The 144,179-nt window shown below is 38.6% G+C and overlaps 1 protein-coding gene across 1 annotated transcript; it reads right to left on the bottom strand.

The window, feature by feature from the left end:
* Nucleotides 1–42,341: 42,341 nt before the first annotated feature.
* Nucleotides 42,342–140,891, bottom strand: LOC128867238 (uncharacterized). The gene is made up of 4 exons (XM_054108340.1): nt 140,835–140,891; nt 120,356–120,418; nt 117,397–120,252; nt 42,342–42,659 (listed from the first exon to the last, which is right to left on the bottom strand). Exons 1-4 carry the CDS (start codon nt 140,889–140,891, stop codon nt 42,450–42,452), a joined length of 3,186 nt encoding a protein of 1,061 aa, XP_053964315.1. The 3' UTR covers nt 42,342–42,449.
* Nucleotides 140,892–144,179: the final 3,288 nt, after the last annotated feature.

Genomic DNA, 144,179 nt, shown 5'->3' with positions numbered 1-144,179 from the left:
AAATTAAACTATCGACACAACCCATTTATTTTTGACTACTCTGGAGGAAGGAACTTTAACACAAATACCAGCGGAATATATTTGGCTTTAATGGATTTAAAATGTATGATGTCACAAGAGCGGTTAAATACTCAAATGCCCATAGTGGAAAGAGTTTTAGTTAAATTTGAGTTGATTTTATGCAAAAAAAGAAAAAAATTTAAATCAAGCGTTTTTAGAATATTTTAAACTTTAAGTTTTTTATATACTTGAATTGAATGGGCCACAGAACTGCTTACTCAAGAAATTTCGAGAGATTCTGTTTAGAAAGTTCAGAATTTTGATTCATATGGCTTGTGAATGAGTGGCCAATATTTTGAGTGAAAAGTAGTTGGAATTAAACTAAAAAAATAAGTGTTATTATTTACAATCACGTGTGTTTTTTTCAAAGGGTGTATACATATCACCAAATAGTACATGAAAATAAAAAAGCAATAAAAAAATTATCAAAATCGATCAAGCCGGCGCCTGCTAAAAGTGCAATGTTTATTTGGATTACGATCAAGGCGAATCTGTTAAGGGTGGCATCGGTAAATCAGCTGTTCAAGTTTTTATTTTCTTTCGCCGTGTCCATGTGCTTATCAGTACATTATAGAACAAGGCGAATTCATTATTTGTTTTCCACTTTGCCAATACTTTACTGTGAGAATCAAACATTCAAAAGATGTATTCGATCCAAATATCACAACAAGTATTGAACGTACAGCCGGCACCTTAGGAAGAGAAGAATAACGAATGAAAATTCTAGTGTGCGCAATTTTATATCATCATCATCATTATCAGGTAGCTCAGGGTGAGATTTAGCTTCATCCACAATCCTCTTCCAATCTGCACGGTTCATAGCAACAGATCTCCAGCTCCTAACTCGTAGCTTTTTCAGGTGGGCTATGACTTGGTCAAGCCAGGTTAACCTTGGACGTCCTCGGGTCATTAAACAATTCGTTGATAAAAACGATTTTTGGGGCGGCTGTCTTCCATGCGCACAGTGTGCCCTAACATTCGAAGCCTTTGGGACTTAATGTATTTCACGACGTCTTCTCCCTGGCATAAGTTTAGCAACTCATCGTTGTAGCGTATTCGGTACGTTCCATCGTTGCAGCGTATGGGGCCAAACACCCTTCGGAGTACTTTTCGTTCGAAAACTCTTAATCTACTTTCGTCTTTGCTTGTCAATGTCCAGCACTCGCAACTGTAGGACAGCACCGGTAGTATTATTGACTGGTAGAGGCTGAGTTTACATTCACGTGTGAGCAGTTTGGACTTCAGCAATTTTGTGTGGGCGTAATATGTTTTGTTTGCTGTCATTATTCTGTCTTGTATTGCGTCGTAACTACTGTTGTCATTTTTTATTAACACTCCCAAATATTTGAATGTTGAACACCTTCAAAGGTTAATGCCCCGATTTGGATGTTTTCAGGACTTCGTCTTTCTTCGCTGCGGGAGACCTTCAGATATTTAGTTTTGCCTTCATTTATTCTAAGGCCTACTGATTTTGCACGAAATTCAATAGTACAGAAGGTTTCAATGATATATCTTTTGTTCCTTGTCACTATTGCGCAATTTTATATAAAATGATTTTTAGGTAATTGCCCATTAAACAGTTTTTAATTCTTAGGCATTGATCATCAATCGCTACGTGCCGGAAGTGATATAAAAATTTTGAATTGCTCTTTCAAAAAAAAAAAAAACAACAAAAAAAATGTTATTGTTATTGGGTAAATGGCATGAATTGACACATTTTGCGAGTACTTGAATTTATCAAGCGGCAATTTTTCAACATTTTTACTTCTTCAAAACCAAATATTACTGCAGGGATGAGCAGAAAAAACCTAAGCATTTGGTGCCTCACCAAAACAAATATATATATACCTATATAAAATAAAACATAAATTAAAAAAAAAAAAATAAAAAAAATGAATAAAAAATATTAAAAAAAGAGAAACTAAAGAGGGTTTGAAAAGAAAAAAAAATACGTTTCATATTTACGCTAATTGCGTTTAACATTCAATTATTTGCGTCTCTTTCACCTTCCGCAATATTTTCTGATTTTGGTAGATGCTGCGCGCTCATTGGCTACTGTTCCGCTTCGAATTGCCGATAATCGCTTAAAGGAGTAACAATTGATCGATTACCTACAAAAACGAAAGCAAAAAAATCAAGGTACCAACTTCAGTGCCATTGCGAGATGGGTGAGTGTGTGAGTGTAAGCACGAGTGACCTTGGCAATAAGAGCACTTTTTGAAGAATTACCAAAAGCAAAATAGTTGATGTGTGGTTGATGAGGCATACGTGAGGGCAGATGGGCTAGTTATGATGCTGCTGAGGTGCAGCAAATGTCAAATATTTAAGTGGCAAAATAATTATTTAATTTTTCAGCGCATTTGCGATGTTCAATAAAAAAATACTAATAACATATTTTTTACCCATTTTCATAATCGCTTTTCAAAATCAACTGCTTTAATAGGTAAATTGCTATGTGACAAGTGGCGGAAGATGCAATGGAGCAACAACAACAAAACAAAATAGAAAAAAAGAAAAAAAATTTAATAATAAAACTGCAGAAACAGAACACACAAAGCGTTTATGGGTGTGCAGTGGAAGTGATAAAAAACCATGTAATGCCATAATACACATGCATACACCTGTGTATGTATGTGTGTCTGTTCGTTTCATGTGTTGTTATGTGAAACCCATTCCAATTGAGCGCAATTTGTTACTCTGCTTGCGATTGGCAACATTGAACTTTTAATAACTAAAGCATACACGACGTTGGTGTTGTTCTTGTTGGTATTGCTTCTGCCACAAATTGGTTTACCATTATCTCATAAAAATCGATATGGCTGGATGTGGAGGGCAAACTGGCAGGGCAAACATGCCACATACTCTCGTTAATTTGTTATACATTTCATATGGATTTGCACCCTCTGTTACAAAAAATAAACTTGATTTTCTTATAAATGGAAAGAAATATTTCTTATTCGCCAACATATTCGTCTTTTCTTCTAGGCATAACTTTCCATGCTTTTTCGAGTTAACAAACTTACTGACAAGCTTTGACAATTTACTACGTTAATAATTGATTTGAGAGTTTTTTTATAAAAGTCTTGTTCAGTCTTCTACAAAAACCTTATAATTCAAGTTTCAAGATTTTTTATAATTAAAAAAAAAATTCCGTGAAAAGTTCACAATTTCAAAAAATATTTCGGGTACACAGTTTTATAGCCGATTGAATTTTAGTACAGTGTAAGTTTCAAGGGGCTCAAAAATCGCTATGATCATTTTTTTTGCTGACGATTTTATCGCGAAATGCTCTGAGGGATATAAAGGGTGGTTAAGTTTTAAGGGCCGGTGTTGATTTTGATGACGCTGAGGCATAATTGAGGTTCTATGCCATTAAGTAGTCGAAGTACAAGGTGTTATTTCAAATGACCCCAAAGAAAGAAGTCCAACGGTGTCAAATCACATGATCTTGGCGGCCAATTGACATCGCCGCGACGTGAGATTATTCGCCCATCAAATTTTTCGTGCAAAAGAGCCATTGTTTCGTTAGCTGTGTGACAAGTGGCGCCGACCTGTTGAAAACACATATCCTCCACATTCACATCCATATTTTCCAATTCGGGCCATAAAAAGTTCGTTATCATCTAACGATAGCGAACATTATTCACAGTAACTGCCTGACCGGCCTCACAGTCACTCTTTGTGGGTGCATTGATTTTTCGGCAATTACTCTTAGATTATCATTCGTCCTAATGCGGTAATTTTGCTTTATGACGAATCCACTGAGGTGAAAATGTGCCTCATCACTGAGGATGAAGTGCGCGATATGCATTTTGATTTGAACGCCTGTTTTCATAATAAGCCTGAATAGCTATAACGCGTTGCTCGATTGTGTATATTTCCATGGTTCAAACTGAGTTAGTCTGAAATTGAAAAATATCAAATGAAATGTAGAAAAAACTTGACGTTTAGGTGTGGTTCACATTCAATATCGGCCCTTAAAATTTAACCACCCTTTATAATACAAGTTTTGAATTTCTCTAATGCACCGGCAAAAAAAAGTCATTCCGCGGGCAATTTAGGGTGGATAAACTCGAAATTATGTCTTTTTTTTAAATACATTTTTGAAATTTTTTTGAAAAACTTTTGACTTTGACTTTTTAGATTTAATGGCATAAATATGTGTGTACAGTTTACTCTCTCTTAAGTGGATACATAAGACAGTGAAAAGTTTGTTCGCTTATGGGAGGCGCCTGCTTAAGAGAGGTGCCCGTTAGAAGAGAGTGTACAGTGTTTGTACTCTATCTACTACATATACATACAAGTGTAAAAAATGTCAAAAAATTGTCAAAAATTTATTTTTGGAAATAGCATTAGGATGACAAAGACATAGGATGGTCTAAACACTAAAAAAACAAACACTAAAAAAAAAAAAGACACCTACCTAATGGAATATATCACAGGTGCTTGTTCAATAAAAATTCATTTCGTTTAAAACGACTAAATTAAAAAAAAAAAATTAAAATATTCTACTACTTGCGAGAATTATACAATTTTACTTTTTATTTTCCGGTGAAAAGATCCACAAAAGTCATTTAAAGGCAATACCTACAGTAGCAGGTAGATCAGATTATTTTGTTATGAAATATGCCCTATTAAGTACAAAAATATTCAAGAAAAGGATGATGGAAAAAATTCGCATATATTTCTTTGAATAAATATTGTCATTTTCTTTTTTATCCACCTAAAATTACCCACAATATCACTTTTTTGCAATTGCATTCGATGAACCCAAGACTATTTTTCGGTTGAGTGACTAGAAATACTCTAAATCGAGGTTAATGATTTATGATTTTTATCGAGGTTAATTTTCCATGCTAACTAATGTAAAAGAGGCAGGTAGCCAGATTATGTGAATGCAGCGAATGGCTCAATCAAATATGTAATTAGCCTTTCTTGTCAGAAATTCAGCTCTTGGCCAATCGATCGATATTTTTGGTGGAATGGCTGTCAACATGTGTGGCACAAGTCTTGCATTGAGTTTACGAACTGGTAGCTAATCTTAGATCAATGCATAGGAACTCGAATTAAAATAATAATAGGCAGTAAATGTCTCTCAAAATGAGCCAAATTCAACAAAGATTGCACACTTTCAAGCAAATGCTGGCCTGTTTTTCGGAATAATTGGATATATCGACAAAAAGGCACTAGAAAAACGTTGAGGAATCAATTCCGATTAGTACACCACCATTTGTTTGCCACATATGTTAAAAAAATAAAGCAAACTGATCGTAGAAGACCTTATGTTCCACACTGGATTTCTGGGAATTTATGATGATGAATCGTAGAAGGCGGGCCATTATCCATACTTGCATACTTGCACCCATTGCCTCAAGCTGGTGAATTTTCGAGCATTTATCATATCGAATTGATTTGTCATCTAGTGTACAGTCCTGACTTGACATACAATGATTTTTTAAAAAGCGAAGCCATTATTTTTCGATGCTTGAAGATGCAGTTGGTGCATTCAAATCTCATGTCGTACTTTAATCAAAGTGGAAAAAGTATTTGTAAATTAATTGAGGGCGACCATGTTTAGTCACAAATTAACAGTGCGGTTTCCAAAAAAACAGAGGCAAACATTTTTATAAATATTGTATTTTTTTGCCGACAGCCGAACTGTGACTGAGCTACGGTGGTGCTGATGAAGTTCATCACATTTTTAATATCAAGGGCTGCTATATATAATATTAGCAGGGGTAGCAAAGAAATGAGAAAATACCGAAATCTTAACCTCGTGAAAGCAGGGCAACCAAGGAGGATGTGCTGAAAGGATTCCACCTCGTCTTCCATACAGCTGACGCAAAAATCACCCGAAGTATTGCTGTGTCCTACAGCATGTATGCCTCGCGAACACCCACGAAATTCGATAGCTGAGGTGTCGTTAACCTCAGAAGATTCACACGTCGCCAGAAAAATTTCGCGATTTCACGAGTTTGTGCACTTGCCCAGCAAGCAAAGCATAGCTAAGAGCAAGTTTTCAGTGCTGTAAGTCAGCTCTATTACCGCTTGCTATGCGAAAGTGCCGATAAGTTAATGGTTTTAAATTACAAATGCAATATAAAATTATTCAAGTTGTTTCTGTCACTTTTGCAGACATAAGAATATGCTATGAGTTGAAATTAATGTGATTGAATTTTCTACCTCTTTTGGTTTTTTTATTAAGAAAATTTTTTTTTTGTTTCTGTTCGAATCGACCAGTACAGCACTCGGACAACATTAAGTCCATTGTACTGAACTCGGGTTACCTTTTTAATGTTCTTTAAATCTACCCGATCTCCGAAGAAATCTGAGTAGATTTTGTGGTGGCAAGGAGCCAAGGTGGTCGCTTCTTAATACATCAGTGCCTCAAAGACCTCAAGCCTGATTCGAGAGAAGGCCGGGCAGATCCACAGAAAGTGGTCCGCCGTCTCATCCTCCTCTCCTGGGCAGAGTGTACTGTCTGAGATGCCTAGATACTTATCCATGTGCTTCGCCTATAAAAAGTGGCCCGTCATCATCATCAGTCCAACCAGCTGCTTACAGTCTCTTCTGCTTAATGACAGGAAGATCTGCGACAGTCGGTCGGACATGACAGGTAACATCAGTTTTGTCCATCTTCAGTCTTTCTCGACCTGCCAAGCTTGATGGACGATTGAAGTAACCCGTTTTCTAACCGTGGCTTTGATGGCTGCAGAAGGGAGTGGCAGAACGGGCGCTGGGCCAAAGAAATTGACCTCAGAGCCATCCTAGCTAAGGATTCAGAGGTCTCGTTACCCGTGATACCCACGTGTCTCGGGACCCATGTTAGCATCAGGATATTATGTCTGCCGACATAGTTCTGCCTGGATTTACATGACTCAACTACCTTCAAAATGGTTGGAGGTCTGTCTGGGGCCATGAGCGCATCTTTGCTGTCGCTACAAACACATACGGATCTGCCTCTCCTTCAGTTTTCCACAACAAAGTTCATCGCTTCTTGAAAAGTAAACATACATATCCGCTTCAAACACAGATGCATGCATTACGGGAGCGAAGCGTAGTTTTTGCCCGCTGGATTCCTCGTAGATTGTAAATGGATTCTAAAGAAATCATTGCTTTTTTACTACTCAAACCCTTTAAAAAGCCCGTTTCGGTTTCGGTTCGGCTTCGGAAGAAATTGGCCGAAGCTCTGTGCGGTTCGGTTAAGCCTTAAAAATCGCAGTTCATTCGTTCTTCAGTAATTAGTCTAAGATAATTAAAAAGTGTACTAATTTTCATTGACAATATTTAGAAAATCAAGAAGGCTTATTTCGATAAGAAATATTTATTTTTACTTGTTTCTTTGAAAACCTAAGTAGCGACCGTCATAACAAAAGTAAAGCAAAATCGAAAGATACAAAATTCCAAAAATTCTTTTTATTCAGATTAAGCTTGGTTTTTCTTGGCATCGAGGGTTCCTAGTAGTCGAAGTGTGTATGTGTGTATTAGTGTATATATGTATGGGTATATCTAAGCTAGAATGCGGACTTGTAACATTTATTGCTTTTGGCAATAAAGAAGTATAAAAAAATGTTTAGTGAAAAAAGTGCAAAAAGAGGTACAATAACAACAACTTCCACTCCTACAAATTCAATACACGATTTAACATGAATGTTAGTTAGTTAGGCTGCATGTATGCTTGTATGCATGTATGCGCGTGTGTAGATGCAAAGTGAATTGCTGTTTTAATTTGTATGCATGCACTTGTGGAATATGTAGCATACGTGAAATCTTTAAGTTTCAATTCAAGGCGTCGAATTGACGAGCTTCGAAACCAATTAAAGAAAAAATAATTTCCTTGTTTTTATGTTTTTGAGAAAAAAATATATATTCAAAGTATAAAAAAATAAATGCATGAACACACACTTCCGAGTGTGATCAAGCTTCATTTCCTACTAACTTGATAAATACATACTTTTTAGGGTACAAATAAAAGCTGAACAAATTTTTATGAATTATGAGAACATTTAATTTTTTTGTATTGATTTGGAGAATAAGTTCGTAGCGTTTTTACCGAAGACTTTTATAATAAATAATAATAAAAGACAATATTAATAGCAATAAGTTAATCAATTGTAAAGGGTGGTTAGGTTTCAAAGGCCGGTGTTGATTTCGAGTAAAATACAATTTTTCGAAGAAATTATTGTCATTTCTCTTTACTGTATATTGTAATATTGGTATGACTGAATTACGTATGAAACAAAATATCGGCCAAATGGCCCCGCGGCCTCGGCGGCACACCTCCATCCGATGGTCCAAATTTTCGATGACGCTTGAATTGTTGCTGGCTTATCGACGTACACCTTTTCTTTCAAATAACCCCAAAGAAAGAAGTCCAACGGTGTCAAATCACATGATCTTGGCGGCCAATTGACATCGCCGCGACGTGAGATTATTCGGCCATCAAATTTTTCGTGCAAAAGAGCCATTATTTCGTTAGCTGTGTGACAAGTGGTACCGTCCTGTTGAAACCACATATCGTCCACATCCATATCTTCCAATTCGAGCCATAGAAAGTTCGTTATCATCTCACGATAGCGAATACTATTCACAGTAACTGCCTGACCGGCCTCAGTTTGGAAAAAATACGGCCCAATGATGCCACCGGCCCATAAACCGCACCAAACAGTCACTATTTGTGAGTTCATTGGTTTTTCGGCAATCACTCTTGGAATATCATTCGCCCAAATGCGGAAATTTAGCTTATTGACGAATCCACTAAGCTGAAAATGTGCCTTATCACTGAATATGATTTACTTTGATATGCATTTCTATTTGAACGCCCGTTTTCATAATAAGCCTGAATAACTTTAACGCGTTGCTCGATTGTATATATTTCCATGGTTCAAATTGAATTTGTCTGAAATTGAAAAATATCATATGAAATGTAGAAAAAACTTGACGTTTAGGTGTGGTTCACATTCAATATCGGCCCTTAAAATTTAACCACCCTGTTTACAACCTCTTCCCACCTCTCGACCAATTTATTGATGCCATTTCGCCAAAAACCAGCTGGTATGGTGTCAAAGAATTTGTTGAGCCAGTTTTTAAGAACCTCTTTGCTAAAGGTAACGCTGGATGGTAATCCATTGGTGCAAGGTCCAGAGAATACGGCGGATGCTCAAGGGCCTCCATTGGAGCTTTTGCAGTGCGCCTTTGATGACTTCTGCAATATGGTGCCTGGTATTGTCATGAGGGAGTATGGTTTGATCATGTCGATCAGGTATTTTCAGTCAAGTAGTCTCATTCACGCGGTGTAGCTGGGCAATATAGAGCTCCTTGCTGACCGTGGGATTCTTTTCGAACATTTCCCAGTGCACCATGGCCTGCCAGTCCCACCAAACACATTTCACCATCTTCTTTGGATGAAGATCCGGTTTGACTCTCGGCCTTTACATATCTCTTGGAGCCACCCACTCCTTTCTTATCTTTTCTTATTCCCAAACACAATACAATTTCTGTTGAGCTGAGGAATAATGGGTGCGTGCATGTCAGAGATGCGATAAGCGATAAGAGCGTCGATAAGAGCGAAGCGTAGAAAATTAATGTATGTATTTTAATAGAAGTGTGCATGTCGGAGCAGCGCGCTAACTCACTCTTCGCTCGCTATCATCGATAAGAGCGTAGAAATTATAGGTTAGTAATTTCTTCGCTATTATCGATGATGGACACAGAAGAATTTATAGGTGCAGTATTTTTAAAACCTGCAATTTGGGATCAAAAAGATCCAAATCACCACAACAGGTTCAGTTTGGATAAATTGTGGCAAGTACAAGTTTATTGCCTCTTCTGAAAAATATCACTTCATTACATAAACTAGAATACAGGATGAAAGTATAGCAGCTGACACATGAACTGGTTAATAAATCAATACCTATTTATATTGAATGTAACACTGAAAACACCACGGCTAGATGTGATGACAATGCACAAAACAATGAATATCCGGTTTAGATTCACAATATTCTTAATGTTTAAAATATTTCATTTTTTTGTTATTTACCAATGAATATGTTAATTTTTCTCCAATAAAATTATTCGTACGTATGTACCTTATTGTAAGCATCAATCGCTCCTCTTGCAAGATTGGTCTGTTATGTCAGTTTTGCCAATTATGCTACAGTCGATCCGAAATTTGATACAGAATATAATCGAATGTATCGCTTGTCATTCTCATATATTCGAAAAACTTTTTTGGATCCTGTCTCAAAGTATTATAGAGATGGTGAAATTCTCCGAGTTCTAGTCTTGCTTGGTTTATAGGATGCGCCGAAAACTAACGTTTTTCCCTTACAGTATTATGTAGAAGATAATATGCAGCGGTAGGCGTCAACAACAACATATTTTCTTCCTCTGAATCACTCATTATTATAAATATTATAGCTCTTCACTCTTCAAAACTTAAATTGCAAATGCAACTAACGCTCTTATCGCAGCTCTGTTTTATACACCACACAAAACTAAAGCTCGACGCTATGCTTTTGTCGCTGCTCTTATCGACGCTCTTATCGCTTATCGTATCTCTGACATGCACGCACCCTAAGAAAAACATGTACAAAAAACAAAAAAAAAATTTTTTAGTTCATAAAAATTTAAGGGGGGAAGCTGGTCTAGAATTTTGAAAAAATCGAAAAATTTTTTTTTGTCTTAAAAGGTGCTTTAGGGTCTTAGAAATAATATACCAAATGAGGGATGCCAGCAAAAATGTCTAAATGCCCAAATTTTTCATTCGACGGCAGTGCCTCGCAGGTATGCCCCGAACGCTACTTACAACTTTAAACGCGTTTTTCTCGAAATCACTTTTTTTAAATTGGCCGAAGACATAACTCGAACAAATCTTTACCGATTCTTACGAAATTTTGATAATACATTCGAAATACCTTTCTCCGGAGACGTACGTAGGATTTTTTATTTATATTACATAGTTTTTTTTTAATCAACAATTTTATGTCGTTCTTTATAGTGAAAATTGTAACTTTTTGTTCAAACGTGCACCATTTCGCGAAAAAACAAAATATCGAAAAAATCCTACGTACGTCTCTTTCTGTTGTTATATAGAAACTAAAAAAATTTTATTTTTTGATCCAGGACAAAAATTAAGGAGTTTACGTCTTCGGCAATGGACCCACTAGAAAAAAAGGCGCCTTAGGAGAACTGCTGGACAGCGGCCATTTTGAAATTAATTCAGACGAAAAATTTTGTATTTGTACCATGAAAGCTATATTATTAAACCTATTTCACAGATTTTCGATTGATTCCTTTGTTGAGTCAAAATAAATTCATAAAATATGCCCATTTTTTGCGCTCTAGACCAGCTTCCCCCCTTAATAGTAGTTTTATTCAGATACTGCAGATTTCTTTCCCATAATGGCATGACTCTCATATTATTCTCCGGGATGAATTACTTGAGCCTCATATTGAGAACCTCGGCTCAAAGACCCATAGAGACGGCGACACTACACATGCAAGGAGACCTTGAGCGGCACATACAGCGACTTACAAATACCAGACTCTACTCCAGCATCTAATCCCTGCAGGCTAGTTTTTCATTCATCTTTTATGCATCCTGGCAAATTTCACACATCCGATTTTTATCTGTTTTTATCAGTTTTCGCCCTCTTATCAGCTTCCCTTAGACATCTACGTACTGCCGGGCTGGAAACTTTTATTCCGAAGGCACTGCATATCTTCTTATGGGCTGTGACGTATTGTGAAGGGTTCTGGTCACCACACGCCGTTAAATAAGTATAGTGGCAAGGTTTAGAAAAATATTTGTTTGCTATTTAATTTAAATATAATATTTTTGTTATGAAAATACAGCTATAAAAACCGTCTGAAACAAGTTTCAAACTTTGCGCAAATTTCAAAAAAATAAAAAAAATTGTAAATGTTCCCACTTTTAAACAGAATTTCTAGAAAGGTATCAATAGCCTAAGGAATTTTAATATAATAAGGATAAGGCGAATCTATTAAAGGTGATATCGATAAATCAGCTGATTTGTTCTTTTTTCTTTCGCCGTGTCCATGTGGCTGTCAGTACAGAATGAAACCAGGCGAATTCATTCTTTGTTTTCTAGTTTGCCAATACTTTGCCGTGACAATCAAACGTTCAAAACATTGTTGTTGGTCTAGTGTCACCACCTTTAGTGAATGCGCCTTGTAAAAAAGTGTAAGTTTCAAGTCGCTCGCGTAGATTTTTGACAATTTTTTTGTTGGCTCTCATAAGACCTTCAAACAAGCAATCCGGTAGGCATAAAAATCCACAAATTTTAATTTTTTTTTTTTTTTTATGTTAAAGTGTTTAAATGTGAAAGCGGGAAGTGTAGTTATCAGCTTAGTGAAATAATTCCTTATTCTGTTTTTCATTTTTTTCCGCTTTTCAATGACTTCCTCGAAGTCCACTTATTTAATTTTGAGTCCTCTTGTGCTTATTCAAATTCAAAGAACGAAGTGAATAGCCGCACAAGGCTAATCAAATAATAAAAAAACGAAGCGGAGGAGGCGACGAAAAGTGAAATAAGGTTTAAGAAAATATCTGAAATGTGGAGTAAGAGAAATTGCATGCAAAGAAAGCGAATGAGGGCCACAAAGGTAATAAGCGGTGAAGCGTATGCAAGAGTCAAAGAAAGGTGCACAAAGCATACCACCTACTGGAGAAATTTCGCTCACCAAAGGTAAAGGCTCAATCATTTTCCATAAAATTTTCCATATTTCTGTATTTAACTTTTACTATTTTTTTCCTTCTAGGTTTTGTGGTTCCAACTCGATTTCACATAATATTTATATTTTATCTCTCAATTTTTGAGCTCCTTTCTTTTCTTTGCTACCTATTCAATGAACTGTCGCCGCCTTTGATAAACTTCTTCGCCAAATAAAATGAATGAAAAGTTCTTTTGGAAAGCTTTGCGTATTGATTGCATAAGGGAATAGTTGGCGGGTATAATGCCATTATAAGTTTGCTAAGAAGAGTTGTAATGTGAGCAGGCAGGCGAGGAGAGTGAGAGGGCGAGAGGGGGAGCAAGAATGACAGCAATGAATTTAACATGCGATGGACGATAAGGTAAGCACCTGGAAGAGGGAAGTTTGCTTGTCGCAAGGCAAGGAAATTTGCTATATTTATCTTTGATTTGTAGCTTGTTTTCAAATGGAGTGCCTTTGTGGAAGTTGCAAATTTGCAAGAGTTGCTTAAATTGAATGATGGGCTTAGGGATGTGGGTGGCTAAAGGTTGAACGGGGAAGTGAGAGAGAGATGGAGAGCGAGATGAGTGTAGGAGCGAAAGAAAGGATTGATGAAATTATTATTAGCGTTTACACATAGGAATTGGGGTAAATTGTGGTGAAATATAAATTTTGCTTTGAGAGATATAAAGAGTGCGGATTATTAAAGAGACGGATGGGAAATTGTAGGCCTAGAAGAATTATTAAGCTTATTAACGAACCATCCATCACCAGCTTGAGCGGCCACCACTTCATATATTTATTCAGGAATCAGTAAAGCGTATCCTGGTGAATATATCCAGGGAAGGCTTTGCAAGAGGAAAAGTGAAGTCATCTAGAAACATGGAATTGCTGTGGCTGTCATCAAATGCGAAAAGAAATTCAGAGTTGAAATGGACGATAAGCTAAAATGGAGTAGACCTGCATTTGAAAGGAAATGCTGGCAGTGTACACTGCACTAGTACACAAATGGCTTGAAAATCACAGAAGGCACATGCGCTGGAATATATGGCATGGAAACCAAGCATTCTGGTAGTTTTCCAAGCATCTTCCAAGCGGAGATGTATGCCATCTGTCTATGTGCAGAGATAACTTTAGACAGAGGTTGCCGGAATAAGCAAATTGCCTTTCTGAGCGACAAGTTAGGCAGCACTCAAGGCACTATTAAGTCCCCTCTGGCCCTTGCGTGTATCGAGAAACAGGATCTACTAAGAACACACAATCGTATCCACCTAATTTAGGCTACATCCATTTGGAAGAATGAAAACGTTATGAGCGAACCTCGTATGGCGAAATTTTTTTTTATATTTTTTTAACAATTGATAAAAAAATAAATACTGAAAACAAAAATAAAAACCCCTTTTATTCGTTTTCGTTTTAAACGCTTTTCAAGAAACACCCACAAAAACACCATTTCAAATGAGGCGAGGGCCTTATATATAAAAAAATGCTGCCAATTGTCACATTATTGGGGACTCGCTTATGTGAGGGTATGGGTGCAACTTCTCGATTACCACAAACATGCCGCACACAAGCAAAATAATCATTATTAATTGCAAGTATTGGCCAGCACGGCCGATAAACTTGGTAAGCTCGTTGAATTCATAAAGGCAAGCATGCTTATAGGCGCGTACAACATATTACGTGCGCACGCATACTAACATGCACACATAACATAAAAGTGTTCGTGAAGATACGCGCATCCTTATTTTATAACCAGCTATCTGTGGTGTTGGCCAAGTCAAAAGTTTTTGGCAAACTTTGTTTGAAGCACTCAAAAAAGAAAAAAAGTGACTTCGCAAAAAAAAGCAGCCAATTTCGCCAGGCACTCAACACGCCTCCCAGTTGGAAGCTGTGCAAAAAAAAATAAAAGAAATGGAAGTAAGCAAAAAACAAAAAAAAAAAAAATAAAAAAAAAATTAAGTGGCAGTAGTAAGCAATTAAAAAGTACTCACCATGACAGTGGGTGTGGCAGCAACTGACCAGAAAAATATTAAATCAAAAAATGGAAATAAAAGCGAAAAATTTTCGATAATGCGCAAAAGTTGCTTAAAGTTATCGCCAAACTTAAATGGGATTTTATTATCGCTGAACGGCCTGTGTATTAGTTGGTGTATTAGTGGTTGGCAAAATATTTGTAAATGTGAGCAGATGTGTGTGTGAAAGCGTCATTGTATGTTGTGCGTTCGTTGGCTGGCTAATATTTTTCGTGCACAGAAAAGTTTTCTATTTTCTTGGCGCTGATATCAGCGGAAGCGTCACTTGCCACAGCTAAATAAATTTTTCTTCTGCAGACAAAAACAAAAAAAATATCAACTAGGAAATCTTTAATGGCTTAAAGTAATATTGGCTGTGGCCAGCAGCTGTAAAGAACGGAAAAAATCGTACCTACTTGTAAAAATAAATTTGGGCGTGACTCTTTTTACGCTGACACTTCCACTTCTCATATTCACACTCACATTGTAAGGCTGGACTCATTTCTCGCGCCTTTACTTTACCCTGCTTTGTTCCAACACCATTGCTTTCTCACTCTTGCTCCCTCTTGCTCTCTCTGTCTATCCGCCCTTCTGTGCGATTAATATCATTTCTCATTTTGTTAAGCAGCTCGAGCACACTCGTTGCATATTTTGAGGCGGTGGCTCATATTTTGCGCTATAGTTTTGGAAACTATTTCGTATTTCCGACCTCTTCTTCTTTTGTATTCCTCCACACTTTTTAAGCCAATTTTGGCATTAATTTTATTTCTCTTCGCACGAAAATTGCCTGCCAACTTGGCACTTTTCACCGCTAATGATGCAATTTCCTTTGCGCGTGTCCTTCCTTATTTGGCTTTGTGCCTCTTTGCTGTCCGGCGCATGATGGGCGCGTGGATAGCAATACAAAAGCATATGCCATCTTAATGGTTGTATTTAATGGGGCTTCCATTTAAGATGTACGAAGAGGAGAACTGTGGTTTTTTATGTAGTTTTAATTAGAATTACCACAGGTGAAGTCCACACTCTAATCTTTCACAGATTTGGAGTTGACATCTTCTTCCATGTGTGGTATGCCTCAGAAGGTTTTCCAATAATTCTAAATACGCAATTCTATCTTGGCAAATTTCTTTAGCTTCTCGTGCAGTCCATAAAAATGCTGCTGGATTTCCCGCTGTGAGAGTTCGGGAGCGCTTGCCTGTGTCACTAAGAGAGATTCAAATCTTACGCCTGCATTAAAACCGAATGTTCTACCATTCAAGGTATAAACAGCTTAAACTTATGTATGTTCAAGAAAGCGAAGCCTTATGAGTTGGTGAACTGCGGTTCTTTGGAGTGCTCATATGAATGGAGTTTTTGAGGGAAAAGCATGGCAGTAATAGGCTGACTCATCAAAGCTCTCATTAGTAAAGCTCATGAGAAGCATTGGTGCTGTACTAAAACTTGTAAAACAACTAACTGTTTTACGAAAAAAAACGTAACAAAGAGGTAGCAAAATTATTTCCCAGAGCTACGAGCCCTAAATAAACTAATCAAAAGCAATTGCGACGTCATACGATCACCACAGGCATATTGGGCCACTCACTATTTAGATTTTCTATGGAGGATGATAACGGTACAGCTAATTTGCTTTGCCGCTGTCCAGCTTTCACCAGATTTAGATGGCACATTTTTGTGTTGGATGTATTGCGAATCAACGATCTCATTTGCTGGACTAACTATCAAGACTTATCAAAACACCATTGAAGTTTATGGGGAAGTAATGAGTCCCCATGCCACCTGTCCTTCATCATCATCATAGTTTCCTGGACAACTCTGGCTGGATCTTCGCCTGCTGTAGCATATGCCTCCAATTGTCCCGGTCTCGTGCCTGTGTCCTCCATGTTCGAAATCTCAATAATCCTGCGTCTTCTTCTACACCGTCAATCCATCTAAGCGGCGGGCGTCCCCTTCTTCTCTGTTTGTGGCATTTGCCGAAGAGTATTTGTGTATTGTTGAGTGTATTTCTGCCATGAAAAAAGCTCCTCATAAAAATATCTGCCGTTCGGAGTCGGCTTGAAACTGTAGGTCCCTCCATTTGTGGAACAACATCAAGACGCACACCACAAATAGGAGGAGGAGCTCGGCCAAACACCTAACAGAAGTGTACGCGCCAATTATTTATTTTTTTTATTTGTTGAGGTGGGTAATCCATGTTTGTCCGCAATATGTGACCTGCCCTTCTCAATTTATACTTCGCTATCCTCAAAAGCCAATTTCTTCGCCTTAAATGCAATGGACAATATTGTTTGATCTTTTGTTCAAAATTTCGCCCATCCATGATTCCACTTCATTCCTTGCTGAGTTTCTGATACTTAGTGTTTGAAATTTGAAATTGAAATTTGAAAAGGTCGAGCCAACGAGCACCAGGAGATTTGGAGGCTCCTAAAACACTCAGGCTAAAAAGCCCATTGTATTTAAAGTTCTGGAAAGTGGGTAGATAGTCAAAGAGGGAAGGAGAAAAGTATCAGGGAAAGAGATAGGAAAGAATTGGGATAGAGATAGAGATAGTTAGTCCTGTGAGAATTTTCCAGATTCTTTGGCAAATCTGTAAATATCCTCCAGTTTTAGAGAACGAATATTACTCCTTTTCATGACATCGGAACCCAAAACTCGTAGCCGTGCTCTACACTGCAGTACACTCACAGAGAAAGTGCTCAGTGCTATCCGCCTCCACCAAGCATGACAGGCACATTGGCCCCCGTGGGGGCACCGCTGATCCACGGTTGACCAATTCGTCGGCGATGTCGTTTCCTTGAACACCGGAGTGTCCCGGAACCCATATAAGTACAAGCGTGTTTTGTCTTGCGACAGAATTGAGCTCCTTCTTACATTTTTGAACAATATTTGAGGTTTGCTTCGAGTTCTCCAGGGCATTCAGTGCAGCCTGACTGTCACTGAAAACTCCAATCTGCTTCCCGCTCCATCTCCTCTCCATTATTCATTCGGCTACTTTCAAGATGGCAAAAACTTCTGTTTGGAAAACAGTTGCCAATTCCCCCATAGCATAGTGATACTTATAACTATCGTTTAAGTACCATCCGGCTTCAGACCCTATTTCATTCTTGGAACCATCGGTTAAGAAAATATCCGTCAAACCTCCCTGCACGCATTCTAGATTGCTCAGGACTTAACCATGCTCCGTCGCGACCATACCCTTAGTGTTACTTTAATTCTAATATCGAGCTTTAGCTTTTGTAATGTAGAACCCTTACTCTTGACGCCAAAACTTATGTACATTTAGCCTTAATTCGGTACTCCCTATCATAAGTAGGGAGCAAGCGTCGATTGGTCTTTAGGACAAGAGACCTGCATTGTCATATATAAAGTTATGTTTAAAAGAATAGATAGAGAGACAGGAACTTACGAGTCTGCGATAAGACTCCAGCTAGTGAAAGGTAGTCACCGCGCTTCTACCTACTTCACAATTATTTCCCAAACAATATAAACTTCTCAGCTCAAGTTGGTATGTTTTCTACATACGTAATTTTTAATTTCCTTTTCCTACATTAGTTACCAGTTTGCATGGTAGTAACGCGATGTGAGACTACTAATATTTTGGCAAGATTGAGGACTGCCTATGTCTATGTTTTCTTTGGTATCAAATCCCTTTGGATTTCTATCACTAATCGACAATGCGTACAGCTTTCGCTGAGTTGCGACAGTACGGATTTAGTGAGATAAAGATAGACAAAATTTTTGACTTTTACCAATTCCGAAAATATCTTGAATAGCTGCTACTGCTGGTAACTTCAGAGCCTGCAGACATTTTTTCTTCAGCAGCAGCTACGATACAATAGCCCTTACATTGCTTACGCTAAATATGTGGTATAAAATTTTGGTGACATTTGTTTATTCGATAAAAAGAAAGAAACTATTAGCAAATCGATTCCTTTCCCTTGTCCGGTCCCATTTCACGGAATCGGCAGAAGATGGTCTCAGAGAGACCAATTTTGTTGAAGTGATATTTCAGGCTACAAAGGCCTGTAAAGTAACCAGTTAAAAGTCTTAAGTCTATTCTGTTGAGCGAAAGTAGCTTGTCAGAAATTCCTCTGTCGCGCTAGGAGCTGTTTCGCTTGTCGCTAACCCCAACTTTCTGAGGAATTCGTTGGTGTGACCAGAAAGGATCAGGAACGATTAGAAGCATGGGTGTCACTTTTTTAGCTAGATGACCAGCTCTTTGATGTCCCTCATATCTCTCATGTTAAGGAATCTAACTTAATAATACTGTTTTGAGGTTTAATTACATGTTGAGAAGGTTGAAGTAGTTATGTTCTATTTGTGAAATGATTGGGTTAGGTTAGTTAGGTTGCTTGTCTAAGACAATACACTCGGTGGCCTTAAGTCCCATTTTGATACCTGCATTTGATTTCCATCCCTTTACTAAGTTTTTTAAACCACATAGATCAGTTTAAGAATGTGGCTAGTCCTTCTAGTGAGACATTTTGCAAATTTCCCAGGCCTTTGAAGAAATAATAGCCAAGATATTTGGCACTTTTTTTTGGAGTGCATTCATGGAGGAGGTGTTGAATCGACTCAATTTCTTTTTCATCTCCATAACTCCTGATCTGTTGAATCCAAGTAGACATTTTGCCCTTTTAAGATTCAGTTTTGGTCAGAGTGATTTGCATACCCTGTTAGTTAGTAGTCAGAGACCATCTTCTATTGGTTTCTGCAATTACGCTCAAGTCAATCGCAGCTTAGAGTTCATTTAGAGGAATGCTAATGTCTCCTCCACTCGCTGAAGGTCCAGTTCAGAGTCCTTCCATGCACACTCATCCGCTCTTTCATTTCAACAAAGTATGGTGTTGTGTTATTGGGTAAGCAGAAGCGACCTTCTGCATTCTTGAACACATCTTCAATCGAAGTGCACTAAGATCACATTCTGGTAAGGTTTGGTAAAGTTTGCCGGAGGTAAGTCCATGAGTCTTATCGTCTTTGCTGCTTTTTTTATAGCGTAGATCTCAGCTTGGAAGACACGACACCGGTCTAGGAGTCTAAAAGAACAATTTAAGGATAATTATTCTGAGTTCACTCCCGATCCAGCGCCATTGTTCATCTTTGTGCCGTCAGTATAAATATAGTGACGCCTTTCATCTGATGTGATTCTGGTCTGCCAATCCTTTCTGTTAGGTATTCTTATTTCATAGTCTTCGTTCCGATCGATCTGGGATACCAGATGCGTCTGTCTTCGATGCGTCTTGTAAGTAGCTCACAGATAGTACAACTGATGTATGACCACGCGGGTTTCCTTTTAGCGTGCCTGTTGCTTTGATCCTCGAAGCAGATTTGGCCGCTACCCCTTTAACACATACTTATTAATGATGGGAATATGTAAGATCACTCCAAGTGCGTTATTTGAGGTGATTACGGTTGCTAGAACAGATTTTAAAGACGCCTGATTATCTGGTCCTTCTAAATGCTCCTCTAGCAGACATTCCATAGCACATATCTCCTCCTTCTTCTTTTTCGTCCTCGCCATAGTCCCTTAGCTGAGGCCGGCCCTCCTCCTACTCAATCTCAAGGTTACTCCGTCCTGGGTTGTCCTTCTGTTGACTTCGCTGCATCCCAATTTCTTTGTTATTGGAGCCACATGATAACTACCTCTGATGTGTTTATTGCTTACCTTATCCACTTTTGTGACGCCCGATGCGCATCCCAGCATTCTTATCTCCGCCGCATGGATGCTTCGCTGTTTAGCAGACAGCGGCCAGCATTCTGAGGCATACGCCATTGCAGGTCTGACCACACCTTTATAAATTTTGCCTTTTAACTTTATTGGAATCTTTTTGCCCCACAAGACTCTTGACACTTCGCACGAAATTTGCCAGCCGGCTTGTATGCGGTTCATCTCTTCGTGGTCGAGTGAGCAATCATCGCTGGAACCAACACATTTGAAGCTCTCAGACGTGGATATCGTTTCAGCATCGATATGAAATTTCAGAATCTGGTCACTATCATTAAAAGCGAAAGTGACGGGCTCTGTTTCCTATTTGCTTATGCGTAAAGTATTTATTTCTAAGACTGTGATAATTTATTTTGTAATGCATTCTCAGTTACTAGCGCGTGACTATCAGCGTACAACAGTGTCCAAGGCAATGCATCTTTTATTTTGCGTGTTAGAGTATTCATAACCGAATACGAAGATTGAGGGCCGAGCCTCCATGTTTATGCACACCGCTAGCACACATATCTCGATGACGGTACTTCTGCTTGGAATATTGTTGGGTAGAAACCTATTGGAACTGATTTTTATTTAATTTTTTCGGTACACAGAATTTAACTAGCACATTTGAGCTAGAAAGCCGGTCTGCTTTTGAGTATCGCTTTGTGGCACATAAACTAGAAACATTTTAAACTTTAAAAAAACTTAAGTTTTATGCGATGTTTACCACCTGTCTCAACGAAAAATTTCTTGTTGACATTTGCGTCATGTAATTGTTGCAAAATAGTTAGCATATAAATAAGGCAACCAGTGCAATGCCGAAAATTCGCGCTTGTAGAATTTAAAACCCGAATTAAAATGGAATCTTCAAGAGAGAAGAGCTGCAAGAATATATGTGTGTACATATGTATGTGTGTAAGCGCATATGTGTGCTATATTAAAAAACAAAAAATATAATAAGAACAAGAAAAAGACGACAATCCAAATCAATATGTATTAGCACAACAACAAATGCCATTAGACTACATTTTCGGCTACTTTGTTGCGCTGATCCATTAGCATTTTGTTCTTGACTCCGCACACCGCAAGCACACAAACATAAGCCCGCAGACCCATCCCTTGCCTAGAGCACTTGCGCGTATTAACCTAAATTCTTGGCCAAAAGCTAAAAATCAATTCTAACTGTAAATTCAACTGAAATTTTTCTCGCACTTTGTTTTTTTTGTTATTTTTTTCTTTTGGTACATTTGCTGGTCGATTGGTTGCAAGAGCATTGATGCAATACGCGATGCGGCTGGTGTAAGTAACCAAGTGTAATTTTTGTTGTTGTTGTTGTTGCTGCTGCAGCGTCGGTTGTTTACATTTCGATTGGAAGAGGAATTGTTGCACGCGATTTGCGGCCGTGTAATCACCTGTCGTCTTTGCTAATGCTTTGGAAAAGTATTATTATTGCTGTTGTAGTTGTTGTTCTTGTTGTTGCAAATGCTGATTCTAAAGCTTATGTGTAGTTTTGTTGTTGTTGCCGCTACTTTTGTGTTATTGCTTGTCATGACGTGTTTTAAAAGATCACCAACAAGTACAGTGGAGTAACAACAATAAAAGCACCAACAAACAAGCCATAAAACATGGCATAACCTGAACCGCAACAACAAACAACAAATATTATCCAACAACAAATCGGCAAATCGGTTAAGAGAGCAATCAGTGACAGAACAATTGCAACTGCAATCGTAACAGCAGCAATAGCACCAACAAGAACAACAAAAACAACAAAATGTTGTAGTAAGCAAAGCGCAGGTGAAATATTTATGGGCGAAGGAGAAGCACCAAAAGCAGCAGAATCATCAGAGGCCCAAACCAATGCAGACTTGCCGTCAGACCATAAAATAAGAAATAAATCGAAAAAGGCGTCTCACAGCAGCATAATAAATAAATAAATAAACAAAAAGCATTAAAAAATTAAAATTAAAAATAACAAAAATTTCTGCGGCGCACCCCACAAATGAGTGAATTAAAACGCTACGTTTGCAAAGCAGCTTCTTTTATATTTTTTCAATATAATTTTTTTTTTTTGCATTAAGTAGAACTACCTCGGCGCCATAGTCATGCAAAGTGCCATGGAACACGGCCATTGAAAAACAGCAAAAACTCAAAATAAACAAACACAAAAAACGCAACTCGTCATACCCCAAAATCCATAGATGTCTATAGTAAAGCATTTCGATTCTGGGAAAACAGGTGCAGCGTTCAGGTGCTGCAGTGCGCTCAAACTCGCTGCGCCAGTGGAAGCGGAAGCAGCACAGCTAGCGCGGGTACTCCAGGGCTTACACCCTGTTCCCAGCCATCAGACGCCAAAAGCCAGACACTCATTTGCATTTTTGGATATCAAAAATTTTTGGCAAGTCACAACTGTAATTGCACGCAAGCAGGGCAGGCCGGTTGGGTGGCGGTGCGGAGGTGGTGGGCTAGCGCGGTGGTGAGCTTTGACGTGGCGGTGTGGTAAAGTTAGTATGTCTTAACACAAACACACGTACCCACATTTATTGAACATTCCTATTCATGCACTCACTTATGCGTACTTGTGAAGATAGTTCAATTATGACATTATCATTTTTGTGGCATAAAATTGTGGCACAAGTTGGCTGAGCAAGTAAATGCTTGCTTCCTGGCAAATGATTGTTGGCGGTTTTGGAGGCAGTTGGTGGTAGAATGATAGACACTTTTAGTTGAAATTAAAGAAAAAAAGTACAAATATTGAAGGTGCTTGAGATAGAAGTAACTTTGTTAGCGAAAAAATAAATAAAAAGAGGAAGTGGAAAGGAAAAGCCTCTTGTTATTGCTTGAGGGGAATGGACATACGAGGTGTAACAATTCAGTTACGAGTACCTAGTTATAAGTCGGGTAGCGAAATATACTCATAAAACTGAACAGAAGATATCTTCCTTTACTCCCAGTCGAAGTTTGCGGCCTATAGTTTCTTTGGTTTGTGTTTTAAGCGTCTTTTTCCAAAATAACTTCCTTGGCGGCATAATAAAAATGAGCGAAAATAGATTTGCGAAAATTTTACGCCCCACATTTCGAGCTATGGCAGAGATTAGAAGAGTGACTAGTCACTAAAGCAGAGACTTCGATATTTGAGTATGACTTCGAGCTAATAAAGCCGCAGCTCTCGAATTTGGTGGGCATCTTTACCGGACAATGCCCTTTAGGTGTGCATGCGGTGAGGCTTGGGATTGCTTCAAGTCCTTTCTGAAGCTGTTTGGAGAACAAGGTGGAATCAACTCAGCACTTTCTACTCAGCTGCTGTGCTCTCGTCGGACAAAGGTTTAGACATCAGTGCTCTCACTTTTTCGCTACACCAGCGGATATTGGGGGTTTAAATATCCCGCACTTGGTGAAATTAATCAGTAGCTTGAACCGGTTAATACGAACGTAAATCGCCACCTTTGGTCGACATGTTCTAATCCAAGGCCCCCTTCTCCCTGTCTGGTTCCTTCCCTTCTCTTTCCCCTCCCCTCACCCTATATAGTATCACAACGGACATATTTTCAACATTTGTCTAACTGGGCCTCTCGCAAAGACATCCATTTGCCACAACCTAGGAACCCGAGACCTATAAACGAAGCCAGAAGCTCGCAGTAAACTGTGGCGAGGAATGTGGAAGTCACGAGACCATCTGCCGAGAGCGAAAAGTCGAAGACTCGAGTGATGGCAATATAGATAATTTTTGTCGATATCCGTTGGAGGCAATCATATGCGCTGGATATACAAGCCAGAAGCTCGCTAAAGATTGACTGAATTTTTATAATTTTTTTTTTTCGTTATCCTCTGTACCACTTAACGCAAATTCGTTCCTGTCAGACAGACAACGACCGGATAGTTTTATGTTCGCTTTCTGGAGCAGCTGCTTTCACGTTTTTTCTTGTGTGGCTTTATCTCACCGAGAATGGCTGGATCGCGCATTACGACAACTCGTCGACCTCATTTCTCCTCCATTGTGCAAGAGTTTCTGGTGAAACAAGGCATTTCAACGTTGGCGCACCCATCACATAGCCCAAATATTAGCCTATGTTTATATTTTCTGTTCCCAAAATTGAAGTCGCACTTTGAAGGAACTCATCATAGCCGCTTAAAGGAAGTCAAGCAAACTGGAAACACGGTGCTGCGCGGGTTAGTTTTGGAGGATCACCAACAGTGCAACCCATTGCGAGACCACTGCTCGCTTTGTAGAACTAGAGGGAGGCTATCGAAAATATCGGTGTTCAATTTTGCTCGTAGCCTAATTAGCCTCTGTTTTATTTACATATTCACGAAACTTAGTTGCCATACTCGTATAGAAGAGATATTTAGCTACAGGGTGGCTGATGAATTTTGCTACATTAAGAAACTCAAATAACTTTTTTTTTAGTGTATGGAATTCATTTATTTTTTTTTCAAGTTGAAGGTCATTAAATTTTATTAAATGTAGCTTAACTAGTTTAAAAAATAATTGAATTTAAATGCCCCCCATGCTCGTTGACACAAGTGCGGCATCTTAGTAAAAAGTTGTTCATTGCTGCTTTGAGAGTTGCGACAGGAATAGCCGCAATTGTTGCCCGAATGGATTGTTTTAGTTCATCCAAATTTGTTGGCTTTGTTTTATAAACTTCTTGTTTACATAAACCCCACAAGAAAAAGTCAGGTGCAGTAAGGTCAGGCGACCTGGGGGGCCAACGAAATTCGGAGTTTCTTGAAATCAGTTTATTGGGAAATTTTCGTCGCAACTCTGTTATAACAGTCTGGGCTATGTGAGACGTTGCCCCATCTTGTTGAAACCACACAGAGTTGAAAGGAATTCTCTTTCGGCGTAGTTCTGGATAGAAAAATTCTTTCAGCATTTTCAAATAACGGTCTCCAGTAACCGTAACGGTGTGACCATTTTCTTCACACTGTCACGCGAAGAGGATGCAATTCTATCTGTGGGTTAGAAGTACTCCATATTCGACAATTTTGTTTGTTCACATTGCCGTTTAAATCGAAATGGGCCTCATCAGACATGAAAAGGCAGTTTAACATGTTTTGGTCTTCTTCCACAATTTGCAGGATCTTCTGGCAAAATTCCAAGCGAATCGGCAAGTCTGCTGCATTCAGTTTGTTAACCATTTGAATTTTGTAGGGAAATAAGTCTAAATCTTTGTGCATTATTGTTTGCAAAGACTGTCGGCTACCACCAAGTTGAGCAGATAAGCTTCTTGTTGAAACCCTTGGATTGCTTTGTATAGCTGCAGCTACAGCAGCGATCGTTTCCTCCGTCCGAACTGGTGGGTTTCGATGATAAGGCCTTCTTGCGACTGTTCCTTGCTCAACAAAATTATTCACCAGTCTCATTATGGTCCATCTGCTCGGGGGATCGCCGCCAAACATCCGCCTGTACTCTCTCTGTACCAAAACTACGGACTCCAGTGCGTGATAGCGGCGGACTATCCAAATTCTTGTTTGCGTGTCCCAGTTATCCATTTTAATACATTTTAAAGATCAATCTGCAAATTAAAACAAAAGTGGAACAGATAACTTAAAAAGAAAAAAAGTAATTCAATTTTTTTTTGGTAGCAGCTTTCATCAGCCACCCTGTATTTAATTGAGATGAATTCGACATATTTTAGAGATTTCAAAGTACCTTTGGTTTATCTGGATTGGCGTAGATTTTCCAAAAAGTCAAAGTCTGAAAGACTGCCAGCAGAAAATCACCACTTAACTTTCGATAATCTTCTAGGAGTGTACTGTGCAACAAAGCGGAATATGCGAGAAACTAGGCGCACATTTTTCATCTATGCGTGCTACCGTCTGAGAAATCAGACTTCGGTGAGCCCAAAAAACCAATAATATGACAGACAAGCTGTCTGGTGCAGAAAGAAAATGTGGGAGAATTCATGAGATCACTACCAAGATTTGAGAACGGAGAATATATATATATTTTGGTAGGCTTTCATAAGCATAAAGATCCTGAAATGCTGGCCGACGAGAAGAACATCCGAAATCTTCCCTTACAATACGCGGGCTTACAAAAGTTGTAAGACCGGCTTTAAATCGTAGGAGGTATGCTTATTTTAGCAATTGAATGGTAAAATCAACGAAAGTCAGAGAAAAAGTGGAAAGCCGGCATCCCTGGTTAAGTGAGGTTATAATTACTGGGTTTAAAAAGAGTTAATTTTTGGCCGCAGATACCCTCAGGAATGAAAGGAAAAATTTCTCTCAGTTGTATCTCTAGAAATTTCGCCTTTTTGGCGAATCCAATTAAATCTTACTTTCTTGATTTAGAAGCAGTTCCCAGAAATCAGAATGTAATCTTTGAAATGTGGCTCTTTCGCAAGGAAGTGTTGAATGAAATTAAAAAAAATATTAAATGAGGCTTTGAACCTAGTAATATTATATTATCAAACGTTTAGATCTCCGTAGGTAATATATTTTCGTGAGAATCCGAGTGGTTGCTTTCGAGAGTCTCAGAAATATCTAAATTCTTCATTCGACAAATATTGGTTAAGTGAGTGCGATATTCCACAAGTGGTTAAATTACTTTACTTGTTGCTAGTAGCTATTTCAGATTTCTTTTCAATTTGTGAAATCAGGAAACCCAAAGGAGGCGGTGGAGATCACTACAGTTAGCAGGGTTCGTATGTGGCAAGCTTTCCAAGTAGGCAGGATTGGAACGAGGTCAAAATCTGTACCAAAGCTTGCCCCTCTGTCTTCACTGACAGCTCCAAGATGGAATGGGGAGTCGGAGCAGGCGTTCGCTCTAAATCAACCAATTTATCTATTTCCTTAAAACTGCCGAATACTGCTAGTGCTTTTAATGCAGAAGTCTTTGCGATCCTGCACGCATGCAGAATTCTTAGAGACTGCGGAAGCGAGAGAGATGTTAACATTTTTTTCTCGTAGTTAAGCTGCGGCCAAACGGCGAATATCGCAGACGATGGAACGATGAACTGTATGAGCTTTACGACGACATAGATCCAGCGGCTACGTTGGCTGGGTCATGTCGTCCGAATGGATACAAACGCTTCGGCTCTGAACGTATTTGATGCGGTACCAGCTGGTGGTAGTAGAGGAAGAGGAAGGCCTCCTCTGCGTTGGAAAGATCAGATGACGGACTTGGCTTCACTTGGTGTGTCTAACTGGCGTCGGTTAGCAGAACTGGTCAACTCCTGTAAGGAGGAAATCAAATCTCTTAGCAATTCTCTGATTAGGCCTTCAGGACTTAGGAAAATAGAGGGAAACGAAATTGCTGATGATCTTTTCAGGTCTTAATTGGTGTCAAAGATCTCCTATCCGGTCATAGGCAGTTGATATCTACTCGTTGGAGATCTACTTCACCTACCTACCTACATTTCATTAATTTACCTACCTAGCGTTCGAAGGCCGTTGCGGGTACGAAATAGTAAAATGAGAGAAACGCCTTTTTCTAATAGCGGTCACCCTTCCGCAGGATTGTATTTCTGCTCTGAAAAAGCTCAAAAAAATAATTTCCAGTATTGAGAGAAACCTTTTGCAATTCGGAGGGGACATAAAACTGTGGGATATAATATTTCCTGAGGATGGGGTAAATTGCGATTAGAGAAGATGTAAGAGCTTGCCTCAACGCTCATTTTTTTGTCGGCTGAATAGATTAGAATCGAGCCATTGCTTAGAATGATGTCAGAGACTACCCGGACACTTTTGTGAGGGAAGTAAAAATGGAAGTTTTTTTTCAAGCTAGGATAATTTCAACCCAGTTCTTTTTAAGGTGAAAGAGTTAAGAAGAATTCTAATCTTAAGTAAAGTAACGCTCTCACAAATTAATGAAAGTCTGCAAGCGCCTTCAGAGAGACTATTTTTTGGACGTAATGTTACCTCTACTAGACTAAGGTTTTTTTTGAAGAAAAACGTTCATATTTAAATAAGTGAGAAACACCTTTGCTGAAAATAATAATAAAAAATAAATGTAACGAGCTTTAATTCAACACTGAGCCAACGAATTAACAAGGATAAATGATGTTGAGCCTGGCAGGCGAGCAGACAGCCCAAGTAATTGGCTACAGCAAGGATTTGCGTGAGACAGCCAACAAGGGGGGGAACCATACGAGGCAAATGCAGGCGAAGAGCCAACAAATGGACAGATATGCGCGCATACAAACAGACACAACAGCGCACTTACACCTACATACACATACGCACACAAACATACGTATGATAGGCACTTTTAATATGTAAATAAAACTCTGTACGTGGGCGTGTGAACTGCTCGCAAAAATGTTCTACAAGTCAGGCAATGCTGCTGCGCTAGTACATATGACAAAAGAGCCAAAATGAAGTGACACAAGCAAAGGCATATCAGAAAAGGGGCGAGGGGAGAAAGGAGTTAAATTGATTACAAAAGATATTTGTATGCAAATTAGACAGGCACAGCGAATGCTGGCAGACAAAGAAAGCTACAAAAGTAAAGAGAAAGAAAAAAATCAGACACAAGAAAGCAAGCGGTAGTTTGAGTTGTTGGCTCAAGAAAATGAATCGTGAGAGTGCGCTTGTAGTTTTGTATAAGTATGTATCCATATGAGTATGTGTGTTTGTGTGAGGAAAACGCATTCAAGCCAGCGACAGCGACATTGTCGTGTCTGTCTACCACTTTTCATGCGTGTTTTTTGCATTCACATATGAGCACAAACATATATACTCACACGACTGTGTGCATGGGTATTCATTTTTATTCTCTCGCTTGCAAATCCCCCCATTGCTGCGTAAGTCCATGGGTGACGCGTGGGCGTATACGTGAAATTGATTTATGATAAGCGAAAGGATACTATTTTTTTGCATTCGATGACTGCTCACTGCTCGCTGATATTTCACTAGCCATCATACCGCTGCTCCCCACTCACTGCCACTTGTAATTTATTTTATTCTACTTTCTGTTGTTTGCTTTAATTTAATTCATTTTTTATATTTGTTTTTATGTTTTAATTTTTTTCTATTGTATGCAATGGTAGGAGTCTTATTTTTTTCTTAAAACAGAAAAAACACTCACAGCATAAAACGTCGACTGGGGGGAAAAAACTATCAGTCAAAGTTAGCGAATAAGTTTTCGCACTAAGATTTATGATGTTGAGCCGCTGATTTTGGTATGGGTAAAATATAAGTTCGGCCAAACAACCAACAGAGGGTGTAAGTGCCAATTATAGGCATACAGAAAATATAAGCGATAGGATTTCCAGCTTGATTAGGAGACAAGGAGTTTGTGGCATAAAAATAATAAAAAATTTAAAAAATATTAAAAAAAAAATATTTAAAAAAATTATTAAATTTTTGAAATGAAAAAGAAAGTTAAACAACAAGGATTTTATTTGATTTACTTATTTCTAGAAATGTTTTTTTTATAATTTTATTTTTTGATTTTCAAAAAGTTATCAAATTTTTTAAATAAAAACAGAGTTAAAAAGCAAGAACTTTCTTTTAAATACCTATGTTTACAAATTATTTTTTTTTAATAATTTTATATTTTTTTGATTTTCAAAATATTATAAATTTTTTCAAATGAAAAGCAAATTTAATAACAATGATTTTATTTCATTTACTTATTTTTTGAAATTCTGTTTTTAATAATTTTATAACTTTTGGTTTTTTAAAAAAATGGTTAAATTTTTTAAATAAAAACAGAGATATTATTTCATTTACTTATATTTTGAAAAGTGTTTTTTTTTTATTAATTTAATTTTTTTTTATATTTATGTGCAGTAAAATTATTGCTATGCCTCCAAAAGTATATATAAACCACTTTAAGGAGCTCTCCAGGTATTTCATTTCTTTATTAGACGCGAGTCGAAGTTTACCTTTGCCTCCGTTTCAATACCAAAATGTACTCATAAGTGGTCTTACAGCCTTTGCTTCCCCGCTTGACATTGCGGGAACACTTTTTCGCAGTATTAAATGGAAAAAAGTGGAATTAAAATGACCAGAGAGCTTTCACTAAAGCGTAAAAGCTTCGAGTTCGAAATCACCACTTACGCATTTTTGGAAAAAAATTTCCGTGGTGTTAAAGGGAACAAAGTCGAACTAGAAAAATGTTGAGCCTTCATTAAAATTTAGAGCTTTCATTTAAATTTTCTCCACACTGCCTGAAACCACAAATTCAAGAAATTATTGTAAATCTTTTTCGCAGTAATAAACAGAATAAAGTGAAACTAAAAAAATACAAAAATCCGAGCTTTCATCAACAGCATGAGGGCTTTTAATGTTTCCACACCACAATCACAAAGCATGAATTGTATCAAACGAGTACGGAATTTGTTGTAGAGCTTTTTTATAGTAATAAATAGAATACAGCGGAGTTAGAAATCCTAGATAGCTTTCATTAAAGGCGAGAAATCTTATCCGTTGTGGGATAAGGGTTAGAGCTTTTGCACATGAACAGGTTGGCAGAGTAACACTACGTAAGCTTTCAAATAGTATTTGTATGGAGCTTTTCAAGTTTGAGGTGAAAACACCATTGACTACGGTGGAAGCTTTAAAAAGCAATAATTTTCAGGATATTTGTGATGGCTTTGATCCAAATATTGATTGGCTAAAACATTTTTTCCTTTCGCCACTTCAAAATAGTTCAAAAGTGATCTTTCAAAAGTTTATTGTCCAAATGGAAGGCAAGATAGCTCTTTATCTTGATTTGAAAGCTTTTGCAGCTTCAAAAGTGATCTTTCAAAAGTTTATTGTCTAAATAGAAGTTAAGAAAGCTCTTCATCTTAATTTCAAAGCTTTTGCCGCTTTAAGAGTTAGGTTGTATGGTTGCTCCGAAGATAAAACAGCTCACTTGGACGAGAACTCTCAATTCGTCCATTGTGGGAAACATTTCTTTGGTTTGTTGGTCGATACTGGTATGCCTACGATCGATAGGGTAGAAGGTCTTTATTTAATATTTTTATTATTATTAGAAATGTTAAGACTCTGGGCCAATTGAATTTTAATAAAGGAATTTTCCTGTAAAATTTCTGCAAGTGACTATAATTTAAGCAGTGAATAATATTTACTAAAAAATAAAAATATTAAAAAAAAAAATAAAAAAAATACATTCTACACAATATATTTGGTGGCAGATACTGGCATACCTGAGATTGTGAGAAGTTCCTATTTAATATTTTTATTATTAATACAGATTTTAAGACTCTGGGCTAGTTGAATTTTTATTAAGAAATTTTACTGTAAATTGCGTATGATTTAAATTTGAGCACTGAATATTTACTAAAAAAAATATATAATAAAAAACTATATTTAAAAATACATACATTTTTTTTTAATATATTTTAAAATACTTACCATAAAATAAGGTGTGGTTAAATTTCAAGGGTCGGTGTTGAATGTGAACCACACCTAAACGTCAAGTTGTTTTCTGCATTTCATTTGACATTTTTCAATTTCAGACTAACTCAATTTGAACCATGGAAAGATACACAATCGAGCAACGCGTTAAAGTTATTCATGCCTATTATGAAAACAGGCGTTCAAACCAAAATGCTTATCGCGCATTTCGTGATTTTTTCGGTCAATTTAATCGTCCAAATGAGCGTACAATCGGAAAAATTTTGCAAAAGTTTGAGCAACCCGGGTCTGTAGGAGATGTGAAAACACCAGTGCATGCTCGTACAGCTCGTACTGCAGAAAATATTGCTGCTGTTCGCGATAGAGTGGTTGAAGAGCCGTCCACCTCAACTTGTCGTCGTGCACAACAATTGCACCTCTCACGCTCGTTGTTGATGAACATTATGCATAAAGACTTGCATTTATACGCAATCAAGGTGCAATTGACTCAAGAACTAAAGCCTCTTGACCATTTCAAGCGTCGTCAATGGTCAGAATGGTGGCAGGAAATGGCAACAGTGAATGACCAATTATCGAAGAAAATCACCTTCAGTGATGAGTCACTTTTTCACCTCAGTGTATTCGTCAATAGGTAGAATTTGGGCGAATGATAATCCAAGAGTGATTGCCGAAAAACTAATGCACCCACAAAAAGTGACTGTTTGGTGCGGTTTATGGGTCGGCGGCATCATTGGGCCGAATTTTTTCCAAAATGAGGCCGGTCAGGCAGTTACTGTGAATAGTGTTCGCTATCATAAAATGATAACGAACTTTTTATGGCCCGAATTGGAAGGTATGGATGTAGACGATATATGGTTGTAACAAGACGGTGCCACTTGTGACACAGCTAACGAAACAATGGCTGTTTTGCGCGAAAAGTTTGATGGCCGAATAATCTCACGTCGCGGCGATGTCAATTGGCCGCCAAGATAATGTGATTTAACACCGTTGTACTTCTTTCTTTGGGGTTATTTGAAAGAAAAGGTGTATGTCGATAAGCCAGCAACAATTCAAGAGCTAAAGGATGAGATAATTCGGCCCATTAACGGCATAGAACCTCAATTATGGCTCAGCGTCATCGAAAATTTTTGACCATCGGATGGAGGTGTGCGCCGAGGCCGCAATATTTTGTTCCATACGTAATTGAGGTATACCAATATTATCATAATAAAGAGAAATGGCAAAATAATTTTCTAAAAGACTTGTGTTTTATTCAAAATCTACACCGGCCCTTAAGACTTAATCACCCTTTATATTTGATCAACATTTAAGAATAAACTCTATATTTTTTACTACAAATAACGACTAACAAAACTTTATTGAGATTTCTTTTTTAGATTATTGCACATGAATCGAGTTAAACTTAAAGATTTACGTATACATTTACATACATACATATGAGTAAATATATTTACGTATAAAAATTGTGATATAATAATTGGTAATTAAAGAATTTTTTTAATATATTATTGCACATAAAAAATATCTCTTTTAGATTTAGAATTAGCACGCATTAACAAAATAAGTTCAAAATTAAGTGGCTAAAAATATTTTATTACATTTTGAAGAAATAAACAGGAGAAAAATAAATTATAAACTCTAAAAGAGCTAAAGTTATAAAAATAATGTGATGAGACAAAATTACTATAAAATTTATGACATTAATGGATTAGCAAACAAACAAAAAAATAATAAAATATTTGGGAAATATATATAATAATTATAAGTAATCGAATATATAAAATTAAAAAAAAATTTAGAGAAATGCTGGTTGCAGTCCCAGGGGATAATTATTTAAATAAAAGGACCCAAAAGATCTTTTAGGTCGAAGTGTCGGTCATTGGGACACTACAGATTCCAAAGTATTATTAAAAAAAAATTAAAAAAAAGAATAAAATTTTTTTTGAAAATAAAAAAGATTATGTATTAAAAAGAACGTCGACAAAAATCCATATATCAGTTTTCTGAAGATGTGGTGTTAGGAAAAAAAACGTTCATAATTACATACATAAGACACAGAGAAGTGATAATTCTTATTGTAAGTTATTAAAAATGCTTCCCTTTTTAATATGTCTATTTATAAGTTCGTGCGGTTTTACAACAGATGGCGTAACTTGATTATTATTCCATCGATCCACATTTCCAAACATTCATTGGAGAGCTACTGTCGTAAGGCACAAACGTCAGTATACGTTTTTTATTTGAAGCGTAAACAACAATATTTTTACCACACTTGAAAATGTCGAATTTCGTGCCAAATAATGTGTTTTTGCGGGGAATTCTTCTTCATTATTTTAATATGAAGAAAAAAGCAGCCGAAAGTCATCGTATCTTGGTGGAAGTTTATGGTGAGCATGCTCTATCTGAGCGAACGTGCCAGAAGTGGTTTGCACGCTTTAAAAGTGGTGATTTTGGCTTGGAAGACGAAGAACGCGAGGGTGCGCCGCCAAAGTTCATGGATACCGAATTGGAGGAATTGCTCGATCAAGATCCGGCTCAAACGCAAGAAGAGGTTGCAAAAACTTTGGGAGTTGATCAATCAACCATTTCCAAACGTTTAAAAGCCATGGGAATGATCCGAAAGGTAGGCCATTGGGTGCCGTATGAATTGAAGCCAAGAGACGTTGAACGCCGTTTTATGGCATGCGAACAACTGCTTCAACGGCACAAAAGAAAGGGTTTTTTGCATCGAATTGTGACTGGCGATGAAAAGTGGGTCCATTACGACAATCCAAAACGTCGGGCAACGTATGGATACCCTGGCCATGCTTCAACATCGACGTCGGCGCAGAATATTCATGGCCTGAAGGTTATGCTGTGTATCTGGTGGGACCAGCTGGGTGTTGTGTATTATGAGCTACTGAAACCGAATGAAACGATTACGGGGGATGTCTACCGACGACAATTGATGCGTTTGAGCCGAGCACTGCGAGAAAAACGGCCGCAATACGCCGATAGACACGACAAAGTTATTTTGCAACATGACAATGCTCGGCCACATGTTGCACAAGTGGTCAAAACATACTTAGAAACGCTCAAATGGGATGTCCTACCCCACCCGCCGTATAGTCCAGACCTTGCGCCATCCGATTACTATCTCTTCCGATCGATGCAACATGGCCTGGCTGACCAGCACTTCCGTAATTACGATGAAGTCAAAAAATGGATCGATTCGTGGATTGCGGCAAAACCGACCGAATTTTTCACAAAGGGAATCCGTGAATTGCCAGAAAGATGGGAAAAAGTAGTAGTAAGCGATGGACAATATTTTGAATATTAAATTTGTAACCATGTTTTTTTTATACAATAATTTTATTTTTTGATTTTCAAAAAGTTATCAAATTTTTTAAATAAAAACAGAGTTAAAAAGCAAGAACTTTCTTTTAAATACCTATGTTTACAAATTATTTTTTTTTAATAATTTTATATTTTTTTGATTTTCAAAATATTATAAATTTTTTCAAATGAAAAGCAAATTTAATAACATGGATTTTATTTCATTTACCTATTTTCCGAAATACTTTTTTTAATAATTTTATAATTTTTGGTATTTCAAAAAATGATTAAATTTTTAAAATAAAAACAGAGATTTTATTTCATTTTTTTGAAAAGTGTTTTTTGTAAGAATTTATTTGTATTTATGTGAAGTAAAATTATTGCTATGCTTCCAAAAGTATATATAAACCACTTTAAGGAGCTCTTCAGGTATTTTATTTCTTTATCAGACACGAGTCGAAATTTACCTTTGCTTCCGTTTCAATACCAAAATGTACTCATAAGTGGTCTTACAGCCTTCGCTTCCCCGCTTGACATTGCGGGAACATTTTTTCGGAGTATTAAATGCAACAAAATGGAATTAAAATGACCAGAGAGCTTTCACTGAAGCATAAAAGCTTCGAGTTTAAAATCACCACGCATGCAGTTTTGGAAAAAAATTTCCGTGGTGTTAAAGGGAACAAAGTCGAACCAGAAAAATGTTGAGCCTTCATTAAAATTTAGAGCTTTCATTTAAATTTTCTCCCCACTGCCTGAAACCACAAATTCAAGAAATTATTGAAAATCTTTTTCGCAGTAATAAACAGAATAAAGTGAAACTAAAAAAATACAAAAATCCGAGCTTTCATCAACAGCATGAGAGCTTTTAATGTTTCCACACCACAATCACAAAGCATGAATTGTATCAAACGAGTACGGAATTTGTTGTAGAGCTTTTTTATAGTAATAAATAGAATACAGCGGAGTTAGAAACCCTAGATAGCTTTCATTAAAGGCGAGAAATCTTATCCGTTGTGGGATAAGGGTTAGAGCTTTTGCACATGAACAGGTTGGCAGAGTAACACTACGTAAGCTTTCAAATAGTATTTGTATGGAGCTTTTCAAGTTTGAGGTGAAAACACCATTGACTACGGTGGAAGCTTTAAAAAGCAATAATTTTCAGGATATTTGTGATGGCTTTGATCCAAATATTGATTGGCAAGATAGCTCTTTATCTTGATTTGAAAGCTTTTGCAGCTTCAAAAGTGATCTTTCAAAAGTTTATTGTCTAAATGGAAGTTAAGAAAGCTCTTCATCTTAATTTCAAAGCTTTTGCCGCTTTAAGAGTTAGGTTGTAGGGTTGCTCCGAAGATAAAACAGCTCACTTGGACGAGAACTCTCAATTCGTCCATTGTGGGAAACATTTCTGCTCGATACTGGTATGCCTACGATCGATAGGGTAGAAGGTCTTTATTTAATGTTTTTATTATTATTAGAAATGTTAAGACTCTGGGCCAATTGAATTTTAATAAAGGAATTTTCCTGTACAATTTCTGCAAGTGAGTATAATTTAAGCAGTGAATAATATTTACTAAAAAATAAAAATATTAAAAAAAAAAATAAAAAATACATTCTACACAATATATTTGGTGGCAGATACTGTCATACCTGAGATTGTGAGAAGTTCCTATTTAATATTTTTATTATTAATACAGATTTTAAGACTCTGGGCTAGTTGAATTTTTATTAAGAAATTTTACTGTAAATTGCGTATGATTTAAATTTGAGCACTGAATATTTACTAAAAAAAAATATATAATAAAAAACTATTGTATATTTAAAAACACATACATTTTTTTAATATATTTTAAAATACTTACCATAAAATAAGGTGTGGTTAAATTTTAAGGGTCGGTGTTGAACGTGAACCACACCTAAACGTCAAGTTGTTTTCTGCATTTCATTTGACATTTTTCAATTTCAGACTAACTCAATTTGAACCATGGAAAGATACACAATCGAGCAACGCGTTAAAGTTATTCATGCCTATTATGAAAACAGGCGTTCAAACCAAAATGCTTATTGCGCATTTCGTGATTTGTTCGGTCAATTTAATCGTCCAAATGAGCGTACAATCGGAAAAATTGTGCAAAAGTTTGAGCAACCCGGGTCTGTAGGAGATGTGAAAACACCAGTGCATGCTCGTACAGCTCGTACTGCAGAAAATATTGCTGCTGTTCGCGATAGAGTGGTTGAAGAGCCGTCCACCTCAACTTGTCGTGCACAACAATTGCACCTCTCACGCTCGACGTTGATGAACATTATGCATAAAGACTTGCATTTATACGCAATCAAGGTGCAATTGGCTCAAGAACTAAAGCCTTTTGACCATTTCAAGCGTCGTCAATGGTCAGAATGGTGGCAAGAAATGGCAACAGTGAATGACCAATTATCGAAGAAAATCACCTTCAGTGATGAGTCACTTTTTCACCTCGGTGGATTCGTCAATAAGCAGAATTGCCGCATTTGGGCGAATGACAATCCAAGAGTGATTGCCGAAAAACTAATGCACCCACAAAAAGTGACTGTTTGGTGCGGTTTATGGGCCGACGGCATCATTGGGCCGTATTTTTTCCAAACTGAGGCCGGTCAGGCAGTTACTGTGAATAGTGTTCGCTATCATAAAATGATAACGAACTTTTTATGGCCCGAATTGGAAGGTATGGATGTAGACGATATATGGTTGTAACAAGACGGTGCCACTTGTGACACAGCTAACGAAACAATGGCTGTTTTGCGCGAAAAGTTTGATGGCCGAATAATCTCACGTCGCGGCGATGTCAATTGGCCGCCAAGATAATGTGATTTAACACCGTTGTACTTCTTTCTTTGGGGTTATTTGAAAGAAAAGGTGTATGTCGATAAGCCAGCAACAATTCAAGAGCTAAAGGATGAGATAATTCGGCCCATTAACGGCATAGAACCTCAATTATGGCTCAGCGTCATCGAAAATTTTGACCATCGGATGGAGGTGTGCGGCGAGGCCGCAATATTTTGTTCCATACGTAATTGAGGTATACCAATATTATCATAATAAAGAGAAATGGCAAAATAATTTTCTAAAAGACTTGTGTTTTATTCAAAATCTACACCGGCCCTTAAGACTTAATCACCCTTTATATTTGATCAACATTTAAGAATAAACTCTATATTTTTTACTACAAATAACGACTAACAAAACTTTATTGAGATTTCTTTTTTAGATTATTGCACATGAATCGAGTTAAACTTAAAGATTTACGTATACATTTACATACATACATATGAGTAAAGATATTTACGTATAAAAATTGTGATATAATAATTGATAATTAAAGAATTTTTTTAATATATTATTGCACATAAAAAATATCTGTTATAGATTTAGAATTAGCACGCATTAACAAAATAAGTTCAAAATTAAGTGGCTAAAAATATTTTATTACATTTTGAAGAAATAAACAGGAGAAAAATAAATTATAAACTCTAAAAGAGCTAAAGTTATAAAAATAATGTGATGAGACAAAATTACTATAAAATTTATGACATTAATGGATTAGCAAACAAACAAAAAAATAATAAAATATTTGGGAAATATATATAATAATTATATATTAAGTAATCGAATATATAAAATTAAAAAAAAATTTTGAGAAATGCTGGTTGCAGTCCCAGGGGATAATTATTTAAATAAAAGGACACAAAAGATCTTTTAGGTCGAAGTGTCGGTCGTTGGGACACTACAGATTTCAAAGTATTATTAAAAAAAAATTGAAAAAAAGAATACAATTTTTTTTGAAAATAAAAAAGATTATGTATTAAAAAAGACATCGACAAAAATCCATATATCAGTTTTGTGAAGATGTGGTGTTAGAGAAAAAAAACGTTCATAATTACATACATAAGACACAGAGAAGTGATAATTCTTATTGTAAGTTATTAAAAATGCTTCCCTTTTTATAAAAATATTTCTGCCAATAAACTTTAAACTGTTTCTTAAATATTATATTGTTAAAAATCTACAAATACATTTATTTAATAAAATTTTAATAAATGTAAAAGTCTTAATTGCACTTTTAAATAACAAATTTTTTCCACTCACTTTCTACTCCATTAATCGAATTTAAATCTTGTTAACACTAATAATTGAATTATTGCAATTTTCATTATTGCGCCCTTTCCCAGCTTTGCTGTTGATTGGTTATGAAAATTGTCAACTTCATTTAATTTCTAATTAAGTTTTCTATTATTGCATTTCAAATGAATATTCGTAATTACTGTTGTGTTAATTTTATAAAATGCAGAAAAGGCAAACGCAAATGTATTTCATTTAATGAAAATTATTCAAAATAAGTAGGCCAGCAAAATTTCAGCAACAGAATTGAAATAAGCAGATAAAATAAATATTGCAATGGAGTGAATTAAAAGTAATAATAGCAAAAAAGCGGTTATGCTACAGCATTTAATATGAAGAACTGAATCTTTGCTCTTCAGTGATATTTTTCTGATTTTTTTTTTCCTTTTTCAATTTAAATTTTTATTCGAAAATTATGTTCATTTAATGTATAATAAAGAGCTTCCACTAAAAGCGTAAAAGCTTGGAATTTGAAATCACCACACATTCGTGTGGAACTAGAAAAACTGAGAGCTTTCATTTAAATTTAGAGCTTTCAATTTGCTCACTGAGAGCTTTCATTTGAAGATTCTCATTTGAATGTCGCATTGTCTGAAAAAGTAAAAAACTATATTAAAATAAATGTTTTTTTAAAATTTGTTAAATATTTTTTTATTTAGCTTTATTTATTTATTTCATGCATTTTAAAGAAATACTACAACAATATTTTGCTTAAATAAATTAAAAATAGAGAAATTCTTTTTTTTTCAATTTTGAATGAAATGTATAACTAATATAAAGAAACGACGTGAAACAAAAACATTTTTTATTTGTAAGTCAACTAAAAATAAAATGTGAAATGTAAAGATAAATAAAAAAAGCAAACAATTTAATAATTCATAATTAAATTATTATTTTAAAAATTTAAAGCAAAATAAAAAATGAACAAATATTAAATCATCTGAAACTGCCAACTAAAAATTAAATTTAAAATTAAAAGATAATAAAAACGACAAAGAATATATAAGAAAAGTATATATTTTTAAGTCAATTGAAAGAAGTATTTTTAGTATTTGTATTAAAATGAAAAGATATATATAAAAACGATAAAAAATGTGAAGAATTCATAATAGAATTATTGTTTAAAAAATTGTATACCAAATTTAATATATAATATATTACATATTTTAAGTTAACCGAAAAAAAAACATTTTGTGTATCTTTTACTTATATTTTCATTGGTACTTTTTAAAAATTAAAAATACTCTTCGAAATTGAAAATATATTTGTTCAAGTGAACTAAAAAAAATGTTTTTAAAGGCATACCAATATTTAAGTTTAATTAAACAAAGAGGCAGGAGAACAAGGACAAGATAAATGTTGTATTATAAAAAAGAAAAAAAGTGGAAAGAATTGCTCTAAAAATTAAAACCCAAAATAAAAAACAAAAAGATATTCAGTTGGAAATTTTCAATTCGATTGAATTTTTTAATATTTTTTATTGACACTCTTGTACTAAAAAAGAAGAGTAAATGGTTTTAAGAACTGAATTTTTGAATATTTTTTATTGAGACTCCTGTACTAAAAACGAGGTCAAAATGATTTTAAGAAATTTAAATAAATCAAATTATTAGTGAAAAAATTATAATGCAGAAAAACTGAAAAAACCCTATATTTTTAGGCCACTGAGGAAGCTGCTTTCTTTAAAAGAATTTTATTTTCAACTCGAAGAAAGTCAAAAGAGATTTCCAAGGAAAAGTGGTATATAGTTATCTGTGTTAATATTATTAATCTGTTTAGTAAAAATTATTACTATAATTGAAAAATATAATTTTTTAATAAAGTGACGAGAAACCTAGGTTTCAAACTGGAACTTTAGGAATTTATGATGGTGGGGATGAACGAAAAACAATGAAAATAAATTATAAAGTATTTTGTTCTATAAAAGGGACGAAAAATTGGAATACAAATAATTTCAATTAAAAAATGTAGAGTAGTTTTTGTACTTAAATAAAAATGACATAACAGAAAAACTGAGAACATTAAACAAATTTCTTTTTGCAGTTTTGTGTTAATCTATAAAGATAAATAGGAAAAACTTAAAATATAAAATTTTTTTTCTTTTAATGTTAATCTGTAAAGTTAATTAGTTATATGAATCCATACACAGCTTAAAATTAATTAAATAATTAAAATTTAAATAGAGAAACCAATAAAAATATTAATTAGACTCATTTTTTATATTAAATTAATAACTTCACTAGAATAGGAAATAAACAGAAAACGTAAAATTACTTTTAGAATAAATGTTTTGCTTTTCACATAATTGAAAATTTTGACAAAAGACTAAAACAATTTAAAAATGTTTGAAGAAGAAAACATAGTAATTAAAATTTTCATATAAAAAGTACTAAGAGTTAATGGATTTTTTTTGTATATAAAAAAGCTTAATTACTGGCGTAAGGAAAGAAAAAATCTGAAAATTAAATTAATTAAAATTTCCCAACAAACCGAGCTATTGATAAAACTATGAAAAGAATTTAAAAAAAAAGTTAAACTAAAATAAAGCCAAAATATTGAAAATACACAAACAAGCAAAATTAAAAGCGAATTTAATGTCAAAATTTTCGATAGAACAAAACCCAAATCAAATTATGTGACAATTTATAATTGGGCGCCACAGCAAGCAATTCTAATATCGCCTATTTATGCCGATTGTTTTATTGTTCTTAGCCAACTGATTGCAATATCGCACTCCGCGCAAGCGAAAAAGTAAATAAAAAGCACACACATACACACACACAAACGTATGCACGCACATATGCACGAATGAGCGTTGCCACCGTGCACGACCAACAATCGCAATCGAATTGAGCCGTGAAAACCGCGATGCCAATCAATGGATGTTGTGGTGCCGATTTTGTGGCCGTTGACTTGTTGTTATCAGCGCTGTTGTTCTTGTTACCGCCGTTTTTGTCACTGACACCAAGCGCTGCTGCAGTTTTAATTTTTTTATACTCATATTCTTACATTTTAGCCAACGCTTGTACATTCTCGCATACCACCTACTGCCCCCTTTGATTATTCCATGCTTTGTTTGGCTTGAATTGTGTTGAAGTTGGTTCAAATTGGCTTGAATTGGTTGGAATTGGTTGGTTGACTGTGTCTGGTTGGTTGTTGGTCACCCACCCGCTTAGTGTCCCGTTTCGAAGCTGACATCCGCATGAAATCCCGTATCGTCTGCATGATAAATCACATTCTGTATACGTCCGTCCGGCAATAAAATATGATATTGACCGCGCGTCACACCATCCAAATCACGATTCTGTTTGTGGCCAAAATCATTGCCGGTATTAAAATCACGTATACGATAGCCGAATGCATACTTTGAGGCGTATTGCAGCTGCAATGAGAAAAGGAGAAAAAAAATATTAATATTGTGTATTCAAGAGTGCGATAGCTAGAATGAAATGCAAGCTGCAGTTATTGAGTGAATTGTAAAAATATAAAAAAAATTTAAATATTTCGACTGAATAAGTGATAGGAAAATGCAGAGCATATATATATATACGAGAGGCAAGTGTGAGTGGAAAGTCAGTGAACAACAACAAAAGCAAAAAAAAGTACAAAAAAAATGCTTAAAAATAATATCAGATAAAATTTGATCTCTTCATGGCCTTGGTTGTGTATGTGAAATGCCCTGATTGTGACAAATTTAAAAATGAAAAATTATTTTATGAGCAATCACAAGTTGATGTAAGGAGCGGTGAAAATACATTGTGCAGATAATTAGAAATCCTATAAATTGAATTAAAAGGAAGAAAAACAAAAGCAAATTAACGGCAAAAACGTCAGTACCAACAAATAAAATAAAAGGCACTGGTGCCTGAACTCTCTTAACATTCTTCTGTTAACATGTCTCTCTGCGTGACAAGCATTGTTGTACAGCAGGCGTATTCATTGAAGGTGGTGGCACTAGACCCACAACAATGTTTTGTATGTTTGATAGTAAAAGCAATTTACATAGACAAGTTGAAAGAAAGAAAGCAAATCAGCTGATTTACCGATACGATTTTTATAGATTCGCCTGGAGCAGGCAGTAAAGAAAACAAAAAATGTATTGTATTAAACAGCAAATTAATTTTTTTGGGCGGTAGATGGAGTAATGCTGCTGGGATATAATTTAAAATGAACGCTGAACGCTTTCGAGCAAGAATGATTGAATGTTTCTGAGTTCAATTTTAGGAAAGGACTTGACCTACTTTTGACTTCAGCGGAATGGCGCGCCATGGTACATAGCCCATTCAACTGTCGATCTTTTGGGTAATCGATATATGTAATATCGATTTTTCGATGATATCGATAGTTTACCAAAACTACTTTACCAAAACTATCGATATGTGCGTCTCTACAATTTTACAAAAAAGAGCTTTTAACGCGAATATCAATCGAGTCATTCCTTATATATGACCAATGCTTGGATGTACGCTAGATTGGGTTTGAACAAAAAAGTTGGAAAAGTCCACCCCTGTGATTAAAACTTATGTTGAGGGGATTCGACACAAAAAAACAAAAATTTATTAATTTAAAGGGCGAAAAAATAAAAGAAAAAAACTAAAAACAAAGAATACTTTTTTTTTGAATTTTTTCTTACTTTTTTGTTTTTTATTTAAATAATTAAAATTTTCTAAATGTAAATGATTTAAAAATGAATAAAAATTTTTTTTTTTAATCGACGAATTGTATAAGTTGTTATTTGACATCTGCAAGAGATGGAAAACGGTTTGAAGTGTTAAAACTTTTTTGTTTATGAATTTAGAAAAATAGTTCGATAGTAAACGTTGAATGCATTTTAAAGTACTCGAGATTGATTAAATAAAAAATATATTCTGAGGGATATAAGAGCAAAGTATAGAACTCATAAAGACTGGAATAATGACATAATATTTTTGAAAATTGAAAGTCAAATAGCCTAATTATAATAAAAAAAACCATTTACGCAGTTCTTAGAGTAATGAAAAAAGTTGTGATACCGAAATTCTCTACAGTTTAGAGTTTAGCTGGCACTAAATTATGGCGCTGTGGTATACAGAGGGATTCAAAATGCTCTAGGAGGTTGTACAACCCAAAGAGGTTTAGGAAACTCATAACCCTACCTAAGAATAAACTGAGAATATTCATCGGCACTCTCGCAGGCCATTGCAGATTGCGCACCCATCTGCACATGATTGAGATACAGCCCATTGACCCTTGTCGGCCGAACCCTGGAGAAGCCAATACACCTTCTCCTTGAATGCGTTGCTTTAACGCGGAGAAGGTTGGGACACCGCACCCAATTGCAGTCAGAAGAAAATCATTACGCGCGGCCCAACCGAACCTTATCTTAAGTTTAATAAGGGAACTGGGTTCGGATGAGGTACTGTGATGAGAAGAGGACACAAAGGACTATGAGATCAAAGTGCAAGCCGCAAATCTATCCATCAAGCTATCTATACACAAGAAATCATAAAAAGAAAAAATTGCAATGTTGTTTTGCCTGTTGTTACGAATGCGGAAGTTATTTTCTTTAGATTTTGACTCGCTTAAAACTTCTTCCACAGGGGTTTTGTGTTAGGATACGTAAATTTTTTAATCTGATTTCAGTGTCATATTTAACGAGCCCTACAATCATGTCACCTTTTGACAACTTCTTCTTTTTCTTCATCGTCCTTATTTAGGATTATTATCCTCTTTCTAACAAAAACTTATGTTCATATTAATATGCAATACAAAAACCAGTTTTATTAATGATCGGATATTAATCCCGATGACCAGCACTCTTTCCATCTCTTTGGTGATCTTCATCGTGGGCGTATAGTGTTTGGTTTCCCGGTCATCACCCGTTTTGTCATTCTCACGACATGTTGCCTCCAATCTCGTCTTCTTTTGCGCCTCCATTTTACTCTAGCGATTATTTCGCACATTTCTCTAATGCTTTCATTCCTCGTAAGAACTCGTAGAGTATGGAGTTATAGCTCTAAGAGTTCGTATTTCGATAGTTAAGATAGCGCATTCTGTAGCTGTTATGTCTGCGCATGCCTCAATGTCATACGTTATTAGTGGGTGGTCTGCCGTCTCATCCTCCTCTTCACACGTTCGACAGAGTGCACTGTTTATGATTCCCACCGTCATCAGTCCAAACAGTCACCTACAGTCCCCTCTGCTTAGTGACAGAAGGAACTGAGACAGTCGGTCGAGCATAACAGGTAATATCAGTTTTGTCCATCTGCAGCCTCTCTCAGCCTTCCAAGCTCGCTTGTGGGTTTGAGTAACCCGTTTGCTAACCGTGGCTTTGACGGCTGCAGAAGGAGTGGTAGAGCGGGCTCCGGGCCAAGGAAGTTGGCTTAAGAACCCATTTTGGCTAAAGAGTCAGAGATATCGTTACCCACGATACCAACGTGCCCGAGACCCATGTTAGCATCAGGATATTATGCCTACCGACATAGTTCAGCCTAGATTTACAGTACTCGACTACCCTTGAAGTGGTTGGGGGTTGTCTAAGGCCATGAGCGCAGCTTGGCTCTCGCTGCAGACACATATATGTAGGTTTGCCTCTACATCTGTTTTCTACAACGAAGTTCATCGCTTCTTGAACTGCATACACCTCCGCTTGAAACACAGACGCATGCATTCTAAGAGCAAAGTGCAGTTTTGTCCCGCTAGATTCCACATAGGCCCCAGAGCCAGAGCCAGAGCCGTCCTCGGTGCTGGAGCAATCTGTGAAACTTGCGAAAACAGTGTTTTCCGGGCTCACTTTATGAGTTTGACCGCAGTTGAGCCTCTGAGAGCACCACACTGTAGCTCTTGTCAAGCACGACTCTGGATGGCATGGCGAGGATCATTGGATCGAAGTCCTTGCCTACTCTGTTGTCCAATGCCGGACAGGGGCGTACCAATTACCATTGTGTTTTAGCCTGCAGATGGCCTTCAAAGGCCTCTCCTTGGATGAAAACATCAAGTGGTGGTAGACTGATCATTAGCATCTAATGCCGGGCCTGAAGTAGTCGGAAAAGCTCCGACGCAACAGATAGCTACAGTGCGTTGTAGTCTCGATAAGGTCCTCCTGATTCCCACGAGAGTGAGTCTACTTATCCATAAATATCTTTCCATAATCATAAACCCTTACTTTGCATTTTGTGTTCATTAGTTTGTTTCGCCATACAACGGCTCGTAAACAATCAGAGACTAGATCTGCTTCTTGGCACTCACTTCGAGTTTCATCTGTCAAGATTTTTGAAGATGTGATCTTTGCTCGCAAGTAATTAATTTGCTCTCCATAACTTTTTCAATTCTTTAGACTTTTTCTATTGGTACCTTTTTGAGAAGATCTCTTTGGCTGGTACAAAATATAAAAATGCGCAAAACGACTACTTTTTTGGAGTTCAAGCGTTATTTTCTCAAAATTCTTATATAAAGAAAATCTAGATTCGGGTTCAGCATACCATTTAGATTAGACTAGATTTGTGGGGGGCTGGACAAGTCCAAGCACTCAGTCAGTAGACCATTGTACTACACCCGGATAGATATCAATAGAAGAAATAAGAATAGGAAAGATAAAAGGTGGATGGTAAAAACTGTTAAATTAGTTTGAGGTCATTCTTCCACAAATCTCTTGGACTCATTGATCAACTTTAAGAGATCCGGAAGAGGAAGGGTATGAACTTTGTCCATACTCAGTGTATCGCAACCCAATATCCTAAGTCTGATTCTGGAAATTGCAGGACAGCTACAGAGAAAATGCTGTGCAGTGTCGTAATCTTCAAGACAGGATAGGCATATCGGCTGTCCACGACGCCCATGGTAGCCGTATGCTGACCACAGACGTTGTGCCCTCTGATTACACCCACCAGTAATCTCAGGTCCTGCCTGCTGAGTTTTAGGAGAAAGGTCGCTGTTTTCCTGTTTGGTTCTTTTACAAAGCACTTGGAAAATTTGCACGAGTTCAACTCAGATCAACGACCTCTGTGGGTAGACCTCATGCAGTCGTCAATCCACAGTTGAATCTATGCGGAATTGACACCTAGAAAGGGTTCAGGGCCTAGTGGCATACTTGCAGAGCCTTCATTTGCCAATTTTTTAGCTAACTCGTTCCCTGCAATACCCCAATGTCCAGATACCCAAATAAGACTAACTTTGTTGTGTTTTGAAACACTGTTTAGTTTTGTCTTACATTCACCGACTAACTTCGAAGAGCAGCGTGGGTTAGCAGGGCTTTCAGTGCAGCTTGTCACACAACTGTCTCTACAAATTCCAATACTGTTGCCCCGCCACTTTTTCTCAAGTAGCCAGTACGCCACATTCAAAATGGCATAGACTTCCGTAAGGAATACCGTGGCCATCTGTCCTGTGGCATAGGAATACTTAGTGTCTTCGTCTAAGTACCATCCAGATCCACTTCCATCACCGGTTTTGGATCCATCGTTGTAGAAAGTGTGCTTATATCCCGTTAATAGGATAACCATTGATCTCTATCTGGGATCAAAACGTCATACTTGCTACCGAAGCTAACGACAGGCACCCGATTGACCATCGCCATCGAGAGCATTGTGCACCGCTCAGACAACTGGTGGTATATCTGACTAATTGCATATTTTTTTCTTTTAATATAAAAAAAACTATTTTTTCTAGTATCCTTTATATCCAAACTACCATCAATATAACCAACAAATTGTTAATATTTTACTGCATAGGGGAAAGCATACTCAACTTCATACTTTTGCAGAATTCACTTGTGATTACTCAACCAACCACTTGTCACCACTTCTAATCAAATTTTCTGCCCTTTGCCACAAATTTCCTTCTCTCTAACAATGTTGCCACATCATCGACCGACACCTTTGCGATGTGATAATTTTTTCATTTTATTGATTTATTGCTTGACAAATAGGCATGGAAAGCAGCAAAAATCAGCAGCAATCGTCTCCTTCCATTCACATAACAGGACATTACGGCTGTGGGAGTTGAAGATGAATAAGCGAATAGCTACTATTGACAATTCTCCCAAGACTTTTTTGTGCTCTTCGACTTGGCTGTAAAGAAGTTCATTACTCCTGTGGGGTCTAGGCAGGAGCAAATAAAAAAAATGTTGCAGTAGCTGAAGTTATTGTTGTTGATTAGCTTTGTAATCAATCACTGTTCGTGTAATGGAATTGTGGTGATTTTTCGTTTGTGTTGGAAAATAGTCTGTGATACTTAAAGGGTGTGTAAATCTGACGCGGTATGGGTTGCTTGCCAATTTGCCACCCAAAAATGTAACTGCGCATTTCTAAGATGGAAATTCTATTTTTTGCCTGAAGTTTTTCAATTGTGGCCAAGAGAAAAAAAGTTAAATAAACGACCGAGTATTGGTCACCACTGATTTGAAAATTTTGAAATTCTGAAATAAATAATGGTATTTGCAGAAAAATTATACGAATTGTGTAAAATAATCTCGTCGCTGCATATTCATCAATGAGATGTGCAATGCATCAGGGCCTAGTTTCTACCGCTGAGTTTAGCGCAGAGGAAACTTCAAGGGTTAAAGTAAACCTACTTCCTTCTTCTCCGCAATGCAAGGCAGGAATAGCACAAGTACGGATTTCATGCCACCACAAATTGAGTTCCACAGGTCTTTGTCTATTCTTGTCCTCCACAGTGTTGGAGAGTACTAAGAAGAGAGTTCGAAATAGTGACGATTCGTGTAAACAACAATGAGATAAATTAGGTAAATGGAAATAAGAAAAGTAATATGAAAGAGGCAGAGAAGCTTGTACGATGACAATATCCGATAAGGCGTCCCTTGGAGTGTTTGAGAGAAAGATTCTGTGGAAGATTTTTGGGCCTCCGACGTTGGCGAGAGTCGCAGGCGATGGAACAAGGAGCTCTATGAGCTTTACGATGACATAAACAAAGCGCAGCGAATAAAGATTCAGCGGCTTTGTTGGCTGGGTCATGTCGTCCGAACGGATACAAACGCTCCGGCCCTGAAAGTATTCTATGCGGTACCAGCTGGTGGTAGCAGAGGAAAAGTAAGGCCTTTTCTACATTGCAAAGATCAGGTGGAGAAGGACTTGGCTTCTCCTCATGGCGCCGGTTAGCACAAGAGAGAAAATAGTGGTGGCCCAAATCGTTTAATTAGTTTTCCGAGGATCGCCGTCTTTGTTTTTACAAGAAAACGCGCCCGGTCTTGAAACCTTCTGGAAGCCGCCGAACTTTCTGGTACAATTTTCATGGCAGCTGCAGTAGACATCGCAAGGTCCTATGTTTATCTTGCTTTGTCCCGTCTAGCGCATCTCTGGAATGGCGGTGATGTCAAACTTTTTTCTTATGAGGACATCATCTGTCCCATTAAGGGACCAAATATTCCCGGTGCATGCTCTCAAATCGTAATCCTTTGATCGTTTGTAGTGGTCGTCATCAGTATAGCCAGTTCTCATCCCAGTTCGAGTTCGTGTTTTCATTGGGGAAGGTTTTTACGAGGCGGGTTTCAAATCCAGCGCACAACCCGCTATCCTGGGTTGCATCGTCTTCTCGCATTCGTCTTGCTCTCGAGAAGGCGTCCGAAAGCTACCCAGAGGATACTTGGGCCTAGCGCGGAAGTTGTGAGCTACTTAGGCCATCAGAAGAAATGGTTTTGGTCACTCCCAAGTAAATGGTAAACAGTGACTTTCCCCACTTACGTGAATTTCTACATATGAAACTAACCTCCACATATGAAACCATCCTCTACATGCCAAATTGCATCCGCAAAATTCCAAAAGAGCCGTTTAGTGGTCTACAAAATGCGCAATTTTCGGTATTCTCCGAGAATGATGTAATCCAAGATTGCGCTCATCAGAGAGGAGAAATATAAAAATGCGAAGAAGAATGCAAGAAAAATATGAAATTACAGAAACAACTTACCAATAAATTGCACAAATATGACGTCAAACACACAGCGATTCTGTCAAATTCACTGAGCGCGAAGTAGCGGCACCACGATCGACGCCTTCTTATTATTCTCTTCATCGTGGGTGTTCACTAAAACATAGTTGTAGTGCCTACTCTCGGCTGTAGTAGGGTCGCTATGAGCTCCCCATAGTCCATTGTACTCCATAGGCACAGATCAATGCATTTGTCACATTTCACACATTCCACTGCCCCGCCGCCTTCTATTATAGCCACCTCGTCCAATAGCCAACTCAGCTGACTGACTGGGATGAAAATATCTTTTACATTTGCTATTTACATAGCAAAGAGGTCGTTTGCTCTTTCATTCACTCCTGTTTTTGTTGCTTTCTGCACACACACACACACACATGCGCGCACTCACTGTTACTATGCCATAACTATTGGTTCCGCTAGTACTTTTGCTGCTAAATCTGCCACTGCCACTGCCATTTCCGTTTCCGTTTCAATTTCTTGTTGACATTGACTTTGCACGTTGATAACGAAGTTCACCCGCCCCATAGCCGACGATCAAAAGGGCTATCTGCCCTGCCTGATAACTATGCTGGCGAGCCTTAAAGGTTGTTCGGTTCATTGCACACATTTTGTAGTTTTTTTTTTACTTGGCTTTGTACTTATTTGTTCCTGCTTTTTGCAGATTTTTACTTAAAATTGTTTGTATGTTGATTCTGTTGCTGATGTGGAAAATATGGAAATACATGAAAATTGAGTTTGTGTTATTTAGTTGAGCTGAAGCGGGTGGCTACTAAGTAGGTATGGGTGAGTATTAAAAAACGAAATGGTTTATTTCTAAGCATCCATAAGTTTTTTTTTTGCTTATGCGCAGTTGTCCTGTCAACGTTGCTGATTTGCAGATAAAGTGTGAAACGTTTTTCAATATCGAACGTGATGTGATTTATTTTCGTTGCCGTTCGTAAATACCTTTTCATAAGCTAGATTCTAGACTCGCTCTGTGCAACTCACTCCCACGCACTTCACCTTGCATTCCCCGCTCAATTTTTGTTGCTGGTGAATTGTGCAGAATCCCATTATGCCTCGAACTATTTTTCTGCTATATATTCAGAATGTATTTTTCCCATATTCCTTTTCCATTTTTTACGCATGTCATTGCTTTCCTTGTTGTTCTTAGAAATCTGTTTTTGTTATTATGTTTTTCATATTCTACTTTTTTTTGGATTTTTTCTCTTCATTTTTCATCCATTTCCTTACACAGCCAGGCGTTAAGCTCTGATAGATTTACTTTGTAGTTATTTCAATGATTTTGTTGCTGTTGTTGCAAACGTTGTTTACAGTAAATGAAAATGCATATAGCATGTGAATGCTTTATTGTTGACTAATGAAAAGTATGAACAACAACAACACAAAGCGCAGCCTGTTTATTTGCAGTGTCTTCCAGGCGGAAGTACTGCCAATTGGGGAAGCTTTTAGGCTACTAATCGCAGATTTTTCTTTTAAGGGCAATATCGCTATGCTTTCCGATAGCCAACCTGCAATCCAGGCACTGAGTTCGGCTACAACAACCCCTAAAGTGGTGGAACAAAGTAGGAATAGCCTCACCACCTTGACCATAAAATTATCTTAATCTGGGTCCCGGGACATCGGAACATTCAAGGTAAGGCAGATGAACTGGCAAGAGAGGGTCTGTCATGAATAACGCTCTTGCGGAATCGGTATTCACACCATTAGTCAAGAGCAGTCAAGAGTGCAATTTCCCTAAAGTGCCTCCGAATCGCTGATTGTAGATGAAGAGACCAGACAAAATGCAAAATTAGCAGAACGTTATGGCCCACCTACAACCTCAGGCAATCGTCACCATTGATAAACATGAAACGACGGGACGCCTGGAGACTAACGACAGTCATAACTGGCTTTTGGCCTATCGGAGAACAAGCAGCCAAAATGGGTATCCCTCACCATACATACTGTCGCAGTTGCAAACAACCGGAGAAAAAGAAAACAATCTTCCATGTGCTCTGTGAATGCTATGCTCTGTGGAAGGACAGAATGCTAACCCTGTGCAAACCGCTGTTCGAGAGTCTCGAAAAAAATGTCTGGCTTAGGTGTCAACAACCTAATAATGTTTTTAAACCGCACAGACTGGATATAGTCATGCTGTAAATAACCGTTAAATAAGTTGGTAACGAGGATGTGGCAACAAAATGGTGCGGAAGCGCTAGCTGAATTCTCCAAGAATCACCACTCTTGCGTTGGTTTCGTTAATCTGTTTTGATTTCGGACAGGGTAGGTGATTAGCCTGCCGCTACCAGTCCTAAGTAGTGGGAGTGCCCACCTGTCATTGCTTAGGAACCACGCCTTCTTACTGCTTGGAGCGCCATCTGTGTCTCACATTTTTCTGGCGGAAGGATCGCACAGATGGTTGAGGACTTCGCTAAATTTCGTGTATCTGCGCTATTACCGCGGTCGCCCGCTTCCTTTTGCTGGCACCACTTGATGCGATGTGTAACTGTGTGTTTTTCTTTGATTTTTTTTTACTTGTTTTAACAGCTACAATGCAAATAATGCGCAGACTATTGTGTGGGAGTAAGGATGGAAAAGATAAGTGTTTGGGGTTGAGGAATGTAATTGTAGATTTTTTTTGTGGAGAAACAGGGAAAGTAGGTAAAGTTGGAAAAGTGCGAGGCCCGTGCTTTACGTGGTATTCGAATCCACAACTTCTGGAATGGCCGGCTAGTGCACACTTACGCTAAACTACCGATGCCGGGTCATATTAAGGTCAAAAATAATGACTTGCATTCAAAAAGAAAAAATCACTTCATTTAAAAACAAATTAAAAGTGGCAGTGCATTATTTGAAAATCAAAATAAATCAGCAGTTAAAAATCTGGTGAATGTAAGATTTAATTTCGCCACAGCAGCGTAAGTCTTTCCAATCAAAATCTTGTTAGTTCTATTGATATTTTTAACTTGAAATCTTCACTTGTAACACCATGGGTTTGCTGCCAGAGCCTCATTTAGTCTAGCACATAGACTAGGGTGTAAATTAGAGCATTCCAAAAAGCCAGAATACCAATCCCTAAATATCGTACTGTGCATATTTTTCAGTGCCTCTTCAACAGTGAAATTTAAACTCACAATGGAACAACAGTCGACTGCTTTTTTGCAGCCAAATCATCCCGTTCATTAAAACCGATACCGACATGGCCAGGGGTCCAAACTGCGTGCACACCGAGAAAACCATACCCAAGAATTTTGGGATAAAAGTTAGAAACACAACAGTTTTTTGAGACTGATTTTTTAATAGACTGCAAGCCGTTAAACTGCCCGTAAATATATAGTGCTCACGGCCTTTGAGCACAACTTAAGGGTATAACTAATTAGCTTTTATTTTTAAAATAAGTCAATAAAATTTCCATTAGCTGAAAAACCTGCTCGATCCGAGTGCGGGAACGATCACATGCCTGATCCAAATGCTTCTTCTTCAAACTGACCTTAACGGTATTAATTGCAGGCTTTAGAGAAGTAATGGTATCATGAGGATGCTTATTTGATGCTCTTGCTGAAACATGTATGGGCTGTCACCGCGTACTTGAACAGTGTACTAGAGTTTTTTTACTGTCTCTAGAGCCTCGAGTGAAACGCAATTCATTCGAAATCCTTAAGTAAAGATATGTGTGTGTAGCACCTAAAATCATCACAGTGGCTGGAAACTTAGCGTGCATGACAACAGGAACCTCTGCAGAATTTAAACACAACCATCTACCATTTTTGCGGTTCGCTTTTGGTCTTGTTGAAATTGTTTTCGTCAGAAAAAACCATAACATCTCAGGCGCTTCAGTCTGTTGAAATTTGTTTAGAAGGCGTTTTGATCAGTTAACTCACTGTTCTCATGTTGGCTCCGACATAAACTGCCTTTTGCGCATACCATTGGATTTATACCGGAGATCTTCATGGACAACTCGACGGATAAGACTCTCAGAAACATTAAGGTTCCTTGCAAGGACTCTCATTGATTTTGAAGTGTTCGTGTCAATGATCGCATGCACTTTTTGAATGAATTCTGTAGATCGAACAGTGTCGGAACGTTTTAGGTATTTTTTTTTGATTTGCAACAGATTCTGTATAGCCGCCTGAGATTTCTAAATAGGTGTGATTTGCATTTATAGCGACGATAACTGCATCCGGCTTCATTTCTTGAGTTAAGTTGTAGTCCTCCTTGCTTCATCTGAAAAAGAAAAAAAATAATGGATAGATTTTTGACCCGATTTCGTCTGTTCGATTAAGAGATCTCCTTTTTGGGTTCTCCTTATTTTCGAAAATGATTCAGCGAAATTCTTGAATTTTTCGTCGCTTTTCACATTCTTTAATATATCAGCGTAAGAACAGTTAGTCGTTTTTTCAATTGTTACGGCATCGGGTCTTACTCTTCCCGTACTTTTACTAATAACTTGTTTGGCCTTTTTTGGGTATTTGTTTTTTACCAGTGTCCACTCATTTGCTGCAATCGGCTCTGTTCCTATTCTTAAGCGTTGAAGCTCAATTAGCTTGGCACGCATTGAAGTCAACTCCTTTTGGTATGTGGCAATTGTTTGTTTCAATTCCCGATTTGCAGCGATTAAATCCTTATTGAGTTGCATGATTCAATTATTAAAGGTTTGCTCACTAGTGAAATTCGATTTTTGACACTCCCTTACAAAAGGTTGTATTTAAGAAGGTGCATAAAAAGGAAAAAATTAAATCCTTTTTGGGAAAAATGGTAGCAAAATAGTATTTTGTTACCTAAATGGAAACAAACTGCGAACGGTTTAAAAAATAAATTTTAATTAATATTTGAATATAAATAATGGTATAGATAGAAGTGGTTAGCGGAAATTGCCAAGTCTAATATTAAAACAAGAAATTATTTCACATAATCCAAGATTTTATTTTGTGAATTAATTTTTAAATTTAAAACCAATCGCGAAGTTTCGCCAATATGAAACTATTTTGTTAAAAATAAATAAATAATTGGCACGTACAATTCTGTTAGGTGTTTCGCCGAGATCCTCCTCCTATTTGTAGCGCGCGTTCCACAATTGGAAGGCCCTACAGTTTTTAGCCGATTCCGGTAGATGGTTTTTTATGAGAAGCTCTTTCATACTGGTACTGTGCTAAGCCTCGTATGGACACTTCATCCATCCATAGGAAGGTGGGCTCATTGGAAACAAGTTCTTCCAACTTTTTTATAATGAGGTCTGCAATGTAATCGAATGCGTCGGGACTATTCAATAATTCCCCCTGCTGTAACTCTTTAGCAAACGCTAGCTGCAAAACATGAGTTCCGTTTAAAATTCTCCACCTCGATATCGAATTGCGTCAAATACTCTATCATGTCCTGACTTAAGCGGTATGTATTCCATGTCATACTACCATAGTCCTGAACATACCGATAAAAACTCTTGAGCGAGTTGTTGCTCGTAAGCAGTCCATTTTGAAAATGAATTGTTTTTTCTAAAAATTTTACTTTTCCTCCACTTTTAGTCAAAATTTCTAGAGCTAGCAACCCAGTGTCTTGCTAAGGGAGCCGATTTGTCAAGAGGGAATGAGAAAGCTGCTTACTGAGCACCTTTATTTTTGAATCATTACCTTTTATTATTGAATCATGATTGAGTTGTTTGTAGTCTCCCATTTCTCCAACATTTTGATAGATATGGTACGGTAAATAATAAGGATTTAATCGCTGCAAATCGGGAATTGAAACAAACAATTGTCACATACCAAAAGGAGTTGACTTCAATGCGTGCCAAGCTAATTGAGCTTCAACGCTTAAGAATAGGAACAGAGCCGATTGCCGCGATCGCATGTTTTCATTTGTGACAAATAATTTGAAACATTTTGTGTCTTCTTTACGAGAGATTGATATAAACATAATGAGAAGTTCTAATGTTGGCGTAAGTTCCCAAAGGGAAACCAATGAAGAAGAATCAGAAGATGAGATTACTATGCACAGAAGTGGCGAAGGTCCAATATTTATGAGGCAGTCCATAAAATACCTAATGAATTTGGATATGGAAAATAGGCAACCCAAAGAGAATATTGTAACAAAACGTGGTAAACAGCCTCATAGACATAGCGAAAGTGAAAACTCGATTTGTATCGCACGTTATGTTAGTCAGGTAAATATGGAGATTACAAATTTTTAGTATTAAATTAATCTGTATTTTTGTTTCAGTTAGATTCGACATATACGCCGTCAAGTTATGTAAACGAAATAAAGTTGGAAGATAACTTGGTCGCTTCAATGCACCGTTCTTTGCATCTATCACGTAGCACAGCAATATGCGCGAATTAAACGAGCAATGTGATGCAGGAAAGGATTCCCCTTCACCTAATATACACATAGTAGAAAAAGTCTGCGTTCACCTATACAAATATTCTTTGCATTAGAAAAAGTTCAAAACAATAAATATTTCAGACATTTTTTTTAATGAGTTTTATTTAGTTCACTTAAACGTAACTATCACACATATTTCGCTACCAATAACAAAATCAAATTTAAAATGAGATCACATAAAATTAAAAAGGCCATTCAAACTAAACGGAAAAAGTTTGCGTTCACTTCAATAATAATAAAATAAAAGGCTTAAGATCATAGGAATGTTTTAAAATGAATAGCTAGTTGGATATTCACGCCTTTTTATGACTTCTAGAAGGCGTCTTTTCATTGATCCAACTAGTTTGGCTATTATTTCTGGACTTATGGCTTCCCATTCCTCTTTAAGCGCGTTCTTAAGCATTTCCTTGCTAGTTATTATACGCTCTCGATTTTTTTCCTAGAACGTCCCATAAGTGCTCAATGGGGTTAAGGTCAGGTGATTGTGGGGGTGTGCGAAGTTGTTTTGGAACATTATACAACAACCACAACCTAACAATCTCTGCTGTGTGTTTCGGGTCGTTGTCCTGTTGGAAAACAAATCTTTCACCGAGTCCCAGTTTGATTGCACTTTCTTTCCAATTCGTTTTTAAAATATCGAGATAATCATGTCTGTTCATTATCGACTCAATAAACTGTATATTTCCAACGCCCGAACTAGCCATACACCCCCATATCATGACACCTCCTCCCCTATGCTTTACCGTAGGTACCAGATTTTGCTTTCCAAGTGCCGTTCCGTTTTTCCTCCAAATAATTTTACGACCTTTTATCCCGAAAATGCAAAACTTGCTCTCATCTGAAAAAATCACACTATTCCAACACTCTGGTGGCTTGTTTACGTATTACTTGGCGAAAGCCATCCGCTTAAGTCGATTTACTCGCGATATGAAGGGTTTTTTTCGGGCCACTCTGCCGTGAAATCCAATTCTTTTTCGAATTTTTCTTACTGTATCTGGATGTACTTTCTTTTGGTATTTTACTTCTATGTCTTTTGAAATTCGGCTTGCTGTTAGTCGTGGATTAGAATTCACAAGAATAGTTATGTTGCGTTCTTCTCTTTCCGTCAGTTTTTTTGGACGCCCAGAACGAGGCTTAGACTCCAAACAATTCGTTTGCTTGAAGTTGTTTATCACTCTTTGGACCGAGGAGTATTGCCTCCCAGCAATTTTCGCGATTTCCCGATAGCTCATACTATTTTGCCACAAGCTTACAATGATTTTCCTTTCACCAATATCTATTTCTTTTCGCCTTTGGTACATAGTAACAAAAAATGTATTTCTAATATCAATTTTTCCCTCTTTAGATTTGTTCTTAACCGCGTCAACTACATGAATGATTTAAAATTTAATTTAACGTAATTGCCATGCAAATAATCGTCACTATTCGAAATGAACGCACACTTTTTCTGCTCAGCCTATTTAAGAAACTGTACTACAATCCCGTTATCTGAACACGACGCAGCTCAAACTCCAAAAAATTTTGTTCATACCCTCTACGAATAATTTTCTTTGAAATAAGTGAAAAGAAATAACTTAGAGTTTTAAGATAAACACGTTAAAATATTTTAATACTTTAAACAGTGGGTGAACGCAGACTTTTTCTACCATGTGTATGTAGAAGAATTTAACCGGCCTCTTATGGTTCGAGTGCAGCGAATACGTGAGCCATCGCATATTGGGGCTCACTTCGAGAATGAAGGTAACTATTTGATATGAAACGGCTCCGTGCGTATTAAGTTTTATATTTTATCGTATTTGCTGTTGCATAGAATACACAATTACAACAAAGCCTTATGAGCATTTGTTAGAAACCGGAAAGAACGGAGGTAAGAGAAATATCTTATTCCTTTAATGTATCTACCAATAAGGTTTTTTGTTTCTCTTTTTGGCATCAACGGAGCTTAGTTTGGGTTTAACCGAATTTTCAATGGGCAAGAGAGAGCTATACACTAGGAGTATTTTTAAACCTTCTTTTTCGTCTGTCATCTGTCAACAATATTCAGCTCATTGTTTGTTACGCTTCATACAACAATGCATTTTGATCGCTCTTAAAAATGTCGAATTTCGTGCTTTCAAACTAAGATTTGCGGACATCGAAAAACCACTTGTGAAACGCTGCTCTCCCGGTTCAAAAGGAAGTCTTTTTTGCATCGAATCGTTACGGGTGATGAAAAATGGGTGTATTTCTCCAATCGTAAACGATCGTATGGTCGCTTCGGCCGCAAGGCAATGCTGTGTGTTTTATGGGATCATCAGCTATTAAAACTAGGTGAAACAGTTGACGGTGCACGCTACTAACGACAATTGGCCGATTTCAACAGCGTTGCTGACCGAAAACGCCCAGAATATGCCGATCGGCGTGACAAAGTAATTTTTCTTGATGACAATGTACCGCCACATCGAACAAGAGCGACCTGGGAATTGGTGGTGACGTACGATTGGGAACCGCTGGTGCATGCGGCTTACTCACCAGACTTGGCGCCTTCTGATTTTCATTTGTTTGCATCGATGGGCCACGCACTTTCCGAGCAGCGCTTCAATTCTCAGGAAGAAACCAAAACATGGCTCGATTATTGGTTTGCGGCCAAAGACGGGCAATTTTTTTGGCGCGGCACCCACAAATTGCATGAGAGATGAGAACAATGTGTCGCTAGCGATGGCTATTATTTCTAAGATTAAATTTGTAACCATTTTTTGTTAATAAACGTTTCAAATTGAAAATAAAAGTCTTACTTTATAGGTATACACCTTGTTTGAGGAGGAGCTGGTTTGCACCCCCTGTGTACGCAATAAGCTTCGAAATAAAAAACAAGCGCTAACGAATGGTTAACAACTTTATTACTTGGCGATCGCGGTAGAAGTGACCTTCTAAGTTGTCGCAATATAATTTTAAGCTACGCTTATGTATGTTGGTACATACTCATGTATATGTATATAAAAAGAAGTAAAAGGAAATACAAAGAATTTTGGTACATTACAGTTGCAGTTATGATCACGCCATTTAGTGATGCAAATAATTAAAAATACCAATTAGTGACGCGAATACCGAAGATGACAATTAGTGCTGCTGCGAATACCGAAGATGCCAATTAGTGCTGCTGCGAACATCCTCCCCCCGTTGGAAGGTGTAAGTCTCCAACCGCTTCAGTTTCAATAGGGAGCACAGCAATTTTTCCCACAGCTCGCTTGACTAATCCATTGGCAGTGTAGATGATGGCGATACGAGCCACACCATCGGCGCCGCGAATTAAACTCTCCACGCGTCCTAGTCGCCATTTTAGTGGTGGAAGGTTTTTTTCTTTCAAAATGACCATGTTTCCAACTTGAACAATCCCAGTTGATTTTCGCCACTTAACTCGTTCTTGCAACAGTGAGAGATAAGAACTGCTCCACCTTTTCCAAAATACCTGCTGCATATGACAAACACGCTGCCATCGGCTTAAGCGACTGATATCGAGGCCGGTTACGTCTGGTTCAATGACGGATGTAAATGGCGCACCTATGAGAAAATGAGCCGGCGTGAGCACGTTAAGATCATCTGGATTCTCTGAAATTGGACAAAGTGGACGAGAGTTAACTATTGCTCCGATTTCACATACAAGAGTACGAAGCTCTTCGAATGTCAGGATTGAGAGGCCAACAGTGCGGAGAAAGTGAAATTTCGCTGACTTAACAGCCGCCTCCCATAATCCGCCAAAATGTGGTGAACGAGGCGGAATAAATTTCCAAGAGATGCCTTCCAAGTTGCATTGATTAGTGACTTCAGTGTTATGGGAATTGCTTGAGAACAATTGACTTAACTCTTGCAACTCGTTTTTAGCGCCAACGAAGTTCGTTGCATTGTCTGACCAAATGGTGTGCGGTTTGCCTCTTGTGCAAATAAATCTTTTCAAAGCTGCCAAAAACGATGATGTAGAAAGGTCCTGAGTAAGCTCCAGATGACAAGCCTTCGTGCTGAAGCAGACAAAAACACATATGTAGCATTTAATGGGTGGCCTGCTGCGAACTTCCGACTTGTAGTAAAATGGTCCACAATAGTCGATGCCAGTGGTGAAAAATGTTCTGTTAGCCTGAACCCTGTCGGCTGGAAGGCTTCCCATGATATGCTCATAGATGATTGGTTTCAAACGGAAGCAACGAATGCATTTACTTATAACGCTAGCAACAGTCTTGCGTCCGCCAATTGGCCAATATTGCTGCCGAATTGAAGCCAGTACGCTCTGCGGTCCAGCGTGTAGATATTTGCGATGAAAGTGGTCAATTATTGCATTTGTGACCGGATGATGTTTTGGCAACAAAGGTGGATGTTTTGCTTCAAAGTCCAATAGAGAATTTTGCAGACGTCCTCCAACACGAAGAAGCCCAAATGAGTCGATAAACGGATTTAATGAGTGTAGCTTACTTGACGAATTAAGTTTCTTGTCAAATCTTAGCGCCTTGAGCTCAGCTGCAAAATGAATTTGTTGAATGTTACGGATTAGTAAATGTGTACCCATTTTAATATTCAGCGGAGTCAACGGTTGGCCATGAACGCGGGTACAGTGCGGTTGGCAAAAATAGTAAATGTAGGCAAAGATGCGCTGCAACCTTTCAAAGGAGTTGTGGTACTTGCAATCGAGTGTTATGTCTCGTAGTTGAGAAGCAACTAAGACTTTACGTCGCCGTTCGGGTAAATCAGTTAACAAATCCAGGAGATTAGGCCAATCCGATTGCCTTCTTGATAAAAATTGTGGACCACTTCTCCAAAGTTCAGAATTTAGTAATTCTTTGGGAGTGCACCCCCTCGAAAGAATGTCTGCCGGATTCAAAGAAGTAGGCACATGATGCCAAGTCATACCTTTGGTTAGTGTTTGTATCTGGCTAACTCTATTTGACACAAAAATGTTGAAATTTGTTGGTTGTTCGCGAAGCCATGATAGAGTGACCATTGAGTCTGACCAGCAGTGAACGGTGTGAGAATGTGGAAAATCTAGTGAAATGGGTGCCACCAATTCCGCAAGCAGCAAGGCTGCCGACAGTTCTAATTTAGGAATAGTTAAACTCTTCAGAGGCGAGACTCTCGACTTTGCACAAAGTAAGCATGATTTTAAAATACCATCACACTCCGAACGAATGTATACGCATGCACCAAACGCCGCCAAGCTTGCGTTGCAGAATGCGTGAATCTCTCAACTAGAATTAGGCGTCAATACAAAGCGAGGAAATTTAAAACTGCTTACTAGACCAAGCTGTACACAAATGTCGTTCCAGGTAGTTTGCAGCAACTGAGGCAAGCTTTCGTCCCACTGTAGTTTTTCCTTCCAAAGGATTTGCAGGAAAATTTTTGCTTTCGTAATGACTGGCGAAACCAAGCCAAGCGGATCATAAATTTTAGCAATATGTGAAAGTATCGTGCGTTTTGTCGTGCGTGCGTTATTATCAATAGGCGAAAATGAGAATAAGAAGTTATCAGTTTTAGGGTCCCAGATGAGGACAAGAGTCTTTGCAACATCACTTCCATCGTGGAATTTAAGAAGATTTTCGCAATCTGAGTCAAGAACACCTTGCAGCGCGCCATCCTCGTTTGAGCACCACTTACGAATGTTGAATCCTCCACGCTGAAGTAAACCTTTAACCTGACGTCTGATCTCAATCACTTCTTCTATAGTATCTCCGCCTGAAATGAGATCGTCAACATAAAAGTCTCTCCTCACGATTTTTGCACCTATTGGAAATGACCCTTCTTCATCGTACGAAAGTTGATGCATAGCTCGTATTGCAAGAAAGGCGGCAGATTTTGTTCCGTATGTTACAGTGTCTAACTTGCATACCTTTACCTCATCGAGTGGGTTCTCGCGCCATAAAATGCATTGCAGATATTCGTCTGGAGATGTCATACGTACGCATCGGTACATTTTGCATATATCTCCGCACAGAGCGAATTTACGAAAACGAAATTGTAAGAGAGTTTTGAACAGCTTTGCTTGAATAGTTGGACCCGCTAGCAAAAGGTCATTCAACGAGTAGCCTGTTGTTGTTTTTGCGGAGCCATCGAATACGACGCGAAGTTTTGTCGTTGTACTGTCAAACTTTTGCACGCAATGGTGCGGTAGAAAAAATGTTTTTGTTGTTGGCCCAGGTGTTGCCAGTGACATGTGGTTCAGCGATATGTACTCACTCATAAAATGAATATATTGAGTTCTTAAGTTATGATTATTTTCCAATTTTCGCTCTAAGCCTTTGAATCTGCGAAGAGCACGATTGTATGAGTCGCCAAGATCGCTAAAGCCTGTTTTTGTTGGCAAACGCACTGAATACTCTCCCGAAGTAAGTCGAGAGAAATATTTCTTGAAATGCTGCTCGCACCAGTCATCTTCTTTAGATGGAGGGGGAGCAGAGTCGAAGCAATTCTCTATTTCCCAGAATCGTTTTACGATATCGTTCAATGAGTTATTATGTTGATGTTCAAATACGTTTTTGCTGCAGGCAGCGAGTGAGGATGATTGTTTGTTGGTATATGAAACGCCACCAGCGACAACCCAGCCCAGTCGAGTTTTTTGCAGTAATGGCAAATTACTAGCAATGCGTATTTGGCCAACGCACATCAAATAAAAAAACAAACCCGCGCCGATGAGCAAGTCAATGCGCTGGGGTTTAAAGAATAATGGATCTGCTAGATTAATGTTTGACGGTATTATCCATTCCGAAGAAAGGCTGAAGTTAGGTCGATAATCTGTAATACTAGGTGTGACCACAGCAGTGAACGAAGTGTTGTAGCCTTTATCTTGCGACTGTGCGAAAACGTCAATCTCTTTGTCGGCAACAAAGTTTGATTCGCCGATACCGGAAATCAAAATTGCAGATTGTTTGAATGGAAGTTGCAGCATATTTGCCAAGCGAGCGGTTACAAAATTTATTTGAGAGGCCGAGTCGAGAATAGCACGACATGGAACGAAGTCACCTGAACGATTTTTGACTGAAAGTATAGCTGTAGCAAGCAACACATTACTATTGGCGCCCGAATTTGGGGCTTGAGCGACTGTACTTGAAGTTAACGATGAAATGAGTGTTTGCTGTGAAGGGGCTGTAGCCTCAATTGTTGGTAGGTTTGAAGACGGGGATATAGACGAGGTATGCGGGTTCATATGGAGAAGCGAATTGTGTTTGCCTGGGCAATGACGACAATGCCCAGACTTACACCGTTGTAAACTATGACCCTTGCGTAGGCAATTTAAGCAAAGTTGCAATCGCTTAGCTTCTTTGTAGCGCAAATTCGGCGACAAATTTAAAAATTTTAAACAGCTATATTATTTATGTAATGTTCTTTCGAATCGCAAAATATGCAAAAGCTAGAGCTACTTGAGGATGCTACCAAAGCGTTTCTCATACCTTTATTTGCATTCGAATGTTTACCGATCTGATTGCTAAGTGTTTGCGTAGCACCTTCCAAATTTTCCATAATTCGGCACCGCTTCTCCAGAAATGAGGTCATTGAATTCAAAGTTGGCAGTGTCTGCATGGGCAAGTCCTCCTCCCACTTCTCCTGCGTCTTCTGATCGAACTTTCTAGTAACAAGATGTATGAGCAAACCATCCGATATTTGTTCTGGTGTTGCCATGGTGTTAAGTGCACGAAGAAGGGAATTAAAATTGTCGCACAATTCGCGCAAACGATTGGCTGAACCCTTATCAACACTCTTCAACTCGATAATCGCCCTAATGTGAGCCTGAAAAATAAGTAATTTATTATCAAATCGATTTTTCAATAGGGCAATGGCTTTGTCATAATTCTCCTCAACCGGTTCTAGCGAGCAAATCGTTTCCAAAGCGGCTCCTTGTAGACTAGTGCGTAAATGTTGGAGTTTCTTCACTTTGCTTAACTCGAGGTCCTTGTCAATAACGCTACTGAACATGGCAAAAAAATTAGGCCAGTCAATGTACGCTCCACTAAATTTCGGTATTTTCAGCTCAGGAAGGCGAGACTTTCTTTGCGATGAGAATAACGTTGCCGGCGATTCTTCCAATGCGAAATGCCTAGCAGTCGATGAATGTCTTACGTTTGTCTTCCGATGCGAATTGAGCTGACGCGACAGCTTTGCTTTGACTTCTAGGTACACGTCGAAAAATTCTGCTCGGCCTACTCCATCTAGTTCGCGTGGATCAGCTTCTTCGAGAATAGAATGCACGTGGTCAAAGTTGTCGTGAATGCTTTCAACGTACTCCATGTGGACAGAAAGTTCAGCTTCATCAAGTTCATCAAGACGATGCGACGACAATGTTTTGTTTAACGCAGTTAATTGATGCTTAATAGACGCACTTTTCCTTTTATTAAACGAAATTGAATCGGAGCTGTATTATCAGCAGATACCTCCGTTATGCGGTTATGTACTGACGAACGAATTAAATTGATTTACAGTTTCAATAACTGCACTCAAATTTTTGCTTGCGCGCAAATGAGAAAAATTTTATTTAGTTAAAACTCGAATAGTTATAACGCGAAAAGACTTCTAACCCGATCACGTCGGGGTCACCAATGTTTGAGGAGGAGCTGGTTTGCACCCCCTGTGTACGCAATAAGCTTCGAAATAAAAAACAAGCGCTAACGAATGGTTAACAACTTTATTACTTGGCGATCGCGGTAGAAGTGACCTTCTAAGTTGTCGCAATATAATTTTAAGCTACGCTTATGTATGTTGGTACATACTCTCATGTATATGTATATAAAAAGAAGTAAAAGGAAATACAAAGAATTTTGGTACATTACAGTTGCAGTTATGATCACGCCATTTAGTGATGCAAATAATTAAAAATACCAATTAGTGACGCGAATACCGAAGATGACAATTAGTGCTGCTGCGAACACCCCTATTTCTTAGATACACTTTAGGCTATTTTTCCTGAGTTTTTCCTTGTGGCTGTTAATTTCTAGTGAAAAATGACACTGCCTACTTGTTGGCGCTTGTTTGTTGGTGCAAACTTGTAGGAAATATATTTTTGGTGACTACTTTTTGGCGTTATATTTCCTTGGTACCTACTGTTTGGCATAGGTGGGCACTTTGCAGTAACAGTAAAAATGCAGTAAATATAATATTTTACTGATATTGCAATTTAATTTTCATTACCAGTAAACTTTTACTAATTACTGAAAAAAATTGGAGTAAAAATATTTTTTTACTGATTACTGAAAAAAATTGCAGTAAAAATATTTTTTTACTGATTACTGAAAAAAATTGCAGTAAAAATATTTTTTTACTGATTACTGAAAAAAATTGCAGTAAAAATATTTTTTTACTGATTACTGAAAAAAATTTGCAGTAAAAATATTTGTTTACTGATTACTGAAAAAAATTCCAGTAAAAATATTTTTTTACTGATTACTGAAAAAAATTGCAGTAAAAATATTTTTTTACTGATTACTGAAAAAAATTGTAGTCAAAATATTTTTTTACTGATTACTGAAAAAAATTGGAGTAAAAATATTTTTTTACTGATTACTGAAAAAAATTTGCAGTAAAAATATTTGTTTACTGATTACTGAAAAAAATTGCAGTAAAAATATTTTTTTACTGATTACTGAAAAAAATTGCACTAAAAATTTTTTTTTTACTGATTAGTGAAAAAAATTGCCGTAAGAATACTGTTAATATAGTTATATTATAATGTTACATACTACTATACTTAGTTACATGATCACCCTATTCCTATATTATACCTACTCTTAATTCTAACTTAATCTTACTCTTATATTTAATTACTTATGCTAACTGTTATTTAAACCAACAACTGTTTTACATACTTTCTCACACTCTACACCCACACGCTTACTCACGCACTCAACATACACACAACATGCATTCCTACATTCATTGCTAGTTTTACTTTCTCCCATTCTCATAAATGTTAAAAGATTAGTTAAGCTTTAGGTTAAGAAGAGTTTTTGTTAAACTGGGAGTTGAAATAAAGTTCTTGGAAGAAGAAGACGTGTTTCACTTCGTTATTATATAATTTGATTTGCTATTAGCTATTAGCCTTTCTTAACACAAGCATTTCAAAATTTGCATCGCTGAGTTTTTGCCTCCGTTCTACAGGTGCAGATGGCGGTAATGGGGTATTATATTTTAAAAATACGTTTTTAATAGCCTGATATTTATTTAGGCAACTTGTTTCTTCTCGTTCGGCCAGGTATAAGAGCGTTTCTTGAAGATAGTTTTCCGATTCAGTGGAACCACGTTGTATGCTAATATCTATTTAAGTATTGTAAATATATGCATAAAACAAATATTTAATTGAAATATTGAAGTAAACTTGATTTGACAAACGAAAGAACGTAGGTTAATCGATTCTGACAAAGAAGCTGATAATTTATGTAAAAATAATATATCTTATAACCTCTACTCTTTCTATGTTGCATAGATGTGTGTAGCGTGCAATAAATATTTATTGGCCTGTTTTTTTCTTTGCATCTTCATCCAATTCTTTTGTTTGGATTGTACGACAGTTACAGTTATAGGGTTATTATTTTGTTATTTAGGAAAATAAGAGAAACCAAAAAAAAGAAAGAACTATTGAGTACATAAATGATTGAATTTCGTGATGAGAGTGTATTACATTTTGACTTCCCATAAACAGTAAATATTATATTGATAATGCAAATCAAATTATATTATCAGTAATTTTATTGCAATTTTTTTCAGTAATCAGTAAAAAAATATTTTTACTGCAATTTTTTTCAGTAATCAGTAAAAAAATATTTTTACTGCAATTTTTTTTCAGTAATCAGTAAAAAAATATTTCCACTGCAATTTTTTTTCAGTAATCAGTAAAAAAATATTTTTACTCCAATTTTTTTCAGTAATTAGTAAAAGTTTACTGGTAATGCAAATTAAACTTCATTATCAGTAATATTTTACTGATTACTGCTATTTGTAATGCAGTAAATTTATAATGCAGTGTGCCCACCTATGCTGTTTGGGGCGCTTTTTGGTCCCAATTTTTTTGGCGTTGTTTTTTGGTCCTACTTTTTGGCGCTTATTTCCGTTTCCTGGCTAGTGCTTGTGCGTACTATAAAGTGCTATCCATTCCGGCGTCGGATTTATTGGTATTGCCTTGTGGTAATTTGTGCCGTTGCTGCGGTCCTGGAATCGCTGGGTTTGTGCGGCTGATAAACGCTCGGACTAGTGCGCGTTGTTGCCACTGTTTGTGTCTGGAGTTTACCTACACTGGACGACCCTTCTCCCTTTTTTGTAAATTTTGCCTATTTGTATTCTCTGCAAATGTTGTGAATTTCGTTAGATACATGTTCTTTCTCTCTCTCTCTCTCTCTCTCTCATTCTCTCTCGGGTCTCTCTTCTCCTTCCTTTGTCTGCCTTGAAAGTTTCACTTCTGTTATGCACTTTTTTTTTTAAGGATGAGGAGGTTTAAATGCCTAATCCTGAAATTAAAAAGAGCCCCTGTTATTTGGTACCGTCGCCCACCCTGGAACGCTTTCGCATGGCGTTCGATCTTTATCGCCTGCTTGCCTGCGTCCACGCCCGCATTCAAATCTTTAAACGCTATTTTATCGAAATATGATTTAACAGTTCAAGTATAATTTTCACCTCCATCTCAAATGGGATCCCATTTTTCCAACAATTTTCGATTTTCCCGCCCAAGTGGTTTATTAGCTGCACTTACTTAGATTTCTTAGGCTTTTTTTCAGATTTACTGGTGCCAAAATTATAGTGCCTGAAGACCGCCTCAAATTCATTATGTCTCTGGAGAAAATCTATAATATCGCAATTTTATGATATTTTACCAATTTTTTTAGATATATCGAAGTGTATGTTTACAAATTACTTCAAATATTATTTATTTGCCATTTTACCGCAAAATAAAATTTTCTTATATTAATAAAACAAAATAATATTTTTTCAATAAAATAATTTTTTTTTCCTCGTAGTTTCAGTGATGTTGCTCAACAGCTAAGTGCAAATTATTTTGTTAACAAATATCACTAAACCTGCATATTCCTCATTGAATACATTCAATTTGTCCTACACCAACTTTTCACATTTATGCAAACAGTAACTAACGAGAGTCGTGAAGTGCATCATTGCATACTTTTCGGCTACTTCAGATATCGCACCTGCGAAACACAACTTCCACAAGTACACCGTAGAAAAAATAACAGAGAAGTTCACACAACTAAAGTGCATGTAAAATTATTGTAAATATGGTAGAATCAAAATTTTATATATTTTTAACAATAATATGGCAGGCAGATATTTAAAAATATTTTTTAAAACAGTCTCAAGTGGTCTTGACTAAGCGAATGCGAGCGTATTGACATTGTAACTATACGCTTTTTTGCTATTTCGCCATTGAAACCCCTTCACTGTTTTAAGAAGAGCTTTTCCAAGCTTCAAATTAACACACACGTACACACACCCACACACTCACACGCACGTAGACACCACCTGAGTGTTGGTTGTTCACTCCACCGGGTTGAACGACTAAGCTGGGCTCTAAGCTACCGTGGGGGTCGGCAGGTTGCGGATAGCCGGAAGGCCTGTAGTAGCAGGTTAGTTGCGAAATAAGTTTAAGCGAATAAGCAATCCCCGACAATGAGCGGCCAGAAGCGGAGGATGCGGCTAAACGACAGCCCATCCGATGAGGCTTCCGGTGACAGAGGCCTAAAATCAATGCCTCTGAGAAATAGTTCCCCCAAAGGCCCCAAAGGCCATGGGGAGCAAAACAAAACAAAAAATCCAGGCGCGGCGGTTTCCATAGTGGACGGCTTCCTGGTCAGCGTCTGTTCACCATGTTAGGTGCGGCTGCTAACTGACCGGTATATGCCGTGGCGCACTGGGAGTCTCTCATCACTTCAAGAACCATCTCTGTTGTTGAAGTGAAGGGAGTGATGTGAGCTTGCTCTGCCGAGGTGTTAGCTGCGGGGTGTATCAGTGACCAGCCCCTTCGGGCCCTAGTCAGGGAGTGTGTATTGGACGCAGAGGTAGTAGTATGCGTTGCCCCGGGTGAGCTCCGGTCCGTCCGTGTTTTCCGGGACCGGTAAAGCGAAGAACAGGCCTCAGGGAACTGGGGTAGGGGCACTGTCCCCAAGGGTATACCCGTTCCTGTTTATTTCGGCCCGCCCCCCTACACACGATGCGCTGGTAAACAAAAAAAAGAATGGAAAACCAAATGAGAAATATAATTATAACCAACAACAGCAGTAACATATATGGAGCCATTATGGGCAGTGAAAAGGAAAGCCTGGAAGAGGCTAACAGAAAGGTACCAGGAGCAAGTGGATCGAGTGATCTACTAGTGGACCTAACCGAGGAGTGCAAGACCCCCAAAGGTCGTATAATCACGGGAGCTGATCCTTTTAAGCGCGCACCAAAGCTGAGACGGAGTCCTATCAAGACGCTCAGTGTAGAAAGGCCTGAGAGAGCAAAATCGTCGCCACCTGCGTTGCAAGAAAGCAATGAAAAAGCAGAACAATCGGGTAATGATACCTTAACGCTTCTTGGTGAGATGATTGGGAAGCTGACTGAAGCAATGCGTCTACCGCAACGCTCAATTAACAACAACATAAGGGAACTCCTTGAAGCGATCACCAAGCTGCACTCGAAAGCACAGGAAGAAGCAAAAAGCAGGGAAGCCAAGCGAAACGTTCTTGGAAGTATAATGGCGGAAGGAACACCAAAAAGACCACGCGACGATAAACAGCCGGGCAGAAAAACGCCACCCAAGAAAAGTAAAACTATACGCGAAGAAGAACACAAAGTGTCAGCAAGTGCAGACAAGAAAGTCAAAGGAGAGGAAAATGTTAAGAGGACAAACGGGGTTGTGGAAAATGGCTGGATTAGTGTCAAGCGCAAACCAGCCAAGAAGAAAGTGACAAATAAACCACCCCCGAGGCCGGATGCGATTGTCATTGCGCGTGCCGGAACAATGACGTACAGTGACATTCTCAGGGTGGTTAAAAAAGATGATGCCCTGCAAGAACTCGGCGAAAACGTAACGCGTATCAGAAAGACGGCCAAAGGCGAAATCCTGCTCCAACTGAAAAAAGAGCAGATGGCCAATACAGGAGTATATCAGAAGAAGATTGGCAAGGTGCTAGGGGACCAGGCGCAAATCAAGGTCCTAACCCACGAGATGTTGGTTGAGATCCGTGACCTGGATGAAATCACAACCAAGGAGGACATAGGTGAGGCTATACGAACGCAAGTAAACGAGCTTAACCTATTTAGTGAAAACGCAATAAAAAGCGTTAGAGCGGCGTATGCAGGCACGCAAACAGCAGTGATAAGCCTACCAGCACTGGACGCAAGGCGACTGCTTGAGAAGCAAAAATTGAAAATCGGCTGGGCAGTATGCCGAATAAGAGAAAAGCCTGACTTGAGGAGATGCTACAGATGCCTGGAGTATGGACACCTAGCGAGGGCATGCAAAAACGAAGACGACAGAAGCCAGAACTGTCTCAAATGTGGAGAAAAGGGACACCAAGCGAAAGTATGCGAGAAAAAGCCCTTCTGCGGAGCTTGTAAAAGAAATGGACGGGAGGACACAAGCCATCAGATTGGAAGCAGAAAATGCCCCCTGTATCAAGCGGCGTATATTAAAACCAAAAAATGAGGATTGAGCAGATCAATCTAAACCATTGCGAGGCTGCACAAGAGCTCTTAAAACAAAGGGTATATGAAAATAAGGTGGATGTTGTGCTCGTCAGCGACCAGCATAAAAATCTAAACGCCGGAACGTGGGTCTCGGATAGGAAAAGTAAAGCTGCTATTTGGGCCTGTGGAGGAAATACCCTGCAGGACAAACCGCACACCCACAGTGATTACTATACCCGAGCAAAAATACGTGGCATATATTTCTACAGTTGCTACGCGCCACCGAAACTGACGCAAGCAGAGTTCGAAAACTTACTGGATGAACTTGTGCAAAACGCTCGTGGTACCACACCAAACGTGATTGCGGGTGATTTCAATGCGTGGGCCCTGGAATGGGGTAGCAGATATACCAATAAAAGGGGAGATGCCTTGATTAAGGCATTCTCACTGCTTGATGCGGTTCTGCTAAACACTGGGGGAAAAAACACCTTCGAAGTGAATGGTCGTGCATCAATAATCGACATCACCTACGCCAGCAGGGCTCTAATACGATCAGCAAGCTGGAAAGTGAATGATTTTTACACAGGCAGTGACCACCTTGCCATTACGGTGGACTTTTCGCATGGAAAAGAAACCGTACAGAAAAAACAGAATAAGGGTTGGAGGGTGGAGACACTTGATGAAGAAATGTTCCAAATCATGCTAGAAAAGAACCCAACTAGCACCAACGATGTGGAACTACAGGCGGAACTGCTAGTAAAATATGTTAGCAGAGCTTGCGATGCCGCTATGAGCAGGAAAACACAGAGCGCTCCCAGAAAGCCTGTATACTGGTGGAACGAGGAGATCAGCACCCTAAGAAGCGAATGCAAAAAAGCAAGGCGCCTTTCCCAAAGGAGCTATGGGTTGACAGAACACTTCAGGCTCCGCGAGAACTATAAAAAGAAGCGGAAAGAATTAAAGAAAGCCATTAAAAGCAGCAAGGCAGCTAGCTTTAAAGAACTGTGCCAGAATGTGGACGAAAACCCGTGGGGTGATGGCTACAAACTCGTTATGGCCAAGGTCAAAGGAGGTAGAGGACAGGCGCCGACTTGCCCCATTCTTTTGGAAAAGATTGTACAGACACTCTTTCCAAAGCAAGACATGCAACCAAGCCAGACCCAGTGCCACGCAGCAGAAAATAGTGTCACAATCAGTGAAGCAGAGGTGATTTTGGCAACGGAAAGTTTCGGCAATGCTAAGGCTCCAGGACCTGACGGAATTCCGAACAAGGCGCTGAAGATCGCTATCAGGCGCAACACAAAGCCATTTGCAGAACACTTCACCAAGTGTATAAATGAAGGCACGTTTCCGAAAGTATGGAAGAAACAACAACTGGTCCTACTTCAGAAACCAAATAAGCCAGCGGGTGACCCAAGTTCTTATCGGCCACTCTGCATGATAGATACTATGGGTAAAATCTTGGAGAAACTAATCTGCACACGCCTGGAACAGCACCTGGAGAAAGCGCCGGCTGAGCTATCCGAACATCAGTTTGGTTTCCGAAAAGGTCGTTCAACCATCGATGCCGTCAGGAGGGTGACAAACATTGCAAGTAAGGCTATTGAGGGTGACAGGTGGATGCATGGTGATAAAGAATACTGTGCAGTTATCACTCTGGATGTCAAGAACGCCTTCAACTCGGCATACTGGCCACATATTATAAAGGCTCTTGAAGGGAAAAAAACCCCAGCTTACTTAGTACGGGTTATAAACAGTTACCTGTCGGAAAGAGTACTTCTGTACAATACAGATGAAGGCCCTAAGAGATATGCAGTGACGGGCGGAGTACCGCAGGGATCTGTGCTGGGCCCGATCCTATGGAATGTACTATATGATGGGGTACTGCAACTTCCAATGCCGAGGGAAGTGCAAATAATAGGATACGCAGACGACATTGCGTTAACCATAGTCGCCAAAACAATCCCTCAGATTCAGAGTATCTGCAGCGAGGCCACAACGAAGGTCAAACAATGGCTAACGGCGGTTAAACTACAGCTAGCAGGGCAAAAAACAGAAGCAGTTCTCATTACGAGTAGAAAAAAGTTAGAAACGACCACACTAAACATTGATGGGTTTAACGTCACAACACAAGCGGCACTACGATATTTGGGTGTAATGATCGATGCTCGACTAAGCTTCAAGGAGCACATTAAAAAAGCATGCGGAAAGGCAGCCATGGTGACGGCGGCACTGTCAAGAATCATGGCCAACATCGGTGGTCCCACTCAGAGTAGAAGAGCGCTCCTGGCTAAAGTTACCCAGTCTACACTCATGTATGCAGCACCCATATGGGGTAAAGCCCTGATACAGAAAACATACGCGAAGAAGGCGGAAATAGTTTTTAGACTTATTTCCCTTAGAGTTGCATGTGCCTTCAGGACAGTGTCGTTTGAAGCAGTATGTGTCATATCGGGTATCATGCCACCAGATATAATGGCCTCTGAACTGGGTAGAGTGTACGACAAAGCCAAAAGCCTAAACAGGAGATTAACGGCGGAAGAGCGTAAAGAAGAAAGACTGGGGAGCATAACTGAGTGGCAAAATCGCTGGGACCTAGCGACAAAAGGAAGATGGACGCATAAGCTTATCAGAAGCGTACAGGCTTGGGTTGAGAGAGGACATGGTGACACAGATTACTACCTCACACAGTTCCTAACGGGGCATGGATGCTATAGAGAGTATCTCCAAAGACTCGGCCACGAGGACGCAGCTGACTGCTCGCTCTGCGGCAACGGTAGTGAGAACGTGGAACATGTGTTCTTCTCCTGCCCGAGATACGCATCTGAAAGAATGTGCATTGAAGAAATAATAAAAGGAAAAATAACCCCAGGCAACATTGTAGATCACATGCTGCGGTCGAAGTTGGTGTGGGCCAAGATGAGAGAATGGTCCGCAAATGCGTTACAGGAACTGCGAAAAAAGGAATGGGAACGCAGTAAAGAAAGAAGACAAAGAAATAATGAAGGGTAGACGGAGAGAGAGATATAAGTGAAGAGCCATAATGGCTAGCTTGGCCCTGCGATGCAATGCTTAAACGGCGGTACCGCAGGGCAAACTAAAGCTACAGAAGTCGGAGTTAGGGTTTAGTACGTAGGTGTACTGTTTTGCAAGTCCAGTTTAGTAGTAATACTGACTGTGCGTGGTCCCGAATGAGGTGCACCCTTAGCGATCAGTATGAATCGTGCATGCCATCTATATTGACGGTATCTATGTAAGATTCCCCCTTCGGATAAAAAAAAAAAAAAAAAAAAAAAAACACTCACACGCACACGCAAATGCATACTACGTGGTTTAACAAGTTTTGCGTTGCCACAAAAGCCAAAAGCAAGCAAATAATAAATAACAATTTGTTGCATAACAGGTTTGGCAGTGAAGTCGTTGTAGCAGCAACAGTACTTGTGGCATGTAGCAAGTGCTCATAATACATACTATGTGGCAAGTGAGTGAGTGAGTGAGTGAGTTAGTGTGCGTGTGGCACGTGGCGCGTAAACAAAGTTGTTAGCTTGTTGTTATTTTCTCTAGTTAGTCTAATAATTTTCACCTGTAATGTTGCGTGTTGTTGTTATTTTGGTTACTGTTGTTGTTGTTGTTGTTCTGCTACTCAGACACACTCAAACAACCACGTTGAGGGCACTCAAACCAATCAAATGAAGGTTGGAAGGTAGACGGGTGATTGTAGGTGAGTGAGCGAGAGGTAGGAGGAGAAGGTGAAAACAGTTGGGAGGGGAGTGACAGCCAGTGCATGACAATTCAACAGGCAGATAGTTTGTTAGCTGTATGGACGGACAGTTAGACAAATTGTTGCACTTGCTTTGTGTTGACGGGTGATATGACGATGCCCAATCCACTTTACTGTTATTTGTTATCGCTTTTTTCCCATTTTTTTTTGTGTTTTGTTTTTGTTAGTGCAACTAGTTGGCATTATCACTACTTTGTAACGGTAAATAACAAAGCTTCAAAAACACAAATTCCCGCACTTCAGCAAGCAGAGTAAATAAAATAAGAATAAATGAAAAAAAAGAAAAAATGTATGAAAAAATGCGGGAAAATTGTTGGAAAAAAGTGATTAAAATAAATGGAATATAGTAAGTGGCTGAGTGGCTGGCTTATGAAGTTGGTAAATGGAGGGCATTACAAAGGCATTTCATATTAATACAAAACAAAAAAAAATAAAAAATATATACCTGCATTTATATTATCTAAGGCATTTAATTAATGTTGGAAATATGCAAATAGCAAAGCACTTGGAGAAAAAGTAATTAGAAAATTTTTATAAAATACCTATTTGAAATAATTCATAACCATTAACTGTGGTATTTTTGCGATTTTCTGATGTTTACTGGATGTGGCAGGCCTGTGAATTATTTGCATTCATTAAAACATTTTGCATTAGCAATGTTTTTTACGTGAGTACCGCCCGACGACGGTCCGACACCATGGTGCTCAAAAGCACAACGGTTGAAATCCATGCCTTGATCAGCGCCCCAGAAACGCAAAAAGCATTTAACGGTACCAATTGGCAGTGCGGAATGGACACACTAACCACTTTGGAGGGGTTCGAGTCCTATGTAAACCTCTGCCATAGTATGTCTCCGGCACCCCACATCGAACCAAAAAGGCTTTACGCGCATTTGGGTGTTAAACCACAACCACCACGATACTCTCCAAAGGGCCTACCTCAAGAACAGGTTGGAGCAAGCTCTGAGGGCACCTGCTCCCCGTGCTACCAGACTCTCCGGTCAGACTTCGTAGCCCAGACTACTACCAGTTGAGCTTCCATACAGCTCTGGACTGGTGGCCATACCCCAATTCCCCCAACAGCACACACAAACTAAAACTAATCAACTGAACGCCTAAAAATTTCTTCGCTGTCTAAAAATCTCACGCGCATACTGACCTAGGTTAGGTTAGGTTGATATGGTTGCCCAGGGAATGGGCACACTTGGACGAAGAAGGATTCGTCCTTTGTGATGCCATTATGGAGGGGTGAGGCGGGAGAGAAAGACCGATGGGATACAGGGAGAGGGCGGGGAGAGGTGGTGTTGGGATGGTTAGGAGCGTGCGGATTATGAACGATGACTATGTTTGCGTCAACCGCTTTATGCTGCTGATGAAATTCATCAGATTTTTAATGTCAGCGCCAGCTATATCAGCAGGCGTGACAAAGAAGTAGGAGCCAAGATGCCTAGATCTTAGCCCCGCCAGAGCACGGCAGCTAAGGAGAAGGTGCTGAGATGATTCCACCTTATGCTCCATACATCCAGCGCAAAAAGGACTCGAGGTGATTCCAATTCTCACAGCATGCATTCCTCGCGCATTGTGTCCTGTGAGAAAACCCACGAGATTAGAGAGCTGATATTTTGTCAGCCTCAGAAACTCGCTCGAGCGCCTCCGGTCCACACGTGGCCAGAGGGATTTCGCGACCTTACACGTTTGTGTACTTGCCCAGCGCTCGCTGAATTGGTGCGATGCCCATCTTTCCAGGAGCAGACCGCAGGTAGTCAGGGGGATCCCAATTCTCTCCCTTCGCGGGGAAATCACCTCGCATATCCCTTGTCTGGCCAGCTCATCTGCCTCACAGTTTCCAGCAATGTCGCTGTGACCAGGAACCCATATGAGGCTGATGTTAAAGAATTCGGACGCAGTCGAAAGCGAGGTAAAGCATTCCTTGACCAATTCCGAATGCACCGTCATAGACCCGAGGGCCCTTATTGCCGCTTGGCTGTCGGAGTAAATATTTACTTTCTTGACCGTTAATACGCATTTGAGCAGCCAATCGGGTGCCTCCTTGATTGCGGCTACCTCTGCCTGGAACACACTGCAGTGGTCCGGTAGCCTGAATTTAAGTCGGATGGGGAGCTCCTCGCAAAATACTCCTCCGCCAACCTTTCCTTCCAACTTCGATCCATCCGTGAACAAGTTCATATACTGACCTAACAGTTCGACATTCCGACAGCGGGAGATCACACCACTCACATCATATCGTCCATCAGTCCCACTAATTGCCACCCTCACATGATCCTTAATGTCTGAGTACATTGGGCATTCGCAGAGGACATGCACCCAGTCCTCTCTTGAAGACCCACAAGCAGATTCCTCATTTACAGACAGCCGCCTCTCATGCAAAAACGCATTAAGGGGCCCATGTCCTTTAAGGAGGAAACCCAAGCTAAGGGAAAATCTAAAAATAGGATTATTCCCGACAAATGAAACCTCCCGAATGCACTCATATGTCACACGGACATTTATTCAACACACATTCATTCAAAAGTCTCTTACATACCCTCTTTCCACAACACCGTCGGATAACCATGCATCTTTCAGCAGCGGCATACAAAGCCTCCTTCTCAACCTGAAGGCAACAGCACGCTGTATGACTCCCAGGTCAAGAGAAGGTGCACCCAACAATATCTGCAACGCATCCGTACTCACAGTACGGCTTCAGGCATGCAGGCATGCAGGCAAGCAGCATAATCCGCTCACACGCCATCAGATACCGGCGACCAGTAGCCGTTAACGGCCTTTCGTACCACACAGCGGCCCTATAAGTGGCATAGGCCACAAACAGGCCCGGATATATGGTACGAACCGCACGTCAACTAAGGCTCCATCACATCTGACAACGTGTCTAACCTGCCCGGTATGCAGAGTAAGCACTGAGACAAAGGAATGAAATTTCCATATATGAGATTCTAGAGAGTGTCTCGATCATGTGAGCAGACGTTCCCGGAACGACACTGACTTATATCCGGCCAAAAACTGTCACTCGATCTATTAGGTGCGCAACTAAGTTCTCGCTGTTTGTCAATAGATGTCGCCAGCAGTGTGTGCTAGTCGATTCTAACATAACCTAAACGTCATAAACCAAGCTTAGACGTATGGTAAACAAATTGCTTCGACACATTAGTAATTTTGTTTTGGTATCATAAACTTTTGGTTTTGTAAAAATGTCTGATTTTGTGCCGAATAATCGTCATTTGCGGGAAGTGTTAATTTTCCTCTTTCATTCGAAAAAACGGCGGCTGAAGCGCATCGATAGCTACAAAAGTTTATCGAGATGCTGCTTTAAGTGAAACAACGTGCCGAGATTGGTTTCGTCGCTTCAAAGACGATGATTTGGATGTTGACGACCGTCCGCGAGAAGGAAGGCCAAAAACTTTCGAAGACGCTGAATTGGAGGCATTGCTCAATGAGGATCCATGTCAAACGTAAGGAGAGCTTGCTTCAGTGTTAGGAGTTGCCCGCCAATCCATTTCCAAGCGATTGCATGCTTTGGGAATGATTCAGAAACAGGGGACATGGGTTCCTTATGAGTTAAAACCAAGGAATGTTGAACGTCGTTTTTTCACCTGTGAACAACTGCGCCAGCGGCAAAATCGGATGGTTGATGAAAATGGATTTGTAACAGCAATCTAAAGAAAAGAGAGTCATGCGGACTGCCCGGTCATGCTTCTACGTCGTCGCCTCGGCCGAATTTTCACGTTGGGAAGGTTATGCTATGTATTTGGTGGGACCAAGTTGGTGTTATTTATTATGAACTGTTAAAACCAAGCGAAACCATCACTGGTGATCGGTATCGACTTCAATTGATGCGATTGAGCTGAGCACTGCGCGATAAACTGTCGCAATACGCATGAGACATGAGGCATGAAAAAGTGATTCTACAGCATAACAACGCTCGGCCTCACGTTGCCAAACCCGTTAAAACCTACCTGGAAACACTGAAATGGGAAATCCTGCGATTATCACCTGTTTCGATCAATGGCACATGGTCCAGCTTACCAGCAGTTCCATTCATATGAAGACATCAAAAAATGGCTTGATCCGTGGATAGCCTCAAAAGATGAACAGTTTTACCGCGACGGTATACGAGATCTAACAGAAAGATGGAAAAAAGTAGTGGGCAGCGATGAGCAATACTTTCAATGATTCACTTGTAACCAGCACTGAGAACTTGGTTGCACACCTAATAATTTATTGTGCTTTTGATACAAAAATTACCAAGAGCATTTTATTAGATCTCGTACTAAAATTACATATAATCAGATTGACTGTGGAGGTCATCGTGTCTGACATGAGCCCACACCAATCAAGTACTTTGGCGGGAGTTGAATATTTTTACTAATATTTCTTAGGGGGGAAAAACAAATAGCGAAAATAGTTTAGTTTTGGATATCAAATCATATAACCAAATGAATCAGAAATGACACACAGTCTGTGTTAGATGAAAAGAATCGGTCTTTTCTTGTAACTTCAAGATATACGAGGGGTGCCTTTTATATGTCGGCATTAGAGAACAAAAACAAATTTTAATCATCGAAAATCACTTTATTTTTTTTCAAAATATTCTCCATGAAGATCTATACACTTTTGCATGCGTTTGAACCAATTGTCGAAGCACTTTTGCCACTCTGAATGAGGTACCTCCAAAACATGCATTCTGAATGCCGCAACCGAATTTACAATACTGTTCTGCGTTGTTCTAGTGGTAAGGTTGCGACATGTCCAGTTTTCCGAAAAAACAGGCGACCATTTGCTTGGAAGTGCTTCGTGTGCGAACAACTTTTGTTGGATTTGGCTCATCTTGAAACACCCATACAGTCGACTGCTGTTTACTTTCGGGCTCATACGCGTAAATCCATGATTCATCACCTGTCACGATGTCATAGACGTGTTTCGAAGCCCCGCGATCGTATTTTGTGAGCATTTCCTCCGACCAATCGACACGAGCCTTTTTTTGAGCGATTGACAAATTGTGTGGGATCCAACGCGAACACATTTTTTTGACGGTCAAATGTTTATGCAATATTGAATGTATGCTGGTCCCACTAATGCCTAAGATTGTCTCAATCTCACGATAGGTCACATGACGATCTTGCAATATCAGTTCGCGCACAGCATCAATGGTTTTCGGAACAACAACTGATTTTGGACGACCTTCACGAAATTCGTCTTGGAGTGAACTACGACCACGATTGAATTCACCATACCATCGATAAACACTGGTCCTTGATGGAGCTTCATCGCCAAAAAATGAATTAAGTTCATCCATGCAATGTTGCTGAGTTAATCCACGTTGAAAGTTGTAAAAATATTCGCACGAAAATGATCACGATTTAATTCCATTTTTGGACTGAGATGAATCTTTTAAGTTACTGTAAACAACACAAATGGCGCTGGTATTTAAAAACGTTAAGAGTACGTAAAAGCCAAAAAATCTCAGGGTTGCCAAATCCCGACATATAAAAGGCACCCATCATATTTCGTTCTGCTTTATGCTGCGTAATAGTCCCACTCAAGGGCTACGACGCCAGTGCTAATTCAGCTTAGTGCCGAAATTATCATACGTCGCGGCTGCAAATTTATTAAAAACTCAAAAGAGTTTATTGTGATGTGGAATCAGCGGTATAAGGTGTACAAAAATGATGATGACTTTTCCGAGCGCGGCTTGAATCGAGTGATGACAAAAAAGCAGGATAAGTGATCGTCGATCGTTTTAAGCGGGACCTTTCCTTGTGACTACGCCAAGCACGATCAGTTCTTGATAAAAAGGGCATAGATGTGAGTATTAACACCATTGAACGACGACTGAAGGAGGCGAACATATCCTACCGTCCCATATCATCACAACCCCTGCTCTCAGAAAAACACATTGAGAAACAACAAAACAAGAAAATGGCGTCACAGAATTGGGACTGGCCTTCCCAGGCCCCAGACACCAACCCCATTGAAAACGTGTGGGGAACTAATATATGAAAACGCATCTTGCCGCAAGGCCAGCTCATGATTTAAAGCGACGAGCTACACAGAAAAGCTGCTTCAAAGCATCTGCTGGCATCTTCAGGTTATACGCGACAACGATGAAAACTACACGGCCTATTGAGGAATTGCGACTTGTAGTTTTGCACATACATTCAGATAAAAAATTTCTTAAATATATATAATATATATATCTTTTATATTTACTGCATGAAGAATCGCGGTTTCTTTTTTCTGACACGGACTGTAAATAATAATGTCCGGTAATCCTGTGTATTTCCAATAAAATTTTATATATTCTATTATTTTTGATGAACATTTTCCTAATTTTAACTTATGTTGCTCTATTTCTATTTAAACTTTCTCAGCATTATCTCATATTTTCTCATTTTAAACATGCTGTAGATAAAAAAAAAGAAAAAAATTAGATGATTTATCTATTAATATTTGATTTCATCTAATTCTCATATTCATCTAACACTCATTACGCGCTTTCTTGACTTATGAAGCATCCCTATTTATAGTAGTAAAAAATATTTACTTTTGTTGGCCACTTTGCAACTGGTACAAATGTAGTCACTTGCGAACTAGTAAAAATTGCCTCATAGCATACCAATTGATGAATTAGAATTTGTACTATGTAGTTTGACTTTTCGCGGCAGGGTAAGTATTTGCTATGGCTTTGATGATGGTGTGCGCTAATTCCTGCTTTAACGCCTGAAACTATACTTTGAGTTGGCGATAAATAATTTTCAAAGAGGTTGCGGAAATGTGAATGTTTTATGCAGATGGTCTCATTGATTTAGCAAAACAACGGAATGCTCGATTGGTGCAATTTGTAAAAGTAAAAGGGAGAGCAAGAGACGCCAGTGAAAATGTACTCGTAGAGCAATATTGCTCGTTTGGAGAGCTAGAAAGGCAAAGGAAATTGGAATATTGGCTATTTCATGTTTGACAAAAGTGCATGTTTTTAAGCTTTTTTGATTTAATACTTTTTATGTTCATACAACCAGAGTTCAAAATCTGCTTTTCCTCGTAGCTAAAAAGAGTTCCTGCCGCCCAAAATAATAATGATAATAACAACACAAAAGTTGATTATATTTGGAAAATATTTCTAATCAACAAGAAGCGCGAATGTTGCCACTAAGTGCGCCAACAAGCGGAAGGAAGTCGTGGCTGGCGAAAAGCCATTCGAATTGAGGGGCATTCAATATGATAACTGCTGGAGAGCACAAAACGGCAGTAAGATGTAAGGGGAGCAGGACTAATGAACTCAGACTGAGGGTAATCGAGAGACCAGGTTAATGCATACACTTTGGCAGTGCGGGGTGTAAGCGTACAAAAGTGGCCGGCGGGTCAACTCGCTCAGCGTAAGCACAGTGTGTAGAACGTCAAATGGTACGAGCACCAAGCGGAATATGATGCTTTTTATGAATGCGCTTTTTATGTTTTTAATTTGCATATAATCAAAAACCACAAAGGCAGCTACAAGAGCAGCATGAATGCGTAAGAGCAACAACATCAAATGGTGAATAACAAAACATCAAAAGACCAGCTGCTGATACTGCGTACAATACAGTCAAAAGCGCAACAAATGTTTGCATTGTTAGAGAGGAGAGAGAGAGAGAGGGAGAGTAATTTGTGGCTTCCCTCCTCTCCTTTTCCGCTTTGGCGGCGACCACAGAGCATTCATTTTAATCGTTTACTGATCCTTTGTGTTTTTGACCGGAAGTTGTTGGAATTTGTAGTGAAATTATTATTTATGTGCAATTCTCTTTGGGAATACAATTTTTTTTTTGCACGCATATGAAATTGAAATGTTTAAGGGTGCATATGAATTTTTCTTTTCTTCCTTTGAGCTGAGTAATTGTTTTTGCACTAGTTGGAATGGGTGCTAATTGAAAACTAGTTACTTTTTGGTGGCCTCCGCTTACATGGCCCGCGAAAAGGATACCCCGCTAGACGAGGGTGAAGCAGCTAAATCGAAAAAAGAACCTGGTTGTCTCCTACGACGCAAATGTCCACAATAAATAGTGGGGGAGTACCGGCACTAATGGCAGAGGTGAGCCATTATTCGATTTCAATTTAGAAAATAAACTTAGTGTCTTGAATCCTTTGAAACAAAAACTAGGTAAGAAGTTTTGGATTTAATCCTGACCTCTGACCTATTTGTTGCTTACGTTAAGAGAAGGCGAGTTTTGAGAGAAAAATCATAATCTGACCATCGTTACATAGAATTTGTCATGGATCCCTGAAGCTTCTCTAAGCTTACGAGTTTGGTAATATCCGAAAAACCGACTGGGGAGTATATAACAAAAAATTAAACGCTTTATTGTCCAAAGATACCCAATCAAGATGCCAGCACATACGGTGAACTGCACGGATTGGTTAATCAGATAACGAAAGCTATGAATAGTTCTCTAGAAGCTGGGTGCCCGGTTGTACGCTATAGAGGAAAGACAAAACCACCTTCATAGACAAAAGAAGTAACCTCGCTACAAAAATCCAATAGGACTCTATTCAACTTGGCCAAGGCCACGAGAAGGTCCGAAAATTGGTTAGCCTACAAAGCTGACTTAAAGATGTTCAAAAAAGCGGTTAGAGCTGCGCAACTCGAATCCTGGAAAAACTATTGTAAGGGAATTGAGGAAGCTACAGAAGCTGCCAGATTAAGAAAACTCTTACAAAGACACCATGCATCCTAGGCTATCTCAATGGAGCGAGAAATACATGGACAATGTCAGGTATGGAATCTTTAAGTGCCCTCCTAGACGCACACTTCCGAGGCAACAAGCCGGTAGAGCATAATGACTCTGCTAAAAATGGGGGCAACCAGATCTAAGAAATTAAATAGTTAAAAATGAGAAAATTTAATGGGCTATAAGCACTTTTGGTCCATACAAATCACATTCAGCATTTATCCGGCAGGGTTACAGCCTTCACAGGTTGTAATCTCTCCGTATATTAATGTCATTGTTAGAAGCTGATTGAATACGGGGAGGGGAGACAAAAGTCTCCTTCATATCTAAGGCAGGCAATTCCTCACACACTAATCTTAAAGACTTCGGACCTATCAGCCTTACGTCTTTCCTCCTCTAAATTCTGCATTGCGCGCGTTGACGCCAATTGGAAACACCAAGGGTGGTCAGGTCGTCATCGATTTGGTCTTTCCAACGTAGAGGAGGTCGTGTTTTTTTGCGAGTTCCACCGGTACATTTCGAAAAGAGCATCTTATTCGGCGTACAGCTCGGGATTCTTATCTTATGCGATATGCATTATTCACTCAAATCGGGTCAAGTATCTTGTGAAGAATTTTTCTCTCGAAAGCTGCTAATAACCGTCAATCGGAGTTCGTCAATGTGCAGGACTCAGCGCCATACAGTAATACAGGGAGGAGAAGTGATTAGTAGAACATTTTTGCGTGTATCAAGAGGGGACTCTGCTGTTCAATTGCTTACCCAGTCTAAAGTAGTACCTGCTGACAAGCGTTATTCTTCACTGGATATTTTGGCTGACGTTGGTGTTGGTGTTAACGCTGGATCCTAGGTAGACAAAGTCGTTGACTACGCCGAACTCGTAATTGTCAATCGCAACATGCTGTCCAATACGCGTAGAGTTTTTGGTATACGACATGAGGTACTTTGTTTTGCCCTCGTTTACTGCGACACCTACTCGACGAGAGTCTTTTTCAAGACATCGTTTTATTGCCTTTATTTTTAGAGGTTTTACAAGGGTCTTTTGAAAAGTTCGTGTAAAAATAAAAACTGCTTAACTGTTTGGGGTAAGCTTCTTTTCTTTTAGGCTTATGACCTTCGTGCAATGTTGTTCTAATTCGTTGAGCCCTTCCGAATAATAGGATTTGACCAAGTCTGGAAAAGAGCCATTTGTTTCTGCAATCATTTCCTCGTTTGAAAAAAATCTTTTTTCGCCAGCCATTTCTGTAACTTGGGAAACAAATAATAGTCCGATAGAGCCAAGTCTGGAGGATAGGGAATATGTGAAACGAGTTGGAACCCCGTTTCCATTAATTTTGCTACCACAACTGCTGAGGCGTGAGTTGGTGAGTTGTCGCCTTGGAAAAAGAAAATCAATCAACTTCCTCAATTCAAATGAATGCCGATCTGACTAATACTTGGTGTGTATTCTTCTAAGAGATGCTACTAACTAAACATAACCTTGATACGCGCCATTAGTTTCATTTTTCGGACTTTGGGCTTACTTTTCAAAAACTCTCAAAAACCTCTGTGAAAGCATACCCAAAACACTTGTATAAGAAAAACTTGGCAAAGTGACAGTTCTTGCCCTGATATCAATCCGAGCTTTCTGGTAATATAAATCCGACTGTCGTAGGAAGGTGGAGCTTTGCTTGTTGGTAGTAGCAGGTGATGGCGTGACATAGGCAGCTTTCCAGAAGCTCAGTTCAGCGAAATAAGTTTTAACCCTTTGGGGACGAAGCCGCTCGACGGGCGAGCGTTGCTGAGTACGAGCGGTATTGGAGTGCGCAGTAAAGAAAATAAATCGTTGAACTTTGTAAAAACTAAGGCTTTATGTAACACAAGAAAACATTTTCATAAAATATTATAAAATAATATAATTATAAACAAACTGCTATCACTGCTAATGTTTAAATGCCTGAGTGGATTCCTTATTGCACGGATTTCACTTCCACTTAACGAAGTAATGCCGTCATCCTCCATCTTATCAGATTCAAAGTAATATTCACTACCTATCGCATCATCTCTAGATCGGTTAGCCATCGTGCGTAGGATAAAATATATAAAAAGCCTTTGGTTCCTCTGGCAGTGACACTGAAAGACTAAATCGAAGAACTGAAATTCGTTCTGATTCTTCCGTCGTCTCACATCGTAAGTTTACAATTATAAGGAAGATAAGACTTTATCGCTAATGGTCTCTAATGTCTTTGAAGAAAAGCGTGACTCTTTTACTATAGCTAAGCGTATCTTATCGGTCGGAATGCCAGACGTCGCTAGCATTGCAGCTACAAACTAATTTGTGCGGCTATATGCCGAAACGCGAAGGGTTAATGGAGCTGCTAACCGCCATTTATCTTTAATCGAGAATGTTGTCTAAACCCAATATATTATCTTGGATCTTCTTCACTTGCATAATTTCTAGATAATCGATGCAAAACTTTTCAAAAATATTGCATAAGCTTCAGCCTTATCGCTTTGGTAACACGACTACTCCAATTGTTTGCGCCAACCATTTCCCAGCACGATTTCCATTCATACTCTTTGTTTCACCTGTTAATTTCGCATAATTTTTTCCACTCTTTGTTTTTTCGTGTATCCGTTTTTACCTTTATTGTTATTAGTTGCTGACAAACTGTATCAAATCGTTTTGACTTTTCATTGCCGATTCTATTGCTGTTGGCAGTACCTTTCACTTCGCCTTTTACCTCTTTCCACTCGCTTCAGTTCTCATTTTCATTGCAATTCATTTCAATTCATTCCCCTTTTACTCATTTACTCTACCGCATTCATTTCCTTTACAAGTCCCATTTAATGCTCCCCTCAATCATTCTTTGTTTTCACAATAATTTGCACTTTTGTGCTTTGGCTAAGAATTTGTAAGCTTTGGCATGACTATGCAGTCCTCCGTCCATATCTTCTTGCAGCCATTTCCTATTTAACATTATTTGTGGATAATCCGAAACATTTCTCTCTTTATTTGTGGTTGTAATTTTGTGGCATTGCACTTTAAACTTTTGTGGTATTTTCAGCTGTTTGCTAAAATATTTTACTACCCCAATTGGAGCTTACAAATTTAATCACCTAATTTACAAGTGATTATCATATTTGGTTATCGAGTTTATTAAGAAATTTAAATACCTTTAAATGAAGTAATTTGGTTGTGCGAACAAAGGATGAAATGTTCTTTTCACCCTTCATGCATAAGCTCTTTTTTAGGGGGAAGATATATCTCACATTATTCCTAACACTCACAAAGCTTCACATACCAGCTCAAAGGCTCTCTTGGTTTTTGCATTGAAATCAGTGTATTTCAAAGAATAATAATCACCATCTTCACTCTCACTATCTAATCACCTAGAAGATCTAGCGAGTCCCATTGCAAACCGCAAAAAGCCAGATCTTCTCGGTACGCTTTTGGAATTTTTCAGCTAGTTTCCTAGCTACAAATAGTTTTGTATCAGCTCGAAGGATGGTGAAATATTTTATTAGGGATAGTCCTCAGTGTTATTGGGTGCCGATTGCGGCCTATAGCAAATCCTCTCAAGACAGAACTCGACTTATTTTCGGGGCGAAACTATTTATCCATCGCTCAGTCATCTCCCGAAAGACTATGCTTACTAATGTAACTCTTTTCGAATACATAAACAACTTCTCTGACAGCTTTTGACAGCAATTATGGCACAAGATTTGCTGATAGTGCAATCTAAATTAGTGAGGGAAAACCATGCTTCTACTTCAGTTCTCTGAATATTACGTTGCTTAGCTTATATGATATTGTTTCTCAAGATGAGCTGGTTAAGCAGAGAATCCGTGGGTCGCCGTGAATGTCTTGTTGGGTGGCTTTGTTCTTTTCTGTTTTTGAGTCAACTCAGCGAGTGCTGGGCGAGAACACTGATATGGAAGGTCGAGCTATTCTTTGGGCCACATTTGTGTCGGAAAAGCTTTTAAAGTTAAAGCCCCAATTCTATATATGTAGATCTATATGGTGATGAAATATTTTTCATTAGGTACTCATGTAGTGAGATTCAACATATAATAACTTCGAGCCCCTTTTGCGGCAACTGTTTGGGGGTTAAGAAAATGGAACTATCTCAACAAATATTTCTGAAAAGCTCTGCCTCAGCCTAAGTTTGACACATTTTAGTTCTTCCTTTTTAACTCTCTTGTGGGCTCTTTTTTAAAACTTTTGGTTGGGGTTGGTCCGGGTCTGGCCTTTTTTCGCCCTTTTGAGTATCCTTTTTTAAGCGGTTATATCCATGAATCGATAGGAAATTAAATTTTAGGAAGCTACTTGAAAGCTTAAATTGTTAGCTATAAGAGAAATATGTTAAATTCACGACCAAAGTCGAAACCGCCAGTCGGGCCAGATCCAGGTGCGACACGGGGGGTTAACATTTTTCATTGCTCAAAACCGCTATGCATTGCTTATTCTCGTTAATTCCAGACTTGCTTTGGCTAAGGCAAATGCCAAAACTCTCAACAGTTTTTCTAAATAATGAAACATCGATGCGATGGAGACGAGGATTTTTGTATGTCTTCAGGAAGATAAAACTCAAGTCTGCAAAAACAACCTCGAGACACTCATCTGACAAGAGATTAGGAGATGAAAGCTAGCTGTAGTGGTTGCTTATAAAAATTGAAGCATGCATCGTGGAGATGACCCAGTCTGTGAGCTTTCCTTACAATGCATAGAGAAAAAAATTGAAATTCAACAATGTTTTGTTTTTTGTTTTTTTTGTTTGTTTGTTTGGAAGTTATTGTCTACTTCAGAAACTAAATTATTCAATAATGTTATAGAAAAAATACCGAGTTGCTCAGAAACCTGAAGATCTTAATGGTGAATTTTTGAAAACTAAGGGACGAACTATGCAATTTTGCAGTCACTCAGGCGGCTCGTTATCTTGAAAGTATTTTATCTCAACTAACAGGAGAACATATTTATATATTTTTTTGTAATTTCAAGGAGTGTAGTGCCATTTAGGCTGGGACAAGGAGATGATAAGGTTTCATTAGAAAGCCAGATATCGTTTGGACAGGTCGACCGAAATTTTGAGCCAAGAACCAGGCTACATTTTTCTGAAAGTTTTTGACGAGCTGTATCCGAATTTCAATTTAAAATAGCAGCAGTACACGATATTTAGGCCTAAAAGTAAAAAAATTTAAATGCTTGGCTGTATTTGAGGTTATGTAACATAAGGAGACAATTTTTATTTAAGTCCTAGCAGAATCAGAGAATGACTTCTCAGTTTCTATACACAAAATAGTCTAATCACATAGTATTTTTTAGTTATTTCGACTTAAAAATGCAAGATTTAAAATTTGTTGCCATATTTGAGGTTATGTCGATCGTGAGCAAAAATTGACGATAACATCGTAATTTTTATATATTTCAGTTAAGAAGTGCAAGAATTAAATTTTTTTGCCTTATTTGAGGTTATGTAACACTGTGAGATCAGATCCCTTCTTTTTTTTTCTAAGTCCAAAACTACCCGGAACATCATATTTTTCAGTTATTTCGGCTTAAAAATGCAAAAATTAAAATTTTTGCGATATTTGAGGTTATGTTACATCATCAGAAATTTTTTTATGTCGTAACGGCACCAGAGCACAGCCCAAAACTACCTAGAATATCGTATTTTTTAGTTATTTGGGTTTAATTAAGCAGTTAAGAATGAAAAAAATGTCTGCCATATTTGAGGTTATGTCATGTAGTAAGTTATTTTTAATAGGATCAGTGATCAGCCGAAAATTGCCCAGAATGTCGTAGTTTTGAGATATTTTAGCTTAAAAGGGCAAAAGGAATAATTTTTTGCGTTATTTGAGGTTATGCAATACCTTTTTTTAATGCCGTATAGTAACAAAGTACAGCTATTTATTTTCTTAGCCCAAAATTGCCCGGAACATCGTATTTTTGAGTTATTTTAACTGAAAAATGCAAAAATAAAATTGTTCCCATATTTCAGGTTATGTCACCTTGTTAAATATTTTTGTTTGTAAATCGTAATAGAATCAGAAAACTCCAAAAGAAAAAGCACTTTAAAAAAACTTAAAAAAAAAATCAACATAACAACCAAGCCATTGACAACTCTGAATTTCATGCTCACCACACAAATAACATAAATATACCAATTAAGAAAATGACTTCGAAAAAAATACAAGTAGAAATTGAGACAAAACTTCACGTAAATAAATCCCCAGAATATGACAGAGTCACAGAAAGGATTCTAAAGGAGTGTCCTGACAAAGCCACTCTCTACTTAAGAAATATATTTAACTCAGCATTACGAATGAAGTATTTTCCACTGCCTTGGAAGGTTGCTGAAATCAGCGCAATACCCAAACCTAATAAAGACGCCTCTGAAGCTTCTTCATACAGACCAATTAGCTTATTACCAAACTTTTTGAAAAGCTTACACTTGACCGCCTTGACCCCATACTACAGGCGCAAAACTTATTTCCTTCACACCAATTCGGATTCCGTAGAAAACATTCAACATTAGATCAAGTGCATAGAGTAACAAATAAAATATCGTCAGAAATTGATAAAAGAAATACATGCGCTGCTGTGTATCTTCACGTAGCGAAAGCTTTCGACAGGGTGTGGCACAAGGGATTAATATTTAAACTTAAACAGTATCTTCCAAGCGACTACTATTTGTTAATAAAAAGCTGTTTAGCAAATAGATATTTGTATGTGAAATATTTAAGCAAATACTCTAACATTCAACTCATGGCAGCCGGTGTACCTCAGGGCAGTGCACTAGGGCCTGTACTATATGCACTGTACACAGCTGATATTCCCTTGCCTGCAAGTATCGACATGATATCACCTTTTGCAGATGACACCGTTCTATTGACAACTCATAAAACCTTAGAAGCAGCAATAAACAAGTTACAACAGATTTTGAACAAAACACTAATATGGTTTAATGCTTGGAGTATACAAATCAATAGTGGCCAAACAATTCATGTAGTTTATTCTAACAAGAAAGTAGGACATACGAAGCTGACAATAAACAATTCACAAATCCCGATAGACACCGAAGCAAGATACCTTGCAATGACTATTGACTCCAAACTTCTCAGGAAAGAACATATCACGTTGAAAAGAAATGAGGTAAAAAACAGATTCCGACAACTATACTGGCTACTTGGCAGGCGCTCGAAACTGTCATTGCTGAATAAAACACTTATATATTGTACAATACTGTGATTGTGGGGAACTGCAAGTAAAAGTAACACTAACATTATGCAACGACTCACGACTTATGCAAAAACACTCAGAACTATAACCAATGCATCTTGGTACGTCCCAATAGAATATATGCAACACGAGCTCAACATCGATACAGTAGAGGAAATCATCCGCAAACGCAGCACAAATCATATTGTCCGTTTAATGAACCATACGAATACTAATATGCGACAACTCCCTTCAGCTGAAAGAGCAAACTCCAGGCGGCTCAAACGACCAACCCCAACTCAGCTGATAGCTAGATTAATTGAAAGCTATGTATCATACATACACTTGTGAACTCACACAAAAACTTAACCAAACTGTAATATTGATAATGGTTAATGTATGAAACAAATAGATGATAACTCCAACATATCTCTAAAAGTGGAACTCTCGACCCTTCTCCCCTCTATCTGGACCTCCACTCTGCCTTAGCTAATCACCGATTCATTATCACCTGTACAAGGGTTGCTAAGTTTCAAGGGCAGGTGTTGATTTTAAATAAAATACAATTTTTTTAGGAAATTATTATCATGTCTCTTTATTATGATAATACTGGTATAGCTCAATTACGCATGGAATAAAATATCGGCCAAATGGCCACCACGGCCTCGGCGGTACACCTCCATCCGATGGCCCAAATTTTCGATGACGCTGAGACATAATTGAGGTTCTATGCCGTTAATGTGCCGAATTATCTCATCCTTTACCTCTTAAATTGTTGCTGGCTTACCGAAGTACACCTTTTCTTTCAAATAACCCCAAACAAAGAAGTCCAACGGTGTCAAATCACATGATCTTGGCGGCCAATTGACATCGCCGCGACGTGAGATTATTCGGCCATCAAATGTTTCGCGCAAAAGAGCCATTATTTCGCTAGCTGTGTGACAAGTGGCACCGTCCTGTTGAAACCACATATCGTCCACATCCATATCTTCCAATTCGGGCTATAAAAAGTTCGTTATCATCTCACGATAGCGAACACTATTCACAGTAACTGCCTGACCGGCCTCATTTTGGAAAAAATACGGCCTAACGATGCCGCCAGCCCATAAACCGCACCAAACAGTCACTCTTTGTGGGTGCATTGGTTTTTCGGCAATCACTATTAGATTATCATTCGCCCAAATGCGGCAATTCTGCTTATTGACGAATCCACCGAGGTGAAAATGTGACTCATCGATGAAGATGATTTTCTTCGGAAATTGGTTATTCACTGTTACCATTTCCTGCCACCATTATGACCATTGACGGCGCATGAAATGGTCAAGAGGCTTTAGTTCTTGAGTCAATTGCACCTTGTAAGCGTGTAAATCCAAGCCTTTATGCATAATGTTCATCAACAACGAGCGTGAGAGGTGCAATTGTTGGGCACGACGACGACTTGAGGTGGACGGCTCTTCAACCACTCTATCGCGAACAGCAGCAATATTTTCTGTAGTACGAGCTATACGAGCATGCACTGGTGTTTTCACATCTCCTGCAGACCCGTTTTGCTCAAACTTTTTCACAATTTTTCCAATTGTACGCACATTTGGACGATTAAATTGACCGAAAAAATCTCGAAGTCCGCGATATGCATTTTGAATTGAACTTTAACGCGTTGCTTGATCGTGTATCTTTCCATGGTTCAAATTAAGTTAGTAGCTGATAACTCCAACATAGCTCTAAAAGTGGAACTCTCTACCCCTCTCCCCTCTATCTGGACCTCCACTATGCCTTAGCTAATCACCGATTCATTATCACCTGTACATATAACACTGCGTTACAAAAACGAACTTTTTTTCTGTCCTATGAACCAAATATACTTTTTCGGATTAACAAATAACGTGTATCGGCGATTTTCATGTACACGTCAAAATTTTTTTTTATGTTTAAAATATAGAGCTCGTAGTCCGCCTGTGTGAAAAACTTTGGATCAATTTTTAACCCTTTTTCCGTGATCCAATCGCGCTGAATCTCTGCAGACAGACTCGTTGAAATGTTTTTATTATGTAAAATTAAAAAAAAAAAAAAAAAATTTTATCAACTCTCAGATTTTCTAGAATTTGTTTTTCTAACAAAAAAAAATTTTTTCTAAATTTTCGGCATAACTTGAAGGGACTCCAAATTTTTAAACAACTTATTAACCTTTAATTTATTGTTTCATACAACACACTCTGTGCCGTTTGTGTGTTTGTTACACTTCCGAAAGTTCCGATCATCTGACAGTTGCGCTACTAGGAGACGTATACTTTGACAATTGTTTTAAGTTCTGTTGCGTGAAAACGTCTTTCTGTATATTTCATCTTACGAAAAATGCAGTGCCCGACTCGAAATAACTTTTGTTACGTTTATGGCTTATTCGCACCAAGTAAACATTTTAAAAATATTACGAAAACAGTGGTTAATTCGTTTCAGAAAATATTCAAGACTGCTTATGTTCCTTACTTGTTATATAGTCCGGAAGTCGTGTGCGAATATTGCTATAGAAATTTATGCAAGTTTACTGATGGAAGGTCAACAATAAAGTACTCTGTACCAACAATTTGGCTACCACGTACGGAGCACTGCAGTGAACTGTGCTACTTTTGCGTAACTTTTACTCAAACTAAAGGGTACCAATACTTTTGCCGCAGCAAAATCGCTACGCTAATGTAGAATCGGTTATTCCAGCGGTTCTGTACTCACCAGAAGAACGTATAGCGGCTTCAATGGAGATTTTTGATGATGTTTCCGAATTAAGGGATGGAGAACCAACAGTAGCACCAACAATGCTATCAACATGCGAATGCGAGATGCGGGGAACCAGAAGTATCGCAATTTGTACCAACACCCAGTGAACTTGGGACTGCAGTGCCGCATTTAGTAACGCAAACCGACTTCAATGACCTTTTACGAGAAGGAAATTTGTCAAAGAGAACAGCCGAACTCTTTGCATCACGCTTTAAGCAGTGGAATATAGTGGCGGCTGATTTTAAAATAACAGCCGCTCGTGATCGACGTAGCAGTATTCCAAATGACGAATTTTTTAAATTGCACGAAGATCGTGAAAAAAATCTGCCTTATTGTTGTGATATTGATTCGATGTTTAAAAAAATTGGTTACCCTCATATTTCAGAGGAGTGGCGGCTTTTCATCGATACATCGGTCAGCAGCCTTAAAGTAGTGCTGCTTCATATCGGTAACAAACATCCAGCTGTCCCGATCGCATACGCCACCAACCTCAAAGAAACATACGAAGGCATGGAATTAATATTACAGCTGATAAACTACCAAGAGCATAATTGGAAAATATGCTGGGATCTAAAAGTGGTCGGATTACTCATGGGTGTTAAGCGTGGATTTCCAACCCACCAGTGTCTTTTGTGTACATGGGAAGGTCGCAAAAGAGATTAGCATTACACTGAATTTAAGTGGAAGCCGCGAACATGCTAAGTAGGCGTAGAAAGTATAGAAAATCTACTGTTAGTGCAGCCATCTCAAATTATTTTGCCATCACTACACATTAAGCTCGGTGTCGTATCAAATTTTGTTAAAATACTGGATCGTGAGGGCGAAGCGATTGCAAGTTTGCGCAATATTTTTCCGAAACTGAGCGGCGCAAAGATTCATGCAGGTATTTTTTTACGAAGGCTTTTAGTAACTTTATTTTTTGAATGATGTGTATAATTTAAGGTGTTTCCAGTGGTCCGCAGATAAAAAAATAGTTGCAAGTTATGAATTTTCAACAAAATTGAATGCTATCGAACAATGAGCATGGAAAGGCACAGTTGCCGTTATTGAGCAGTTTCGTGGCAACAAACGAGCTGACAATTATAAAAATATGCATATTGCAGAAATGATTTCGGCATATGGCGAAATGGGCATATTAATGTCGCTAAAGATCCATTTCCTTCACAATCATTTAGATTGTTTCCCTCGTGTTTTAGGAGCTTGTAGCGATGAACATGGCGAAAGGTTCCATCAGGACATTGCGGCTATTGAAAAGCGCTTTAAAGGACAAGACATTACGCATATGCTTGGCGAATACTGTTGGTTTATTTGTCGCGATATTGACACAAATGCTTACAAACGCAAAAATATAAGGGCTACGTTTCTTTAAAAGCATTAAAATTTTTAATGTAACAATTTTTAATTTTAATATAATAAAATTAATAAAAAATTCGGGGTTTTATATCTCTATTGTAATGCGGAGTGAAATACCTTTGTTTTGATACCCACATCGGCATATCTCATGGAATTTTTTTTTTAATTTCGAACCGGTGGCAACCCTGTAAAACATTGTCAGTGGCAACACCTAAGTGAAAAGTCTAGAAATGTGATACACTACCTGTGGGCCCAATTTCATTCAAATCCGTTAAGCTAATCCTGAGATCGTGTGGCTATACAGATATGCATACAAGAATTGCTCGTTTAAAGTTATAAAATAGAAAACAAAAAAAAAAAATTGTGACGTCTACATGAAAATCGCCGATACACGAGAATTTTTATTTTGTATCCCCTTTCCGAAAAAGTATATTTGGTTCATAGGACAGAATGTGTGTATCGGGGTGTAATGAATCGGAATGAGACTATTACGAATCAAATAGATTTTTTATTTTTCGATTTATCCAAGTGAAATTTTTGTTTTTTAATTTATACAAAATTGTATGTGTGAATGTCTGTAATTGTGTTGGCGTGAAAATTTTTGTTTACGTTCTCTACATAAACGTTTGATAACTTCACTTGCTCGCTCTGTTAAAGTCCGCTACCATAGCAACACCACCTAATATGTTGAAAAATATTTGAAAAGCTTACACCATCCAACAATGGCAAAACCAGCAACACGATCGCCATAATACTGCAACAATTTCGAAATATAATTTCGTTGTAAACTACTTTCAAACACTAATGCTGAAACACCACCACCACCACCACCAATAGAGTAAGCAGATTATTCTTGCATAATTTGTGTGGAAAATGTAAAGTCTCGGTTAGGAGGAAGCGCAAATCACAAGAATAGAAAGAAGGAGACTCGAAACATGAAGTGGGGCCCACTTTGAAATGCATTTCACGAAGCTGGCCACAAATATTGCCACACAGACACTATCCGTATGACATAACTAAAACTTAAACTAAAACTGAAACTAAGCAGCAGCACGACTAGCTACAAAGAATGATGTACAAAAACAACAAAACCGTAAGCCAAGTGTCCTTAACGCTGTCGCTACTATAGCTGCTGCTTGCAACATTGGCGGGTATTTGTTTGAGACTTTGCTTGTATTTTGTAAATCTCGACACGTACATGGCGCCGTGAAGTATGCTAGCATTTGTGGCAAAAATCATGCAAGCGCATAGCTGCCACATATGAAATGAGTTAGTGTGAAACTGTAAACTCTACATGCAGTAATGTATGTATGTAAGCGCATGTATGTGTGTGTAAGCGAATGCGTGTGTAATTGTATGTGTGTGTTTGTATGTAATTGTGGTGCTGTGGTATTTGCTGTTTGAATGATGATTGAATTATCAAAAAGGTTTGTTGACTTTGCGCTACACCACCACCACACCAACACACACTAACACACCCACACGAGTGCATATGCGCGCTTATATCTGAAATCACGATCCCCTTGCATTCTTTCAACTGGCGCTTCTTCGACTTGTGACAGCCGTTGCCAAATGTCATTTCAGACGTGATGCGCTATTTTTGCCAGCACTTTTGTGTTTGTGAATTTCAACCGCAACACTCATCCTCATCGTCAAACTATTAACAGTAATACCAGTGGCTGGAAAATCACAGTTCCACGCCACGTACTGCTCGCATCCGCTCGGGTTATTGCATTCAAAGTGAGCTCATAATTTTCGCTCCCACAAATTCCGATGTCGCGTAATGTGAGGGTTCAAATAATGGCAACGTTCATATGTTTTTTTTTTATATTTATTTATTAGCATTATTGCTTAAAAGGATTATTATGCTTGTGTGGGTCACGTGGATGTTGTGTCAAGATTTTCGCAAAATTGGGGTGACTGTATTTAGGGCAAGATATAATCACTTTTACGGTAATTGCAAAATCTTGTGAATAGAATTGTTGAGATTTGAACCTGCAACGACCGCAGAAAGGCTCTTGACCCCAATCGAATTACCAAAACATAGCTGAGGGGAGAGATATGAAATAAAATCGGCGTATCAATGGATCCCATTGTGACTGATTTGATTTTAAGCAATTGTTAATTACTTTGCCCTTTAGAGCGGGGGCTTGGCTGTAGAGGTGACATTACTTACTCATGGAAAGTCAGATTATGACTGCCAGCCGAGCAGTCAAACCTTGATTGATTTTCAGAGCGATGAACACTCCAATCATCCCACAGTCAGTTCGCAAATAAAAGTGAGTTACCTTTACTATGCTTTCGCCCTGTTATGACATTAAAACAATATTTAGTTATACTTTTCATTATTATTTACTATTGGCTGTTTGTGCACTGCGACCTGAAGAGATCTATTGTGCAGCCATGTAGCCTACTCAAACAGTTTTAGGCTGTTAATAAATTCTAAAACTGCTGTAGGCTTGATTTCTACTAGGAGGCTTGGATCTATAGCCCTATTTTCCAGGCAATTTAGTCTGCGTCGTACCACTGCTGGGCAGTCGCATAGAACGAGCTCTGCTGTGTCTTGTGCCTCTTTGCAGAGTATTTAAGAATCGTTTTCTATCACACCTATCTTTTTCATGTGGTAATTAAGTTTCCAGTGTCCTGTTAGTAGTTCACACTAAAGTTTTATGTCCTTTCTGCTTAGATTAAGGATTGCTTCTGTCTTTATCCGTTCAGGATCTATGAGTCTTTTCGACTGCCGCATGCCCGATTGGGCTCTCCAGTAGTCGATGAGGCCTCGTTGTTCCTGCTTACGTACAAAGGCACTTTTGAAGTTGTTATTTACGCTGCAGAAAGGTCTAGGATCTACAATATGAAGGCGTGTTTGCCCCCCTTTTTCGCTAAAGTGTCTGCAATTTCATTACATTCACGCCCCTCATGTCCCGGAACCCACATCAAGTTAACAGAGTTTCTTGATGCTAGAGTGTTGAGAATTTTAAAACATTCCCAGACCAACCTTGATGGGAATGAGAAGCTATCCAGCGATTTTAGAGCCGCGTGCCTCTCCGTAGACATTCTCTGGCACACAGCTCTAAAACGTGGACCTCCGCCTGGAAAATGGAAGTGGTTTTTCCCGTTGCTATCGCTTTTTTGAAATGTGGTCCGACAGTTCCAGCCCCGGCACCACAGTCCTCCATTTTGTACCCATCAGTAAATCACACCTATGCGCCCTGTTTTAAGGATATTTAATTGTTTTTCCGCGCTGAGCGACCACTTAGGACTACTTTGAATTTCTTAAAGAATTCTAGTTTCCTTTCCATCTTGTCGTGGACTGTCAGCCACGGAGAGTTCAGGATTGAAACCAGAATTCTCACATGTCCCGTAAGATTACCTACTTTGAGAAGGATAATTATATATACTTAGTCTTGCCATAAATTCTATGACAAGTTTTAGAATGCATACGGTGTGAACAAATTCGTAGAAAAAAGTTCTGTTATTTTAGCTTTTGTTCGTATGCTTTGTCTACTCATAAATTATACTCAGTTTTCTGGCAAATTTCACTCGTTAACAATGGAGTGGGGAGCTAAGGAAAATCGCATAGCAGTGATTGCATTACAGAAGTGTGGTAAAAGTGCAAGCGCGATTTACTAATTGCTGAAAAAAACTTAATATTTGGAGAATTTTTGTCTACCGAATTTTTGTCGTTCTCCCAAACGTCTGAAGTGGCACACTGAAAAAGAACTGGTCACGCTCGCGTGGGTCGAACCAGTGCGGCCATAAAAGCTGTTCGAGAAAGAATTCGCAGAAATCCCCTTAGAAAGTAGAAAATCATGTCCAAGGAAATGAATGTAGCGACCAGATCCACGTCAAGTCTAATTAGAGATGATCCCCACATGAAAGCCATCCGTCGACTGACGCAAGCAGCTTCTTCGGTGGCACCTAATCAACGGCCATAAAAATGTATTCTTTTCACAGATTAGAAACTTTTCACTGTTGAAGAAGTTTTTAATAAGCAAAATGACAAAATCCATGATAAAACTTTTAAAGACATAAAAAATGTCCAGCGTGTGCACCATCCAGCCTCCGTAATATTGTAGTTTGGTGAGGAGTGTCTTGCAAAGGAGTTACATCTCTTCATTTCTGCGAAAAAGGAGTTCAGATCGGGGCAAAAGTGTACCCGCAGGATGTCTTTGAAGGCGTGGGGAAGCAGTTCAGCTTTACTCTCTTCAATGGAGAGCTTTGGAGCTTCCAGCAAGTTTTCACTCCAACCCATAAGACAAAACCCACCCAGCTGTGGCTAAAAAACAATATTTCTGGGTTCTTAGCCACCGAAGATTTGCCGTTTGGAAGTCCAGATTTGAACCCACTGGACCACCGTTTGTGGTCAGAATTGAAGAACGTGGCCTGTTGAAGAACGCACAGAAATTTGAAGAATCTCAAACAATCTTTGGTGCGAGCAGCGACGTCAATACCCATGGAAATCGTGCGTGCTGCAATAACTGAATGGCCAAATCGTTTGAAGGCTTGTGTAAAAGCAAATGGTGACCATTTCGAATGAAAATTTATACATTTTTTTTGAATATTTAAATGATTAAATAAAACTAACTTACCTTAAAAAAAATATTAAAATTTCAAATCTATAACGGACTTAACTTGTAACAGAACTTATGGCAGGACTAAGTAAGGCGTTTTTCAATAGGTGCGCTTCAACTTTTTTCCGATAGGGAGGGCGAACGACGCAATATTTTTTATTTTTCGCTTGTCATTTGTAAACATCATTAGTATACATTTCATCATGGAACGCTACACACTTGAGCAACGATTGCAAATCGTGTAAATTTTTTATGAAAATAATCGTGCAAATTTTTTATGAAAATTTATAAATTTTCCAAAAAATCATCTTCAGTGATGAAGCTCACTTTTGGCTCAATGGCTTTGTCAACAAGCAAAATATGCCTTACTGGGCAGAAAGCAATCCACACGTGATTCATGAGGCACCGTTGCATCCCAAAAAATCACTGTTTGGTGCGGTTTACATGCCGGCGGCGTAATTGGCCCATATTTTTTTGTTGAAGAGAACGATCGCCACGTTACTGTGAATGGAAATCGATATCGCGACATGATGAACGATTATTTTTGGCCGCAATTGAATGGTATGGACTTAGACGACATGTGGTTTCAACAGGACGGGGCCACAAGCACACAGCACACGCTACAATTGATTTGTTGAAGAGTAAGTTCGATGAGCGCATTATTTCCAGAAATGGACCGGTCGAATGGCCGCCGCGCTCGTGTGATTTGACGCCTCTAGACTATTTTCTTTGGGGTTATGTGAAGTCATTGCGACAAGCCGGCGACGATTTATGAGCTCAGAGCCAATATTGAGCGCGAAATTGCTGGAATTTCGGCCGATTTATGCAAAAGAGTGGTCGAAAATTGGGTTCAACGATTGGACTTCGTAAAACGTGCGCGCGGTGGTCATGCAAAAGAAATCGAATTTCATACTTAAATGTATATGTTCAAACTCGATAATAAAAAAAATTAGTTAAAAAAGTCAAACCGTTTGTGTTTTATTCAAAAAAAAGTTGAAGCGCTCTTACTGAAAAACGCTTTATATATATATTTGTATGTCGACATTTTGTACTTACACTAAATTGCAACCAATTTCACATATATAAGGAGTATGTGCCCAGTACGGACATCACGTGCACTTTAACGACGTCTATGGCGCACAGATTTTTTTACTGTCCACTCTCTGTTTCACTGGTCATTTGAATAGACTCTATGAAGCCTTTCTACACACCCCACAACACACATACAATCAAATAAATTCCTCTAGCGCATTCTAATAAAACGTCTGTGCTTTCCAACCGTTTACCTCTCGCATCATGTGGACTTGGCATAAATACCCTCAAGGATTTGTCTAATATCCTACGCCCAACAAAGTGCAATCGGCCAGCAACCAGCTGCAAGCGTTGTGTCTGACTGCTGTCGGCCTGTAAGTAGCTGAAATTTTGCACTGCTGCATAGTGAAAGCATTTTATTTGCCATTCCGTCCGTTTGGTTGGGCTACATATGCGGATGACATCTCTACACCTGCACACCTACACACATACACACCTACTCGCACTCGCACTCAGCAAACTCATACGCGCCAAAACAATTGCACCTTTTTATTACGGCTATTGTCGTTGTTGTTGCTGTTTTCACCAAGCCCATGCATGCATACTTAATGTTTGTTCACTTTTCAGCTGAGCTAGGCTGAGGTTTGGGAGACAATTCGGACAGTTGCGGCAGCTGAAGTGACCATGAAATGCGCAAGCCAACAACAATAATCTCTGTGTAGTACAGCAACAAAAACAACAAACGTAATCAACAATAAACACTTGTTAAGTGCCGCTATTGCACAATTTACGCCATACTGACACTTCTTCTACTCCACATTCTTCTTCTTCTTCTCGCACCCAAGCGCTACTCTCGCAAACTCTCTGTTGTAACCGGCTGTAAATGTGTTTTGGGCTGAATAAAGTCGTGTAATTTGTGGATGTGTGCTTCAGTGTTGGTGTAATTTACATCTAAACTGGCATGCAGGTCTCGCTGTCAGCGCCTTTGTTTCTATTACGGGAATTATAGCAGATGTTTTTGCATTTCAAAATGAATGCGCATTTTGTGTCTGCAAGAGGCGTATGCTGATGCATAAAGTAATAACAAAAATGCAGGGGGAAAAATTGCTGATAAAATAACAGTAATTTGAAGTTCAGGGATACTTATGTATATGTATGTACATATGTGTATCGAGGTAGGATTCAAAATACTTTCGCACTTACAGCGACTGTCGTCTACTGCGTCGTCTGGTGTGCCCACTAAAACGATCCATTCTCTCCTTCTGTGTAGACACCCTTCCCGGGACTCTTTCTATATTACTTCGAGAGGGCCCAGAACGGCATCCTTAAAGAACCAATTCTATTCACCCACGTCTGGGTCCACTATATTTGTAGCCAGCTGCCATTCTATAGGCTCGTCTTCTTGTGTCTCTATCTGTACGGCTTCGCTTTGTAGCACTGTGTCGAGATCAATTTTTTTTTTTCGTAGTACGTCCTCGATGTATTTCTTTACCGCGTTCCAGCTCTCTTCGCGTTCGGGAATTTTGCTGATGGTGTTGCTCGGCGCGATGCCGCCAATCTGCTTCCTCAGAGCATTTCTTTCCGCGAGCCATCTGTCACAACAATGCCTGAGAGCAACTGAGTTAAGAAGTAGTTCACTTCCCCGAAGTTTCTTTGGACCCATTTGTCAATTGATGGAATAAGTTCCGCCGTCCATCTGCCTCTCGGTTCAGTATTCCATCGGTTTTGCTACCGCGACATGGTTTGGCATCTCCATTTTGAAAAGCTAGTAATGAAGGGTTTCTTCTTGGCGTCCCACGCATCCATTCGTCCTCGGACCTGGAGATTGACGGGTATCTGCCCGTTGGTCACTAAAATTGCTGCACCAGAGACAGTGCGGCAGGCTGAGGCAACTCTGAGTGCCGCTGTTTGTAGCACAGCCTCCAGTGCTTTGCGCTTGGCTTTGCAGTTTAGTAAAATTATCCATACTTCACTCTCGTACAGGAGAATTTAGTTTGTGGCCGCCATAATTAGCTTTCTTTTGTTCTGCGTTGGCCCACCGATGTTTGCCATTAATCTACTTAGCATACCCGAGACCTTTGCTGCTTTGGTAGTCACATGCCGTATTTGGGCCGAGAAAGTAAGCCTGCAGTCAAGTTGAATAGCTAAGTATTTCACAACTTTTTGGGTCACTAAGAATGTGTGGCCTATTTGCATGCTGACCTCGAGTGGCATGTGACCTTGTGTCATAAGGATGACTTCGATTTTATGTTTGACGAGTTCCAGGCCGAGGTCCTCAAGCCATATTTGCGTCCTTATCATGACTTGGTACAGCTTTCTTTTAGCGTCCTCAGTGTCCCGAGGTGGTATGACTGCCACTATATCGTCCGCGTATCCTACTAGATATGTACCTTCTGGCTTTTCTATGCTCAATATCTCGCCGTAGCTCAGATTACAGAGATCGGGGCCGAGAATAGATCCTTGAGCTGCGGCACTCAGAGCAGGTTTATTACAAAGTACAAAGTGATAGTTCTGTCAAAACGTCTTTACAGTCTTTTACCGTCTTCGAGTTAATATTAGCCGATTGTAAAGCTTTGAGGGCTGTTTGGCTATCTGAATATATATTTATATCTCTATCTTAAAACTTTTATTTAGGTCTAATAAGCCTTCCCTGATAGCCAGAATTTCAGCTTGAAATACACTATAGTGATCCGGTAGCCGGAATGAGATGATGGCATTCATTTCCTCGGAGCGAAGGCCTGCGCCTAGTTGTTCATTTAGCTTGGAAGCATCAGTATAGATACCGATTCTACTTCTATTGTTCATTACCCCATTGTCCCAATATTCTCTCGTTGGGAAAGTTGTGGTAAAGGATGTGTGTAAACACAAAAAGTCGGTCGTTTGATGTAAAAAGGGGTATTCGTCTAGTATTCTTGAGTGACCCCTCCTGTTAGTGCCTAGGTTAGAAGATTCTCTTAACCTAAGTGTCAATTTCGCCACCAGCTGTTTGCTGTAGGCCTCAATCTGTAATAAGTGCAACATGATAGGCCTTATCACTGCTGTATATAGCCAGTGTACTATTTTTGGGGTTAGGCCCCATTTTCCTCCTACAATTCTTTTTTGAACAGTGTACTCGTATATACACAAGTTCAACTACATATCCATTAAACCGGTCATATTAGTCAACATATTGCGCAACACTCTTGATACCTGCCAACAAGAAATACCTTCATTGCATACTTGCAGGCACCTGGCGCTAGTAGAGTGAATAGGAATGAGAGCAGAAAATTCAATTTGAGCATAGAAACTAACGTTTGGCTCATATGAATGAGCAAAAATAACTTGCTTTTCAATTTAATGCGCAATAAGCTGCCAACCACATTGTCAGGTATGAGTAACGGTAAAAATAAGCCGCAAAGTATGCAATGCAATGAACATAAGTTGAGGTATTTCGAAGGAGATATTCGAGAGAAAAGTGTACAGTTTGTTTTTAAATGTTTGTGGAAGAAGAGATTAGAGCCGAAGAGGCAGTTGATGAAGTGAAGGTATTACGCCGTATCAGAGAGTTGAATGAAAGCTGTTTCGATAACTGCCTGGCAATGTAAGAGCGATGCGATAACTATTTGCAGGATTCATTGAAAAAGCCTTGCGATGATTGACAAGCAAGTTCGTGGGGGGTAGGGAATAATGCGACCTCTAGACTTGATTGAAAACTGGTTTGGTAGTTCGCTTAAAGAGCTCCGCAGCGACATGCTGCTTGCAGTTTTTGTTGCATACTTTTTGCTGCTTTATTTTACGTTGTATTCAATTTCAATTTACCACTGTTTGTCTACTTAGCTGGTTGCATTACAATTTGTCAACTGCAATGGTGTGGAAAAAGTGGGTAGAACACTGATAGCACTGGAAGAATCTCTGAAAAGGAGCTTTCTTAACAAATTTTCCAATAAATAAAATGAAATCGGCTTAACTGCAGTGGAAAATACTCAGGCGGCGCACCAAGTGAAATGGCGAATGGTCTGCTGCAACGCTCAACGTAGCTTACATAAAAGCAAAGGAATGCGCTTGTCGACTTGTGGCCGTAAAGAAGTCAAAAGAAATTATTGAAAAAGAAAACAGAGTTTCTACGACATCTTGGCGAGTGCGCTAGAAGGAGCAAAGACTAAAATAGAGTAAGAGGAAAAGAGAAAAAGAGCAATGCAAGTGAACCGGTGACGAAAAGTGGCTTCATTTCAAAACAATTTTAAGTAGATTTGCGCAAGTGAAAAGGAGAGAGTGGAGACGAGGAGTAGGAAGAGCAGGAGGAGGAGTAGCGTGATGAATTTTTTTTCCGTAGAAGTGTTGCATTGTGACACTAAGTAAAAAATTATTTTCGCTTTGCTTTGTGCGGCATTCGCCGGCACAGCAAGTCAACTTCAGTATTTGTACTATCCCTCAGAGATTTTTTCTCCTTATTACTTTATATTTATTTCTTAAAAATTTCGTAAGAAAATAAAAACAACAACCCCATGTATATGGATGTCCATTTTGTTGGCATTTTTTATACCTTTAACGAAAACTCGTGCGATTTTTGTTTTGTGCTTTGCTTGAAAATCCAAGAAAAAAAATGATTACCTACAAAGTATTAGGAAAATGATTATAAGAGGTGTCGCAAAAGTCCTCACTTTATCAGAAAATGCTATAATTTATATAAATGGCGTCAATTGCCAATTCTGTTTGTAGATGCCAACAAGAAATGGATCGCAATACTCCGCAGGAGCGTATCATTTCAGCGTAGATTTCCCGGTCGCCGGTCACAACTAGGCAAACAGTAAGAGGCTTATCCACTCGCCTTGAAGAGTATGAAAAAACATGAGATGCTGCTGGGCCCAGCTCCGGAACAGCTGAGGATAAAGATATTGCTGAGGACTCGAGAGTATCGATGAGATTTCTTGGCATGCAATGAGGAATGCATTGACAGTCTTGACAGAGGATTTTGGTAAAGGGTTGAATACTTGTGCGCTTTCGAAGTGTAAATAGAGCATTAGTTTGCATCATTAGAATCATTAGCAGTTAACCGTCCAGGCCTTCGCTCCCACCTTCACTGAATTTTGACCACGATGAAGACGAATTTTCAGCGAAAATCATTATGAGCGAGAAGGACCTTTTTCATCAGTGTGGATATAATATATGAATAAGCACAACTTCTAGAGCACCAAAAATCCGCGTATGACTCATGAAAAGCCATTGCACCCATTCAAAGTTACTGCTCGTGTACAATGGAGACGCCATAGGGACTTATTTTTGAAAAAAAAACTCCACGGGCCAGGCGACTAATGAGGACAGCGAACACCATCAGTGACTTTCTCCTATCGCAGTTGGAAGAGTTGAGGCTGAAGAGTTTGTGGTTACAACAGGATGGAGCAACGGCGTATATTGAATGAGCCACAATTGAAAAGGCTGCATACCCATGTCGCCGAATCTCTCGTTTGGAATGCTAAGGCTATGGCAAGACTGCAGGTTTTACGAAACTCGCGGCAGACGGGCTAGGCTAATAAAAGACGTCGCTGCATAGTACAGTAGGAACTTCGGTGAAGTGAATTTTTATACAACCCAAATGCTTTCGGAGCACTGGCATTATCTGCTCAAAATGAAGAAAAGCGAACACCCCACATGCATATGCGGGGATGCCGCTGAACACACATTCTTCCAATGCACGCCTAAGAAACAAGAATGTCGGACGCTGGAGAATACAGTTGGTCACATAACCACTGGAAATGTAATCGACAAGACGGTTTCGCGGAAAGAATTTTTCGTATAAAAAAGCGAGACCTGGACTTAGGCACATGAGCATATGGGAGATGATGGAACGCCACTCTGAAGTAATGCGAAAGCGGTTCCAGGTTAGTCTCCGGCCATACCATTGCTGCGATGGAAGCTTTGATGATGCATTAGGAATTTAACACGCCCTCATCCGCAAAAAAAAACTCTCGTTTTGGCGACTCGCATTGGTCGGCGAGATCTCCCGCTTTAACTGGTTTTTAAGGAGTTTTTTTGAAGTCATATGGTTGTGTCAAGAGGCCCTAGGCCTTTGAAGTGCTCAAAGTGAATATCTGTCAAGAATAACTGAACGCCAGCAGTTCTGGCAACAGTTGTTGGATGCCCCTTAAACCATTTGCACTTTCGTGGGCTTTTTGTACTGGAACGTTCGACTTTTATATTTCTTGATATTTTTCGTATGTTCTGAGCTCATATTTCAGACTATATTTCAACCGTTTACTCAATTTTGGTCTTTTATTTGAGAAAAATTATCTAGACTTCTTAGTTTTTCGGCTATTTCAGCTTGATTTGGGCGGACCAAACCGCTGTGATTTACATTACGAAAAAGGAGCCATGGACGTTCTTTGCTTGTGTCGTGCCTTGTAAAAAAAAAATGTCAATACAACAGTGCATCAGCAGATGCAGTGTCAGCAATTGTAGTAAGAGAAAAGAGCAAGAGTAGATGGAGCAGCAAAAAAGGGGAAACAAAAACAAACTATGCCAGCCAGTGTTGAGCACACCATTCATCCTTTACCCATGCAATGTTTACTCTTTTATTTATTTGGCAAAGTTTCAACGGCTTGTCGATACCTATTTTGTTGCTGTTCTTAAATTTTTACTTTATTTATTGCTGTCGCTACTTGAAGTGCAGCCTTGTCAATTTCTTTTTCGCACTTTCCACAAACTATGCACAATCACTTGCAAGGGTATCGCTTCCAATTTCCGCTAACGCTGCGAAAGCTGAGTGAAAGCGTTTGGGATGCAAGAAAAAAAATAGCAAACTAAGTACTGCGCACATTTTGAAAGAATAAAAATAAAAAGAAAGTACAAAAAAACTTGCTTAAAAACTATTTGCCATCCGTAAAAAGTGCAAGAAATGAAGTGTGTGTGGGCGCATAATTTCCTCCCGCCATCTCTAGTTTCCTAATAAATTTTCTTGGGCCAAAGTTTCGATGACAAAATGCAGCCTTTTGCTTCGAAAAGTTCATCAAACTGCTTCACTGGATATCAATGGCTGCGAAGGCGCCTAAAAGCGTGCGCCAGTGAATGCATATATGAAATTACACTTCTGCGTTGTTTCTCTTTCTTTTCCTTTTTACTTCTCAACACTTTTCACACGCTTGCACTTTGTTGATTATTTTCGCGCATTTTCTTTTCCTTATACTGTAAATTACAAGTTTTCAATGTGTGCAAGCTGCAGCTCAGGAAAATTACTTTTGGGGTTATGCATCTTCGCGGCTATGCTCAAAGTAAAGCAGCTCAGCTACGAAGTGTACAGCCGCATATGTAAGACGGTTCACTTGGTGACACCAACAACTAACCGACATTGACAACTTTCCTCATTACGTGCCCTTTGTCAATTGCAGCGTAACTCTGTTGTATATATTACGGCGTTGTAGTAGACCAGCTAAAAGTATGCTTTTATTGGGGAAGTCTAAATGAAAATATCGGAATTAAAGGCAGGCTCAGCTGCTTTAAAACGTAATGACTGAGAGTAAAAGAATGTGGAGTTATGTGGCAATATTTTAAATTTTACTGTGATCAACTTGCAATTTATTGGATTTATTTTACTGACGAGAAACCAGCTAGAATTGTAAATGCAAATAAATTCATGTGAACCACATTAAATTAGGCTTTTTGCAAATACTTGGTACTTAAGCAAAAGAGAAAGCCATATTTGATGTAAGATGGAGCTGAATTGTGGACAGTATCTCGCCAGCTTACTCGACGGATTTGCCGCCGATTCCGAGGTGCGCATCTCGTGGTCCACACCTAGTCCGAGCAGAGCAATCTAACATTTCATACCGCTTCCGAATGATCGATTATTCGTGTCAGAAATTTTTTCGTGTAATAAAGGCATTTGCCTGCAACGGGCGATCTCTTTTAGAAGAATTGTTTTCTTTAATTTCATGTTTCATGTCCACAATGAACTTCGATCCCGGGAACAAGCGAATGGTTGTTGCTACGCTCAAAATTGCTCAGCTACGATTGGCGCATACTTCCTTTGTTGGTTGTTTTCGCCCAGCATCTCCTACAATTTGTGGAGTACGTTTTGTTGTTTTTCACGGTTTTAACGAGGAGCTTTTTCAAGAAATACACTCGTAGGTCATAGTCTGCCGAGAGGCGACAGCTATTAGAATTTGTTTTTTAATATTTCGGGGTTTCATGCCTAGAGTTTCGAGCCTGGGTACTACTGAGTGCTAGTGACGCATCAACACACTCGGCTACAGTGGCAGTGAGATAATTGGACATAAGTTTGGTTCACGCTGGTAACGTGAACTCGCCTAAATTTGGTTTGTGCCAGACAACTCCAAATGGATGTAAATCGGCCATATTATCGACAGTTACACTTTTGAGCGAGTGGTGATCTACAAATATCTTGAGTCCAACATCTCTGCGGGGGCATCAGCCAATCAGGATGTGAGTTTAACGATCCAGGCGGAAAACGTGGCCTTCTTTCCACTATACAAGGCTCTAGGCTCTTCATTTCGTTCTTAGCAAACGAAGCTGAAATTCTACAAAACAATAATTAAACCTTGCGTTTCTTATGCTTCTGAAGCCTGTGAGATGCATGAGGCGAAGAAAAGCTTAACATATTGGATCGAGCTGAATAGATCAGGCACACTATCTAGTTGAGTTAAACGACTTCCAAATCGCCGACTACATGAAGCTTCAGCATATTAAATTGGCTGAACATGTGTCGATAATGGACTCAATCGAAATTGCAAAAAAGATCTGCAATGGTAAACTGTATGTGCCTTATAAAAGGGGTAGCCCAAGGAAAACCTGGATTGATAAGTTAATGGCAACATCAAGATCTTTGGACCGAAAAATGGAAGATCTCTGCAAAGGATCGATATTCTTAGACGAAATTATTATGTTCAATCCGGACCGTCACACCAGCAATGGTGATGACCAGACAACTCAGTACATAAAATATACTATGTGCCAAAATATTAGTTGCATATACTTCCAGAAAAATGTGGATACGCGTAGACTGTCAAAAAATTAGTCTGAACTTTTTAAAGCGATATAAGCCTAACATTCTTGTCTTTATTTCATATTTATATTCCTGTTACAATCAAACTAAAGCCTTCCTCAGATTAGAATTGCTGCAACTGGAGGATTTGTCCAAGTTCACTCAATTTCTATATTCACATTATTCATACGCCCTTCCATCGACCTCAGTTTCTGCAGAATAATCAGCCTGGATTGATCGGAACAGTTACATCTTTGGGTTCCAGTAATTGATCTTTATCGAGCCAATTCGGTCTTCGGACACTAAATTGCATTGCCTTCCACAACTCGCGGTCATTTAAAATCAATAACGAAGTGCTTTTATTTCAGATAGACTTTCAAATGAACTAGCACAACTTTTTAAATTTTTTTGAAGGAGGATTCATCAGTCTATCAGCTTCTGGTTGAAACATCTATTGATGGTCGAGCTACAGGGTTTGATTGAAAAGTAATGAGCCTTCCTGTGCGGAGCGTCTGCCAAGCGATCAACCGAATCGGCTGGTGGGGGAAAATGATCGTTGGACCTTTCCCTTCCACTAGAAACCGGTCCCAGTTTGCTGGCAACAGCGGTGCAGTCAACATCGCTCCGTGCGTGAAAGCCGTTTTAAAAGTGTGTTAGGATTTTGCAGTGGCGAAAGTGCAGCGATCGTTGGAGCAACGTTATTCGATCAAATTTTGAGTAAAGTTAAACAAAACGGGTACCGAAACCATTGGGCTACTCAAGGAGACTTACGGGGACCAATCTCTGTCCAGTGCCCAGGTAAAACGGTCGTTCAAGAAAGGCCGGGAGGATGTCGCAGACGAACAGCGATCTGGAAGGCCTTCGACGACGCACACAGACGAAGATGTGAATCGGGTTCTTGAATTTTTGAACATTGACCGACTTATTAATATACAATAACTTATTACATTACTTTTCAATCAAACCCTGTATATTGCGTTGTCCGATGCGCTATATCAGTGGTGGGTCCTTTTGGTTGAGAATTGTATTTAGTGTAAAAAATTACCTCAGATATCAGTCTGGTATAAAAAAACTTTGCCGATCTGCATTATTGTGTCTTGTTTTATGACTGCTTAGTATTTTGTTCTGAGTTCTGAGCTAAAGTTGGTGTAGTTCGAGTTTCTTGTACGCTCTGAACTTGGGATGGCTTTCTAACTTCTGAATTATGAAGTTTAGGTTTCATATTCAGTGTTTTGTTTTGGAATTCAGGATTCTGAACTTTGTGTCTTCTGTTGCCTCTACTTAATTTCTTGTTCTTATTTTTTTATTCTGAGATAGGCATTTATCTTTATGTTCGCTCGAGCTTATATTATTTTTAATAAGTTCTTATATATTTATATATACTTATATATTCTGGAGTTTTATTTATGTGTTCTGCGTTTAATTGTATATCCTGATTTTAGATCCCTGTTAACTTTGCAATGTTCCTGTGCAGATTTCTGGTTTCTTTCTTTGAAGCTGTGCATATCAAAATGGGCCCAGCCAGCGGCCAACGCAGCCGAATAGGTTCGTGCGTGACTATCATACGGAAGTGCATGGCTACGAGTACCGATCAAGGAAATCCATTGATAGAAAAAAGAACAGACAAAGACAAACCCCCGAGTGTATTTTGGCCATGAAAAAGTTCCTCTTAGAAAGCAATTGCCGTTCGGAGTAGGCATAAAACCTTACGTCCCTTCAGCTGTAGAAAACATCAAGACGTACACCGCAAATAAGAGGAGTGTCTCAACGAAGGAGTGTAGGCACCCAAGTTCCTTGCTTGCTTCTTGTTTCTGGACATTAAGATCTTAGTTACATCTCGTTCTATGTTATCTCATATTTGTTTCGCTGGTCCCGTACATCTTATACTGGCCCTAAATTCCGATATTCTATGCTTACAAGTTGAAATCCTACAAAGCTCTACACGCCGTAGTATGCATTTTCAAATGTTTGTTTTGGAGTTTTGGATGCTAAAATATCGATTCATTGCTTGCTTCTAGATTCTAGTTCCTGAAATCTACGTTCTTTACGGAAGTTGAATTTACCTCTTTGTTTGCCCTCCGCTTCTTCGCTTCTCTATCTATTCTTCCCTTATACTGACCTCACATGCAGCGTCCATTGATCTTTCCGATATTCTATGCTCACAAGTTTAAACCCTATGCTTTTGTGGCACAAATTTAATCTCCAGTATTTATCTCAATCGCTTGTTCGCCATCAACACTCACCTCACTAAATATGCCAACACATGTTTTGAGTAAATTCATGTAAGCCCCATACCCAGTATTCGTATGCCCCCGTATAAACCTTTTACATATATAAAAAGACTAACAAAAAAAATGAAGTACTTAAACAAGAAAACATGCCACTAACAGCCACAAAACATCGACAACTCCAATACTTGTGTATGTATTGCACAATCAGCGGTAAGCAGAAATAATGTGTTAAGTAAGGGGACAGAGAGTAGATGTGGAGTAAGAAGAAGCGCCAGGGTATATACAAACATAGAAGAGCAAGTTGAAAACCCTTGCATAACTCAAGGGATTACAAGCAACTCAAACTGTTTGTTAATATAAACGCACATGCACACACAAACACACCGTAACAAAGCAAACAATAAAAACAACAAGAAAAACAAACTTAATGCAATGGAACTAACATTGTGTAGGACAACACGTTTACTACGCTAGAGGTTGACAGACTCATTCAGTTTACCTTTAAGGTGGTCATGGTATGAATGCATAGCATACACTTAGGCGCATAAGCAGGTGGCAGCAGTGTGATGAAGTGATGCAGTATGCGTTAGTTTGCGCAACGTTTTGTAAATCGAAGCGAGTAGTAGTCGTGACTTCAATGAGGAGAAGAAAAAGATAGGTAGAGTGAGTGAGGGGAGTGTACGCCACTACCAAAACGGAGCGGATGTTTGGGTTGTGGGCTATGCTGGGGTGTGAGTCTTGGTTGTGCGAAGTTCGTGTCGCTATGCAATTCGAATTGCTGGTGGCTTTAGTTGGCTTACCTAACGGTTTGATTACTTTAGTACGGCATGCGGTGTGGGTGAAAAAGAAAAGGGTTGTCGCCTACTTATAGCTACATACACACATGCATACATTCCTATACACATAAGCACAAGTAGTTTTCGTTCAATGAGCTTCGATTTACGTAAGACTTTAGCTGCTCGCATATTCGAGCGAGTAAGTTTATGTATGTATTTGTATTTGTCTAGGATCGTGTAGTGATGTCTGTTTGCTTGTGTTTGTTATGTACTTATACATATGTGCTTACTGTGCATTAATGTATGTGTATACATACATACATAATGGACGCTTTTGCCATGATTGCGGATCCATGTCTCGCCGGTAATGCACTTAATCGAATAATTTTCAAGTTCGACAAACATTTTCAATGTCGATTATATTCACAAGCATCCAGGGAAGAGCGGCAAATAGAGGTGAGGAAATAAGAAAAGGCAAGCAGACGACAGGCAATATGAAGAAAGAGCGCAAGTGCGTGTGTGTAGAGGGGAGCCGACAGACTAACAAAAGCGGTTAGTATTAAGCTTGTGAATTTAAATGTGCAAAGCAATGAGCCAAGAATGATGCGGATATAGTTAACGGGAAGAAGTGCACGTTGAGCTTAAGATGCCCGTACGGTATGTTGTCGACACAAGGACTACGTACACTGCGCGACAAAGCAATAGTACTTCAATATTTTAAGTTGTTACGATTATTTTTTTTTTTATATATCTAATATAAATATATTTTTTTTTTATAAAAGTATGGCTTATTGTACAATATAATAAAAAAACATAAACAGCCAAATTTGGAATTTGATACAAAAACTAGAATGAATTTGCCAATTTTGCAGCCATATTTAATTACAATTTCTAGAAATATGTTTGGTCTGCAGTTTTAATAGCTTAATAAATTTTAGTACAACAAAGTGCAACCCCCACGTAGAGTTGTATTTTGGCTCTATAGTACGATTATAAAACCAATTTTGTTATACGTAGTCATTGTTAGGTGGAACTCACTGAAGAGGATGGCATCGGTAAAGAAGCTGGAGAGAGTTCTAAGGGCTGCAATCATTGGAATCAGTGGGGCGCTTCGAATTCTAGCGCTTAATGTAATGTTAAATGCGCTCCCTGCAAACATCACAGGCAAAACTGCGGCTGCACGTACCGCAATTTTGTTAAGAGGCTCGGGCTTAAAGCTCGACCTCACTTACGAACACTTATCAAGTTTATCAAACTTTGAGTTCATCAATCCTGACAACGGATCAGTGTATATCATCACTTAATAGAAGCGGAACTTTCTCCACCCACATTTCATCAAGAGAGGAGTGGAATAGGCGCAAGACTTGGGGGATGGATTTGGTAAACTTGTTCGCGGGTGCTCGAAGTTGCATGAAAGGGTTGACGGAGGAGTATTCTGCGAAGAACTCCCCATTAGACTCAAAGTCAGGTTACTAAATCACTACAGTGCGTTCCAAGCAGATTTAGCCGCAATCAAAGACGCAGCTGATTGGCTACTCACTTGCGTAATAACTGTTGAGAAAGTAAATATTTACTCCGATAGCTAAGCGGAAATTAGAGTACTGGGCTAAATTACGGTGCATTCGAAACTGGTCAGGGAATACCTGGCTTCAATTTCTACTGCATCCGATTTTTTTGGCATAAGGCTAATCTGGGTATCTGGTCATAGCGACATTGCGGGAAACTGCGAAGCGGACGAGCCGGACCTGTGAGGTAGTCTCTCCACTAAAGAAGAGGATTGGGATCCTCTTGACAACCCCCACTCTACTTCTAGAACGATGGCCTTCTCGTCAACTCAGCTAGGTTGTGTAAGTACACAAACTTGTAAGGTCGCGAAATCCTTCTGTCCCGTGTGGATCGGAAGAGCTCGAGGGATATTTTGTTGATGACAAAACTTCAGCTCTCAAACTTTGTGGTTATTCTCGCGGGGCGCTAACCGCGAGGTATGCATGTTGTGATACTTCGAATTACTTCGAGCCCTTTGTGCGTCAGCTGTATGGAGGATGAGGAGGAATCATCTCAGCAACTTCTCCCCGCTCTCGTGGGGCTAAGATTTAGGTATCTTGGTTTTTACTTCTTTCCTACATCTGCTGATATGGCAGGTCTTGACATTAAAGATCTGATGAGCTTCATCAGCAGCATAAAGCGGCTAACATAACCGCAAATCAGTCACCGTTCGCAATCTACATATACTCAACTCAGGAGGAGGGGCTCCTTCTCACATCCTCTCCTCTCTCTTCTATCGGTTTCCTTCTCTTCTTTTTCCTGAACTAAAATTCTTCGTCCAAGTGGGCCCACTTTCTGTACAACCATTTTAACCACACCTAACCTAAGTGCAAGTCTAAAGACAATGAAAAATCCTGTTGATTTTCTATAATTTCTTCCTCGACGGTGTCACACATTTTCTCTATATAAAAAATATTTTGAGCAATTGCGCAATACCGTCATTTAAAAAAATTATCAAACATCAAATAGATCTCTTAGAAACTTCAAACTTGCACTTTATTATATTAAAATTTAACAAGCCATAAAACTGCATACCTAAAAGTTGTATAGGAACTTCAATTATAAAAGGAATCGGCCTGAAAAATTTGTGAATTTTTTCAGGTTTTTGCATAAAATTTTAAATTTGGATTTTTTGTGGTTTTTGTAATGTAAAAACTCGTGAAGTTTGTGAATTTTTTCTAATATTTTTATAGTATCAGAAATTTACATTCAAATGGTTTTTGTTACATATGAGGTCTACTTAAAAAAAATAATGAACATTACAAAAATTATTAAAACTAGTCAAACTATATATTTATAAACTATCATTTGACGCTTCCTGTACATTTGACACGTAAATCCATACTATTTGAGTTGTACTACTTATTTGAGTATTCATTATACGCTCGAAAAAGTTTTGCCAAAGCGAAAATGCGCGCCAAATGCATTTGAATGAATAGCGCAAGTTCAGTGCAAGAGAAAGGGAATTAGAGAAAAGAGAAAAATGTGAGCTAACATCGCGCCAGGCAGTAAGTAATGGATTAAAGAAAACCAATGGAATGTCGCAAGGAGAAGACGTGAGTAAGGAAAAAAAAGAATTGAGCTTTGAATGAACGACCTAAGGTGCACGGGCAAAGTGAAGAGTTTGAGTAGACGCCTTCGGTGCTGTTCCCCCATACTGATTTGGAGTGGCATAATAGAAACAAGAGCAGCTGTACAAATTGTACACGAGCACAAGGAGTAGTTAAAGAAATATGGAGATGTAAGAATACAGCGGCAGTAAGAATAACAGCTTTTAATAGCAATGGCAATTTTACTGTCATCAAAGTGAGGTGAATTTTTAAATTACAAATATGCGCGCTCATCTATTCGGGCAATGGCTTCTTTTAGCTTGGTAAAGCTGTGTTAAATTTCATGTTAATATTAGTAAGCATCGCAGTCGAGTAGATTGCGTGTGAGTGTCGTTTTGTTTTACCGACTTCGAAGCCCACATCGTGGGTATGAAAATTCAAATAAAGTGCAAACATTTTTTGTGAGCGATAGTCGTTCCACGATAGGGCTAAGCATCCGGGTGGATTTCTACCATGAAAAGTTTCTCCTAAAGAAACATCTGCCATGCGAAGATGGCATAAAATTGTAGCTAAGAATGATTTTTCTAATACTCGTTACAAGATTTTCATTTAGACACAAAAAAGAGCATATAAAAGTAAAAAAAAAAAAAAAAAAAAATTATCTTAATAAAAACATTTCTAGAAATAGATTCAGCCAGTCTCAAATATTCACCAAAGTCATGCCTTCACTCTGCCACCAGAAGGAAACCTCTGAATAAAGCGGTGACCCTGTGCAGAAGAAGAAAGTCGTTTTTCACTCAATTATTCTTTGCGCATCAAAAATCCAAAAATCAAATTCAAAAAGTAGGGTTAAGGCTATCAAACCGAACACTCTGGGATGTATGGAGCCGCTGAATACCGCCTCTTTGAATTTCCTATTTCAAATCGATACTTCTATGGGATGAAATTTTTGAGTTTTATCGCCAATTTTCTCAAAATCGTGACGTGATGGATAGTTTTGGGCCCCACAATCGTATCCAGCACGCAAAATTATCACGAAAACCAGTCTTACTATATAAAAACAAAAAATACTTAAGCCTTTGCTAATTATCTAAAATATTTTCCAGCTTATTGAATATCTATTTCGTTTTTTTTCTTCTGACTACTCCTTTGAGGATCATAGGGTCTCTGCAAGGCTTGTCCAATGTACGAGATTAGAAACTGTAGTCTTGGTATTGTCCCAGCTTGTATTTATGGAAGATAAGTGATGCAGGATGGATCTTTTCCAGGTGTTCTTGGGCCGGTCGCGGCCCAGTCTTGTGATGCTGTGGGGAGGTTTTCTTAAACCGTTTCTAAAGTTTGCATGAAATTTTATTTGGCAAATGAAACTTTTGCTGCAAAAATATGGAAAGTGTTTTTGTGTCGTTGGCCTTCTATGGGCAGATTAAATCATTAAAAAATTATTAAAATTAAATTAAATTCCTATTTAGCCATAATAAACTTTGATACACTAAACGTATGCCCCATATGAGAGACTTCTCCACATGCCCAAATAACACAATTCTTTGGCCTACCGTGAGAAGGTTTAGATGACCTTCTACCATGGCAGGGCCTTGTAAGACAACAAGATCACTATGATCAATCCTTAACATTAACACTTACTTGGTATTCATCCTTTCTTAGCATTCTTGTCATACGAATATTTTCATGTTTAACATAAAATAAATTATTTATCCACTCACCCCATCGCCATAGTTCAGGCCTTGCTCACTAGATGCTCCGCCCCCATGTAATTCAGCCTCAGCAACAACTGCTTTAACCTGTCCGGCTGCTCCACCACCCTGATACTGTACGGTCGGATGATGTATTACTTGTTCTACTAACAATTTCGTCTTCTGGCCACCCTCACCGCCACCTCCACCACCTTCGCCAGCTGCGCCACCTTTGACGCCATGATAATTGGGCGACAGTCCATACTCTACATATGAGTTCGGTAATGGCGCTTTCGGTTCAATTTTGATAGCAACATATTGCTTGGCTGCTGGTATGGCAATATGTTGCACCAAGCCATGGCCGGCGACGCCCCCACCACCATCACCACCGTTGTTGACCGGTTTTTGTTCACCTGAGGGAGCTTGCTCCACAATGGGTATATACTCCTTGGACTTAGCCATGCCGATTAGGCGGCCTTGAATGGCACCGCCATGAGCTTGCACTAGTTGTTGCTTTTGTTCGGCTACCTGTTGATGTTCAAGCGGAAAGACTATGGGTGCAGTGTTGGTATGTGCGCCATGATCTTCTCCAATGTACACCTTTTTGCGTTGCAACTTCAATTTATTCTGCATTTCCTTGGCCAGCAGGTACGTGAGTCCATGTATTTGATCTTCAGTCGATTTGCCAACCAACGTGGAGAGTTCTTTGAATTCGGGCAATTCTTTGAAGTTTTGTTTGGCGGCATCCACGGGACCGTGATATTCGATTTTGATTAGAGGTGCTTCTGCTGCCTTTTGCGACTGCGCCGCCACTTCATACTTGTATTGTTCGACGGGTTGGTGGACAGCAGCGCCATGACCAATAGCAACATACCCTCCATTTGCATGTCCGCCACCAGCATAGCCAGCTGCTGCATGCTGCTCAATCACTACCTGACCACTGCCATGACCACCTCCATATCTACCTCCATAACCTCCTCCATAACCACCTCCATGACCACCCTGCTCTCCTTGGCCACCCGCTTCACCCGCGGCAGCCTCTGGGAGTTTGTTTTCGTTAAGTAGTGGATCGGGTTTCGAGGGTCGGAAATGTACCGCTTTGATGGCGACTGCTACGGGGACTTCCTCTTCCACCGCTTGCGCTTCATCGGCAGCGTACGCGTGATGTACCTCTACCGGTGCCGCTTGATGAGCCGCACCACCCGCCTCCTGTACGACAATTGCATGACCTATGCCACCTCCTTCATGGCCAGCCGCTTCGCCTTCACCACCACCTTTTGCACCATAGGCATCAGCGACGGGGGCCACCTGAATTGCGTGCTGAGCTTGAGCTGCCTTGGCAGCATGTGCAGCTTGTGCGGCTTGCGCCTCAGCAACTGCGTGTACATTGTGACCGGCATAAGCTGCCTTTACTGCGTGTGTGGCTGCGGCATGTGCTGCAGCATGTTCCTCGGCAGCAAGTGCGGCATGTCCGCCGCCACCCCCATAGCCATGACCAACGGCTGCTGTGGCTACTGGCGTATATATGTAGCGTATCTTTTCAACTACTGGTACCGGATGGATTTGAACCTGCAGCTGTTCACCCTTCTGGAATGGCTGTATATATTTTATGTAAGAGGCTGGTGAGAGTTTTCCTGCGCCACCGACACTGTAGGTTGGCGGCAAAGCGAGCTTTGCACCGTACAGTGATTTCAATTGTCGATAGTCGACCATATGAGCTGGTATATATTTCACGTATGCTTTGCCACCTCCAGCACCACCACCAGCGCCATGATCCTTCATCAAATGAGTTATGATCTTTTGAACCTCCACAGGCAGCGCGCCAATGGACTTCTTCGCTTTAACGGCCGGTGCTTCTTTGTATACGAAATGACGCTTGCTTTCGCCACTACTTAAATCGGTTTCGTCCTCATCGACCTTCTCTTTGACAGGCGGCTCAACCGGATTAGCTGCTTTAGAGTCTATGCGTGCTTCGCGCTTGTGTACAACTGTAGTTTTATCTTCGCCGTTATATCGTTGGCTGTTCGTATGCAAGCGGCTTTGTCTTGCTAAATGCAACTGCTCCAATGTGGCAGTATCTGGTTCACGTGCATCTTCCAGCTCGAATCTTACCATTTGTGGGGTTGAGCGCTTCACGCGTTTACCTTTGCGCTTCATAAAGAACTTGCCAGTCTTGGGTCGGTAGTATTTACCCGGATTGAAGGTCGACAAGAGTGCCGGCAGTGGTTGAGTAGCGAGTGCCGCGGGAGCATTACGATACACGCGTATGACTGCGGGGGCTACTGTGCTCGTGGCGGTACTACTACGTAGCTTCTGTAACTCTAGATTACGCATACGCCGTATCAGCGCTTTCGTCTGTTCGTCGGGCTCGCGTGCTTCGGAGATATCGAATGGAATCAGTTTTACTTGAAAATTGAAAGCTTGCCTATTTGGTGTTACACTATCAGTGGCGCGTTTGGGACGCTTGCTGCGTGTAATTTTTGCGCGACTACCACGCGTAGGCCGAGTAGTAGCCGCTGTTGTCGTTATAGACTTCGTCTCCTCAGTAATCTCATCGCTGGCAGTTGCTTTTGCGGCTATGGTTTCTTTGTCATTCGTGATGTCCGTACCCGATATAGATGCAAGGCTTTCTTCGCGGCTACGATGTTGTCTTATAAATTCTTTAACTTCGGCACTGGGCTCAATAGCATCGCTGATTTCAAATTTAAATAATTGTGGCTCACTTGGCAATTTGCGCACTTCCTGAGAAATTGCCGCGCGTCGTTGACGTTCGCGTGAAGCGACCTCGTGGTGTTCATTGTAAGCCGTAATGTACGTGTCGTGTGTGGGATTTTCGATGAACCGCATGGAACGCTGATTTCGCGAGGCTATGTAACGACGCATGTCCTGTAGTGGGGGGAGAAAGAGAAAGAGAGAGAGAGAGAGAGAGTGAAAGCGGGTAATATGAATATTACAGGTGTTAAATTCTGTTGTAAATGTGAGCTCTTACCTCATAGTTCGCGAAAGCTTCCAAATCGGGCGTGATAAGCTCATGAGCGACGCAGGACGATAGCTGATAAACGAAAGAGAGAGAAAAAAATTGTTATACTGATTACAGCCAGTGACATATATAATAAGAAGGTGTACCAAAGATTTAGTAGTTCTGCATGTTAAAAATAGTCCAACATATTAATATAGGACTAATATATGTCGCACATAGAGTTTTCAAATACAACCCAACTTTTGTCAGCACCATCTTCATATTATTTAGAGCGTGCTATTTAGCACAATTTTTGAAAGAAAAACAATTTAGCTGATTTTGCAAGCTATTCAGCGCCCTACTTTTCGATTTGTGTACATTTCCCATAGTTTGAAGGTAAATGAGTCGTTAAATTTGTTAATTTAAATCATAAGGCCCTTATGCAATATAAACTAAGTGTGCTTGATAACCAAACAAGCGGTCCTTAAAGCTATTCAGCGGCTTATGTCATAATTCAGCAACCTCAATTTGGGTGCTTTAATGAATTTAATATATCATAAATCCAATAATTTAAATATAAATCTACCAGGAAAGCTTTTTCGAGTTAAGCTATAAATAATTTTCTAATTCAGCAATTAATAATATTTCTGAAATCAAGAATGCAAAATATATGAAGCTTATGCAGCTGACTTGCTCACAATTCCTATCCGGCAGTGGTTATAATATTTACTCATCATTGGGAAAATTTAGCTTAACATATCTAGAAAAACTTATAAAAGGGATACGATCCTATATTACATCGTAATTCAGCGCTATATATCTTAATTCAGAGTACTTTCTTAATAAGCTGATGTACAAAATTTTACAAAATTGCTATATTTATGACAATTCAGCTTAATTCAGCGCTTTGTATATTAATATAATGTTCATGTGTTACATTCGGTTTAAGTTTGTTATATATCAAATCTTCATTCAGCGATATATAAGATTATTCAGCGTGCTATTTAAGTAGTTTAACAGGCTTAGTTTTACTGAATGTATATAGTGATTACAATTCAGATTAATTCAGCGCCATATACATTTATTCAGCGCACTTCATTAATAACTGGAAAGGCTTATTTTGGCTGAAGAAACATATTAATTACAATTCTGCTTAATTCAGCGCTTTGCCATTAAATTTAATTTTATTCAGCATTTAATAACTGAATGTTCACGCCTAATTTCGGTTTAAGTTCTTTTTAGTGCGAGAGCCCATAGCATGGGGATCATATTAAATATTCTTTCAGCGCCATTTAAGTGTATTCAGCGCACTTAATTAATAACTGGACAGGCTTAAAAAATCGATAACAAACCAATTTAGGCTCGTCTACATTAATTTTGGGATATTCAGCGCGTCTTTTGACACCAAAATACTTTCACTTTCGTGAGTGCAAATAGCCGCCACCAGTGAGCAATGTAAATTACGAATGTGTATACCTATATACATAAAAAAAAAAGCTGAAGACACTGAAAAACATTGGATAATCTCGATGCTCCATAGAAATGCATTCGCAATGGAGCAGGCAATGAAAGCGATAAGGTGCACAAAGAAAAGAAGCCTGTGGCCGCTGTCGAAAACTTAAATTGGCCATCGATGTGGAAGAGAGCGACAAAAGAATGTAATTGAGCGAAAAAGTTTGAAGGCTTTGTTGACAACGAGGCTAAGTCTTTCAATAGTCATGGAGAGTAACGTAACTGGTTGCACACGCGCCACAGCTGCAGGCGCACAGGTTTGAAGAGCACCAAACCAGCTGGTAGCCGAAAATTAACAGTAGCAACATTGTGGCATTTGGCATGTGGCACATGCGGTTATGCGTATGGACTTATGTATGTTTATATGCCTTTTGATTGTGGTTTTACGTCATTTTGCTTTTTCATAACCGGAACCAGTTCGGACCAAACTGGGCTTAACCAGCTAAGAGTCATTAACTTGTAATGTTTTATTGGCCGATGTAATTGGCCTTACTGAGTTATGCAACTGGAAAAGGAGCTGCATTTTGCACAAAAAAGTGAATACAAATTATGGTTAATTTATTTTATATTAAAATAATATAAATTACTAAAAACTATTCAATTTTCCTTCAGTGAAATTGAAGACGTTTTTTGCTAAATATAAACTTTTTTAGTGGCTTTCATATAATAATTTTTTTTATTTTTTGTTTGTGAGCTCAAGGCGGGTTTAGCAGTAAAACAAGAAATTTAAATTATTGCTTTTATTTATTTGTTGATATTTCGATTTCGCTTAGAAGTCAGCTTTAGAAACGGCTGCGTTTTCGCTGCCAGCTGCCGGCTTCTACGAAATGAGCACCTTTGCAGTATTGTTGTTTTACATGAAGTATGAACTGTACGTTTTATTTTTTCTGTTTTTCAGATGAAGCCTCTCAATGACTTTAGGTTAGGTTAAGTTAGCGGCGAAGATTCGCAATGCCCCAGCAGCAATTACATGCCGAATTGTTCCAATTGCCCTCAGATAACTTTGTTGAAACCAACCAGTGCAGTTGATAAGGTCGAGAATGTTGTAGAGACTATGATTGAACATGAGCTGTAAATAATTTTACTCAAAGACTCCCAATATTCTACTCCATTTTATTATTAATGTTTGACAGGTTCCTGGTAGTTTCTATCTTCAGAATTTCTGCAGTAACCATTGCAAGCTATGCCCAGTAATAACTGAAGCGTGCCTCACCACGTTAAGTATCAGCTTTGCAAACAGATCTCACGTCGTCTAAATGTTATACACAGATCATATGGTATTTCCGCAGCCTGGCCTCATATGTAGCCTACGATCCCAATCGCTGAAGAAAGTTGAATTAAGAGGCAAATGCTTCTGTTCATAATTTCTTTTGGGGAATATATTCAATCTTCGCTTGAGATCATTAACGTACCTTCCCGACTAGTTCATCAATGACCTCATTTCCGCGGATCTCAATGACCAGTAAACTGAATTACCGACTACCGAAAGGTTATTCGAAAGATATCTACCAGTCTCAATTTCATTGTGCAAGGTTAATAAAAGAGCGAACATCTAAAAAAAATCCGACTCGCTCGTAGTAACTGTAAGATGGCTTTGAGATCAATTTTATACTCAGTTGCGACCTTAATGTGCTGGCGAATGCTGATTATGGCTCTCATCTGGTAAGTTGAATACCAGAGAAGGCACATTGCCTTGAAGCTTTGAATCCTGAGTTAATGACATAAATTTTGAATTTTGAATTAGTATTCAATTCTTTCAAACACAACAACTCCGCTGGTAACCGCACCACTTAATCTATGTTATAACTTGCAAATATGTAAGTAGGCAATTGCTTAGGAAAAATTGTGAGATAACGGGAACCGTCCTTGTTGGATTCCACTACGCATCCGGAATGACTCGGAGCCAAGGTGAAGAAACATTGATTGCCTTTCTCCTACATGCCTTAGAAACCCTTTTCTTTGACTGGTTTATCGTCGACCTCCTTTCCGAACATCCTTCAATGACCAGAAAATCAAATTAGCGACTACTGAAAGCCTTGATTACTTATATAAAGGTTGATCAGATTGGAGTTACTTTTTCCAATAGGGCTTTTTGACAGACCACGCGTGACTATTGTTAAACCAAATACATAGTTTCTTCAGTATTCTTTGATATTTGGAAATGAAAAGATTTAAGCCTAACAACATTTACAAATCGTACAAATAGATTACGAAAATTGACGCTCCGTGAAAAGTGTTCATCGCGCGCTCATTCCAAGTTTTGATGTGCAGTGATGAGACCCATTTTTGGCTTAATGCCTACGTCAATAAGCGGTATTGCGATATACGGAATGAAAAAAAAACCCGGGGCCATTACATCCATTGAAAAAATGAAGAGATTTTTCATGGCAGAACTACACACGGAGGCTTGCCACTGCCTGACGAGGGGTGACCGCTATTAGAAAAATGTTTCTCTTAATTTTCGTGTTTCACCGAGATTCGAACCTACGTTCTCTCTGTGAATTCCGAATGGTAATCACGCACCAACCCATTCGGCTACGGCGACTCCTCATAAAAATATCTGCCGTTCGGAGTCGGCTTCAAACTGAAGGTCCCTCCATTTGTGGAACAACATCAAGACGCATACCAAAAATAGGAGGAGGAGCTCGGCCAAACTCCCAAAAAGGGTGTACGCGCCAATTATATATATATACCTTTAAAAAATAAATCTCATGAATGTTTCACGAAAATAAGAAAGATAGCCTAATCAATTTAAATTTTCGTTGTTTTATTTCAATCTAAAATTCGATACCTCTAAATTGATCATCCTTTAAAAGTGGCGCTTAGACTCTTTGTCGTCTCCTATTTTGGATGTGTGTCTTGATGTTTTTGCACAAATGGAGGGATCCACAGCGACAGCAGAAGAGTTTTTGTGAGTAGCTTTTTAATGGCGGGAATGAATTTTGAGGTTTCTTGTTGCCTGACGAGAACTATGATTTCAGCTATGAATCCAGATGGACTCTGAGCCAGCGCGTAGAAATGCTTGCTTTTTCTCTTCGAAGTCCTTTTTGAAAATCATAAAGCGCCTTTGTAGAACGACTAATATCTCATCCTTAATTGTTAACAGATAAAAAAATTCAAAAAAAAAATCTTAAAGCAAGTAATTGGCAAAAAGCTTGCATGAAAAATTTAAAAAAGCGACAAAGAGAATAAAAACTGAAATGCATCGCAATAATCATTATCAACAAACTCTCAGCTGCTGGGCCAAATAGAGGCCAAAGGAACTATTCACTTTATGGCAAATTATAAAGACCTTTGCAAGGCATCAAATTAGCGTGCGTAGATGTATGAGTGCCCGATACACACAAAAGTTAAGGAACAATGCAGCACGCAAGGTCTTTATGAGTGTATTCACTAACATACATACATATGCATATTCAGCCACCTGTGTGTGTGTGAGAGTAGAACAAATGCGTGTTGTCAAACAATTAGTGAAGTTAGTGGCCCAGTTTCCTTTGCCCTTTATGCTTTTTTCGGAAATAAAGGAGTAGGTATATATGCGGATGCATACATGCCTCTTATATAAACTTATGTATGTATGTATGTATGTATGTATGTATATACGTAATTGAGCAGCGCTTGTTATATCCATGACCGCCATTGACTTTTGAGTACCTTGCCGTGAAACTCTTTCGCAGTTACGAGTATACTTATACACATAACTACCATACATATATATACCTATGTATGCAGCTGTGCATGTGCTTGTACGTAATCGCAAGGGTCCCAGCAGTTAACAATGAAAACCGTTTCTATAGAACTAGTTTCGCACTGTTTGATTTTCACTCATTGCCAGGCTAGTGCAAAATGACTGAAATCAACACCAACTTCAATTTGATTTGTATTTCGACTGACTACAGAGTGTGACAGGATGAAAGCCACATAATGGAGCCCAAAAATCATCCTCTCACCCTCCAATACAGCGGTCTCGTGAGCTCGTCATGCTTGATAATTGTTTTGGTTGAACTGAATTGTATTGTGAAGGTGCGGCAAAGCTATATTTTTTGAATCTGATAAAAAATTAGATCCAGCAAGAAGTTGTGAACATTTTGTTGCTTTATTTAAACAATGAAATTTACATAGTTAGGCTTATTATTACATAGTTTTGTTCAATATGCTTTGCTCATTTTGAAAACAGTTTCCATATTCAGCGTTTGACAAACCCCCCGTCCCCATTGGTGAAAAACTTGACTAGGTTACCTTAACAAGCGTTTTTTGAGACCAGCTTTGTAGCGCTAAGGAAATTTTCCAAATCGTTGGATAAACGATAATCGCTTGGTGTCAAATTTGGACTAAACGGTGAAAGCGGTGCAGCCACTCATCTAAGGTATGCCCCCACAAGTTGACTTCGCCACAAAAGCTGATTATTTTTTGGTTTGAATTTCAAAGCGCTCTGCTTCTTTGTTGTTGCCTTATTTATTAGTTTACATTCTCATAGAAATTTGCAAATTACACAAGCAAAATACAAAAATGCCATTATTGTTGTTGCTCTAGCTAAGTCACCTTCTATGAATTCACTTTACTGCCATCCGAGTTCTTCAAATTTTTGGCGCGTAGTTAAAGATTTGTGCAGCTTACAGTTATCTTGATGGAACATTACACCATTTCTACTATATTTTGCTCGCTTCAATCTGACCAGTTGTTCATAGTAGAAATCCATATTAAGGCTCGATGGGCGCAGTTTATTCTCTTCCAATCCCATCAAGCGCTCCGCAAAACCTTTTAGGTTATTAAACCGGGCTTGACGATGCTTTGGTCAGGTTTACTTTGACTTGATTACGACCTTTTCAGTTTTCGTTCTCGTTTGGACTCAATTTTTCATCGCCAGTTACACTTGACTTTCAAATTGGGCCGACTTCGTTAAGTTTCAGCAAAGTTCGGTTCAAAAGGTGCTTTTGTCTAGCGCACTAATATTCATATATTGAGTTCTTGCTTGAGACTACTCTTAAGCAAACGGTTCCAAACGATTTTCTGGCTAATCTTCAACTCCAAGCTGCTTATCCTTGAAGAAATCGTAGGAACAGCGAACGAAAGATGGAGTAATGAAGCCACCTGCTAAATCGCCCGTCAATTGTGGCCGACTCTTAATGCTAAGCGCACAGAATCTCTGCTAAGCCAAAATAAACACGGTCTTAGTACATTGATCTCAGCTAATGCCTAATAGGTAGGTAGGCACGCCCAAATGATGGTGTGCAAACACATGACTTCTGTAGAAGTTGCCTAGATGAGGAGGAGGAAGAGACAATCTCGCACCTGATTTGCCATTGTCCTGCTCTAACCAGATGTGGGCTTACTCTTCTAGGTAGTCAGTTAATTTAATGAGTTGGAAGATCTCAGTTCTGCAGCATTCAGAGATGTTTTAAAATTTCTAAAAAGCACACTGGTTTTGGAAGAGATGAGGACAAGTTCCCCACGCGGCATCCCAATGAGCTATGAGTCTGAGTGTGTCCCACAGGACAACCGCTTCAACTTAACCTAATTTAACTCTTGGGAAACGGCAGGGACATGTAAACAGTTAACACGAGGGACCGACTTCTTGACGTCTATGATATTCGGCCAAGGACTGTTGGTCCAGCAGAATTCCGCATGTACATCTGCAAAATGTTCATGCTGCTACAACAACAACCACAACGTATTCACTATATCAGATCACACTATACTTCGATAAAGGGTAATATTTTATCTCAAAAAAAAAACTTCCTTGAAAGCTTTGTGTTTTGTCGGACCAGTTGAGTATTGTGGCGTTCCAAATAGTTGCAAGAAAATATTGTACAAAATTTGGTACATTCTTCAATACCACTGCGGCCAAGGTGCAGACGGTAATAATTAATTGTGCTGCTGAGGAATCGAATACAGTGCCGAATTCGATAGCAAAGCGTTGCCTAAGACGATGACGTTCTGGTAGCCCATTCGTCGAAATCGTTGATAAAATCATGGAAATGGTCGTGTTGGAATCATTTATTTCATTGCTCATGAGTTAGAGATAAATCAGAAAACTCCTTGGAAACCATTAGTATAAAGATAAGCCCAAGTGGTTATTTTATGCTTGAAATGAAGCGAACAAATGTTGGGCTACCGTAGCCGAATAGGTTTGTACGTGACTACCATTCGGAAGTGCGTATGATCAAATTTCCGTGCATGCAACACCAATATGAGAGAAAAAGTTGTTTTAAAACGGTCGACCCTTGGCATGCAATGGTAAGCCTCCGCGTGAGCTTCAGCCTTGAAAAAGCAGCCCATTAAAACCATTAACCGCAGGCACAAATAGGAAGAGGAGTTTGGCAAAGTAGCCAAAGAAGGGCGGAAGCACCAATTATATAAATGTATATGTATAAGAATGTAATATTATGCGGTTTATTATTTTAAAAGTTTTTAATTCCGCAATCGTCTAAATTGTCACCCATTCAGAAAGTAACCCAAAGTTCTTCCTAAAACATAGTTACAGAAAATTGTGCGTTGAAAGTATTGAGCCCATATGGAGTAGTAAGCAGCTCCATCCCCAAATATTTTATTCTATCCTACTTCGGAACCGTTTCCCTCAGTCATGGCTGAGATTGGCTGTACTCAGTCGCTGGTCTGCCACTTGTGGCCTCCGAGTTAACTCTGACAAAACGGAGCTGGTGCTATTTACCAGAAAATATAAACCTCCTCCCTTTCGGCTTCCCAAATCAAACAACTACGTTCTCCCTCTCTCATCGGAAGTTAGGTATCTTGGAATGATAGTTGACTCCAAACTCCATTGGAAGCTACACATTGAAAATCGGGTAAAGAAGGTAGCCTTCTACTCCTGCAAATCTATGTTCGGTAAAAAATGGGAACTCAAGCGACAGGTCGTGTTGTGGATGTACAACGCAGTGGTTTTGCCAGTTTTAACGTATGGATGCCTGGTTTGGTGAGAAGCTCTTCGGAAGGGCTATAATATCACTAAACTGGGGAGGGTGCAAAAGACTGCATGCATTGACATCACCGGAGCATGTAAAACTTGCCCCAGTGCTGCCCTAAATGTCCTTCTGCACTCACTTCCCATCGAATTTTCCGTCATTTCCATCGCAGCTCAAAGTGCATTCAGGTTAAATGAGGTTGGCCTCAGGAGACAATCTCTCAAGTGACATGGTAGCATTTTCGGGCAGTTAACACCGTATTTCTCCGAACTTCGAACAGATCTCTCTATCCGGAAACTAGAGTTTGAGGGTCGTGCTAGAGCAATCTTTCCAAATAAGCAGGACTGGATCGAGGGGGAAATCTGCACCGAAGCTTGCACCTCTGCCTTCAGTGACGGTTCCAAGATGGAATCGAGAGTCGGAGCAGGGGTTTTCTCTAAATCAGCCAATTTATTTATCTCCTTTAAACTGCCGAACACTGCTAGTGTTTTTCAAGCAGAAGTCTTTGCGATCTTGCAGACACGCAAAATGCTTAAGGAACACGGGAGCGAGGTAGATATTGACATTTTCTCCGATAGTCAAGCCGCGATTAAGGCTCTGACGACACCATGGTGCAGAACGAAATTAATAAACTCATGTAAAGAAAAGATTAAATCTCTTGGGTGTGCATGCAACGTTTCTCTGATCTGGGTTCCAGGACATAAGAGCATAGAGGGAAAAGATTGCTGATGAGCTTGCCAGGAAGGGGACTGAATTGGCCTCAGAGACCTCCTACCCGGTCATCGGCATCCCCTTGACTGTTGTTAAAGGGTGAACTGCGCAAATTATTTCTCAGGAAAGCGCAGAAAAGATGGAGTTCCATTTCTTCATGTGGTATTTCGAAAACCCCTTGGCCCCAATACGATATACGAAGGACTCAGAAAGTTCTTAGGACTCCTCGCCATTCAATTTCCAAACTCGTAGCTGTGTAGCCGGGCTTGGCAGCTAGAAGACTAAGGTCACTGGGAGCTCCTTTCTTCGACAACCTGGGGCAGTGCGCCTACCTAAATCCAATCAATCTTCTCCATTATATCAACAGCTCTCGCTGGCTGTAGATATCTCATAATGGTATCAAAACGGTGCTTTAGTGCTACTTTAGGAGTGCCAGACCTGCACTTCAACCATTTCACCTACCTACCATCCGACTTCCTAAATAGTCCAATTCACTACTTGGTATGCTTCTGCATATTTGTATTTGTAAATTTTCGCCTGAAAAGTTTTAGCGGCACGCTTTTTGCCAATTTCCTACACATTTTTTTCCAAACTGCTGCTCTTTAAATTTGTTTGAATTCTAGTTTTGTTGATTTTTTTTCACTGCTTTTGTATGCAACGTGAATTTGCCACTTTTTCTGTATCTTGTTTTATATTTGCCTCAGAGTTCTGTAAAATTTCACTTTGTTCACACTTTCTTATTGCAACAAACAATAATTGCAATGAAAATAAAATTTCACACCAATGGCAAGGAGAGCGCATACGCTGCAAAAATACACAAACACACACGCACACACACATACATAAACGAGTGGGCAATGTTTTGCATGCATGTTGCATAATGAATGTTGTGGCTGTGAAAAACGCGCGGAAGGAAAAAAATTATAAAAGTAAAATTGTGCGCGTAAAAGTTTATAATAATTGGACAACAAAAGTGTAGCTAAAATTTGAAATAAAAGAAAGTATTTGTTGAAAAGGAGAGGAAAAATATGTAACGATGGCACTGAAAGCGCGTTTCAATCTACACATTTGCAGGGAAGCGCCTTTGTTGATTTGAACATGTGGCATCCACAATGGCTGCACATTCACATTGAAAGGTGGGAATTTGAAGTTTGTTTTAACGTTTTTATATTTCAATTGTTTAGAGTTATTTAATTTAATTTAATTGATATTTTTATTTCGTATTTTGTTTTTAAAGGGAATTTAGTTTCCAAAAAGTTTCCCATAGCATTTGAATTTTTTATTATCTCATAATTGCAAATAACTTGAAAATAAAAGCGAATTTCGCACATTAAAGCAAATTTCTTTGAGCGTAAAATATTAATAAAAATATAATTCTACAAATCGTTAACATAATTTTAAGGCGACCATCATTTCGTTTAACCTTTAGTTGTAGGCCAGGCGTATCGGGGATCTTCTGAGAATTCATGCATTTATTTCATCAACGTTTCGCGCTACAGCACTGTGTGAGCTTTGGCCAGCTGAATGAAATGTCTCTCCATTTCACCCGATTTTTGGTTGTTTCCTTTCAGTTTTTGTACTTTGAGTTCCCTCATTTCTTCACGCCAAGTTCGTCTATCCGTTTTGATTTCGATCTACCTTTTGCTTTCGTCGTAAATGTTTTAACGTCAATTGTTTTTCGTTGAGCTCTCGTTGAATCCATTCTAGTGATATGGTTTAGACAGCTGACTCTTTTGAACTTTGAGGAAATGCACAACATTCGTTCCTTTTAGGTACTTGGTTTTTTAGTTAGCTGGTCCAGTTCACGGCCATCCACCTTTGAAGTCTTTAACTGCTACGAAGATTTTTCTCAAAATTTTTCTTTGAAATATTTGAAACTTGGCTTTGTCCTTTCCACTTAATGTCCACGACTCTGATTAGCAGTTGGTTGGGCTATGGATTTACATATGATAATTCTGCACGGTCTATGTTTTTTTTTGGCCGGCGCAGCGAGCAAGTACAGCACTCAGGCAACACTGTAACAGTCCATTGTACTGGTTCCGTTTTTAATTTTCTTTAAATCTACCTGAGCTCCGAAGAAATCTGAGTAGATCTTGTGGTACCAAGGAGCCAAGGTGGTCGCATCTTAACACACCAGTGCCAAAGACCTCAAACCTGATTCGAGCGAAGGCGGGGCAGATGCACTGGAAGTGGTCCGCTGTCTCATCCTAGTCTCTACATGCTAGGCAGAGTGCATTGTCTGATATGTTTACCTTTTCTATGTGCTTCGCCCTTAGAAAGTGGCCTATCATCAGTCCAACCAGCTGCCTACAGTCCCTTCTGCTTACTGAGAGGAGGATCTGCCACAGTCGGTCGGTCATGACAGGTAACATCAGTTTTGTCCATCCGCAGCCTTTCTCGGCCTGCTCGGCGAGCTTTATTAAAATGTCAATGGCTTATCACATCTTTATAGATTAAGATTACAATTCAGAGAGATTATAAAATTAATAATGGAATTTCCAATGACTTTATGTAACTCTAGTTTTGGAAAATCTCTAAGCAATGACATATTTAGAATGTTATATTTTTTACTAATAGCGCCTTGAATTCAAAAAGCGATCTATTGATAGGTTAATCTAAAGCGTACTTTTTGTTTTGTTAAGCAAATTTTCATAATTTGTTTTTTATAAAATTAGTGCAGCAGCAGTATTTCTAAATTTCGTGCAAATTAATTAAAGTGTAATTTCAAAGAGGTGCTGCTGCAAAATTTTTTTTTCAAAAAATCAAAATATTAAAAAGAAAATAGCAAAAAGGGTTTAAAGAAAAGATCTAAAATAATTTTTTGTTGTAAATTCAGTGGTCTTTAACTTTCCGTTGGGCCCCCAGGTCTGGCCAGAATAGTTTTTTCGACTTTGGACGTGAAATTCAAATACTCGTATTTCTATTGTAGCTAAGGATTTGAGCTTCCAGGTAGCTTTCTTAAATTAAATTTTCTATCGATTTATGGATATAATTTTTTTTAAAAAGCATCCTCGTACAGAACAAAAAAGGCCAGACCCGGGTGCCCAACCGAAGGTTTTGAAAAAGGCATCAAAAAAAAGGTTAAAGAAGCGCTGCTGCAAATTTTTTATCGAAAAAATAGTTGAAAAGATTGCAAAAAAAAATCTGAAATAATTTTTTGCTTCAAATTCAGTGGTTTAAAAAAAAAATTGTTTGTGATTGATAAAAAAATCATTGAAGAAAGATTTTTTTTTAATTTCATATGAATAATTTACGAATTAATCTATATGATTTTTTTAAGAAATGCAGCTGCAACAATATTTTTTAACAAAAAAAAAAATAAAAATTAAATAAAAGAAAAATTTCTAAGGAAAAATTTAAATAAATTTACATGAGTTTGACGAGATAAAAATTGGTAACAAAGTAATTGAAGGAGGGCTTAATTTATTATTATGACTTTTTGTAGAAAATGCGGCTGCAATAATGTTTTATCAGAAAAAAAAATTTAAGAAAAATTTTAAAGAACAATAAAAAAAAAGTTTTAAAGAAAAAAAAAAATGAAAACAGGGAACATTTTCTAAGGAAACATTTTTACAGTCAGACTCATGTAGACTGTGATAAATATTAGTAACAAAGTGATTGAAGGGTGGTTTAATTGAGTTACATATTTTTTTTTAGGAAATACCGGCTGCAATAATGTTTTTACAACAAAAAATTAAAGTAAGATTTTAAATATGACAGATTATATATATGAGAAAAGAAATCAAAAACAAAGTTTTAAATAAAATTAAAAAAAATTGAAATTTTTTTTTTTAATTTTAAAATTTTAAATATTTTAGTTTTGCAACATTGTATTAAATAAATGTTAAATAAAAATATAAAAAAAAAATTTTATAATTTTAATTTTTTAAATTAAAAAAAAATTTTAAGAAATTTTATTTGTTTTTAATTTAAATAAGGGTTAAATAAAAATGAAAAAGGGAATCTAAAAAAATTTTGAATAAAATTAAAAAAAAAATTTTTAATATAAATATATTTTTTTTTTCCATGTGTCTTAAACTAAACTTATATACTCCCTGACTGCGACGAATATTGGTAACAAAACGAGTTTAAGACTTGTTTAAGAACTTAATGAAACGTAGCTCTAATAATATTTTTATTAAAACAATTTTTTTTTTCAGTTTTTCTTAGAAAAAGTGAACTTTTGTAGCTGTGGAAAACCGGCGATTATACTCGGATTCAGCGGTCATTTTGCATATTTAAGAAAAAAAACTGCAATGGTTGAGGACCAATTTTCTATCGTGTATATGTAAAATTGGCACCTGAAAAATAATAAAACCACAAAACAAAAATAAAGATAAACAATGCACTGATCTTTAGCACTCAACGCTTTATTAACTTCCATCATCACTTCAATTCACTTCATTTAGTTGACTTGACTTTCAGACTTTGTCGCTCCTCTTTTTTGGGCATTTGGGCAGGATCCTACTCCATTTTACGGTGTGCCTCTTGATGGTTTTCCAAAAATGGGGAGACCTATAGTTGAATGCCGCCTGCGAAAGGTAGAGAAGCGCGTGACAGAAAAACTCTTCGAGATTTGGCATGGCCTGTCGCGGAGCGACGGCTATTGGAAATAACTGTTTCCATTATTTGTCGTTTCATGCCCGGAGTTTCGAACCTTCCAAATGGTAGTCACGTAACAACCCCTTCCACTAAGTGAGCCACCTTCAAGATTACTCCTCTTATTACCAGGCGGATAAGCAGATCTTAGTATTCGTATTTGTATACCATTAAATGTCTACTGCGCCCGTCTATCAAAATTTTAATAAGTCACCGGTCTATTCATCACCAGATTCATTAGTCACATCAAGTATTCAACTGTCATTGCAATATTTCAAAATTAATAGGCTTTTGTCAACAAATGATTTGCAGAATATGCGACAGTCCAAAGCGAAAAAAAATAAATTAAATGAAAATAATTTTTTAAGAGGCACTCTGCGAGTTTTGTAGCTGTTTTAGGAAAATATCAGTGTGCCAAAAATATTTCAATACGTGTAATTGCATGTGTATATGTATGTGTGTATATATGAATATAAGCGAGCCCGATGCTATTAGTAGTGATTTATGGCGGCAATTGTAAGTGGCAATTGCCGCGAAAATGCCGTTGGCAATGGACAATTGTGTGCCATGCAATATTAATTTTAGGCGCAACATATTTTTCCGAAACGTTTAAGAGGGGCATAGGAAAATAAAAAAGCGAATAAATTTTTGAAAAAAAAGACTATAGCGAAGGTATTAAAATATGAGAGAAAATGAAGGAAAATGAAAAAAGTGGCAAAAAATTAATACTTGAAAATAAGCGGCAAAGAGGCAAAAGCAACATAAACTAAATTAACAGCAAAGTGGAAACAAAAATAAATTTAAATTGAGAAAAAAAAATGCCACTCATTTGCAAATGAAGTTTAAGCAGCAAAGAAATACAGCAGTGAGGAAGATGCAACTTCCGCCAAACAAGAAAGAAAATAAGAAAAAAAACAACAACAAAAACAGCAAATTCACAATAGCGTGGCAAATAGATGCAAATTGCAACAAAAAAGCGGTTGAGTAAAAAAAGTAGGAAACTGTAGAAAATGTAAATGTAAACAAATAAAGCGGCGAAAATATACAACAACAATGAATGCATGAATGTATGAATATATAAATGACCAAATGAATGACTGCATAAATGAGTCGAATTGCACGGAATGCGGTGGAGCGACGAAAAGTGTGAAAAGTCAAGTCAACTAAGTGAAGTGAATTGAAGTGATGATGGAAGTTAATAAGGCGTTGAGTGATAAGGATCTGTGCATTTTTATTTTTGTTGTTGTGTTGTTGTTTCATTTATTCATTTCTTTTTTTTGCATTTGCAAATTGCAGACAAAATGTGGCAGCTGAGTGTGAAAATATTGCAATAACAATAAAGTATGGCAAGAAGTGGGTGGTAGCTTGAGTGAAGATGGCACGCCATATTCCTCACTGTCAATGATGCGAATGAGCCGCGGCAAGGCGTGTGCAAAAAATATTGGTTTTCCGTACCTCGATTTTTGAAACTCTTAACAAGTCAAATCCTTCGTTGGGGTAATCCAATACTGTCTAAGGAATTTTAAAATGAATATAGAGAGTAATTGAGAAATATCGAGGGTGAAATTTGATTATCCAAACTTAAGCAAGAATAATAGTAGTGCACCCTCTTACCCAGTTGTTATTCTTATTAGGCACCTGCGACCAAAAGAGATCTGTTTTGCAAAGCCTGTTGAGGAACCCTCTATTTTAAGGCCTTTTACAAATTTTAACACATTCTGGGGTTTATTTTGTTATAATTTATGGGTTTACGGGTAGTTAGAATTATCAAGAAGTTGAATTTTTTTTGTGCGTTTTCTTAAAGTCCAATATCTTGAAAGTATTGTGTCAAAATCTGAAGTGCATCCGACAATAAAGGGTGGTTTTTTAAGAGCTATAGCAAAGTTTTTCAAAAAACACACGTAAAATTCAGAAAAATCCAAGAAATTTTTATTTAAATCGATAGTACAGTCCATATAATTCAATGTTTGAAGTTTATTTCATGCAAATGTTGACCGCGACTGCGCTTCAAATGGTCCATCCGCTTAGTCCAATTTTGGCATACTCCTTCCAATGTTTCGGCCGGTATCTCACATATATGGTAAATGCTATAATGTTGTCTTCCCATGCGTTAATTGAAGCAGGCTTGTCTGAATAGACATGAGCTTTAACATAGCCCCACAAAAAATAATCTAAAGGCGTTATATCGCACGATCTGGGTGGCCAATTGACAGGACCCGAACGTGAAATAAAATGTTCACTGAACTCGCCTCTCAACAAGTCCATTGTTACGTGTGCTATGTGGCATGTGGCACCGTCTTGCTGAAGCCAAATGTCGTGCAAGTCAAGCTCTTGCATTTTGGGCACAAAAAGTTGGATATCATTTCACGGTAGCGCCCACCATTACGATTCGCCGCATCTTTGAAGAAGTACGGTCCAATGATACCTCCAGCCCATAAACTGCACCAAACTGTGACCTTTTCTGAATACATTGGTAGCTCTTGCAATTCTTCTGGCTGATCTTCACTCCAAAATCGACAATTATGCTTATTTACGTACCCATTGATCCACAAATGAGTGGATCTTCGGCCAACTTTCCAAGAGCCCATTCACCAAAAATTCTGCGTTGCGGTAGGTCGTTCGGCTTCAATTCTTACACCAGCTGTATTTTGAAAGGCTTCACACCTAAATCCTTTCGCAAAACTTTCCACGTTGTTAAGTAACAGAGGCCCAATTGCTGCGAACGGCGACGAATCGATAATTGATGGTCATCATTAACACTGGCCGATACAGCTGCGATATTTTCTTCAGTTTGCAGTCTACGTAAACGTGTGGGTGTTTTGATGTCCAATAATGTAAATTTGGTTCTAAATTTAGTCACAACAGCTCGAATAGCCGCTTCAGTGGGTCGATTAAACTGACCATAAAATGGAAGAAGCGCGCGATAAACTTTCCTAACATTTTTATAATAAAATTCATTATTTGCAAGCATTGTTCGTTTGTAAGACGATTCATGGTTAAATTATAGACCAAACTGAAGATGTTTGACAGTGAAATAAAACACGAAACGTGCATCAGCTGTTTAAACCAACTGGTTAAAAAGATAATAGCTAAAAATTCACCCGTTACTTTTCGAGTTATTCAACAATTAACAAAGGGCACTCGGGCGCTCCGGAACGTTCGAGAGCAAGTAGCTGGCAGCAGCTGCAAGCAACCGACTTCTAACGATAGCACTCGAGAAGGTATATAGAATATACGTAGGCAACAGCAAATCGTTATTTTGGAAGCTGCTATGACGGCTGAAGGACTATTATACGGCCCAAGAATAGATGTCAAAGTGTAAGTCATTTAATAATTTGTATAACTTACATAAACCGAGAGCAAACATTTTTTTCTCAAAAATTTTTTTGAACTGTTGATCACTGTAACTTTAAAACCGCTTGGTAGTTTTCGATGAAATCTATACATTTTTTTCAAAATGTAGATTTTTTTAATAATTAATTGTCGGTTTTTTCTCGAAATCTGAAAGATATTTCCTGAGGCCACTATTTTGTTAATGTTGAAAAAAAGTTTCGATCGTGCACAAGACTATTAATAAAATTAATTTCTCTTGTCCGATATATTTTAGATGAATCTCCAAGGACTTGTGATGATCACCGCAAGGGACTTCTAGAGAAACGGGCTCCACACAAACAGCGATAACTTTTACAATTATTATTACTGTTTTTTGAAATTTTGCTTTAGTCAAGTCCAAACCTGATGTATTAATGCTATGTTTTTATTTTTGTAAAATAAAGCAATTGACTGGCAAAAAAAAAAGATTGAAAATCATCATTTTTCGAATGAGAGTTTCTAAATCCAAAATTATAAATCCAATGTCAAATCCTATTTGTGTTGTGCGTCTTGATGTTGTTCCACAAATGGAGGGCCCTACAATTTCAAGCCGACTTCGAACGGCTGATATTTTTATGAGGAGCTTTTTCATGGCAGAAATACACTCGGAGGTTTACCATTGCCTGCCGAGTGGTGATCGCTATTAGAAAAAACGTTTTCTACATTTTGGTCATTCAGCCAGATTCAAACCTACGTTCTCTCTGAACTCCGAATGGTAGTCACGCACTAACCCATTCGGCTACGGCTGCCGAGACATACTAATATTGTGCCATTCTTAATAGGACTATGAATAAGTTCGTGCGGTTTTACAACAGATGGCGTAACTTGATTATTATTCCATCGATCCACATTTCCAAACATTCATTGGAGAGCTACTGTCGTAAGGCACAAACGTCAGTATAAGTTTTTTATTTGAAGCGTAAACAACAATATTTTTACCACACTTGAAAATGTCGAATTTCGTGCCAAATAATGTGTTTTTGCGGGGAATTCTTCTTCATTATTTTAATATGAAGAAAAAAGCAGCCGAAAGTCATCGTATCTTGGTGGAAGTTTATGGTGAGCATGCTCTATCTGAGCGAACGTGCCAGAAGTGGTTTGCACGCTTTAAAAGTGGTGATTTTGGCTTGGAAGACGAAGAACGCGAGGGTGCGCCGCCAAAGTTCATGGATACCGAATTGGAGGAATTGCTCGATCAAGATCCGGCTCAAACGCAAGAAGAGGTTGCAAAAACTTTGGGAGTTGATCAATCAACCATTTCCAAACGTTTAAAAGCCATGGGAATGATCCGAAAGGTAGGCCATTGGGTGCCGTATGAATTGAAGCCAAGAGACGTTGAACGCCGTTTTATGGCATGCGAACAACTGCTTCAACGGCACAAAAGAAAGGGTTTTTTGCATCGAATTGTGACTGGCGATGAAAAGTGGGTCCATTACGACAATCCAAAACGTCGGGCAACGTATGGATACCCTGGCCATGCTTCAACATCGACGTCGGCGCAGAATATTCATGGCCTGAAGGTTATGCTGTGTATCTGGTGGGACCAGCTGGGTGTTGTGTATTATGAGCTACTGAAACCGAATGAAACGATTACGGGGGATGTCTACCGACGACAATTGATGCGTTTGAGCCGAGCACTGCGAGAAAAACGGCCGCAATACGCCGATAGACACGACAAAGTTATTTTGCAACATGACAATGCTCGGCCACATGTTGCACAAGTGGTCAAAACATACTTAGAAACGCTCAAATGGGATGTCCTACCCCACCCGCCGTATAGTCCAGACCTTGCGCCATCCGATTACTATCTCTTCCGATCGATGCAACATGGCCTGGCTGACCAGCACTTCCGTAATTACGATGAAGTCAAAAAATGGATCGATTCGTGGATTGCGGCAAAACCGACCGAATTTTTCACAAAGGGAATCCGTGAATTGCCAGAAAGATGGGAAAAAGTAGTAGTAAGCGATGGACAATATTTTGAATATTAAATTTGTAACCATTTTACGTCAATAAAGTTTCAAATTTCGAAAAAAAACCGCACGAACTTATTCATAGTCCTATTACCAAATTATAAAAGTGTAAAAAATGACGGTAGCTGCCTGTTTCATAAAAATTGTAAATGAGAAAGTTAAATTAAAAAGTCGAGAAATCTAGTTTTACTTGCTATTAAATTTCTTCTGAAAAAAAATAATTTTTTTTTCTGAAGAAAAGATTTTTTTTACTTATTTCTTGTGAAAAAAATTATTGCTTTTATTTATTTTCTTCTGAAAACAATAAAATGTTTTTTTTTTCTGAAAGTCCAGAAATACAATTTTTCTTGATATTAAATATCTTAGGGTAAAACAACATAAATGAAAATATCTGTTGAATATCTTGCTTTTAAATTTTTTCTAAAAAAAAAATATTATTAGTTTTGTTTCTGAAACGGTTTTTTACTTATTTTCTTCTGAAAACAAAAAAAAAATAATAATTTTTTTTCTTCTGAGTTGCTGGAAATCTTACAATTAAATTTCTTCTGAAAAATAAAACAAATATGTATTTAATTTTTTTCTGAAAAAATACAAATTTTTTTACTTAATTTTTTCTGAAAGAAAAAAATTTAAATGAGAATATCTGTTGAATATCTTGCTATTGCTTATAAAAAAATTGTTTTATCATTTTTATTTTTTTTTCTGAAAATTTGTTTTTTTAGGTACTTAATTTTTTTCCGAAAAAAAAAATTATTATTTATTATTTATTTTCTTCTGAAAGTTTAATTATAATAATAATAAAAATAATTTTTCTTGCTATTAAATACCTTCAGAAAAAAATGAAAAAATTGCTTGTTATTGAATATCTTGGTATTAAATTTCTTCTGAAAAAAAAAATTATATTATATAAAATATATAACATTATTTTTTTATTATTGTCTGTTTTTGTGTAAAAAATTTTCTATTATTTATTTTCGTCCGAATAAAAATATTTTTCAATTATTTTCTTCTGAAGACAAAAAAAATTATTTGTTTATTTTCTTCTGAAGAAAACTATTTTTATTTTATTTTATTTATTTTCTTGTGAGAAAAGTTTGCTTAACTTTCTCTTTTATCATTTTTACGAAACAGACAGCTCCCCTAATTTTTGAAACTTTTATAAAATTTTTTCTTCTTTTCACGATGAAGCGCAGATAAAGGGCGAGACTCTTATAAAATAAAGTAAAAAGTCAAAATGCTGAGGTGTTATCTCTTGCAACGGGTTATGTATCTAAAATGAATTGAAACGAACTTTTTTCCCCTGCGTTATAACTATATTGAAATTTTTAATCATCGTTATATAAACTAAAATACAGCAGACTGCCTCTTCTCACAGTGTAAAATTCATTACAACCTTTTATAAAATTTGCATTCACTACTTACCACTGTCAAGGTGATGGTAGCGGCGACTAGTGCCACCAACTTGAGAGTCAGCAACATTTTTCTTTCGTTTTGTGGCAAGTTGCACTGCAATTAGGCGAGTCGATGCAGACGCAGTAGATGGAGCAGACGAAAAACGACAGTTGCAGTTAAGTCAAAGTGGTTATTACTTGGCCTTTTGGCTAATTTGCTTTTATTGCTTTAACTGTTTGTTTTTTTGTGTTTTTGTTTTGTTTATTTGCTGCTTTTTGTAAAACACGTCTGCTTATGCTGGTTGCTGTTGTTGTTCTTATTGTTATACGCACGAGTTGTTCACACTTTATGCTGAGCACGAGACAAGTTCAAAGCCATTGTACGCAAACGTTTGGCAGGTATTACAGCAACAGCACTAGTCACAACATGAGCTTTCATGCGTGCGAGTATTTAACGGATTTTCAGTTGAATTTCTTATTGCGCAATGTTAAATTTTTCACAAAAACAACAAACATTGTTTCATATTGTCTTTTTATTAATGTGAGAAATATAAAAAGTATTTTTAAAAATTTTAGCTTTATAGATATATGTAATATAGTTTATACGCACATACTTATGTGGATGTGGAATAATAAAATTTTTCTATGGCGTCAGATCCATTCAGTTTTTTTGATTATTTTGGAAAATAGTTATTTGGATTGAAAATAGGAATAGAATCTTTGGAAAGTAGTAACTATGGAAGTTTCTGCTGCTCTTTCGGAGATCCCCAGATCTGCTAATTTCTATTCGTCAACGAGGCTCAAAACCGCACTACCTGAAGGCTAAGCCAAATATATTTATATATATTTTTATTTATTTAGTCTATGACACAAAGTAGCTATAGACATATGCAACTTTCTTTATTAGCCAGAGGCCTTTAAAAAATTGTTGTGATGTTAAAGAAAATGCCGATAAAATCACAGAAATAAACGAAGCTGACCGGCATCGCCCTGGAGCTAAAGATCGACAATTTAACACTTTTAAGCCATTTGTGCCAAAACTTTAGGAAAAATAATGGATTTATTTTTCTCCAAGCTAATATTTATATTTTTTTAATTTTTTATTATTATTTGTTTTTTTAATATTTATATTGTATTTATTTTTATTTTCGCCTTATGCTCTGACTAGGAGGGATAATATGTGCAGATCGAAGTTTTTTATAGCAGTTCTCTAGTTTTTCTTAAACATTTCATTTCAAATCATATTATCACGGAATAAAAATAAATATTTTTATTTATTTATTTAGTCAAACATACAACCATAAGATATTTTTACTTTTTTTAAATAATTATATTACCTATTTTATTTATAATTGTATGAGGCGCATTTCAATGATTTTTGATTACTATTTACAAGCAAAAGTACTTTTGTGCAAAATATGTTTAGAAGTATTACAAATTTAAACTACGAAAAACAAGAAAAAAAGAACATTTTGCATATAAAACTGTATTAAGATGATAATATGGAATTACTTTTCTTAAGTATGATGCAACATGTAACCAACTAATGTGAGGCCTTTTCAAATAAAATTAAAAATGAAATTCAACCCAGATTTTGCTTTATATTAGACATTCATTCGATCGGAAAAAATCCTCTCAGATGAAAGCTTATCAGTAAATTAATAATTCTGTGATTATAGGAAACCAACATCCAAGTCGATTTAATCTCTCTCATTATTCACCAATGGCCGTTGTTGCCGACCCTCTTGCCCGACAATTATCTTCTTAAAATCACTCTTCGATGCTCCATGGGAACCAAATTTTTTGATTAAGGAGTCTAATCGGGTAAATTAGTTCCACGTTTTAGCTATTTCTGCAAAGCTTATTACTTTAACTCTATTATAAAGCATGGTTAAATTTCAAGGGTCCAAATGTGCGTACAGTCGGAAAAATTGTAAAAAAGTTTGAGCAAAGCGGGTCTGTAGGAGATGCGAAAACACCAGTACAGCTCGTCTGCAGAAAATATTGCACCTCAACTCGTCGTCGTGCCCAATAGTTGCACCTCTCACGCTCGTCGTTGATGAACATTATGCATAAAGACTTGCATTTACACCCTCACAAGGTGCAATTGACTAAGCCTCTTGACCATTTCAAGCGTCTTCAATGGTCAGGTGGCAGGAAATGGCAACAGTGAATGTCCAATTTTCGAAGAAAATCATCTTCAGTGATGAGGCACATTTTCACCTTAGTGGATTCGTCAATAGGCAGAATTGCCGCATTTGGGCGAATGATAATCCAAGAGTGATTGCCGAAAAACCAATGCACCCACAAAAAGTGACTGTTTGGTGCGGTTTATGGGCCGGCGGCATCATTGGCCGTATTTTTTCCAAAATGAGGCCGGTCAGGCAGTTACTGTGAATAGTGTTCGCTAGCGTGAGATGATAAGGAACTTTTTATGGCCCGAATTGGAAGATATGGATGTGGACGATATGTGGTTTCAACAGGGCGGTGCCACTTTGATGGGTATTAGGCCGAACTCTTCTTCTTATAGGACTATGAATAAGTTCGTGCGGTTTTTTTTCGAAATTTGAAACTTTATTGACGTAAAATGGTTACAAATTTAATATTCAAAATATTGTCCATCGCTTACTACTACTTTTTCCCATCTTTCTGGCAATTCACGGATTCCCTTTGTGAAAAATTCGGTCGGTTTTGCCGCAATCCACGAATCGATCCATTTTTTGACTTCATCGTAATTACGGAAGTGCTGGTCAGCCAGGCCATGTTGCATCGATCGGAAGAGATAGTAATCGGATGGCGCAAGGTCTGGACTATACGGCGGGTGGGGTAGGACATCCCATTTGAGCGTTTCTAAGTATGTTTTGACCACTTGTGCAACATGTGGCCGAGCATTGTCATGTTGCAAAATAACTTTGTCGTGTCTATCGGCGTATTGCGGCCGTTTTTCTCGCAGTGCTCGGCTCAAACGCATCAATTGTCGTCGGTAGACATCCCCCGTAATCGTTTCATTCGGCTTCAGTAGCTCATAATACACAACACCCAGCTGGTCCCACCAGATACACAGCATAACCTTCAGGCCATGAATATTCTGCGCCGACGTCGATGTTGAAGCATGGCCAGGGTATCCATACGTTGCCCGACGTTTTGGATTGTCGTAATGGACCCACTTTTCATCGCCAGTCACAATTCGATGCAAAAAACCCTTTCTTTTGTGCCGTTGAAGCAGTTGTTCGCATGCCATAAAACGGCGTTCAACGTCTCTTGGCTTCAATTCATACGGCACCCAATGTCCTACCTTTCGGATCATTCCCATGGCTTTTAAACGTTTGGAAATGGTTGATTGATCAACTCCCAAAGTTTTTGCAACCTCTTCTTG

Source organism: Anastrepha ludens, chromosome 6 (genome assembly GCF_028408465.1).
Source record: "Anastrepha ludens isolate Willacy chromosome 6, idAnaLude1.1, whole genome shotgun sequence".
Taxonomy (NCBI): domain Eukaryota; kingdom Metazoa; phylum Arthropoda; class Insecta; order Diptera; family Tephritidae; genus Anastrepha; species Anastrepha ludens.
The sequence above is the reverse complement of the archived record's forward strand: the minus strand, read 5'-3'. Positions and strand labels throughout refer to the sequence as shown.

What these genes read in the sequence shown, in the direction of transcription:
- LOC128867238 (XM_054108340.1), bottom strand. Translation starts at nt 140,891, where the DNA reads ATGTTGCTGACTCTCAAGTTGGTGGCACTAGTCGCCGCTACCATCACC. An exon ending in CTACCATCACCTTGACAGTG is followed by an intron (nt 120,419 to 140,834) that starts GTAAGTAGTGAA and finishes TTCGTTTATCAG; the next exon opens with CTATCGTCCTGCGTCGCTCA. An exon ending in AAGCTTTCGCGAACTATGAG is followed by an intron (nt 120,253 to 120,355) that starts GTAAGAGCTCAC and finishes CCCCCACTACAG; the next exon opens with GACATGCGTCGTTACATAGC.